Source organism: Teleopsis dalmanni, chromosome X (assembly GCF_002237135.1).
Source record: "Teleopsis dalmanni isolate 2A chromosome X, ASM223713v2, whole genome shotgun sequence".
Lineage (NCBI taxonomy): Eukaryota > Metazoa > Arthropoda > Insecta > Diptera > Diopsidae > Teleopsis > Teleopsis dalmanni.
Window position 1 is genome coordinate 22,386,003 of NC_051848.1, and position 144,179 is coordinate 22,530,181.

The 144,179-nt window shown below is 30.9% G+C and overlaps 1 protein-coding gene and 1 long non-coding RNA gene across 2 annotated transcripts; one reads left to right on the top strand and one right to left on the bottom strand.

Moving 5' to 3' along the window:
• The first annotated feature begins 42,513 nt into the window (after positions 1-42,513).
• Positions 42,514-96,474, top strand: LOC119688235. The gene is made up of 2 exons (XM_038102915.1): positions 42,514-43,199; positions 94,465-96,474. Exons 1-2 carry the CDS (start codon positions 42,514-42,516, stop codon positions 96,296-96,298), a joined length of 2,520 nt encoding a protein of 839 aa, XP_037958843.1. The 3' UTR covers positions 96,299-96,474.
• A 39,282-nt stretch (positions 96,475-135,756) lies between these two features.
• On the bottom strand, positions 135,757-141,371 carry LOC119662536. Its single transcript, XR_005250802.1, has 7 exons — positions 141,274-141,371; positions 138,766-138,883; positions 137,832-138,008; positions 137,515-137,726; positions 137,162-137,357; positions 136,094-136,227; positions 135,757-136,023 (listed from the first exon to the last, which is right to left on the bottom strand). It is a non-coding gene; the product is annotated as an uncharacterized LOC119662536 (long non-coding RNA).
• Between the last annotated feature and the right edge of the window lie 2,808 nt (positions 141,372-144,179).

Here is a 144,179-nt window from a genome sequence, read left to right on the forward strand (position 1 = left end):
TTAACTTCGTGTCTTATTTAAGTTTTCTACATTTTTGCAAAAGTTTCTAAAATAGGTCATCTTCGATGTACGAATTAGTTTTATATATTCCTTTAGTTTGATGTCCAGGTTGTTCCAGTCAGCTCTTAAATCAGACTTTACTGAGCTGTTGGGCAGCCAATTGAGGAGTGTTGTAAGTTTTTATAGTTTTAGTCCCAACTAGGTTAATATCGCTTCTTGCTTTAAATATCTATATCTTGTCCACTTATATACAGTGATATTTTGTTATAAATTCAATTTTTTTTGTTGTACATTAAGGTGTCTAATTTATCTATTGACTTGTACACTTATCATACTAATAGTGTTTAAATACTATAAAATTAACTAGATTTATATACCGAAAATGTTGAGGTTGTTTGAGAAAATATGAAAAAACTTTTGTGAATGGTTTCTAAGATAAGTGTATAGGCATTAGATAATTATCTAAAGTTTCTGTAATCATAATATATAGAATATATATTTTACAGAAGTATTTATAAGAAAAGTACCTATTTTATTCTGTAGCATTTATCATTAGTATTAAAACATGAAAAGCTATATTTGCCTGCAATTAAAACTAAATCGGCTAAGAAGCAATCAATTACTTAAGTATCTTAGAAAAGTAGCAGTGTAGGATTTGATTAAGTTGAAGTTGAAGTATTGCGTTTTATAGTGTAGCTAGATTCTGTAACTAATTTCATTATATAATAACACAAAGACAACACAAAAAGTGTTACCCACCACGGTACGGATTTGCATATGCGAACGAGTGTCTTTAGTGGTCTGAGAGCCAATTTGCCTAATTGTGCACAATTCAGCTGACAAAACTGCAGCACGTGCTAAATTACAAATATTGCGATACTCAAATTACGTTTTCAATATATTTTATTTTATTTTTTATCAACTTTGACATTAACTGCGATTTAGTCAGGCTAACAAATATGAGTGGAACTGGAGTTGAGCCCGTAAAGCAACTGCTTCGCTCTGTCACAGCCTTAATTAATTCCAAGATTTAACTGCATTTCCATGATTTTTTATTTGCGGTTTTATTTGTGAACTCAAAAAGCGTGAAACCGCAGTAGATAAAATGAAGCGATTAATTTTGGTGCTTAGAAAATAAATTTAAAATATCTGCTCCGAGTGTTGATATGGTAAACTCACTTTGTTCCTATAATTCACATTTATTTTATGTACTTTTTTATACAAACAAAAGCATTTAAACATATAATGTTTATGTTCGCAACTTCACGAAACTTCAAGAAACTTCAATTCTTTAGCAACAGCGCTCACAATAGCAGTTTAGACCGCGATTTTACCTGTTTTCAACCATAAATTTCAGTGCTTAAGTGCTTCCATGTACCACTCCTACTCTTTAAATAAATTATCATATCGGCACATAAGCATACATAAATTTATGTAATTATAACAAAAAAACAGTGCATTACTAAATCGCAATTACGTACCAATTGTGGGCTTATGGAATCTGTAAACAGCCAAAGCTTCCGATTTTCAACAGCCATTAGAGCTAATGCAGATTGTACCCTTTCCTCGATTAATTGGAGCAAATAGGTGAAGCTTAAATATGCAATTTATTTCTTCTGACTACTTATAATATATGATTGCCATTGTCTTTGTCTTTAACAATGATTTTAATAGGTTAAGAATACACACTGATATTATAAAGAGCTAATGCATATACTTCCTCTCTTAAATAACGCCATCTTTTTCTTAGATCCATAAATTTTATAAATTATTTTAGTATGCACAAGTATACAAAATAAATTTTTTGGTGAAATTCTTAGGTGATATAACCAACCATGTGTTTGATTGCAGTTAATCAATAAATATCATTTCTCTCTACATAATTAGCGATTATTATTAGTCTCAGCAGTCTTAGTATCACATTCTTGATAGAATCCTTTATAGGTATACTTAATCTATTCCATTGAGTTTCTGTAATATAACAACGCTTCCCTATTAAACTTTGTTTTCTATTAGATAAAGCTGTGCAATCGTAGATGTAACTAACCCTTCTACATTTCAACTTGTCACAACTTCTACAATAAATGAATAACGGAATAGCAGTTGCTCTGTATGGGTTCCTATAAACTAGTGATAGCGTTGTACTAACTCTAACAGTGCAGATTATTCAATCCTTGGTAATAAGTTTCCAACGAATTGATTATTTTCAGGTACTTAAACCTAATCTTATTGCTTTAAGTTCAAATAGAAAAATAAAAGCTAACTTGAATCTGTTATAACATACGAACATACAAGACAAATATGGTCAATTGGCTAATGAACGCCGACTCTGAGTTTCAAATTTGGCAGGGTACGAGTACTTGCGGTCTCAAAAAAAATTCTTTACGAATAATTAAATATAAGATATAATTCCATGACCACTGATGATTGGTATTTGGTATAGTAATCCAATTAGTAATAATAAAAAAAATAATTAATTACTAAAAAATAATTACTGTTGCAATTTCACTACTATTCGATAAAACCTCTCTATTAAAAACAATGGTTGGTTGGTTGGTTGTAGTGGTAGGATATTAGATAACTTTCATGTACCTCAATTAACGATTTTTTACCGTTTTGCTATCACATTCGTTGCCAGAACTCTACTATGGAAGAGTAGAGACAAAACCCATTCTTCCGAATTTATCCTACCGTCTTTCGTCTTCACCGATGAACAGTCTAATAAACTATCATAGAAGTACCTTCCTAAGAACCTATATCTTCCGAACGCTAAAGCTGGACATTCACAGAGAAAATGTGTTATGGTTTCTTTCTCCTGTGGGTTTACACAACTTCTGCAGTGAGGAGTATAGGGAATGCATAGTTTCTCTGCATGGGTTTCTTTACACCAATGGCCAGAAAGTACTGCAGTAAGCCTTGCAGTGTACACGCGGTCTCTTTGGATGAATTCCGAGGGTCTGTTTTTATTATAGGTGGGCCATGTTAATCTGGAAGTTGTACATGACTTAAAATAATAGTTTATATTAATAATTTAGTTTTAGACGTTAAAAGTCAATGTAATATTTATAATTTCATTACTAAAAAATACCTCTGAGGCATGAAGCATCTGAATTTTCAGAGTCCATATGATATTATCTTTATTTTTAACTTAAGTACTTCAACTGTTTGGTAATACTTACGATAAAACTTTTCATTTGACACTAATTCCCATAATTTCTGGCGACTGCCATGCTAATCTTCGCATATCAATTTAGTAAATTAAAAGTTTAAGACGAAATACCTTAAAATGAACGTGGGAATTAAAAAAAAAATGAAGCTGATGAAATTGAAAGCAGTCGGCAATTGACAATATTCGAAGAAAAACTTACGAAAATATATATAAAAAATCTTAAACTGAATTTGAGTTGCTTACGAAAAGATAAATAATATTAATAAATTTCTGTATATATTTGAATGTGAGTATGTAAGCGAGTGCCCATATATCTTATTCAGTTGTTGCCGATGCGCAGATATGGCATTAAAAAGCAATTATAACGACAAAACTGTAAACATACGGAAATATTATTGTGGGCTTAACGCAACATTAAAACGGTAATAAAAATTATAAGCGCACACATTAACTGCGTCGATATCTGCCGAACTTAACTGAAGACATAAAACTGTCAAATGTTAAATCGACAACAACAACAACAACACCGACAACAACAGTATGATCAGCATGAGCAGCATCAGTACCAGCAGCAGCACCAACAACAGTGCGATGTCTCCAACATATGCGGGAGTACTCGTACCTATGAAAATATAAATAATACGGTCTTATCTACCTTCCTCGCACATCTTAGGCCATTTGCAATTTTGTCTGTGTGTAAAAATGCTCCGTACGTCTTTAAAATTTCAACACTGATTTTGGGTCCCTTTGCGTCCGCGACAAAGCTCATATTGAAACCCAGACAACAAACCATGGAACAAAAAGTGTCTTGGTAAAAATTGTGTTAATTCGGTAATAAATTAATTGACATGGATAATAAATTTTGAAATGAAAGAAATTGGTTTATAGCGAGATCAGTGAACACTACTAACGCATACTCACTGTTTTAAAATGTTGCTGCTGCCGCTGCCGCTGCTGCTGCTGCTGCTGCTGCCGCTGCTGCTGCCGCTGCTGCTGCCGCGACACAAGAATTTCCCCAAATCATTGTACGCTGCAGAACGCATTAGTAGAAAATATGTGGATTGTTTTCCTTATGTCAACTGGTTGGTTGGGAGATGAGTGTTACTGATGGAGATACTGTTTCCAATTACTTTAGTAACACTTAGTTTTGAGTGATATCGCGACTAATTACAGTATTTAGGTTCCACTTAGTTATGAGGAGTGCATGGGTTAAGATAATTACAATTAATGACATAGTTCGGGTTTGTATTACCGGACGCTGTAAATTCATAATATCATATCTAACATACAGTTCTCCATCATAGATGCATTCTTTTCAAAATAACTTAACTGTATAAAAATGAAAAAAACAAAAGAAATTATTTCATTGCATAAAAATGCATATAAAATTACAAGAACCTAAATGACCTATGACCAATGACCTAAAAACTTGTCATCAAAATTTTCTAATTGTAACTATTTCAATCCAAAACTGAAGCAAACTAAAATACTTTTAGGGATTTACAACCAAAAACGCTTGAAGGATTGCATAGAACAAACAAAGAATAACTTAAGAACTATTAGGGGATTACTAACTGGTCACTGTAGATTAAATAATCACCTTACCAAATTAGAAATCCAATCAAACTCATACTGCATTTACTGTAGAGAAGAGAGTGAAACCGCCTCTAGAAATGTGTGATTCATATAGATTCAGAGTAAAACTATATTAAATTCAAAAAGATGAATATTATTCGGCGTTTCACTACCACTTTTTTCTGGCAGATCGAGTTCAGTATATCACAATCCTCCTGCACAATAAGAAAAAATGAGGCATCCTGAACTTTTTCCTGAAGTTCAGACGCTGAGTACAAAATATTATCTGCGAGTTTTATAATGATTTTAGGACAAAGTTTCAACAATCGAAATGCTGCGATCGGATTATCGGGAGCCTGATAGTTAGTATCTTTGTTCGATAATGTAGAATTACACAAAGCAGCACGTGATGCGGCTTCAATGCTTGTGCCCACACAGAGTGTTTAGTGCGTTTTCGAGATGTTTATATAATATATATCAGCGTTGTCATTTAATCACACTTTCGACATATTTTTATTTGCATATAGAAAAGGAAACATTTTGAATATGAAAAAAATAAACTTTTATTGGACTGTATGGACCACAGGTTTGACAGCGTAAACAAATTTTATAAGTGAAGTGAGTCCGTGCTTATGGATGAAGCGAAATTTTTGAATATTTTAAATTGTTTTCAATACATATATTAAAGTATTTCTATTTTTTTTAAGAAATATTTAATGGTTTTCATCTTCTAATAACAAAATCGTTAACAGTTAATTTAGCATATAAATTTTTTTGTCCAACCCAAAACTTCATAATTAATGACAATTTGAGTGAGTCATGTATTTTACTAAAGTAAGAAGTCATCTATGACGACAGTCTAATCTATTTCGAGTATTTGAAAGGTTACATGTCCCGTTTTAATAAATCAATTCTTTTTTATTTGCACTGTAGTTTTGGAATGTTGCCTTATTATCGATTCGACTTACTTTTAGGGCTCATCACGAGCGCACTGTGAATGAGCCAAATTAAAGACAATTGCCAAAAAATATTATCAAATTGTCAGTGAAGTTTTGAGGCCGACCACTCGTTAATCGCAAATAACCGTATCTAATGAATAAATATGATCACAATGGCAAAGCTAAAGGATTGAGTGGGGAAAATAGTATTCAATTACAACAACAAATATTTTCATTATTAACTGGAGACAACAACAATAACAATAACAACAAAAACAATAACATTGTCCAATTGAAATCATAAGTTGGAAAATTGGTAATTTAAGATTACAGCAGCAGCGGCAACTCTCGTGATGGCCGATTTTATTGATGGATCGAGGGCGATTACGCGATCGTTGTCAAAGTATCTGGTAACTGAAAATAAAACAAACCTTAAATCACAATCATCTACTGTACCCCCACTAACTGCCCAAACGTTTAAACAAATTCAAAAAAAAGTTTTTGCACAATCTAAGAGCAGAATTGAACTGTTAGCTAGATCGCGCGGGGACGAGGACGAGGCTGGGACAGATTTTGTCGTCATTTCATGGCGATTTTTTTATTAGTTTTCCTATGTTTTATGGCATAAATTGCGCAACTGCTAATCATAGTCTCAGGTTTACTTATACTGAAAAACTAGAATTTATTTTGATTTTTGTATTTGCATTAGCTGCATACTGGATGCTGCTGCTTAAACCTGGCTCGCTGCCAATTGAAACCACCAATTCATATTTGGCCCAACAACAACAAATTGAGCTGTCATGTCAGTTGGCAGTTAATCAATGCAAAATCAAATTGAGTTGGCGTTTGGGACACGATGTGGGCCATTGTTGGAGGTTTGAGGGCTACAAGTGATTTTTATATTGTATACTGTACCGGCGTGTATCTTATATCTTTGTTTCCACATTTTTTTATTTTCGGTTATAGTTCCTTTGGGTCTGTTATTTTGTTAACAGTTTTGCTCTAAGTTATAAACTTTTTATTCTACATAGTTTGATGTTGTATTATTATTTTTGCTGCTGATGTTGTTGTTGTTGTAGCTGCTGCTGCGGCTGCTGTTGCTGCTGCTGTTATTGTTTTAAAATGCGGGTTAGAAGGTTTTATTAACAAAACCGAAAATCATTGCCTTGTATTTTGATTGAACAAGTTGCTGCAGGAATTATGAAATAATGCAATAATTTGTTCAATTGCCAAACGGAAGATGCACCTTGTTCACAGCACATTATTTGTTGCTTATGAAGTTAAAGAAAAAAAAATATGATCAAAAAAAAATAATTGTGGGAAATTTACAAATTTAAAAACTTGTAATTGTAAAAATGTTATGCAAAATGTTCTCGAGCATTTCAGATACGACTTACTTAAGACTTACAGGAAAAATAGTATAACTTAAACATCCCTAACTAAATTAGGCAATAGGCGTCTGATTGCTTGACAATATAAACGTATATAAATCAATAATTATATATATTTGTTTGTTTATACTCAGTCCGTCGTAGACTCGATGGGACAAGTCTAGACCATCATATACAAAAGAAATATTACATAATACTGATAAACCTATCGTTTATCACTCTTACCCGGGAAGTTAGCTTCAAAGATATATCGCAAAAAAAATAAAATTTGCCAACCAGGAACGATACAGGCAAGTTGTGGACCTGATATCCGAACATAATCAGTCAAAGACCGAAGAAGTGCATATAATAGTTGTGAGTTATGGATATGGGCATAAAGGCCAATAAAATAAATTTATTGCTGATTAAAATGTAGTCTTAGCAGTTTGAAACAAATCTTTGGAATCTTTTCTTCTATTCCATTCACAAAAAACTATATTTATGCATATCGGCGTATGCTCCAGTGGGAGATACAAGAACTGACGAAATGATATTTATACATACATAGTGTTCTATATACGTAGTAACGAAACACTTTGCTTTTATCATCAAATACACTTCACTGAAGTGATAGAAGTTGAAAGGTGGGAAGTTAGGTAAACAATAAGAGCAATACGTTATAGGTAATTATTAATAGATGGCAACACTACAAATACCTATTTTTAGAAAGTAGCTTTTTTTAGAAGCTTTTTGTGTATTGACTATTATAAAGTTACAAAATGCCTAAGTGTTCGTTAAGAATATGATAATTTGTTGTTTTTGCTATGCTTAATATCATATCATCAATTCCATCATTTTTAATACTCAAATATCACCCTGCTACAGGAAAATTTCCTTAATCAATTAAAAGATATCGATATATAACTACGAATTAATCTGAAACTAAAAACTTTTCTTTTTAAATAGATGAAACGTATCAATAGGATTCCAATTCAGACAGTGGATGAACTTTTTAATTTCTTCACATTTCTTCACAATTTTTCTCTGTTCGTATTTTGGAATAGAGAGATTTCCCCAACTGACCCGGAGGAAGTCAGAGGAAAGGGCACTAGTGGTTGAAACGTCTGCGTGGGTTATGCAGCCATGTGTATAAACTTGAGGCAACTCTCTTGTAAGGGATGGGTTTGAAGAAGTGTTTGCTGTAAGCCTTGCGCTTGTGGTTGATACAACCACGGAGGACTTTATGCTCTAAAAGACGAATTTTTTCCATTTGAATTATCAGTTCTCAGCAAAGTTCTTCTTTTGTACTAACATCGCAAGTTAGTTCACTTCAGAACAATATCTCGATTATTTGTTTAAATATCAAGAAATTTTGACAGTTTCTCTGTGAGGAAACTACCTCATTGACGCATTTAATTGCCACCAATTTTCCAGATGTCATTATTTACCTTATATATACAGTTAGGTATATATAGAATTTATATAGAATGAAACGCTAAGTATGAGCATGTTTCATGTTTAGTATTTTTGTAAAAGATGCATATAAAATATATGATTTAAATAATGTTATAATTAATTTAGTTATCAGATTACGCAATATGATCAATCAATTCAGCACAATGGCCCTTCACACCTCGATATACAACGAATATGTCATTTTTGTGTGTTCACGGTAGCCAAATTTGAAAATTAAATTCAATTGAAATTTTCTTTGATAAGAACAAAAACAAATTTTTATGGCATTCGACTGCACTGAGGCAGAAGCCACTAAGTGTGCAGTACGACGATCTAAATCCAATGCATTTAATGCGATTTACAAAATTCATACGCGACACTAATGAGCTCAAGTGCAAGCGACAACCAAAGAGACTTCGATTGCCCGAAAGGTAGATACATTGCCATTTGGAGCACTTCCATTGGATATCCATTGGATACATAGCTAATACCTGTTGCTACATTGAGCCACCGCAACTTGCACAAGGAACAGAACGAACACATATCGGTCGAAATGAAAGCACAATTGCCGCACACCAACGTCAATCGGAGTGCGACAAATCCAAGCGGAGTGCCGGTGCCAGAGCAAATGATAAAACCTGTTTCGGGCGATTCGTGTGCGTTTTTAGCGCGTGTTTGCGGAATTTCTGCTATGGAATTTGTAGAACCCTTCGAAATACTCTAGAAGCTATACACAGACAGACGCAGCCCAATGCTGTCAGCTAAGTTTCTCGTAAACAACTTGCCCGGTGGTGTCCTGTTGATAATGCGATGCAGCAGTGCGAATTAATCACACCGATTGCCTGATATGTCCCAGATTTTTACACTTTGCCGGTATGGCGCGGTTTGTGGTGCTTTGTTTTAGGCGCGATAAGTTTTACGCTTTTTTAGTTTTAATGCATATGTATAGAATATTATATTTGCATTGGGTAGAATTATTCCGATAGTGTGGTAGGATTTAGTCCAAACAATTAATCAAATTCAGTTGCACCGTAATTAGTTGAGGTCTGCTTAAGTGTTGAGCCTGAAATTATGCAGAAGAGGATTAAGCGTAAGTGCTATTGATAAGGCGGCACGATAAAATGTCGCTTGTTCGCTATACATATGTGCCATATTTGCGGCACAGTTGATTGTCTGTGAATCCAGCTTGGGCACAGTGCCTCCCTTTGTGCTACGGTGGCTTAATGAATAAATCGAAAAATTAAATATTGCACTATGTACGTGGGTCTTTAACGCTTTAATGTCTTTCAGTGCGCATTAACTGCTTCTGCCTTTCTGTTAGCTTTTATTTTCTATTGATTAATTTTAAAATCAATTAAATAAATAGACGAAGTCTTGCAATTATATGAACTAATTCGAATAATAATTTGATTGTTACATTATCTTTAATTCAGATTCAGATTTAGACTGTTAAGAGATTTTTTTATAGAACATTATAAAGTTTATGAGCAAAAAATGTTTAATAGGAGTATCTCATTAATTTTTTATAAGGAAGAGAATGGAATATTTGCTGAGAGTTTTTCCGACATCGATTTATAAGTGAGAGAAGTACTTATATCTGATGAAAAGATAAGATTTGTTAATATAGATTATAATCGTATACTACAAATTATCGAGAAATTTGAACTGAAATACTAAAGTTTCTAAAGTGTCTAAACGACATACTCAATCTGTGTGTTAAGAACATTGCTTGCTTCGTCAAAACGACTCAATGATTTCGCGATCCCAATTTGAGATATTTTAAATATCTTTGTCTTTCTTGCGACAGTCTTATTCTACATAGTATATATACAAACTGTTTATTATTATTTATTATTTTAAAAAATAATTTTAAATTTGATTTGGATTTTAATATTCGAAATAATTAATCATAGATCAAATCACAATGGATCTATAAATTAAATTGAATTATTTATTTGGGCCGAGTAACCCCAATGAGTTATTTACTAATTTCTTCACCACTTTCGGTTTCGGTGCTCTTCTCATCCACTATGTAAACCTACTTTACTTCTGTAGTCTGAAGTTGTAATTACAATGTTGTTGTATGTCGGTGGAGGATATACATTGTTGTTGCTGTCGTTGTTCTCTGTGCGGAGTGATATTGCATCTTGTAACTGCAAGCAGCTGTCCAATAATTTCCTTTGAAAGCAATGACCGGTGCGTCCGTTATTTTCGTTTGTTTGTTTTCATTAAGAATTCTACTGCGTCAACATGATCGTCAACGTCATCTTGAAATCAATACCAGCCTGCGGTGCATCAGTTTTGCCTGCACGTCAGTGAAATGCGGAGCGTCCCGATCCGGTGCATGTTTACAACTGTGCATATGCATCATGCGTGAAGTATCCACGTATGCCGCTACGTTTTTTGTTTTTTTTTTGATTTTTTGTTTTTTTTGTAAGTTTATTTATAAATTTCTCAATTTGGCAATTTGATACTTTAAAATGTGTTAAGGTGTGTTTTGTTGTCAAAGAAAGGATGCTGCAGTTTTGTTACTCGGAATCCTTTTATGCGTATTCAGTTTCAGTAACGTGTGCTGGTGGCACAAGACCGGCACCGGGTCAGTGTCACGGTGAATATTGTGTTCATTGGGATTTAATTACACATACTTTCACCTGTTCAGTTTTACACTGGTTTCTGCAGATTGTTCAGTTGACATTTACAAAACTGATATTTATTTAGTAGGAATCCTCTGAAAGGATGAAAGAAATTGCATGTAAGCAGATATTTATATTGAATTGATTTATTGAACACTGTGTTCCTTTTGCATTTACATTTAAATTTCAGAATATAAAGAAACAATGTTAGTAATGTGAATAATATAATAAAAATAATACGATATGAATTATAAAAAAAAAAATAGAAATTAAAAATTAATAATATATTATTAATATTATTACATTTGATATGAAATTCAGTTATTAGATAGCTATTTATATTATGTAAAGAATGACTCATTAACACACATTTCAGTTTGATATATAATATAAAGAGGTTTTTCGAATAGTAGTGAACTACAACAACAAACATTTATTTTTATATTATTTTAATTAATTTAATTTTTGACTGACCATATAGATGTTTCGTGTATTGCCAAATATCCATCATCAGGGGTCTTAGAATTATAATTTTTTGAGACTTCAAATACAAAAGGTTGAACTCGTGTCCAGCCAAATTTGAAGCTCAGAGTCAGCGCCGTACTTGACTTTTATGCTCGCATATTTTTCTAAAGGTTTGTTACTTTCACTGTGAAAGTTTTATTAGTTTATATATAATATAAACTAATCTAGCCATATGAAATTTACATATTGGGGAACGCATGTATCAAGAACTTAAAAAATAATTAGCTGGTTTAGGTTTTCATCTCTAATCAGGGATATCTATTGATATATATATATAAAAATTATAGCACATTATGCAACTTGAAATTAACAATGGTTAACAAGATAACAGGAGATAATAGGAGGAGCTTCGAAACTACAATTTATACAAATCAATGTAGCCCAATAACATAAATAACGTAAAATATCTTCGTTTCCTGGTACTTGCAGTCTCAAAAAATTATTTAGGAACAATATAATATATGAATTATTTCTAAGACGACTGATAATGGGTATTTGGCAATACGCGAAACAGTTGTATGTTCAGCCAAAAATTCAATTAATTAAAATAATATAAAAACGAATTTTTCTTGTTGTAGTTCAATTTTTTTGCGAAAACCTCTTTGTAAAATATTTTAAAAATTATTGTAAAGTTTATAGTATAGTCCTAAAACATGTAAGACAAAAGGGATATTGAACTATATCTAGAACCTTAAATAAATATTTGCGCTGATAAGCAAGAAGTCATTATTTGCTAATTGGCTATTGAAAGGACAAGATACCCTAGGACAGTAGGGTATTAGAATATCCTACTTTTATAGCTACAACCAGTCAAAAGAAGAGGAAATAATTCTTTATTTTTATTGTATATGATTTTCTTTGAAAGTAGAGCACATCATATCAAATAAATCGTTTTTCAATTATTTCGACGAGTTCGTGAAAATAAACACTAACAAAAAATAGAAGCTTGTAAACTAGAACTAACCAAACTGTCATCAGACCAAATAGTTTGATGAAGTTTATATTGATAAATTAGCTAAGGTTAATGTACTTGGTTGATTTTATTACCATACATTTGGATATAAAATTAAGTTTGAATATATCAAAACTAACTAATACTAATAATAGTATTAATAATAATAATAATACGCCTTGCTCGACGTCTATGATTTCGAGCAGCCTCTTATACTGGGCATAGGCTGTCTATAAGCCGCTTCCAAATAAGAGTATTAATAAAGGTAATTATATTTTGAAGATGCATATTTAGGACGTCCCTTAGCTTCGTTAGTTCGTTATGTGCCATAGTTTAATGTCTTAATCGAACTCTACCCTTACATTTGTAGAGATATAGTCTTCTTACTGCTTCCAGTTAAAGTATATTACATTTTTGAGCTTTCAAAGCTGTCACAAGTATTCGATAGATATTAGTTTGACAATACTGATTCAAATTTTCATAGTTGTCTTCAATTTAATGGTAGCATTTACTATATATATGCTTTATATTATAAGTCAGAAATGAAATTACAGTATAAAATATATTAGAATTATAAAAATTTAGTATTGTTAGTAAAGTCTCACATATATCTATATTTTTATACCCATAAACTCTTTCTAAAATTCTAAGGAAAGGCCAGGTTATTCAGAATCCATTTGTCATTGACGAACAAAATTCGCTCACTACTTATATCGTAGTTCTACCATTCATAACGGAAGCGAACCAAGTACGCTGGTTACTACTTACGCCGGAGTAACAGAAACAACAATTTCTCAACTAAGATATACTTGGTAAGTCATATTATAATTCAGCATATACATATGAATCCATACATATGCTCATGCTGATTTGCAATCGCTTCAAACCTTGTGATAAAAATTAAAAGACTGCATGACATAATCGAAGGTTTCAGTGTTATGAAAATCAGTTATCACTATTAAGTAGGAGTAGGCTTATTCCGAAGGTGCAAGACAAATTAAAAAGCTCGTACGAGTCTACAACAAAATTGTTAGCAGTTTTTTCATTTTAAAAAAATCTAAACTCTGATTGAATAGTAGATTCTAACTGAACATACTCCAGTTGTATGTCACCTTTAAAAGATAAATTTAAATAACAACGAGATCTCATGATTTTGTATAATACGAGATGAAACATACGTCCATCTTATCTGCTCGTGCCAGTAAATGGATTGACTGATTTTTTTTTTGCTCACATTAAACTGAATAAGTCAACGCATTTTGACTCAAGAGATATTATTAAGTTTATTAATAGCTTTGGTTTTTCCGGGTTAGGTCAAAAAATTCTTTTTAGGAATAACTTACAAAATATTATAGATTACAGTTTTTCTTTCAATAAAATAATAAAGGGGTTAAGAAATTCTCTTTATGAATAGCTTATAAGACATCATAGACCACAGCATCCTTTTCTATTATATAATAAATACTATTACTTAGATGTGTATACGCGATCTAGAAATTTTCAAAACGCTTTTATGGAATAAGGCTTAGATATAGCATTTAACATAACTTTGATGTACTTACCACTTACGGTTTTATAGTATATGCAGCGGCTTATACAGGGAGGGAAGGGGAGTAGGGTGGGTTGAGTGAGGAATTGAATCCTTCCATTTACAATATATTAAAATCTATAGATAATATATTGCGGAAGCAGACCGTAAAAAAAAGAATTTTGTAGTAAATCTCCCGTCTCATTTGGCACAATTGTGTATCAGCCTTTTAGTATGTATACAGACATTAAATACTATATATGCATCTATAAATAAATTTTATAATGAATATTAAAAGCAGTATTAGGTGTGTTTAATGCTATAATATATTTATTTATGGAAATAAAAAAAAGGGCGGGAAATTTCATTTACTCGGTTTTCGTTACGTTATTAAAAAGTCAAGTTCATAATATTATAAATTTTTTTTTATTGCAAAACTGGATTATTAATCAATTGAAAGACAATCACTTGTTAATTTAAACATTTTGAAATTTAACTACCAATTTTGCATAATTCTTTTTTAATAAAGTGAAAAGTTATCTTTAATGATTTTATTAGGTTTGTTGCCTTGTGCCTTTTAATACTTTCGAAATTTTTCGCATACCAATAGGTCAATAAAAATCAACTGCAGCCAAAGTCACAGCAAGCAATATTAACAGCAACAATCACAGTAATAATCTCGACAACAGAAACAACAACAACAGCATACACCAACGCAATGAAACGAATTGCATTGGAATATGGCGTGCCAAATCTCATAATCAGTCAATAACTTTTTCAGCACGTGCGACAACGACGTTACCGGAGCCAACATCTTTAGGCGAGTCAGCGCTTGAGACTGGAATTGGGCTTGCATTTGGTTTTGTCTTTGACTAAACCTACCAAAGGCAATGCCCGTTGCTTGTCTCGGTCTCGGTTGTCTTGATTTTGGGTAACTTTTGCTGTCTTTTAAAATCGAAGTGAAATCAATAAAGTTTATTTTAATTTCATTTTCTTGGATTTTTATTAATTTTGTTCCTTTCCTGTGCTGTGCCTCTTTATCCTTTAGTTTAGATGCGTTGATACACCGTTGTTGCATATTGTACCATTAACACGAAACGTAGCGCAAATCAATAAAAATCATAAGAAATATTTGAATGCAAATGTATCTGGTGAAGATTGCACAAATATTCATGTTTAGATACTCCTAACATTTCATTCACGACTGAGAGAGTATGGTGCAGTTTGCGCGTGAACGGACGGACTGCAAGTACAAACAAAACGACATCAGGACACGGCATCATCATCATCATCGTCATCGTCATCGTCATCATCATCTTCATTGGGTTTTTATACAAATTTTATTATTGAACAGATTTCAGCATGACAGTTATTAATTGCAAATATCGCTTAATTCATCGCTTATAAATGACAACACTTTTGCGTTGGAGACGCGCTGTGGTCCTCATCAACGACCGCAACTGCCTCAATTGCCTCAACTGCCTGAACAGTCTGAACAGCCTGAATAGCTTGAACAGCCTCAACTGTTCCAACAACATCGCACTGCTTTTCATGATAAGTTATTTGCGGATTCTTCATGGAAAGTAACGCAGGTACTCGTACTATACTTTTGCGCTTGAAGCTCGCAAACAACCTGTAATCACGTCAGAACACATGTAAAACATTTTTGTTTTCCTTTGCTTTTCGAGTCTTTTTGGAGTCTTTTTGGAGTGTTTTTGAAGTCTTTTTGCTTTCGGTTGGATCGCTGAACTTCACTTCATAATCTTCAGTGCCTGCCATGACATCTGCAGTAGGTTAATTTATGCCGATCTTAATATTTTTGTATGCGTGATGTTTGTGTATTTTACTCAACTGATTACTTTTTTTAATTTGTTTCGTTATTTTTAATTATTATCCACATTATGCTATACACTTATTTTCCTTATATCCTCTCAATTTTTTATTTACTTATTTATTTTTTTTTAATTTACACGGTTACATTCCATAGACACTGATCATCAGTTAAATTGCTTTTTGAGTTACACACAGGCGACGTTGAAAGTGAATGTCGTTGGCGTTCCATCTGTAGGACATTTGTTATCGGCTCCTTGACTTGGCATCGACAAAAATTTATATTATATGGTTTGCTTCGCATGCAATGAGCCAAAAAATGCACAAACTATTTAAATCAGAAGTGTTGAGATTAATTTTTTTTCTCATATTTTTATTGATAAATTCAAAAAAAATAACAAAAATATGAAATGCATATTGTACAAAAAGTATCCGGAATTCTTATATACAATACAAAATAGTTATCTAATTCAAAATTTCTTTTGTTGTCATTAGCGTAGGCTCGAATAATATTAATTATGCTTGACTAAATCCCCCACAAATTCTTTGTAGGAGTATTATATGTATTACTTGTTTTGTAATATTTGGTTGTAGATTCTTACTTGGTTTTATTATTGTTATTACTCATTGAGTGACCCATCCATTTGAACGCCATACTAATAGAATATCAACTAATGTAACGAGAATGGTAGAGGTTGCGAAAAGTAGTAAATGAGAAGATTGAATATACAGGGTTGCTGACGAAAATTGCAAGAAAGTTCGCTCCGATCTAGCCATCAAACTAATAATGACTGGGACTTGCTTGACGCCCAGGAAGTGGATGAAAAAACAGTAACAACACCAGAATTGACTCGTAAAGTGAAGAAGCGAATTTAGCGAAATCTACGCCATAGCTGCAATCGATTGCCAAAGATGCAACACAATGAGCTCGGACTAAAGTCATTGAAGTTGAATAAAGCGCATGATCTCATCGATAAACAAAAAAAATTAGAGCCGAATGAATCAAAGTATTGTTACGTTAGGCCGAAAATGGTGAGTTGTTTGCTCTATTTGGTTTTTTCTGATGAGCAAAACGATCGAGTTACTTGTCAGAGAGGTGATGGTGATGGTACGGGTCTGTTTATTGACCGTTGGATAACCTAAAGCGCCCAAATCGATCGAGAAATTATTTTAGAAGGAGCACTAAAACCCTGTGTAGGTGAGCATTTCAGTCGCAGGCGTTTGACATTCCAATAGGACTCAGTACAATCGCCGAAGTAGGCGCTAACCAAAAATGATTAAAAAATAACGATGTTCTATCAACGCAGTGGCATCCATGTTTTTCTGATATAAACTCTTTAGATTTCTTGGTCTGGGGTATTTTAAAATGAAAGGTTGGCACTAAAAAAACACCAAAATATCGATCGTCTAAGGCAAACGACAAGCCGGTCTAGTTGGCCTAATTAACTTTCCAGTGGAACTCTTTCCAGCTATCTAGTCAAACCTAACCCAACCTACTTGAATAGTAAATTTGATTTATGTTTTATTTTATTTTCGTTTCATTAAAATATGTATGTGCGAGCAAATGTACAATTTGACAAGGATAAACTGTCTAGCTAGTCCATTCGCAATTTTGTTTTTTTTTTTTGTATTTTCTGAAACTTATCAAGTTTCAAAGTGGATCTTCAATCGGATCGAATACGAAGGTTTTTTTGATATTTTGGTATTTTTTAGCCTTAATTGTGTACTCATTGACCTGAGTTAGGTACTACACTAACTTGACTTTGTAGTAATATTCAAACAACTTAATTATGTTAAATTTCGAGAAGTTTATGGCGTTTTCGACTGGTAAATCCCGATTCAATCTGGATTTTCTTGATCTGTTAAATTTTGTAGCTCAATGGAACGTTTTTAGAGTAATCATAAATTACGTATTTATGTCAAATCTAATTACACTTAATTTGTCAAGACATAGAAAACAATTGTTAGTTTAAGCGTAATCTTGCTACTCTGGCAAAATATCTAGATTTACCAATTAAAAATGAAAATTGCTTGAAAAGTGAATCTCGATTGAAAAAGCTACCTCTGATTAACCAAACGAAAACGGCATTAATTTTTGTATATAACATAAGTTTGTAGAGTATCCGACATTCTTGTTTCAAGAGGGCAAGCATGTAGGTATATATATCGAAGATAGTATAGAATATAGAGTCACAAGTATACATGTAAGTTTTATTTCGCTTTCTTTTTAAAATAATTTAAATTTGTAATCATAGCCTATGGGTATTTCCATAAAACACACAAGAATTTAAATAAAGTGCAATTCTTCATAAAATAACTCCATTAAATCAGAGCACTTCGAGGTCTTAAAACAAACATAAAAACATCAAAGATGCTAAAACCTCAATTTGGATTTTAATGTACTAATTGAATTGATTCAGTGCTTGCAGTATCTGAAACAATAAAATACTTAACATAAGTGTTAAGTGCCAAAGGTTTGTTCACTACAAACTGAGTCGAACATATAGAGGCGAACACTATTGAGAACATGTGGAACGACATGTACACAGCACTTCACACTTGCAATATCTGCACTGGAACCCTTTGAATTGTGTGCGATATACGCAATGGCTTTAGGCACTTACTCGTCGTATCCATGGCCAGTGCCAGCCAGCATATGGCGCATACGCATATTTCTGTACATATAAATTATGTAATTATAGAAGTGTGCTAACATGTGCGCTACTCGCCGGAGTTTTGGAGAACATATCAGGAATGAAGATATGAAAATATGTCGGTGAAAGGGTGCCGATACGCATGGTACGGAGAAAAACAAACAAAATCGCGTGGAAGTGTTAAGTACACTAAAGCGCTAATGAGCGCCTTAATTAATAGGACAGCAAAGGGTTGATGCCTAATACTAACCGAATATAGCTAAAATAGTACAGAATAATAATAAAAATGGGAAAAACTTAAGCCTTAAATAACATAAACTTAACAAAAAACAAAAATTGAAATTAATTAAGGCTTAGTGATTGCATGAAGAATCCACCCCTCTTCTCTGCCATTACTAAACAAAACAGTTTAATTGGCATTAATAAAAAGAGTTAACTGGAGTCGGACAAAATTTTGTTAAATTGTTTCTGAAAATGTAATTGATTTGTCATTTGCAGCACGTGACAGGAAAAGGATAAGGTCAGAAGAAAATGCGGGTCATATATACCACGGCGTATACTCGTATAATACATGAGAAATAGGCAAGATTTTTAAATTTCACGCAAACAAAATTTCGTTGCAATAAACCTAAATAAGTTTTAATTTTAATCAAGATTTTCTCATAGTATGTATAATTTCCTTAGCGGGTTGTCGTTAAGTTTTATATTTGGCTTCGTATTTCATAAATTTCATAAATTTAATAAATTTTCTCATTTCTCACGGTACCGTGATAAATAATTTCAGCTGTAATTCATTTCTGTTGCGCCTCATTGAGAAAAAATAAACAAATGCACCCGTGTGCAGCCACCTTAAAAGGATGCCGCCCCACTTACGCGTTAGTCTTGCGCATAGATTCTTCTCACCGCTACAGCGCAGTCAATGGACTGAGGTGGCTGGCACTAAAGAGTGAAGCCTACGACAGATGTCACATGTGGCGTATGTAACCAGCTATTGTCACTAAATCATCTCCGGCAAATGCTTATGATTAGGCACTTTAGCTGCCGATAGTCTTGTAATACTACTAAAAAGTGAAGTACGAGGAAATTATGAAAATATATGATACGCCCTCCTTCGCCCTTTACGGGCACAAATTTCTTGCCCCACAAAAAACTCAAAACTATTTTTAGAGTTTTTATGCGTTAACTTTGTGTTCGGATTTAAGGTATTACTTATCTGTTGCATGATATATCATCTGATTTTTATTAATTTAAGTTAATTAAGATTTGGATTGGAGTGACTGGCACATGAATTTGTGCTTACGTCAAATATGGTGAAGATTGGACTGGTGTTGGTACTGAAGTACATAATTTCGTTTTTTTCAATCAAGACAAATTTAAATTGTTTCCCATGATAATAATTTTTTATCCTAAATACTACAGAATTTAAGGTCTGAATATTATAGTTTTTGTAGTAATGTTTTTAAGGAGTAGTATTGTCCGTGGTATGGACATAACATATTAATATTCACATTACAGTGCTTGACATCCTATCATGTGTATTTCACCATTATATATAATAATTGAAATCCAACATTGGATTTAATAAATACTGAAGAACTTATCAACTGGATAGTACGTGCATCGGTAAAATAGATCTTTCATTGATGAAATATCGAAACTTACTAATTCAAATAGAATCTAAATTGCAACACTCAGAAAAATAATTTGTTTGATTTAAACAGATTTTAACTAAATCTCAGATTAAAATATTCTTACAAAATGATTAGGTCAATTTAACTAGTATGTGGCAAGAGCATATTTTTCTGAGTGAACGTTTAAAGTGACAAAAGGAAGGTATAGACAAGAAAAATTTTTTTGACAGTGTGTTTTCTGTAAATTATATTGTCAGCGCATAGATCTACCTTCCCTAAAAGATTCCTTTTACCCCGGCTATACTTTACTGTACAGTATTATTGTGTTACTAGTACAATATTTATTATCGCCCAGAGAATATATATAAGCTGAAGTTTTAACATTAGTGAAACTTTTACCCAAATTTTTTAATAAAAGAAGTAAGTTCATAATGATGAACTTGCTGAATATCAGCAAGAAGGACAGTATTCAGAAGCAGCATCGGTATTTAGTTGAATGATCAGAAACCTGTGAAAGCCCTATTAAAGCTTACAGAGACACAACTATTACAGACAGTAGTACGAAAATAATTGCTAGTAAGGAGCTCCACTTCTAGAGCTTCAGTTTGTTGAATTCAATTAATGACAGGGGGTCTGGACAAAAAATAATGTCTTGGTATGCGCAAGATATAAGAATACATTACTTATCAAAGTGAAAAAAAAAACATTTATTCTTAATACTATATAAGATCATTCGTATATGGGAAGAATGTGCTAACAATTAAATGGGAAAAATGATAAGGAAGAAGTTTTTACAACATTAAGATAATGAACTTTGTTCTAATTCGATGATAATAGTAGATTTGTGAATGCTACATGAAAAACACATGTCCCAATCAAAACAGTAGTGCATACATATACTTAACTTAGTGTTACATAGAATTGCATATAAATCAAAAGATTACGTATTAGTATTAAGGTATGAAGTTGAAATTAGCTTTTGAGAAGTGTCCCTAAACATATACGTGTATTCCTAAAACGAACTCTAATGCCTATTAATACTATCTGGCCTAAATTTAATAGATATATTTAATTTAAAGGAATAGCACCTAATACATGTAATATCATCCGATATTCGTAGTACTACAAATAGCACCCATGTACATTTTTGCTCCGACTTGCAAAACTGTATATATAAGGTAACATTTTATGCGGGTTGCCTATTGTTGTATCGAATTACGTACTATTATCTTATCAAATCTTATCAAAGTACCTAAAATATGTAATATCATCCTATATTTGTAGTATTACTGATAACATTCATGTACTTTTTTGCGACGACTTCCAGAACTTTGTGTATAAGGTCACAATTTATGCGGGTTGCCTATTGTTGTATCAAATTACGCACTATTATTTTATCAAATACAAGTTTTTCCATACAATCCAAATATAATGGTTAAGATAAGAGTATGTTTTATAATACTACATACTAAAGTCTGCTTATAGCATTTATAACACTTCACTCAATTATACAACATATATAAAATATATCAACTGATATCTTCAACATTAATGATCACCCCTAACGGTCGTCATAAAAACATAAATTTATTAACTCTATGAGAGTTAACTGTGAGATGCTAAAGAGGAGAAAATCCATATAAACCGAATAGCCTCACTCACTTGGTTAGTTCATCATTGAAAATTAACCCATCATAGTCATTAAAAATAGTGGGTGCTATTCATTTGTTTGACCTCTGACACCCAATAAGACTGAAAGGAAATCTATAAAGAAAAATCAGCGCAGCCAAATGACGCTCAATAAAAGTATTGCCCCAACAAGAGCCAAGTTTCTGACCAAATAATAATAAAGTTGAAACGAAACCGAATAAAAAATATTGCTAATAATAATAAATGAGATTTGCTAACGAGATACCAACAACTGCGACTACACAAACTAAAGCAAAAAGTCGTTTGGACGTCGAGGAAAAAAGCCAAAATTACAACATCAAAAATGGTTACAAGGCGGCGGGCGCATCTCACCGTTTGCTATGCACCGCAGATAAAGTCCATCGCCAGGTTTCATTAAAGAAATTCACTTTTGCACAAAGCCATGAAAAGCCAAGCGGAAAACCTTCAAATTTTTATTTAAAAAAGTAACTGAAATGTTATTAATAAAATTGAAGTAATAAAAATAAAAAGCGAAATTCTGCTATTTAAAAAAAAAATTCTCAATATAAACCGGAAAAACACGTGCTCTGCTTAAATTGTGCAAAAGTCTTTAGGAAATCACAAAAGAATTAAATAAAAATTAAAATCAAATAAATAATGTTTTTACAAAAAACCAAAACAAAAAAAAAACAAAACAAATAAATGAATAAAATAAGATACTATAATACTATTTGATGATTCAGATTCGAGTTTTGATATTATTATTATTATTATTATTTTTTATTTTCATGATTATTGACGCCGTATGAATTCGTTTCTTGGCGCTTATTTACGTGCGGTGGCTTTTGAGTTTTCCCAATAACGCCTCTTATGCTCCCCCACCTGCTATGAGGAATGGTCGGTTCATTGTGGTTTGTATCTCGCAAATTGCTTGGAAAATCGCAAGTACTAATTTATGATTATCGATATTGTTTTATTTTATGCAAATATTAAAATTAAGCAGTTTGCGCTACTACTATTCTGACCGGCAGTACTCTTATAAAAGAGTAACCCAAATCGGTTTAAAAAAGGTTTCAATGGTTCATTTGACTCAATATGTGGATATGGATTTTACGCAGGACTGGTGTTCATTGAAAAGGAAAGTCGACTTAGTGATGATTGTGAAGTTTATCATAATGGCATACTATTTCATAAATATACTTAGCTTCTTACTTTCGTTGACCACATCTACAACAACAGGCGTAGAAAGCGTATTGTCAGCCCTGCCTTTTCTGCTATTGAAAAATGGATGAGCAATGGTAGAAATTGTGTATCTTGACACAACTATAACTAACAACAACGATATCTGCCTAGAAACACTACTAAGAATTATCATCGCAAATAGGTGCTACTATAGATGCTACTACTCTTTTAACTGACACAATTTATGCTCTAAAGTTTAAAAATAGAGTTGCTCTTGTCTTTACTTCCATTTTCTGTAGAAACATGAGAGTTATCACAGACCAATAAAGCATTTCCATAACCATTCAGTGTTTAATAGAAATGTTAATTATTAATTAAAATTAAAATTAGTACGATCTCTGTTCCTCTACGAGTTGCCGACAATTACCGTATTTGAATATTTAATTAAATCTATCTCAACTTAAAATTTGGAGAATATACACATATAATGAAAGGAATATTCTCTGACGATTGAATAGGTATCCAGTAATTCGAATTCTGGTATAGCTTACAAGTCTCTTATGTTGTGGCTATTCAGGTTTATTGAGTTTTTATTAGGACTAGCTAAAACTAATCTTATAGCTGATATTTTTGAGTGGAACTATAGTAATATTATATGTATTATGTGTCTACTACAATACCACGTCTAATATGAAGTCTTTTATAATTTTACCTTATTGAAAAAGTGTTTAGCTGATAACTATGTAGAAGATGTCTATAATTTGGTTTACTACAGCAAAATGAGTATGTTTTTTATATCATCTTATGCTACTCTTTACTTAAAGAACTTAAAAAATGGTGTTGTATGAAACGTCGTAGGCCCTATAAAATATATATAGGTATATATGCTTGTTTGTATTTTATTTCATATAATTTTATTTTGTTATATTTTGTTTAATTTCATTATTTTTATTCTATTCTATGCTATTTCTAGCATAGAATATATTATGGTTAGTTTTCTCTTCGTTGGCTGAACGCATAAGCCTGACTCTTAGTATAGCTCATAAGAACTTAAATTGTTGACTCTATTTAATTCTGGATACCAATTGTTTTATTGTTGTTAGCATAATTTTATTAAGTTTTTCTTATATTAATAACTGTTTACCAATTACCAAATAAAAATAAGTGTAACCGTATGTTCATGGCAAATCAACCCACAAACCATTCAGCGAATGCTTCGTACCTCAATGCGAAACGGAACCCTTAGGATATTTTGCATTTGTTGCAGTTTAAATATTTTGCTGTGATTGTTCATGGTTTTGATTATTTTAAATACATAAATAGTAATATTTATATATATAAATATATATATATATTTATAGCAATACGACTGTAATGCATTATATGTACTTGAATGAGCTTCATTTTATTTGGCATTGTATGATTTTTTGGCATTTTGACGGTTGCTATTTTTTTCTCCGATAATAACAATAATTTGGCTCTTGGCTTTTGTCTACTTTGCAGTTTGTTAGTGCGGCAACGATTTAAATTTATTATTTAATTTTAATGCAGTTTCATATAATTATGCCCATGGTTAGGCTACTCATAAATTAAAATGCTGCTGTATTTGATTTAAAAATTATTGTTTTGCGCTTTATTAAATATTCTTTTCATAATTTTTCATTGTTCTCGTTGTGATTTCTGGGTTAAATTAGAAATTAATTGTTTTATCTAAGAAAATTCTAATAAAACCAAGCTGTACGTATGTTTATAGCTTAACATAATACATGCTTCAACATATATATAAATTTATATATTGTTAAATATACTGTTAAAAGCTTAAAACATTATAATATCAATATTTCCATTCGATATAGTGACATGATTAGATATAGTAACATGTCTCGCAACCTAAATCGTTTGGTAACTACGACAAGCAGAGCGGGACTCAAAATCAATGTTATCAAAACAAAAGTTATACGCATTAGTGCTAAACACCCAAGATCCTTTTATTATAAACAACTACTGTCTTGAGGATGTAGGGTCTTACTGTTATCTTGGAAGCATCATATCAACAAATGGTGAATCCAGTGGTGAATCAGTCATTACACAAAATTGTTAAAGTATTCTAGCCAAATATCATTTCAAATGAACGTCTATGGTCTTTAACGCAACAAACACCAATAAAAACAGAAATCAAGAGACGTAGATCTATATCCAAACGTGCCATATTTGCCTTTACAAAAGCAATAAAGAATATTTTCTTGACTCAATAACATAGTAAGAGAGTAAGAGAGAATCTAAAAAATCCAATAAAAGGCTACAGATACTCTAAAAAACTCTGTCGTATATTTTTAATTTTTGAATTCCCGCGCTTATCCAATCGGTAAATTATTTATTTTCACGCTGGCAACACTATTATACACATTCTGTCAAAGTTTAACGCATATTGTACGATTTGTTTTTGTTTAGCGTCTATATAAAGAAGTCGAAAAATTTTCATGTGGCGATTTTTATGATGGATCAAAAATTAGAACAACGTGCATGCATCAAATTTTGTGTTGCCTTCTTATATACCCTATAAGGTTTATCAAGAGATTGAAAAAAACGTCATTTTTTTATGTGATGAGGAAGTTCCCTCTTCGGAGAGACTTATTCATTCCTCTAAATCACTTTCGCATAATTTCGGGAATAGTCTCTTATATATTGACGTTGCAAGACATGCTCTTTCGATTTTAATTTGCGTTCAGACCTTCAACGCATTTTTTTGGTGTTTAGCCTATGTATTAGTCTAGTTTCTATTTCATATATGACTCTATCATTCGTTAGTTCTCTAGGACCGATCTCATCTTTTCCACTATGTTCTCGAGACTAGCTAGTTCAATCTGGATTATTTTCTCTTCTCTGAAAACAAAACGTCATAGACTTAATAAATCTATGATTCGACCAAGCTACAACTAATATCGTTAAGTTATTTCTTGTAAGTTTGTAGTACTGTACTGTTGGTAGTTACCAAATGTTGTTACATTAAATGGAGTTTTAGATCTTAACCCATGAAAAATATGTTCAGTCTTGTGCCAAATACTAGCATGGTTATAACGCTTTTAATTAAGCGTATTTTTATTGATTTAATTTTTTTTTGTTTTTTATAATAATTTCGGATTATTTTTACACAATATGTTCACTAAATTTTTTATTCCAAAATACATTTAAGAATTTAGTAATATTTGGTAATCAAATGTGTTGGGAGTGTAATAGACAATAATTATTTTTACATAAGTACTTGATCTAGGAAATTAATCATATAAGAAGGAGGGATCATGTTTATACCTATGTTATATTAGTAAGTTAAATTTATGTAGCATTGTTACGTTCTGTTTGGGGAATAGTATCTGTCTTTTTTATTAATATATAAGATATAAAATTTTGAAATATAAAATAATAATAAAATCACTAATAACATATTTTGCATCTAATCTTATGCCACCTTTTCCATGTTTTGATTTTATTAAATTAAATTTCTTTTTAATCTTATTTGAATTGCTTCGAAAGCTCATGAAAAATCAAGCGTTAATGTTAATGTTTTCCCAAAATCGTCATTATATGTAAAATATTTAAAGAGATTGGAACGTTACGGAAAGCCAGAGTCGTAAAATTTTTATTACTTTGCACACAAGTCCAATAAAAAAGGGGTCAAACCCCAGAAACACATTCGAATTTTGTTTCCAGCAAACATCACTGTAAAAATTAACATTGACAATCCATCAACATGTGGTGTAAAACCTAAAAAAAACTTCAAAAAAATTGTCCATTTGGATTTCTTGTAGCCAGTGGAGTCTGCGGATGAAGTACAAGGCAATAAAAGGTGACATAATGCATTCAAAATAATCCCGAACGGCGACAAATTAATTGCATCAAAATGAATTTCAGCTGAGCAATTAAAAATCTCGCCTGATAATGCAATAATCAACATTGACATGATGCTGAGCCGAACATAGCTATGACGAAGACTGACGTATATGTGAAGCTTAGAACAGAACAGCAACTGCTGATGCATACTACCAATATCGCATCAAGTGTGATTATTTAGTAAGAAGTAGTAGTACAAACAATTTTAATTTTGGTGCGGTGCTTTCTAGAGTAAATTGGAGTCCCAAAAATCCCATCACACCAGTTGGAGTTTTAGTGATAAATGCATATAAATAAAGGAGTGTAAGTGACTTTTTGAAGTATCTTGGAAGACCAACTAATAGTTAATTGTGCATTGTATCTACTTTCTAGGGAATGTGTTTGATGTGCCTTTTGTGGTTGCATCTATGTTTCTTATATGATTCTACTACCAATCGTTGTATACACACCATCAGCGCTCCACAAATTGCACGGTTCAGACTCGCTATGTGTTTGAAAGAAGTCCCCCACCTTGCAGGCATCATTTTAACAAATCTACGCAATGTGATCAACGTAAGTATGGAGTTCGTATGGAGTAAGTGTGTTTATGCGAGATGCAGCTCGTGTTCACTGCATCCATATGACACCCCTTTATGGTTATAACAAATACTTAATGTTCCGTTGCTGCAATGACAGTGAATGCAACACACAGCTACATTCACATGCGTTTTAATTAGTTGCTGCCACTGCTGCTACTGCAAGTATTACTGCAGCTACTATTACTGCCACCCAATCACTGCGTCCGTATCGTACGGAACACGGCAAAGAGTATTATTATTTTTTTTTCCAATGCTCTGAACCTTATTCCAGAGTATTTATGAGCCGAAGGTGTCATTTGTTGCTCACTTCGCACATAAAACTTCAGATTTATAAAGTTTTTCTTTAGTTTTTTTGTCAGTTTAGTTTATTTGAATGCGTTTTGTATTTCATGTAGTAACACTTTAGCTGCATGTTTCATGCATGCAGTATCACTGCATCTTGCTGCATTGCTACTGTTATTGTTGTTGTTGCTGCCGTTAAAGTATCTCTTGCAGCTGTGTGATATAAAATTTGAAATTAGTCGTGTAAAGTGCATTTTAGACGATTAACTTCTTACATTAGCGTTGATTAATATGAATTAAACACATATAAAAAAACTTAATATCGCATGAAGTAATACAGCCCGAGCAGCAGCGGCAAATGCTGCAAATGCATTTTAATCTATTGAGTTATTAATTCCCATTAGTGTGTATTACATGCTAACCCGAGGCTATGTTAGTAATTTTAAATACAGCATTTAAAGTAAATATTTTCACTGCATTTCAATCGTTTTTGAAAGTGTGTAGGTTTAATATTTAACCATCGGAAAAATAGTTTAATTGCACTCTTAAGATAATGTCTAATAATTCTATTTGATTATGAATTAAAAGCTCCACCACATCACATTTTATCACCCAATTAAATAAATAAAATAACATAATGTAATTTATTTAATTTCATACCAAATCTTAATTATTTCTGGCTTTTATAATAAAATGTGATACATGCAGACATATATGAATATGAATATAAATGATATATATTATATATGTAATATATATATTATATGATATATATTACGTATGATATATATATGATATATATTATATGTATATAAATAGTATACAATGAAGTTATTTACTTTCTGGCTACATAACGCTTTCTAGAGAAAGTTAAAATACAGTTTTTAGCACAGCGAGCTCATTTAGCCAGGAACCTATATGAAAGATGGCTGAACATTTTTCTACCTTTTGAGTTTATATGAAAATAAAGGCTACAAGCCAAAGCTAATTGCTGCCTGTTCCATAACAGTTTGTTTATTTATACACCATATGGACAAATTTATTCCAATTTAATTTAGTAGCATACTTATACATTATTGTAGCACTATTTTGAAATTAGTTGTAAAATATTTTCAGAACTTAACCTCAATTTTACCACATGTTTTATTATCTTTAGACACTATATATTGTTTACATAAAAGCCTCATTTTTAAATTATAGATCTATTATATTTCCGTATGTTGTGGTAAAGTAATGCGAGCAAAAAATATTAAGCGTTTTTTTGTTTACTGGACTTTGAAATGAAATAATTTTGAAACAATTATTTCCAGTTGAATATTGGTGAATATTGCATTGAGGGCCATTGGTTGGTAACACTTACAAAAACTACACACACCATCTAGCGTTAACTTAGTGGTGAGATGGTTTGCGCAATAATTTCCGGTCATGAAGCCCTACAGCATATATTGTATGTGGCATAGCGAAAACAGTAACTCAAAATAGGTTTCCTTACTAAAATCTGTTGTCACATGGCTATGCTCGGCAATCGTGTGAGTTAAGCCATTATTAGTCATTATTGTGCTTTCTGGGGCGGTTCTCATACAAACTATTTAGATATTTTTGTTTTTCTTAATCATAATATTAGACACTTCCATAAAAAGTACTCAACGCCTAAAATTATACTTAAATATCCTTATTGCTCTCATTCCAATTTAGCTACACACATCTAACATTTCTATATTCACGTGCAGATCATTATATGTCATTATATGTGTGGGTACTTGAAAAATTATTAATATAATATTTGCGAAAAATCTCATAATATTTAAAAGCTAATCATTAAACCTAAACCTCGAACACACTCAATTTTCCGTGTTTTTCAAATTTTTCATTTCCTACATAATAATTATTGGCCTGTAATATCTTTAATACAATTATTTAGTCATTGAGCTTATTAGCCATTAAATAAAACAGATCACTATTAAATTAGTAATTTATAGTAATTTATTGATAATAACTGATATAGGGAATCACGTTTCTAGCTTAAAATGTTCAATCAGAAAAATATATATGACTGAAGAATTTACAATAAAAACTTACCTGATTCAACTGAATCATAAATTCGACGTGATATTCTATAACAGTTGAGAGTAATTGAAGATCTTACTAATAACTTACTGTATGATAAGATAGACTAAAGACCGCCAAAGTGAGGTCATAAAGACATCAGTTTTTTGATATCAATTGAGAATCCAACCAATATCCGAACATATCAGAAAATAATTCTAATATATTTACATCATATATATTATATTAAATTATAAATAATATATATATTATTTATTATATTATATTATACTATATATTTATATAAACATTATATTTAAAATTGCATATTAAAGAATATATTGCTTACATTACATATAAAAAACTAAAGTCGGTTACCGAGATGTCATGTGTTCTACATATGAAATATATTTATTTTTCTTAAAAGTACAGAAGAGCTCTTATAAAACACATTGCTATGGAATAAACAGTCTTGCAACTAGAAACAACACGTTGCTCAGCGCTACATACAAAACCTGATTTAATAGCCTTTTCCACACACATTGGTGTAAAAAGTGTCACACCGAAACCTAGTAATGTCAACATTTTATTTTTATTACACCATTTCGCGAATTGTGATAATAATTCAGTAAGTCCAGTGTGTTTTCCTTTATACACAACAATATAATCCAAGCTAGCTAATTCACTATCTAAGACTCTGACATAGTTGTCGCTCATAAGTGTTATATATTCGAATTTTCCGATTACTGGTAGATATCTGACTATGCCTACGCATTGCAAATTAAATCCCAATAAAGAGTTCTTCCATCCATCGCCTATTGAAGGCGTACGACGGAAAATCCCATTTCTTAAAAGCACCGTTTCTACCCCCCAAACGCCATTACAAAGTATATTGTAAAAGTTGTCCATGCTTATGTCCCAGTATGCAGCTGCTACTGCCATGTTATTGTCATCCACCATTTTGTTGTAAATTTCACTATTCGTTTGAAAAATTTCAAAAATATGAATTGGTTGCTGCTTCTTTTCCCGACGTCGTTCTAAAACTCCTTGAAGCTCTTCTATACGCACCTCACGAATATTTGCTTTGTTATTAACAATCAAGAAATAATACAGAAAATTTATTACTTCATGGTTTAAGAGGTCACTCTTATTCTTCTTGATGTTCAACCATATCTCATTTAACGGTGGTATCTTGCCCAGCATATTTTGCAATCCCTTTTTGGTGTACATTCTATTATGTACAAGCTCATTTATAACACTTTCGTTGAAGTGCATCTTGTGGGCATAGGTAATGAATATCGAAACTTTGAGATCCTGTCCTAATATATTATTCTCCAACACATTTGCTAGTTCACGACATTTTTCCATATGACTCATGTCACTTAATTCCGCAGGTGGAGAATTAGACGCTTCGAGGTCAACATTTTCTTCATTTTGCAACATATTCAAGTAACTATCGTTTAATTATAAAATAAAATATATTAACCGTACATATAGTATACGTGTTTAGATATATATTTTAGAAATATATTGTCGGAGATTTTTTTTGGTAGTTATATTTTAAACTTCTATAAAAACAAAAAATATATATTAAATGACTAATTTTAAGTATAAGTTTTGAATATAACATCTTTAGAAAGCAACGCCAACTCAGTACAACTCAATTTATATAGTTTATATAATTAATTTATATAAAATAAATATGTATAATTATTTTATTGTTTTTATGTTTACAGTTAAGTTATTTTTATTATAGGTTTATTATATTTATGTATATGCTGTAGGATATTTAGTAGGATTGTTATAAATATTTTGTTGATTATGTTATGTTGAGCCTAGTTGAGTCAGTGCACTTGAGCACTTATACTCTCTATTAACTGCGAGGTTTCTTCATAACTCCTCTCTACACACTGACTGGATTATTGTTTTGTTTCAATATTTGGGTTAAAAGAAGCTGATAAAAATATTAAGAGTCATATTTAAACATAAATTAGTTTAATTTATTAAATTATCATATGATACCAACTTTACTATAATGAGTTAGAATCTTAGCATATGAAGTTCTACTAAAATCTTTTTTGTGAAGTTAATAAAGGCGCCTGGATACTTAAAACTATTGGACTATAGAAGCTAATTATTCCATTTTTTTTATTGGTCCAATAAAATCTTATTCTTAGTGTCCTGAAAGTTTCGTGGTTTCATGAAGTATGGGTACAAATTTTTTCACTGCAATAGCAATCCGTTGTATTTATGGTACCCATTTCTTACTGCTTGTGTGTAAGGTATAAAAAGTATATATATCGTCCATATTATGTTACATAAAATTATTCATAATGATTCTTTTTCTGTCTTGCTACCAAAATCCATAAAATTCATTCACTTATGTATTCTTAGCTAAGTAATCTTTGCTTTATTGAAGCATGACTGAAATTTATTTGATAATATGAAACTCCTAATTATTTAAGAATAATTTCCTGGCAATGATACGTTTAGTACCATTATCGTATGTGTTTTTTAAATAGAAATTTAATTATTTTCTTCTTCTTTCAATTTTAACTTTTTGACGTATGCAGCTAAATCAAATTAGATGCATGCTAAACTCGCTGGCCAGTGGAACGTAGTGCATTTCTACTAAAAATATAAATTGGAAAATAATAACAAGAAAGACAAACTAAAAACTTGACCAAATCGTAACTAAGCACCAAACTCATTTCAACCACCCTCGGGTGATAAAGACAATTAAATATTCGTGATTTAACGATCATTTTGCAATGGTTGAAACCTAAATGACTACAAAGCCTTAACAAATCTGAAAAGGAAAGAAAACAAAAACAAACAAAAAAAAAAACAAAAAAAAAGTATCTTTTAAATAAAACAAAGGTAAAAATGCCCAACGATAAAGATCGCAACGACGCATAAATAAGAAAGGAAGAACCTTAAAACTAAAAAGTTTATTTCACTGACAACGTTCAAATCCAGGCTAACTCATCACGAGTACTTTTTTCTGCAATGGAACACAAAACTCAAATAATGAGAAGAAAACAGTGCAAAAAGCAAAGAAAAGTAGTGATGAGGAGGATAAGAACGAAATCGCTAACCCGCAAATGCAAAAATATGTTTCCGAACGTAACGAACTTAACTGTTTTGTTGTTAAGTAGAACCTGGAAACAGGTTACGTCCAATTTGCAAATTTGCCTATCAACAACGATCGATTAAGTACGCCTAGGAATATATTTTAGTTGCATGAGAAGCTATAAATGTTGGCTAGTGGGGATGATGTGCATGATGATGACGTTCAAATTGTTGGTGGTAGTTGCCAGTTACTCGCTGCCTGCTGCCTGCTGCCTATTGCTTATTGTCCATTGCCCATTGCACATTGTCCATTGCCCATTGTCGATTGACGGTTGGAGGTTGTCAGTTGCATCGTATTACCATTGTCTGCTCCACTACAGTGGCTGGTGTGTAGCATTGAGTATATATTTTTCCTAAAATTGTGGTCACAATGTCAAAATGTTAATATAATGCAACTAACCGAGTTGTGAGTGTACCATCAAATCGAGTAGTTGCTTAGTTGCTCGCTCGCTACTCCTAACCCACCCACAATTTTACGAGAATTTCGCTGAGACTTGGTAACCCAGAACGAATGCAACGTTCAAATGGTCAAGTTCATGAAATTAAATATATTTTATGCAAAACCGTTAAAAGGCAAGAAATGCGAGTATCTGCTTTTATGCGCTTACTTATGCACTCAATTTACTCTTCAATTTGATTTTCATAAGCACAGCACAGCACAGCGAACCACGAGCGAAGTGCAACAAGAGGCCAGATTCAAATCAGGTGTAATAATTCTTATTTGGGAACCCCCAAAAAAAAATGACTTATGACTTTGTTATGAAATGGCGGCAGCGAAGTCCAACAGCAAAAAGTTGAAAATTGCGGGCCATGCTATTCGCTCGCTGTGCCACGTTGACGCCACGCCGTCCATTGAGGCACTGCCGCATGTACACGCACGCACAAACATACATTTTCACCTAAGAGTTCACACAAGCTGCGGATGGACCATAAGCTACGCCAGCGAACAATTTCGCTACGTAACTCTTCAAATCTCATTTTGCTCCGACTTGCAAAATAGCTGCGGTCTGTCCGTGTGTCCGTGTGCTTGGTGACTAGTTCAGCGGATTTCGTTCGTCCAGGTTGAATACTGTTCACGATTTTTGATTGATCGTGCATACTAAACTATAAATCCATCGTGATACATTCGGGCGATCAGGCTGGATGGAAAAAGCAAATCAAACAAAAAAACAACTTAAAATTAAAGCGACTGCAGAAATAACAACAAAAAAATGTAAATATAACAAAAGCTCTAAAAAAGATACTTGACAAACTCGCAGTAAACACAGCTGAGGTTGCAAGTTTTAACGACTAAAGTGAAACAAGAATTAAACAATTAAAGGGGAATTAGAACTTGAAATATCCTAAAAGAGATAAATTCTAGCTACAGAGTTTTGCACGTCACTGCCCACACGGAACCAATCAAAGCAAGACATTATGAAGGAATTAAAAGTCAAAGCTTTGAAGTGATTTAAGTTGATGTGAATACTTAATAATATTATCCATATTCACATAAGCATTACATTTTCGAAATAAAAAAGGAAAAGTATTTTGTTGACACTTTTTATCACATCTAATTTTAGTATTTAATATTATATCTCTTAACATTAATTGTATCTACTGCTGTTTTCGATTGGTAAATCTGGAGTAATTTTTTCAATCGAGATTCATTTTTAGAGCAAATTTTTATTTTCAGTTAGCAAGTCTGGAGCAAAATGTACAACACTCGGGATTGATTTATAAGAAATTAACAACTGTTTTATGTGACTTCACAAATAAAGTGTAATTTGATTCTACATATATCTTTATGATAAATATAAATCCTCTCCTGACACATCTACCAAAGTGATAGGTAACTCTAAAAACAGATCGTGAGTAAATCTAGATTAAATCCAAATTTATCAATCCGAAACATCATAACATATCAAAAGTGCTTGCGTCGACTTAATATACTATATGAATAAATATAATTCTCTATAAAAAACTCCTTTAAGAGTTGTTTTTTATTCTTAACTATTTACACTGTAATCGAAATTCATTTATAAAAGCTCCTAAATCAACCGAAAAAAATTCTTAATTGCCTTGAAGTAACATAAACCGTTCTACATTACAGAATAGTCGCCTTAGTAATAATTTGATTAAGCAATGTTAATTTTTCTAAGATTTTACTTTAGAACTCACACGAAATAACAATACTGATAAACACTAATACTATATCTGATTTTTTATGTTATCAATCGATAGAAATATTCGATATTATGTTATAAAAATTTTTGAACAGTAAATGAAGACCATCAAAAGACATGGAGGACCTACAGGCATGACTCTACCTCCAAGGTTGTGGTATCCATTGTAGAATAGAAACGGGATGGAATCAGCAACAAAGTAGAGAATATATGGATATTAATCGATGTAAGAAATTGTTTTTCGATCTACCGAATATTGGAAAGTTAATCCGATACTTATAGTCAGACGATTAAAAAAGTTACAGATAATAATTTTGAAGTATTCATTTTAAAGCACTTTTTCATAAAATAAAAAAAATACTCGTATATTCAACATGATGCATCTGCAACGTGTTCGCTAAACTTTTCACACACCCTTGGTAAAATGAAATATGTTAATAAAGTGCGCTTTTATAATTAAATAAATACACTAAGCAAAAGTTTTTAGAAAAAGCTCAATGTGTATGGTCCACTAAAAATCGTACCTATTTTTATTTTTTTGGTGGCAAATATTTAAAAAAAAAATATTTAAAAAAATCATCTTAAGATACAAATGACTCTAGTCATCTGCATGTACAATTCTTAGAGTTATATCTGTTCACGAAGTCGAAAGGTTCTCAAATTCTCAGTTTTAAAATCTGAAAAAGTCTGTAGTGGAACTTGGTAAGAGGTTTCATCATTTTACTTTTCTTATCTTACTCATTTAACCTTATACAGCATACCTAACTCATCTGACCTTATTCATCGGGACTTATATCATAACTTTGAAGAAAGTGTCGATTGTGTCCAAAAAAAAAAATCTGAAGTTAGATTTGAGGAGCATCCCTTACTTCGAAGAAAATGCCGATTGTGCGCATATAAAAAATCTGCAGGTGGATTTGAAGAGCATCTCTCAATGAATTCACGGAAAATATTTCACCAATTGGGTGAAGCGCTGGTATAGTATGCATTTCATTTGATAGGAACTGCGTTAAAGGTGACAATATAAATTTTAATTGATTGAATTTTTATTCATGATTTAATTAATAATTAAATAACCTATTCCCGGTCAAATACTGAATCAAATTATTATGTTCAGTAATTACGGAATACTTTGGTAAGTGACTTTCATGTCAACGTGGATCTTAGAGAATTCTAGTATTGGTAGATTGTTTTGGTTTACATTATTAGCGAACACACATAAAATCAAGATCATTTCTTTATATCAATAGTCATTGTGTAGACTGCTTACTCTTGTCTTAAGCAAAGCAATTTCATCCAATTGCTTTGGTTTCCATTTGAAGTGAATGTCACATATAATTATACAATACCTCTTATCTTGAGCAAAATACTCTAACGCTCGTAGAATTAGACTATCACTGACGATAAAAATTAAAGACGTATTTGTGCCATGACTCAGGTTTTAAATTTATTTAATCGATTTTTATTTAAACTTTGTCCAAAAAAAAAAAGAAATCGTATACACACCATATTGTTGCCTATAAAATATGTCCCTAAGCACCCAAAAATTTATCTTTGCGAATAATAGCTTCTAACCAAATATTTTTAAAGAAATCAAAATTTTATGATGAAGAGTTGCCGTTGATTTTAATAAATATTTCCATTTACTTGACTTGAACTGCAAGGATTCATGATATTGTTTAATTGAATTTTCGTATTTCATTTGATGTGCATCTCACTTCTGGCTATTATCTATTAAAGATTTGCATGATGCGTTTTTTATTTGTTACTTTCTTGAATATTGGAATGGATATCAAACCACACAAAACCCTTTCATTGCTTATAAATTGAATGAAATATCCGAAACTTACTGCACACCGAAACAAATTGAAATGAACTGGGAAAAGCGGAAAAAAATTTTTGACCCGCCTGACCCCGTCAATGTGAAGCTGTTGTGAGTTAACAATAACAAAAATAACGAGTCAATTGAAAATTATTGGTTTACAACTGACGAGGCCTTTGGCAAACAGGCGCAAATACTCAACCCAAAAAAAAAGAAATATATGTATGTATGTATGCATGTAACTCACATAAAAAGTGAAGCCTACAAAATACATAGAGGTGTATGGACAACTGGCCAATAACAAGAGAATACACTGTTTCGTGATTTAGTGTCCCAGTGCATCAGTCAATTTCGTGTAATTTAGTTTAAGTGCACATCCATTGCAGAGTTCTGTTTGGCTTTGTCCGTGTAAATGGCCAAACAAATTAAGCGATTTGCTATTGACATTTCCTCACAGTTGCACGGCGTGAATAATGAAGTGTCAAGATCAGTTACTCTCTTAAGCTGAAGTGCATCCTTATTGTGTTGCATATTTGTGCATTTTTCTTTGCACTGTTCCATAGTTCCATAATTTCTCTGGCACAATTACTGTGTACCGCACTCTACACACCAGACACCACACACCACACACCTCATATCGCTCTTCTAGTCGTACAGTTCGTATTGTTATGCTGACCCTATCAGTTGCAAGAGTTCAAGTCCATTGCAAAAAAGTGCAATTTGCAATTTATTGCATGCGACCATGAGGAGGCATAAGTATAAATATAAGCACGCGCAACTTTATAACAACATCAACAACATCACAAGCAATTGCTGCCAACAACCAACAACCAACAACCAATGAATATCAACAACAAACAGCAAAACACAAACGACAACAACATGATCGGCAGGTAAATTAAATTTTATAACTTGTTGCATGTTTGGCGATTTTTTCTTATTTGCTTGTAATTTACTGACACTTGTCTCTATTAAAATGCACTCCAGCTGTCCGTCTGTCCGCAGTGCATATTTCGAGTGCAAGTCCGTTTGTCTTTTTATCGATGTGGCGACTTTTGGCTCATCACGTACAGTTCATTCAAGTATGCAAACATTCTAATTATGTTCAATTGTGCAAAAATATGTTGGTAAGTGTCGATCACTATGCCTTTGCCATGATTTATAGTTGCGATTTCCCGATCTTCGATGGATTGATAGTTTGACAGAATTTCAGTGCCTTATGTTAATTTTTGAGCTTTTTCTCTATTTCTTCTCAAGTCTTTTAGCTCTGGTCTATTTTAAATTGAATGCTAATTATGAATTTCTGTTCACTGACATTTGTGGAAAGTTCCATTAAATTAATGATCCTGCAAAGAATTACTTTAAACACTTTTTTGGTAAAACAAAAACAAAGGTTGCATTTTATTATTACCATCATCGGCGTAAGCTATTTATTTTTAAACTTGGTTTCCTTAAAAATAGTTTTCCGTCTTCTTCCATCTCCGGTCTACGACAGATAGTTCATGGGAAATTTGTTCAATCCATTTATTGTTAAGTCTTCGATAAACAGTACAAATAAAAGTGTCTTGAGAAGAATGAACCTTAACAACATTGGTCTTTTAATCAAAATAATTAAAATCCCATAAAGTTAATGCAAACGGAACGAAACAATGGGTTGGGATGGCTATCAACTATTAGTATGCCGTTAGAAAAGGTATGAAGCAAGGTTATAATACACTTTAATTTGTATTGTATTTCGAGAGCATAAATTTTATACCAGCAGATGGTATAGAAATAGGAATCGAATTAAAAAAAGTTCAAATGTGCGCTGATGAACTGACCTTGCTTGCAAAGTCTCCAAAAACACTTTAGAAGATACTAATCTTTAATCTTTAGAAGATATTAATATAAGGTACGTTAGCTAGAGGCCAGCGTACGAGTAACGCAGAAAGCGCAATTCCCACATTTAATGAAAATTAACCAGCTTGACAATTCTATAAATTTAGTTAAGTTCCTAATTTTGCAGGATGACAGCTCGGTTAGGTGTGTAAAAAAATGAAGCCCCAAAGATTTTAGATCTTTTCCTAGTCAAAGTTGGAGACTAACACATAAGGTGAAGCACAGTTTAATTCTTATTAGCTGAGCCACAATCTCGACAAAAGTCATAAGAGGGTAGAACAAGTTTCATAGCATGTCTTCCTACCATGTAATGACCCGTCAGCACAGATCCCATAGTGTTGAGTAGGTTACGCCTTAGTTGAAACAGCTGATTGGTGCGTTTTTGTTCTGATTAGACTAAGATCTAGAAATCTAGAAATCCGACAGCAGAATTCGTCTGCCCATTTTTGCGTGACAATGCTCAGATATTTTTGATTGATTCCCAGTTTAACTGTTGCAAGTGGGATGCCAATGTCTGAGATATGAAAGTCAGGGAGTAGTGTGCCTGTCTTGGCAAGCTCGTTCGTCTTACAGTCGTTCGAGATATGTAAAGGATTTTTATATAAAATCCTTAAAAGTTTTCCTGTCTATACTTCTTTTTATGTAATTATTATCTGACAATCACTGTTAATTTATATAGTTTCAATCGGTCTTAATAATGTTTCAGTTAACTACTTTTATTTTAATTGACAAAATGCAATTATAATTCGAAAATTTGGAGTAGTGTTAAATAACGAAATCAATTTCTTTCTAAATTTTAATTTCAATTTATGAAAATATAAAGCAGATGATACTTCTCCACAACTAAGAATAATTTTAACACTGCTGCGCAGTTAATTAGCTCTATTTAAATTTTAACTTGTACCATTATTGTAACCATTGTGACAGTATTTCGCCCTGCACTATAGTTAGAGTACTTCTACCGCAACCCTTACGAATTGCACCCACTACCACGCGGTCATCCAAAACGATTTAATTTCCGATAACGTACGCTTACGCGTGGCGTGAAATAACAACAAGTCAAACCGGAAAATGCGCTAACAGACACCAACTCAAGCAAGGCAAACTCATGTGGAGGACCTGCACATTAAGCAGCGATCATATGAAGGATATGGGCAACGACTAGTGCCACTACAGCCTGCAGTGCTAGCGCTGGTGCTGGTGCCGGTGCCGGTGCTGGTGCTGGTACTGGTGCAGCATTTGGACACGCAACTTCTGTTATCAGAAGTGAGTGAATGAGTGAAGATGTCAGGGATGACACACTACTCATGCACATGCATTAGGCATACGCCGTGTATAGAAATGCTGGAAGTGCTACTGTACTTGCAACCATGCCAAGTATGGCTTAGCTGGTTGTGGCGAGAGAGTGCCGTGCAAAGTGTGGGTCACGTGTCACATATTATAGTTCAGCATTGCTTAAAACGTATGTCAAATGTCCTTAACTGCGTCAACCGCGTTGACAAAGACCAAGCTTACACTGAGGGTGTGCAGGGAAGCAGAACGATTCATTGAATATATTGGACTTGGTGTGTGTAAATGACATGTTTGTAAAACATTGTACCGAACTGCAAATAAATGGGGGAGAATGCGGTGACAAGCCTGCGACTTTTGACTATGGTCGCAGCAATTACTTCATGAGAATGTCAAGTTAATGCATTGTAATATCTTCAAAATAATTGCATGAATGGCAAAATTGTTCATCATAAAAACAAGAGGAACGTGAAGCAATTGAACTTTTCGGGAGAACAACTTGTTAGTTCAACCCTATGGCAGTGCTGTACATATGCCTCGACGCAGTTCCAGCATCAATAGCAGCAGCTACGCATTTAATTTACTACAATTTAATAAATTTCTCATTTCAGTTCAAAATTTTGCTGGTAGCGAAAATCTCAGTTACACGTTCCCGGCTTCGGATTCGCGACGTGGGTAGCATCTGCATACGTTCGCCGTACTTCTGAGTCTGCGATGGCAGCGTAAAGTGAAGTGAACACGCGATGGCAAATGATTTTCAAATGATTTGATGATTTGCCTTTTGTGCTGTGACAATTGTGGGAAACACTTTATGTGACAATATTGAAAACGTCACAGAATAGAAGTATTAGAAAAAAAATTGCCAGCGTGAACGCTATTCGTAGGGTGGGGTCTCTTTACCCGCTGCTCATTGTCACCGTGCGTGATGATGCGTTACAGTTTTTTCAGTGTCACACTCGCTTCTCGTCGGAACTTGCCAAACTTTCATGGGAAAGCAATTATGCTCATAAGTGAATCAAGTTAAGTGAAAATTGTGCCCAGTTTTCTATTTCCTATACACTTTTCACACGCAGTAGCTAGAGTTTTCCTATTTGCGTTGTTTGTTTGACTTTTGAAAAATTTAATTGACGCCGCCCATCATGAAAATCGAATAATTGCTCATAACGATTAGTCATTGAGATTTCATCACATTTTTACGCACATTTCCTCATTAAAATTCATCGTAATCCAACACTGTCTATCGGTGGTAAATGTTTTATTTCGCGCCTGAATGGACGCTTTGTATTGAAAGTGCTAGAGCACTGATGGATGGGCCTACAAGCGAACACTTAAAATTAGTGAATTATTAAATTACAAAATTATTATCAAAAAATATCAATATTTATATAAATTAATGTATTTGAAATCCTTGAGAAAAAATTATTATTATATCAAATATTATTATGTTTGAGAGTTTGTGATCAATAAGTCAACCAGAACACCGAAACGATTGCATTATGAGAAATAATCAGAAGCGTACAAGGGGAAATATACTTTTATGGACAACAGTTAATGTAATAAGATTGAAGCAGTTTGAGGTGCAGTCATAAATAATATAAAATTTAAGTAATTTCAACCACTTTCTTGAAAGTGACTACTATTAAATCTAACTCATGATATGAGTTGATTTGAGCATTCAACAAGACTCACAAAAATTCATTTTAATTTTATTTTTATTTTCCAATCTATTATTATAACTAATGAACTTTTTTAACTCCACAGGACAATATCTTTAACTTCAGTTAAATTGTGCGTCTGGAATATTTCAGAATATTGTATATCTCTTAGTGCATATATATACAATATATGTAGTTAAGTGAGTAATCAAACTAGTTATTCCCGGTCTCTTATTCAATCCATTGCTACAATTCTAAGTCCCCAAGTAGTTTAAATTGTTTTGCAAGACATTATCTTTAAAATGGCAAGCTATGCAGACCTTGTTCACATCTTAAACAATAAAAAAAATAAAAGAAATATATTTGATTACATATATATGTAAGTATATAATATAAATATATTTATATATAATTGAAATAATTAAAATAATTTGAAATTTTTATTCCATAATAATTATTTTAATTTTAAATGTACTTAGTAGGCGTTATATTTTAAAGTTTTGTATTATAAACTCAATTTTAAAATTTGTCATTGTTAATAACTTTTTATTGGAATAAAGTTTAAAATATAACCAAACACAAAAAAAAAAAACTCCAACATATTTTTAAAATATTTATCTAAATACGTATACTATATGTACGCGTTATATATTTTATTTTATAATTAGACGATAATTACATGAATATGTTGCAAAATGAAGAAAATGTTAACCTCGAAGTGTCTAACTCTCCACCTGCGGAATTAAGTCATATGAGTCATATTGAGAAATGTCGTGAACTGGCAGATGTGTTGAATGAGAATCTATTAGGACAGGATCTCAAAGTTTCAATATTCATAACCTACGCACGTAAGCTGAACTTCGACGAAAATCTAATAAATGAGCTTGTACATTATAAAATATACACCAAAAAGGGACTGAAGGATATGCTGGGCAAGATACCACCGTTAAGTGAGATATGGTTGAACATCAAGAAGAATAAGAGTGACCTCTTAAACCATGAAGTAATAAATTTTCTATATTATTTCTTGATTGTTAATAACAAAGCAACTATTCGTGAGGTGCGTATAGAAGCGCTTCAAGAAGTTTCGGAGCGACGACGAAAAAAGAAGCATAAACCCACTCATATTTTTGAAATACTTCAGAAAAATAGTGAAATATATGACAAAATGGTTAAAGACTATAATATCGCACCAGCAGCTGCATACTGGGACGTAAGCATGGACTACTTTTTCAAAATACTTTATAATGATGTATGGGGACTAGAAACTTTGCTTTTAAGAAATGAAGTCTTCCGATTTATACCTTCAATAGGCGATGGGTGGAAGAACTCTTTATTGGGATCTAGTCTTCAATGTGTGGGAATAGTTCGGTATATTCCAGTGAATGGAAAATTTATATATATCGATATTTTTAATGATCATTACGTAAGAATCTTAGACACTGAGTTAGCTAACTTGGATTATATCGTTGTGTACAAAGGAAAACGCACTGAATTCATTGAAATTATATCAAAATTAACGAAATGGTGTTATAAAAACAAAATGTTCTCGTTACTAGGTCTCATCATGACATTTTTAATACCAATGTGTGTGGAAAAGGTTATCAAATCAGGATTCCTAAATGAGCCTGAGCAACGTATTATTTCTAGTTGCAAGACTGTTTACTCCATAGCAAAGTGTTGTGTAAGAGCTTTGCAATATATTTAAGCGAAATAAATGTATAATATGTTTTCTAATTTATGATATTTGATAAAATAATTGCTATATTAGACTTATTCACGAATGTGATCGGATGTTAGTTAGACTTTGCATTCATGAACTCTATCATGACCATATCTTTAGTCTATATAATTTGAGACACATTCCTTTCTAAAGTCTCCAATTATCTCAAAATATATAATTTCAAGTTAGATACGATTAGAGATTTTTTTATTGTAAATTCGTTTTTAAAATTTTTCTTTACCTTTTTGTTTATTAATTAGGAAAAAATTATTAAAAATATTTCATTCATGAATCAATCTTTCTGACTTCAATATTTTCTTTGAGACTAATCTATGACTTTGTATACTTCTATATAGTTAAAAAGGTCTATACCATTTTCATCCATTTTCCTAGAAAAAAGGCCTGAAAAGAATTACTTCTAATGCAATACACTACACAAATTTTGAATAATCTGTTTGTGCCAATTTCGCACGTGGGTGTAAGTGGGTGTAGGGTATTGAAATTATAAATAAATAAATTAATGGTTTTCACAACAGTGCAGTTTAGTACTATTCTTATCAATTTGTTAATATCGCTTAACTTACGGGCTTACGTGTTTTCACGAATTATTTTTGTATCACTGAAATCGCACATGAGAGCAGAGTTATGCGTCTGTGTTATTGCTTTATTTCAACCGATATTTCGATACTACGTGATATAGCAAAATTAGTCTCATAAATAATATTAAATCTTGTTTTTTTATTTATTTTATTAAATCACTCTATGTAAATAAAAATAAGCAATTTAAACTTTAATCAAGAAATGCAGTGAAGGCATTAACCGAATTGGTTCAATGATTTCGGCTGCAATAATCCGTTTAAAAAAAAAATAAAATAATTAGAAAAAAAAACAGTTTTAATAAAACAAGATATTAAATTCGATGTAAATAGTATATAACTCAAATCACTTGAAATTAATATTTGTAATGATTTAAATGGTTCAAATGAATTAATGATGTTGGCTGATATATTCGCAAGCATGTCTCTATAAATGTCACACATCATGGGAGTTGTAGTTGGAGCGGTGTTTTGTCATATATATATTGCACCGATGACAAGCGCTATGGCTGGAATTCATGCAAGTCAAGTGATTGACCATCCTCCTTATTAAAAAAAATGTGCCACCAGTCCTTTATTTATTGGGCGCAAAACTTTCTGGCCACCTTCGCATACTCAAAAATAAACTATTACTGGAAGAATGGAATGAAAAGAACATACTTGTATAAATAAAATTCAAAAAATAAAGAAATTAATTTAGGACGTTACTGGTGACATTAGTGAGTAATGTGGGGATTGTAATCTTAAGACTAGAGTAAAGAGTTGATAACCATTATATTGAATTTACTCAACTGCATGAGTTGTGTACCAGAATTGGTACACAAAACGGATATATAAAACAAGTATGGGTTGTAAACCTCCTGGAGAAATCCGACACGAGAAATAAGGGAAGTGGAAGAAAGACGGGGTTTTTTAAGGTACGTCCTACAAGTAATCAAGGAAGAACGTGCCTGATAAAAATATTTGTTTACAAAAAACTCAATATGGATTTATCCACTATTCAATTATCTTTCAATCTTATATCTAATATGTTTTCTTGTTTTATTGGAAGATTCATATCATATAATAAGATTTGAAGAGGAAGAAGAAAAGGATAAACTATTGCACGAAATTTTCATTTAATACATTTTGCATTTTGTTCTCTTCCTTAAATGATATTATATATTAATATTATTATTTGGTATATGTCGCACATATTCTACGCCACTGTACCTTAATCCACTCTTAAATTATAGCGGGTGAATTGCTGCATTTAAAGCTATTAAAATTGTGCTAACATTTGCGGCGTTTGTTGGCTTTGCTGCTGTAGACACGTCACAGACTCATGCATTATGAATGCCAAGTTTTCTGACGTAGTCAATTTTATTTATTTTACTTGGTATTAATGTATCTTGCAGTATATTTGACCACTCATATACAGCAACTGTTATTTTCTTCATTTTTATTTATTTTTAAATTTATTTTATTTTTTTCATACATTTTTTCCTCATATTTTAACGCCGTTGTCCGAAAATAAATAAATTTACGAGTTCAAAACTGTTGGCTTGGCGTAGTAAAATTCAAGCGCCGTCTCAAATTGACAGGTTGGTACTGGTAAGTGTGCTACGACTACAGTACCAAGAAATCAAATCAAAGTAAAAAGGAAGCAGACAAAATTTAAAGTCATGTCTTAGATGGCTGAATGAAACCTTACACTCAAATCATTGACTTATTGCCTTTAGGAAATGTTACTATACATCCGTATTTACACAAAAGTTGCAAGGAAATCTGTTTTTATCATTGATTATATATTATAATTGAATATATACTCACTTAAAAGAATATAGCTTTACATCTTCAAAGGATGGAACAGTTAATTCTTACAGCATAAATTTTATCATATCTTATTTCAAGCCCTGCTCTCGGAAAAATTCACAGAAAGTTGATATAATACTGAAGACCAATGTCAGTAAAATAGTTCCTCATCCCAACAAAGGAAGTATCAGCTGTTTTCGCAAATTGGAATAGACTAAAGTGTTTTAATTTGTTACTTTACAATGATCTTTTTCGATTATATAATTAGTACATACTATACCATATATTAAACACATGACAAATATAATTCTAAAAGAAGACATATAAGTGTTAGAAATTTGTTGTAATGATTGTGTTGGAGCTCAGGAATAATACATTGTGAAGTAACCTTATACCCTGTTAATAATAATGTGCTAGTACATGACTGACCGGAATTTTCACTTTACACTTTCTATTTATATCAATTAATTAATATATACACTGAGCCTAATTTGTCGATGTAACTAAACTTATAGTTTAAGAGATGATTAAGAATTATTTCCCGGGCGAATATCATACTTCAGACCCGTATGTACTCCGTCAATTAACTGGAAACTTTTCATTACAGTAGAGCATGTTAGCTTAGAGGAAGTGGAGAGAGAAACAAAACCTCAAAAAATGAAAAAATATTCTTTAAGTATGGGAAATGTCAAAAATAGATCCCCCATTTTATATGATTTATTGCATTTATTGAATTAAATTATTATTTTTGGAATTTATGCAGAATTTCTATAGTTACTGTCAATAGTTTTCATTAGAAATATTGGTGACATTATATATGTACTATAAGTATTACTGTAATATGGCGAGATACGTATTTCATTTCTAAAAAATGTAGTAGTCCATTCTCAGGAAAATAATAGCAGTAACCAGTTAATGATTTCTTCAAGAATTATAAACGAAACTTAAATCCAATACTTGATATGCTTGAACAATTTGTTGAGTAAGAATGGGTTTTATTACCAGATCCATAGTGCGAAAATAGTGCGATTTTCTAATAGACATAATTTTAATCATTATAAATTCTTTAGCATAATAATGAACTTAATCTTTGAGATGTGTTAATGCTTTACTTAGTAGAGTTGAAACTCCATCATTATACAAGTGTTCTAGGATTCTGCTAATAAAATATAGACCTGTTTTTAAATATTTGGGTAAAGTATATTGGCTTTACTTGCATTATCATTACTTATAAGGAATATTCTCGATCATTTAATATGCCCACATAGAGAATGGATATAGAGTGTTTTAAAACTGTTTATAAATATTTGAAAACATACATATAAGTACGAAGTAAACGTATTGTACCTATTTTGGGTGTTTTCACACTGAATCACTGTGCAATGTGTCTGCGCCGTGGTTGGTGTCCATATTTTATCGCATTTGTAGCCTCGCAGTTAACAGTTAAAAGCGGAGTTGGAATAAGCGCTTGGACTCCGCGTCATTCTTTTCAAACGCTACGTACGAACAAATGTGGCGTTGTATACGCTGCTACTTAAAAGTGTGGCACATGTGCCAAGCCCTCCCCACACAACTCTTCACACCAGTTTTCAGATTTCAGCACAGATTTTGAGATTTAGTGGCTTTACCTAATTTTTCCTTTCCGAATTTTATTTGACTTGATTTGTTTATTTGCTGCGAGCGGTGTTAATATTACTTTGTGGAATTATTTCGTTGTGCTTATTAAAATTTTCACAGTTTATTTCTGAATACAGTATCTCTTAAGGATAATAATCCATATATTCGCAAATTGGACACTTGTGCATTTCCAATATACACTTTCATAGCAATTGTTAATTAATAATTAATTAAGTTATTAGAATATACAAATGTTAATGGTGCTGAAATGTTTAATCAAAATTACAATATTTCGTTTAGATGTAGAAATTAAAGAACATTGACGAAAGTATTATAGATTGATCAATTTATTCCAACGTGTAATAAAATTAATTATCTTTTAAATAAAAACCCTATCAGTATGGCATCAACAAAGAAATCAATCTAATTGGAGAATTCTATAAAGAATGGTTGAATTCGAAGAACTGTAGGGAATTGTGACATCGAAAAATGAATTGCAAGCTAAAGAATAGGTCAATGATTGATTCCAATACGCCTAGGTATTAAATTTTAAAAAATTCATTTTTATTATATTAATATCACATATTAGTTGCGTAAAGGGCTTTGTGATATATCACAGTAGTTCTGAAATAATTTTATATTATATGATGTTGAATAAGATAATATAAATGTGCTTAACGTTTTGTTGCAAGCACCAGATCATCCATTTAATTACGTGGACTAGAGCCTTATTGTGATAATTAATCCACGAATAAGTCTCTATAAAAAAATTGGACCATAACTAAAATTAGTCTTTACTAGAGCGCATTTTGAAAAAATAGTTGTTTAGTGTCAACAATAAAGGAAAACCATTTCTACACAGAAGAAAAAAAGCTAAGGCTATTAGCAGATTATACTGTAGAGATCACAACGCAGACAGTCATCTCGACAATATGTTTCTGATTATAAGATGATAAAGTATTGGCAGACAAATATTTAAATGTTTGGAGGCACACTTCGCCACTTCTTCAAGAGGAGATGGGTACGTAAGGCTAGCATCACAAGTGAGTCTGTCTAATGGACTACTAGGGTTTTCATATGCGACCTTAAGTATATTGTATATAGGTATGCTTTAAGACGGCATATTAGTATTGCAATAACTCTATTTTGAAATGTTATTATGTACATATTTTACAAGCTTTAGATTTTTAGAATATTTTTATATATATTTACTTGAATTAAGACTTTAATTTTAAAAAGTATTTATAACTTTTTACGACCCTTACAATGCTACTATTTTAAAATTGTTTTATGTTCTAAGTTCCTGTCATAGCGAAATAGTTACTATTTTTGAACTGAAAGATACAGTACAGAAATTTATAGTATATAAGTTCCTCCATGAAATAAATTCTAATTCTCTTATATTTTCTTTTATTCCCCTTATAGGAATGAAAAATATTTTAGGATAAAATAGTTTTTAATCAATTTTCAAACTGTTAAACCCAGTTCAATGTATTAAAAATGTACTTCAAAAACTTGAAGACTATTTGATGGCTTTTCTTCGTCGCCTCATGCGGTCACTAATTTGTGGCTTATTACTTCCTTACCAAAACCTATCACTGTTTATATTTGATTTGGTACATAGTATATTATTTTTCACTATTGTGAAGACCATTTACTCTATTTGGATTCAGGTGGTTATCTTTAACTTGACCCTTTCCGTTTTCATGATTGCTATTCAATCCAATAGCGATGTTAATGCAATTGACCTCTGGAGTAATAAAATAATTAACAATTTGTCTATACAGAAAAAGATTTGTCGTGCGATTTTCTATTAGCCAAGTTATGTTTAATTTGTTGAAATTTATGACTCGAACTATTGTTGTACATGTGTAAACTGGAACTAGAAAAAGTAGTAAAGGAACTATCAGAATCCAAAAACCAAAAAAGTGAACTTAAGTAATAAGCGAACGTGCACTGTCCAGCACATTTCCAAGCGAGACGAGATCACAAAAGCAACAAATGCACTCCTAGGAAATACGAGGTAAAAACATTTTTCCGTACTCGCAGTCTACAAAATAAATGTGCAGACATTAGCTACGGCACAGCGTTGAGCTGCATTTTGGTAAACATTTCGACTTTTGGCCAGGTGCGGGTGTCCATTTGAGCCTCTCTTTTTTCCTTTGGTCCGAAAACATTAAAAAGTTGAAATGCGACTGTTGCAATTGTTGTTGATATTGATGTTGCTATTACTGTTGCAATTGCTTTGCTGTTGCTGTTGCTGTTGTTACTATTGCTGCAGCTACGATGCGGGTGTGTACCACGCAGCTATGGAAGTTGTAGTGCCAGCATATGGCGCATAGGCGTTTATGGATACTTTTAAAACTTGATTAACCGTTTTGGTCTGAAGTAGCTTAAGTTTAAGTTTACGAGTAAATTTAGTTAAAATGTTGTTAAAACAGAATTTAATTTTATGATTATTTTTCGTTTTTATTATGGGCGATAGCAGTTTAATGTGTAGTTGGTTAATGTGCGAGGGATCCAATAATCATTCCATGGACTTGTTATTTCCAAAGTGCAATATATTTTCATAGAGTCACAAATGAGTATCTATTTGTAGTATTTGTAGAGCATTCACATACAGGATGACAGCACTACGATAACAGCCATGACAAAATTTGGAATTAATTGATTAGACTTTAATTTTTGTTTAGGCAATGAAAAAAAATAAATTAAAAATTTTAATAAATGTATTAAATTAATGATATAAATTACTTACTTCCCTATTTATTTATTGTTTTTTATTCGATACTAGTTTTTGTGATGACATAATTGGTAATTTTGCTAATATTTTATTTTAAATATTTAAAGTAATTTAATTGAAATCCTTAAGAGACTACAAAGCTAACTACAATTAATAGCCGATTTACACTATCTCATTTAGGCGGTTTTGTGCATTATATTCACTAATGTAAATGATTTACAATACAAAAATCTTTCATATAAATAAGCTCATTATCAATAAATCAGCTCATTTAAAGTAAAAAATATCGATTGTGACCTATACAAAAATTAAATTTTTTACAAGAGAAAAGTTCTATCAGCTACATAAATGAAGTCATTATAAAGTGAACGTTCATTTATTAATATAAATAAACAAGTGTCTAAATGAGACAGTGTGAATGTGCTATTATAGTTAACTTCATTACGGGTTCCTCGAAAATTGCCATTTCGTCATGATGATTTCGTCAGCTTAGTATGTATAGAGAACTTGATGTTGGATGAGATTGAAGAACTAGCCAGAATTTTAAGAAATTTTGTTTATTTGTGAATTTCTTGTTCCTTATTGTAAAAAATTTGACACAATTTTATTACTTCTACCTAATCTGCTTAATATTTATTTAAAAATTCTTTTACTAGTATTGATATATAAAAAAATTGTATTTTAAACATTGAAAGTTAAAAAAGAAACTAAAAAAGTAAGCAAAAAATTTGAACACAATTTTAGAATTAAAAATATATATATATATATATATATATTCATATATTTAATATATTTAGTCGGTGCTGAAAGCGATAAACAAGTATATTTTTTATTTTAGAGTAAGTTGTAAGTTGACTTCATTAATTATTTTTAAGTGTTAAATAAAATGGCTGATGTGAATAAAAAATTAAGGTTCATAGATTAATTTTTTATTTTTTTTTTAAAATAGTAGTCCATATAGATATTGCCGACGGTTTGAAATAAGTGTGACTTCTTCCTCATGACGGATTATTATTACAGTTGTTTTTGATAACACATAAGGTGGTTATTTATACAATTATTTTAAACTTAATTTATAAGCAGATTCCTATAAAATTAGCCGCCTTATATGATTTCAAGAGCAGTTGTAATAATACTACGCCCTAAGAAAGAAGTCAAACAAAATTCAAACAAATTATATTGCCTATATGGAATACTATATAATAATAAAAACCAAAAAAAAAACTTACAAAACAAAAAAAACTAACTACATAGTAATAAAAACAAAAACAAAAACTAGTCTAAACGCTTTTATATTTTTTCCTTGAGTGTAAGACCGAACAAGACCAAAGCCCAATCTCTTCACTATTGTACCCGAAATCAAAATTAAATTAAGTACCTTAACTAAATTAGTTCAATTAAATTCAAATTTCTTAGTTGCCTAATGAATCTGAGAAGATAGGGGAGAGAGAGAAAGAAAGAGAAAGAGCATGAACTCTCAAGACATCATAACCCAAAAATCTCACACTCGTTCATATAAATGCTAAGTGCTGACTAAATGCATTGTGTAACTCCATATCCTTTATTATGTTGAAGCTATTTGAGCCAATGCACTTCAGCACTTTTACTATTTCTTAGCTCGAGGTATTTTCAAAACCCCTCTTTACGCCTTGATTGGATTATTGTTTATCACTTTATCAGACTCAGCAATAATTGACCTCAGATCTGCATACCTCCCAGAAGAGCTTGTAACCATTTTAAGATTCGATAACGTGGTGTTGGTAAGTCTTTCAGTTTTCGTTAATAATTTCAGGGCTCTATCCTTTATGTATTTTTTGATATTATCAATCTTGAGGTCCCTGAGGATGTCATTCGGATTTGAGATTATTCCAATAATGGCTATCTAGAGCTCATGTATGTTGTGCAATGTGATGACACCGATTAGTACTCTGAGATCCACTGTTAGATTTTTTTCACAAAACATTTTTTTACCATCTGGCCATAATAGATAATTAGAAACATTTTTTTTAAAATGATTAAGCAGAAACGTTTCAAATTACTTTCAGAACAAATTTTCAGTTAAAAGAAAATTTCTTTGCCTTTGCTTTTAAGGATACCATACAATTCGTTATACTTAGAATGTATTAAATAATAGATTTCTTTCTTGCTTGGTATTATTATTAAAGAGAAAGAATTTCTCAATTACTTTTCTAATTCTACACGTAATACCTTTGACCTTTCAACCTTCTTATGTATTTCACCAATATATAACATACCATTACTGCCATTTTACAAGCACCACCTAAACTTCGCAACTATCTTTTTGGGAAAAACTGAGCTGAGAGTACAGTAATTCCAATAAGGAAAATTCAAAATATTTCGAAAATAATTTCTCACTAAAACACAATAAATCAACACAAATGAAAACACAATGCAAAGTTCCTTAACAAAGGAAAAAGCAGTGAAAAAGTATTTTCCCAGGCTTTCGGTAATGTAACTCCCTTCGGAAAAAACAAACTACCATATAATGCGCTGCGCAGCTGCAGGATAACAGCGTCAATATGTTTTAAAGGATAAACACCGCATTAAGGATATAAACTATTCAAACAGCTCAAATCAAAGCATTCAGCACTGAGCATTGAGCATTGAGCATTGAGTATTGAGCAGCAGGACTTAAAGCCAACTGCCAAACGGCGGTGCTGTAACGTAATTTCTCTGCCCGATTGTCACACATACAATAGTTGCTTTTCTGCCTGCTCTGAGCGAGAATGCCTGATGTCTGATGTACTGTACAATGTAAGCACATAAGTGCATTCCCAACTGTGGGTAGGGTAGAAAGTTAAGTGTAATGAAGCGGCCGGTGTGCTGCTATCTTTGCGCCACTGGTGCGCTGTTGATGCGCAACATATTGCGAGAGCAGGAAAAAAGCAGGAAAAAAGCAGGAAAAAAGGAAGCAGCAAACAAAAGCACAAAAACAATGAATTCAATAAAATGTTTATTGGGACTGCGATCGGTGGCAGGATCAGAATCACTTACTTGTTTTATTTACGCAATTTCAATGCCAACAAGGGGTGTTGCGGAAGGACAACAGGCAAGGTTGAACATGTGAAGTTTTTTCTATTTTTACGAGTTTCTGGTTTTATTTGTTTTTTCTTTTTCTTTTTGTGAAGCTGCTGAGGATATATTAAGGGTGCGTTTGCTATTAAATCCATTGAAACTACAATAAATTCAAGTACACGAAAGTTTCTCACAGTTTTTTCCTGTTTTATTTTTTTTAATGTTTTTGGTAACCGGTGCGCTTGTTTGACGCTTTTAGTTTCGCTTAGGTTCTGGAAATGCTGGGCTTTGTTTCGTTGTTGTTGCGGCTGGTGTGCAGGTATTCGCAAATATACCAGCCGGCGTGCACAACCCGAAATTTTTTAGGAAAAGAGCAGTAGCGGTCGCAATCGGGCTTAGGGTGGTTTGGGTTGTTTTGCAGCTTTTATGGAACTATGTTTTTTGAACTGATAACAAAGGATAAATACGCAACAGCTTGATTTAAGCAAGGTGTTCACTTCTGATGTCACTGTTTATTTTTCTTTGAAATTCTAATCCTTTTGATCAATCTTTTCTTTATAATTTAATAGCTTAGGTATTCTTCTGGATATTGGCTGGTATTTAACATATTAAACTAAAGAACATAGCACTATATATATCTTGTTTAAGTATTACAAAATAATTTAAAGCTTTTATATTTAATTTAGAGATTTCATAAATTAAAAGTAAATACAATAATTTCTAATAAGTAAAAAAATCACTACCGTCTTAACTGAGGTTAAAATACAGTTTTATATTTAATATACATATCCTCCTGTATGATTTGATATTACACGGAAAACTATGTATATTATTTAAAAAATTAATATGAAAGTGATTAAAATTCGTGAAGAATTGAAACTATACATCAGGTTAGGTTAGGTAATACCAATGATCCCAGGTGGATCCACTTACGCCTATAGGCCCATTGTGTCACCGTATTATTGAAAACCCAAGGCTTAAAACCATCTAGAACTTTTATCAAAGCTTATGATGCTATATAGAGGGAGGTCTCGAAATTTCTCAAATTTAAGGCGACGTCGTGCATGTGCCGGACGCAAACAAAGCACGTGGGAGGCACTTTTGTCATCCTCACTACAACTGCGGCAAAAATGGTTGAAAGGGAGATTCAGTTTCCAAGCATGATAACCTAGAATACAATGACCTGTTAATAAACCTACTACAAGACTGATATCTCTACGAGGCAACTCTAAGAGAGATTTCGATTTTCTATTGTTGGTTTATGATCACATTGCATATCGCAAAATTTTCCCATTAACTATACTTTAAGAAACAAGTATTAACTAGAGCACATTGAGAAAGATGATAAATAATATTGAACACTTAACAATAAAGTTTCATGTAATCAACTAAATTTCTTTTTAAGTTCTCATGAATTTTTGTACTTTCTGATCTAAGACTGATCTTTGCTGTTCTATGATCATATTAATGATGGTCAGTTGGATTACTGAACTCGCCTGACTTGATTTTAATTGATGATATTAGTCAAATAGATCAAACTGATCTCATCTAACTGGATTTTTTAATGTTCTATATCTACCTTACTTTGTTTATGTAGAATTACAACAAAACGTATATAGCTCTTCACCATATATGGACAGTATGGGCTGCGTACTATCTACGCAAATTCCGTAACATAAATGTTATATTATATCTGCCTCTAGGCTCAATTTTAATGTAGAAATAAGAACTTTCTAATCGGTTATGGATCACACACTTATTTATTAAGTCTGTAACTTTGAACTTTGAAAAAATCTTCTCAGAGCCTGGCTTTGTGCAATTTCTAGTTGATGAATAGTAGTGTTTGAAGCTTTGCTAAACACTACACAACCATATAGTTATTTTATCCATAAAGCTAATATATTTCAAATCAATAAATAAGCAAAAAAAATTATAAATTAACTTTTATTTTTGTTATTACAAAAGACAATCGATTACTCCACATTAATGTAAATAAGCCATTTACTTAGAGTACACGTACGAGCATTAAAAAATTTTAACTTTTTACCTATCCATTTAATCTTTATTTGTATCTATTTTACATATAACCTATATGAGTACATTGAGCACTAAAAATAACCAAAAATTACTTCAAATTATTTCTGTTGTTATCAGGCCTTAATAGCCTGTTCCAAATAATTTATCACAAATAAAATTTTATATGAAAATGACAAGCGCACAAGTAGGAGAAAAAGTATCTCGAACTGAGTAACGAAACAGCGTGTACAGCGGCCAGCATTTTTAATAAAATTTAACGATAACTCCTAACAAAATGGGTAAGGAAACCTGACATATGACCAGGTTAAATTAAGGCTAAATAATGTAGCTGCAGACATGATAAAGGAATTAAGAGTCAATGCATTGTCAGCGTGCATTTGCGTCGTTGTCAGCGAAATTGCAATGACTTCGCTGAAAGTAATTCGAACTGAATTAGGAGCAAAGACGACTACACAAAGGCTTTATCTGCAGTACTGAAGTCGTGTAAAAATTAATTGTGTAACCATTACTCGTTCTTTCAGGAACTAAAGCAACAACATTTGCAATGGAAACCATTTTTACTTAATTGGTTTTGAATATTAATTTAATTATAGTATATTTTAATCTCATACTATACTTATCTATGTACGTATTAGGTCGATTAGAGATCCCTAAGACCTTTTTATATTAAAGAAATTTTTTTTTTTTATTTTTGTTATTAGTAGAAGAAAACTTTAAATTATTTTTGAAAAGCCCTATAATATGGCTTCTATTTAACATATATTCAATGGATAATTTATCTAAATTTTTATATGTGCGCCAATAATAAAATTCAATCGTACTCCTGTTACCTGTAATGAAAATGGTTAACTATTAAATTTTGTTTTTAACATTATCTATAGATTTTCTTTTTATTTATTCATTATTTTTATTTTATTCATTAAGGGAGTTTTTACTTTGAGTTTAAGTTTTTCTTTAAAGATTATTTTATTTTTGTTTTAATAGAAATATATATATTAAATTGATTTCTAACGTCCATTTTGAAGAAAGAAACTAAATTTTTAATATAACCTATTACTTTCAATAGAGAGACAATCCTCGAAACAGTTCTTGCTCAGTCAAAAATTATATTAATTAATAAAAATAATAAATAAAAATATATAAAAATGCAAACATTTTATATTTTTTATGTTTTTAATATAAAATATTTGGTAGAAACATTAAATAGTACATTGTGACCGAAAGGTTTTCGGAGGTTCTCATTTAAAATTCGCGCGCTGTATATTTTTCGATATTTTAAGTTTATGTAGTTTGCCAGCACTGTCCTTAATTACATGCCAAAATGAGCGCGATCTGTCGGACAGTTCGTTTACGGCAGCTGTTGAAACCAGTTCACCTCAGTAGTGCGTTGCGAAAAAAACAATGGAAAAAAATATTGAACAAAGAGTTTGCATCAAATTTTGTTTTTCGAACGAAATTTCGTGTGCAGAATCGTTGCGAATGCTACAAAAGGCTTATGGGGAATCAGTTTTATCGAAAACTCAAGTTTATGAGTGGTACAAAGCCTTTCAGGACTGTCGTACGACCGTCGAAGACATGCCGCGTTCTGGACGACCTTCGACCTCTACCACCGACGAAAACATTGAAAAGGCAAAGGAAATCGTGTTCAAAAATCCTCATGTGAGTGTTAGAGAGATAGCACGAGAGCTAGGCATCGGTCGTGAGATGGCTCGTTTGATTTTGGTGGACAATTTGTGTATGCGACGTGTCAACGCCCGGCTTGTTCCGATTCACCTCAATTTGTTCAACATTATCAACGATTTTAAGGCCAAACATTCAATAAATACCATCGAACAGCCACCGTATTCACCTGATCTTGCACCGTGTGACTTTTTCCTGTTTCCCAACCTCAAATTACCACTCAGAGGAACGCGTTTTGAATCCATAGAAGACGTAAAACAGAATTCGCAGAGGGAACTCAAAGCCATACCGGAAAGCGCCTATAAAAAAAATGTTTGATGATTGAAGAACGGCATTGTGTATCGGCCTCAATGGAGCATTATGAAGGAGATAAAATAAATATTGATGAAGATTAAGAATTTTGCGTTTTATTTATTTATGACCGGAAACTTTTCGGTCACAATGTATATTTAATATACTCTTAAATAGTATGTAGTATAGTATAGTGGTTTATATAGTATATATACTAGGTAGAATATAGTAGAATTTGTAGTGTAAAATTTCCAAAAGCCAAAAGCAATGGGCCAGAAGGCAAGCAGTAGTCATGTAGTTTAACTCGTAGTACCTTTCCAGCAGTTTACAGTATTGTTGTAGCAGAATGGTATTTAGCTTATAAATCAGGCCAGAATGCCTGACACCATCAGAAGTCTTTGAGATAAAAAATACAAGTGATAATGATTATTTTTATAACTGGAAAATTGACTTAAAAAGTGATAGTGGTGACATGTTTGTAGCAAGGATATAGTCTTAAAATGCTGTACTCTGTCAAAAATATTTCACGAAATTTGGGTTATATAAACCAAAATCTTAAGATATCAACATTTAAATATCTGCAAACAAATAATAATATTAAAATGATAATAAATTAAATTGGGTTGTCATTTCACTCGAGCTCTGATAAATCGTATTAACCATGGAAGTTAATGATTATTTTGATTATGGGTTTTTATTGGCGAAGTCTTAAAAAAGTTACCAAATGGCAGAAAATTGTTTTTCTTTCTGTTAAACTGTTTCCAATTGACCATTTGACCAGGTTTAAGTTTTGTTTGCTGTATATTTGCTGTAATTCATGTAAATTTGGTATTGTTGTTGTTAGTCCTGTAGTTGATTGTAACATTTTTTTTTTAGTTATTTGTTTATTTATTTTTTTTTTCATTGTTTCTTGTTTACTATTTTAGCACATGTGCGCACCATAAATAATGTTGCATTAGTCATTGATTTTATATCGATTTGGGGGCAAATACGAGAATTGGTGGCACCAGCACCAGCACCAGCACTGGCACCGACACTCGCACTTGCCAACTTGAGTCCAAAAACAAACCAAAAGTCGTATAGAGGCAATCCAAACAAGCCAAACCAAATCGCTCGAAATCGCTTTATGCTCGTATCTGCGATAAATGCCGCATGCAACAAGCAACAAAACAAAACTTTGCAACTTACTTAAGATTACAATTTTACAATTTTACAATATCACAATTACATTTATGATTGCGACGCTTGAAAGAGACCAATTCATTGAATGCAACTTTGAGTGCAACTTGTGACGGGACGTGCACACATAACTATAACGACAACAACAAAAAAAGGCCATATATATATATATAACTATTTGTATATGTGTGTACTTGCAGATATATGATCTATGCGATCGCATATGCATTCAACTGTTGCGATCATAAAAACTTTCGAACATGTTTCCGGCAAATTTGCAGCGAAAACTATTAAATTTTGACAAATATGAGGTCATTTATTGTTTTGCCATTCGCAATTGGCTGCGGTTTGTTCGAGTTTCAGCTACAAATTCAGCTTCAACTTCAGCTTCAGCATTAGCACCACCACCACCACCAGCAGCAGCTCCACCATTACTATAAGTCTTCAGCCTTAGTAGGAGCTTAATGGAACTGATTCCACTAGTACAAGCGTTTAATTTAAATATGGATTTTAGCTAGAGTCAACAACGATTCTCTCTGCTTCTCTCGGTCATGTCCTCACTTCACTTCTCCGTTGTTTATGAATATCATTTGAAGGCATCTTTCGATTTCGTATCTTTATCTTAACGTGCGTATTTTTTATTTACTATTTTTCTTTTGTTTGGATTTGTTTTTGGTTTCTCCTTTTTTTTGCGTTCAGAGTATCTATGTATCTTGCAATGCAAATTAAGATATAAACGCGTATCGCCGTTGGTCTTCTATTTGTAACATCTGTAAATTTACGAATAAGTTTTGCCAATTTAAACAATTTTCACAATAGCTTCTGCAACTAAAAAATACATAACAGCAACAGCAGCATCAACAACATCAGTAAATGGCAAAACAATACCAACAACACCAACTAATAGATAACAACATCAGCAGTTGTACTAACAATGTGTTGATTTTAGTTATTATTGCAAACCCATGGACAGAGGCATAGTCGGCAATTGCTTGTCAGGGTATTTATGGATTATTAAGCAAAACACATAATAGGTACATTAGTAAAAAGGTGTTATTAAAAAAATAGTAAGGAAAAATAATTAAAAGAGAAGAATATAGTACAGTTGTCTTTATAGTAGATTCTGGAAAATCTAAAGACCGATACGTAACAACAACTAGAGCTGTAGTGAAAGAATATTTAAGTAATTTAAAAATAAAGTACAATTTAATAAGGTTTCAAATATGACGGTCATAGCCTTGATTGCTGGCAACCAAATTCCAATATGTTGGTGATCTAGATCGCTTCCTTTGACTATTATAACTTAACTTTCTTCTTTTTCTAGGTGCCTTATCCGCTTCGAACGTTGGCTAACATGATTGGTATTTTGATTTTATCTACAGCTTCTCGAAAAAGTGATCTTGTGCTTTTATTAAACTATTGACGTAGATTCTTCAGCCATGATATCTTTCGTCTCCCAGGGTCACGTTTACCTTCAATTCTGTATAGCCTAACTAGCATTTAAAATATAAATGTAGGTAATAAATCAAAATCCTCCATTATATAGTTATTTACTCTAAACATAGAATTATAAGCATAGAAAAATTGAAGCTCTTCATAAATACACATATGTTAAAGAGAGATGCACAATATCTTGCTAATTTTAGCACAATATATCAACCATGATCATAACACTCCGCAGCCGACAGACATCCCGTTAAATTTTTATCTAATATTTGTCTATTTTTATAGTATTTATAGTATATTGAATGTTATGTTATAGTTCTCCAAGGTTCACGACACTTGAGCGGTTTAAACATATTCAAGTCCAAAACATTTGAATCGAACTCTACATGAGTATCGTTTAGTGACAAAGCAGATCTTTCTCTGACTTTTGTAGTTATGAATGTAATTGGAAATTGGAACTTTGATGCCTTCGAGATAACTTCCTAGTAAAGATCAGTCTTGTTGATCCACCAAGTATATGGGACATCAAAAAGTCATTCTGACCAATTAATTTCTTTATTGTTGTTGGAGAGATATGTTCTTTGTGCAGTTTGATAAGTGGGCTATTCCACGGAGGAATGATTTTGTCTGAAATCCTATTTTTCATTTCTTTTTTTGAGCCTTTTATCATAGAAGTTTATCTCCAACTATTGAATTAGGAGCATCATGACCTCCTATTGGAATTATTTCTTTTAACACTTCCCAAAATCATTTTATTAAAAGCTGCTATTCTAATAGCTTCAGGAGTTACCGTTACAAATTGCAAATGAGATTTAAAGACATTTGGGTATTTGGAATAATTTAAATCCCCCATTAAATACTGCTATTCTATTAGGTTCAGCAGTTACAGTTACAGATTGCAAATGAGATTTAAAGACATTTGGGTACTTGGAATAGTTCAAATCTCATTTGCAATCGTATTGTTCTTGACACAGTATTTTATTGCAGGGAGTTGATCAGTCTAATAGAGGTGATGTAACACAGTAGTCTCTCTATCCTTCTCTCTTTCTCTCTATCCCTCTCTTTCTCTCTCTCTCTCTCTATTCCTCCCTTTCTCTCTCTCTCTCCTTATCCGTTTCTCTCTCTCGCTCTCTCTGAACTAGATATGGAGTATATTTACTATAATTTACTTGGAAATAGAAATTGTATATTTTTTGATCATATTTTTCTGGGGGCTTAGAGTATAGACCATCTATTTCGCACCTTTTTTTTTTGGATTTCTTTTATATTAAATTAGTTTTGAGTGTGTGTGACACAGTTCACCTAGATCGCCAGTGGGTTGGTTTTTTTGCCCAAGTCCCCTTGTTAAATATTTATCACTTTCTAGTGACTTTCATTTAACTCATTCAAATATATATACGTATCTTTGTAATGACTAAGGCTTTTCATATACTAAACTATTTATGCAGCGCACCACTGTCTTTGCACGCTACAACGTACGCCTTCCAACAGTTATGAATAATGTTTCGGTTTAATAAAAATTGCTAACTGTTGGCAAAATTAGCTGCTGTCGGCTCGCAGCGCTGTGACCAAGCACTTGCTCACTGCTGTGGTCACTGCTATTCCATCTGCAATGACAGCAACACCGGCATAGCCCACCTCGACTGCATCCAATCAGTAAAATATTGCAACGCAACATCCTTCAAGTATGGATCGCTGCCGCTGTTACTTTTGTGATTTTAGCTGAAAGCTTCAAATTTTCCGAATTTTTTTTCCGCCGCTCTTTTTGTCGTTCGCTGGGTTTCTGGCCTTAACACCGAAAGGCGTCGCATATGTTTATGTCATTGAAGCTGTCCGCTGTGGGCCAACTTTATTTGCTCCACATTTCATGTGCAGTGAAAATTTTTAATGCATATTTATTGTGTGCTATGCTCTTGTTTAAACATTTACACATTTTAATTTACGTTTTTGTTGCTCTCCGAGTTGAGGTAGTTTTTTGCTTGGGAACTTAACTAAAACAAATATTTTACCCTTTGGCTGTTACTTCGACTTTTGCAGACGTTAAGACACTTTGTCTGTTGTCATCGTAATTGTACAAATTTGTCAAATTCTTACTATTTTCACCGGAGTTTTTACTGGGGAACTCGGTGAGCGCAGGTTTTTTCCTTGTATGCTTTGCAGGTGTGTATCTTAAACTGTGATTTGAATGGAAAAGTTTTAGATAATGAAGTGAAATGATGTCTTAATGCAAAATTTGTTTTGCAAATAAAAAGCAACGCCTTTATAATTTATAATAAAAGTTTTGAGTTAATTAACTTCTCTTGAATTGGAAAGTAGCCTTTTACAGACATTTTCTTTTCAATAATGGTAATCTATTGATTAAAACGTTTATTTCGATCATTAGTAAATATTTAAGGCTAACAACAATGAATTGTGATCAACAAGCACTATTCACAAGGGCGATCAAATCGGTGCTATGTATTTTTCAAACACGGTAACGGTCATTTCATATTCAGATCTCTAACAAAATTAATATTTGTTTTCTGTATGGTTTGCGAAAACCATACAGAAGAAGATCCGGAGTTAAACATTGTAAAACAATTGATAAAATCCACTCACTGAGCGCACTTTTCGCAATATAATTTAAAAATATTCTGAATAAATAATATTTTTTATTATCATAAGAATCCAAATCCTCAGAAAGAAAAACATGCCGAAATAAGGTGTGGATGCGAATCGAGATCATACAATTAAACATCGAACTTAACAACTTGGAATACTCTTCATAAGAATTGTTTTTAAAGTCAGGTCAGGGGTGTATTTGGACTGTATTCGTCTTTTAATGAGTGTGGAATTGCACTTTCAAAAAACTTCACGAATTTCTAATTTTTGATTTTATTTGGTAAAAGTCAAATAATGGTAGTCGACTGGGGTACCTCGTAAAAGTATCAATTAATAGAAAGTAAAATGCTTAGCCTTTACTTGATTACTCTATATTTAAATGCTATCAATAACACATCATATGACCAGCTATTGCACCTATATTTAGGATGTTTCTTTCTTGTGAATCTATACATACTTCTTGAATGGAAACAAAAATGGAAATCAATGTTCCACAAAATCGTCAGAAGTAAACATAACATACTGTGAATAATTACTAAATAAAGCACACTTTATAAACCAAATATTAATAAAATACTATAAGTCTTATAGGTCAATAAAATTTGATTGATTCTTTCATCGATCCGAGACAGTTTTAAAGAGAATACTGGCAGGTACTGAAATATGAAATACCTAACAGAGTCTAACAACTGTAGATTTTGTGAAAATGATATTGAAATCTTTGAACATGATCTGTGAATGCCCAAGACTGACTAACCATAGATTCAAATAACATAAAGATTGGAATTCGTGTTCATTTTGAGATAAGCACAGGTTATATGATTTAAGATAAAATTAATAGTTATAATAACTACTATAATTTGAAAAAGCACTGTTGTCTTTTTTTAACTTTTGACTGAAAAGGGTACCAAAAAAGACCACCTTATATGTAAGAAAATATCTCGTTAGACGACAAATATTCACGCTGCAAACAATTCAGATTTCCTTATTATATTTAAGCATTATACTAAGTTTATAAGACCTTACACTAATTCTTATACAAATAAAATAAATTAACAGCTCTTACTTATACATTATACTCAAGTTTTTTGAATTCAGTTGTGTAATCCAATAGCTAAGTTTTTTGATCAGTTTTGAAACCTGTCTTTATGACTCGTGCTCCTTTATAGTTCAGTTCATAGTTCATATATATGTTATGGTTTATATAAATAACAATCTTATAATGCATACCATTTCAGCAAATTAACCCATAAGAAACTAGAGAACCAGTCACACAGTAACCAAAATATTAGGCAAATACTGCAAGGTAACAATGTGAGTACAATAATATCAATTTAGACAGATGTTTGATACACCTATTTTTGTCACATTCGATAAAGATAAAGATAAATAAAGATACATTACCTAATTTATGCACTAGATCTATCATTAAATTAAACCTGGAAATTCCTAAACCCATGTGAACTTTCAAAACTCCACTGCAAGTATGGAAAAGTTACTGGAATAATGAAATATTTGTGCTATAACAGTCTATAGTTTTATAACTTATAAAGAGATAGATCATGACTTTTTAATATGACGTTTATTAATACTATGAATATTAGTTTAAAGAACAAATACAATAACAAAGACGTTTATATATTGTATTACGATTCAATCTCGGAACTTAAGAAATTTCTGCATTCCATATTGTATTTAGATTTTTGTTTGTATCATATCGTTGTCATATCGATGTCATATCGTAGTCATAATAATAACCTCAGTGTAAAATATATGCAATTATAGTGACAGTTATATATTGCGTTACTCTCTAAGTTTCCAATCTAAACTTAAGAATCTTCTACATTTTGCATTGTTATTAGCCATCGTAGGAGCATTCATTATTAACAAATAGATTTCTTTGCTAATGTTATCAGAATGGTTCTATTAGTTTATTCAGCTTATAATTGCTAAAAGCCTGTTCTTTAAAATGATATGAAGCCTAGAACTGATATTTGTAAAAGTATCATTGAATATTATATGGACTCTACTGCACAACAAAAAATCACCGAACTCAATTCTTTAATTCCAGGAATTAACCTGCTTTTAGCTTCACCCTTATATATCTAAAAGTTTCATCATGTATATATAATTTCAAATATAAATGCAATATTGTACTCGTCATAAATTAATAAAAAGTCGTATATATAGCTTTTACTGACTAGTCTTCGTGACGTTAGCAAAAGTATTAGTGTCTCAATAATTGGAGTTTCCACGGAGTGGCTTAATTACGTATTTAATGTTATGAAACTAAAGTAGAGGTGATTTCTTAGAAAACTGGGCAAATAAAACTAAAACTACAAAAAGTCAGCAACATGCATACGTACATTATAATGAACTGTTAGTTAAGCTTGTTCAAACAGAGATTATTTCATATCGCCGAAATCAAGACCCTTACCCTAAAAGAGTGCACTCGTCAAAAATATATGTACTGCCACATACAGCACGGCATACGGACAGGCAGGCAGATGTTTTGAGTGTAAACAAATTCAATGTTATGATTATAAATATGAAATTCAATTAAATAAAAATAGTATTAATCATAAAACACTAATCAGTTAAACGTCATTTTATTACAACTTCAATTTGAATCATCCTTAACCACCAGCTAGAAACATAGCTCAAGACATGAACGCTAGTAAATCAAGTGTTCCATAGCATTATTTGCATAAAAAAAAAATTGAAAAAAGTTTAAGTGCGTCACTTAAATACGTTCTCAATTGTCTGACGTACATTCTTCCTAAGCATACTATTCGTATATATACCTTTTATAAATGTACAAACTATTATTTATATATACAATATATATATCTATATAGAAATTTATATATACTTAATGTACTTATGAAACCAAGTGTATTAATATTATTTTCTACTAATCATTTTTAGGGGAAGTTTTCTTTTCTCATTGACATATCTATTCAAATACTTTATGTTATTGTATACATTACTTCCTCTTGCGTTCCGTGCTTCCCTAGTTCTATTGTATGCGACCATGTTAAGTTTACACCTTAAGTTGCTGTACAACAAATTTAACCTATTTCTTACCGTGCACACAGCGAGTACTGAGCAGTGTCGAAGAAAAAGTCCAGGTGTTCCAAAACTTCCCCCGTGCCATACTGGTTGCAATATAAATGCGCCCAATACATCAGGCTCAAGGTGTTGTCTTCCACTCATACGCATTGGCTAGGTAATGATTTCTTACGTCTTTCTCCGCTTCACCTTAATTTTGACTTGTAAATTCTTTTGTTAGGCTTAATTTTTGATAATTTTTTTCTTCTTTCCTCTGACTGACTACTTTATGTGTTCGTAACGCTTTGGAAACAATGTTTCATAAATTTGTGAAATCATCAAGACGATGATAAACGCTCTGCTCAGTCATTAGATTTCTTCAAATTCGGTTTCTGTTCAAGATTTTGCACAGCTGCTTGACAATTTTTTCAATATCTTTGAAAAAAATATTCGTATCTGTTTGTTTATCTTCGTGTCTCCCCTTCATGACATGTGCTTAAATGTCAGTTTGTTAAATAAAAATATTGCGCAATTTCAAACTTAAACTTATGAAGTGCGAGAACGCACTTTTATCAAGAAATGATTAATTAACTGAAAACTTAGTATGCGTCGATGACAGCTACAACTTGGTTTTTGGTTTTTGGTTTTTGGAACAGATTTCATTAAAATACTTTCATAAGCATTTTTAATAGGTAAGGAACTCACTCACTTCAATGAATACTAATTAATATCCATAGTCCTATTCTCAGAGGATAACTATACAACGGAAGATTTTTATAAAAACTATGCAAATTTTTTAAACTTTTAACACCAGGTGGGATTCCATAACTGGGCACGTACCTCCTGTTGGGTGCAAGTCACTTATAAACAGAACAAAATCTTCTGCAATTACAATGCATTTTCTCCGTTGCAAGCCTCGATTAATCGCGTTTTCTATTCTGCTGCCATATTGATGACATCAGAACTACATACTTTAAAAGCACTTCTATGATTGCAATGCTCTTTTCCGAAGCAAGCCTAGATTACTAGTGTTTTCTAGTCTTTTCTAGCAATTTATGATATTAGATCTATTTATTTTAAAAGATATATGATGAACACTAGACGACTAATGTTTTCTATTCTATTCTAACAATTGATGACATTAAACCTATATATTTTAAAAAATCTTTTATGATTGCAATACTCTTCTTCATCAGTACATCATCCTCATCTCATACTCTTCTCATATGACTTTGAAATACAAATAATGAACTCCTATTGACATTTTTGAAAACTGATTTGATAGATAAATATATAAAAAAATCTGAACAAATCAACCGAATTTATAAGGACTTAATGCCATCACTAGGAAAGGAATATATAGCTGACATAACACAGTAAAAATATAACCTGGGTACTCAAAGCAAGAAATATCATGATACAGCTATACAGGAACAGGTTTGATGCAGATAAATCTACGCTCTGTAGATCTATCTGCACGTATGTAGATCGGTGGAAGAGCTACACTGTCAGTACAGAACAAGAAATTATAAAGCTTAATAAAGTTTTTAAAGTTAACTTAAAAAATCACTGATGTAATCGACGAATAGTGCTAGGAGTACTTATGTCGACGTTTCGAAGTCACTCTTAATCAACAATTTTCAACACATCTCTTAGTTTCACCGTTCAAAAATCGACTATGGGCTCTTTTATTTGAGATTTTGGGATTAAAACCTAAACTACTTTATAATAAAATACTTTCTTATTTTACTTTATAATATTTTTTCGATTAATTATAAGTTAACCTTTTCTAATTTTCTCATTTTTTGAAGAGGAGTTTGTGAATAAAATAATAATTAATTCACAAGCTTTTATATTATTCATACAAGCTGTCTCAAAAAGATATAAAATTGTTTATTCAAATATAAATATTTATTAATAAGAATTTAATTTTTCTTATTAACATTTTTGAAATACTTTAAGCAAATTTATAGATATTCCAAACTATAATTGAATTCCCACGATATTTACATTGGCGTGGTCTCACTAAATCAAGCTCTTTTTTTAAGTAACTAAAATTTACATAAAAATTTCCTTTTCTATCCTGTCAATGTAAATAGTTTAGGTCAATAAAAATCTAATTGAGATATTACCAGGCATTAAAAAATATTATTGCTTCAGGTGTGCAGAATAGCGTCCTCTGCGCTTTATTTGTTCTGAAGCAACCCTTGTGCAAACATAAGTCCATCGGAGAATCGGCAAATTGTCAGCTAAAGACAATCAAGGAATTATACACTGCGTTAATGAATATGCAAATTTCCGGAATATTGTTTTAATGAAAATCCTTTTAAATACCGGAAAAATAAATTAAACTAAAAATATTTGAACTCAACTGCACTCTCGAATATTTCGTGGGAACTGAAATCTTAAACGGTTCCAGCAAATTTGGTGACTTGGGGTTTAAGGCTCAAGGCTTTAATGATGTGAACGTGTGAGATTTAGTGTCAGTGTCATTGTCACTCAAAGAAATTTGCATAATTTACAGTGTAACACTCGCACTCATAGAGAAGTTCACTGCAAGATTACAATTGGGGCACACTACACGAATATTTTAAAAGATATACAAAAGTAAATAATTAAAATTAAAATAAAATCACATCCGGTGAAAATTACAGATTAATGCGGAAATACGAAAAATGAAACAAAAAAAAAATGACAAAAGCAGAAGCAGAAAAATTAGAATAGTAACGTACGTGCCGGCATGTTTCTAATCCCAGGAAAGAACAAGTTGTACCTCCTATCAAACAGACAAGACACAAATGATTCACACAAAAAGACCCAAGACACAAGACACTTTTGTTGACATTAAAAATGTTGAATATTTAAAATGTTTAATATTGTGCGCCGCTGCAGCGCTGGTGCTGTATTGTCACATGCCCGAGAAAGCAGTCCAAACAAGTTCAAAGCCCACTTCCTTTGCTCGTTGTGTGAACACATCACCTATCGCGGTGTCAAAGAATACGAGTGAGTCGGGTGCTCTTGTTCCTGCCTTTAATTACACATACGGATATGTGCTATTGTACAATATCTTTTAAGAAAATCTATTACACATTCTTGTGTAATAATTTTTCCATTCCGATTCTACATAGAAATCGTAGAGCTACGCAGCCAAGCAACGTGTCGGTACGGAAACCGAAGGTTAATGTATGTAAATGGCAAGGTGTGGTTTGCGCGGATAAGCTCAGGTAGGCAACTGCAAAAAACAATAAAAATCCAAAACGAAACGGAAAAAACCTTAAAAGTCGTTTGTATGCTCAGATACAAGAAGGGGTTCTGCACATTAACCCTTTCCCATGCATTCCTCTTTTATTTTTGTTTTTATTTTTATTTTCATTTTCATTTTATTTATTCAATTTACAATTTATAATTTATTTATTTTTTAACGTTTTTTTCACTCATAATGACTCAAGTGCCTCGAATCTTTTCTCTGATGTCTGGAACACAATTGAACCGAATTCATTCTCGCCGAATGTCATTCAATTAGCGTTTGGCATGTGTGTATGTGCGATACTTTTAGTTATTTTTTACGGACTTTTCAGTGTATTGTCCCTCTTTGCGATCCTCCATAATTCATGAATTTAGATACTTTTTTTGCAAATTGTTTTCAAAGTGACACATTCGCGCATGTGCAATGTAAACACTTTGCGGAAGTTTGTTCACAAAACCAAGCCGTAAAAATCCAAGTGATAAGTTTTTTAAACTGAAAAGGTGCATAATTTAAAATTAGAAGTAATATCGTATATACATAGTATATATTTGTATATATAGTTATATATGTATTTCTATGAACTAGTGTATCTTCTTCAATATATACAATAATCAATAACAAAACATTGCAATCAAACGATTAATCAATATAAATAATTTACTCATGTGTGCAATAAAATATATCAGTTAAGGTACTAATATTGCTAATGATTGACACCTAATGTGAACATTAAGGGGTTGAACAAAATTTTATATACTCTATTTCAATAAATTTTAAAATTTATTGTAACAAAATATAATTGCGTTCACACTATCGCAATTAATTTGACAAAAGTTTAGACTAATAAACTTAACTCATCAAATAAGCAGCAATATATGCCATTTGATATAAAAGTATACTAAAAAGGTTTGACAGCTAATATTAATGGTTAACGGCATAAACAGACTTTTAAATATTCGTATAACTCAATTTTAATTGACTTGAAATTTAATTGGACAGACAATAATTGCGTTTACACCATCGCAATTAAGTTATTAAAGTTTAGCAATAATTGTGATTTTTTGTGTATAATTCATATAAAACTATATTTATGAGATTTGGTACTTGTTAAAGCAAACATGTTGTATTATAGAAGAGAATATTTCGTATCAGCAACTCTTTATTGATTCGAACTAGCACTAATATATTCGTCTTACTTCTTCTATACCATTCAGTACTATTTCATATCTTAAAGAACCAAATATACAATAAGATAACTTTAAATGTAGATATTAAATTAAATTTTTTTTATTTCAACTTAAGATGTGTTGAACATCGTCCATTTTTGATGACTACAAAGAAGAGTAAATGATACGGAAAATAGAGAAAGGAAGAGAAAGAATTGGATAGAGATTAAATATATTGAGAAATAGATGAATGGAGCTTGTACAGAAAAGAGAGATATAACAAAGATTAAGAATGGAATAAACGAAATAAAAGAAATGAATTTGGAAGGGGGCAGTGGTAGGTAGATAGTCAGCTAAACTGCCAATAGCTCGAAACCTCGCCTCTTAGCTAGAAATCAGTCAATAAAAATGGTTTGACTCTATTTTCATCGTAGTCTTATTTTACGACTAACCTGACATAGTGAATGCTAGTAATTCTTTGATTTTTATATCTGAGGTGTAAAAGTGTCTATCACATTTATCTATCACGCTATCTTCGGAAAGACTTCTTTAGTCTAACCGCAAAAATTTAAGGCTATTTGAAAACAAAGTATAAACCGTACTCTTTTTTAAAAGGGAAAAACGACAAAATACTCACTGAAATGTCTCAGTTGAATCTATATCTCTATAATCTAATACCATTTATTCTCTTTTTGATGTTATAAAATTGGTGAATAATGTATGTTTACGCTCTTCTATTAACTTTTTTTTTAAATTACCGTTTTCAGAGAAATCGCACATACGTAGGAAAGGCAAAACTAAAAAAATAAATGGATGAAAAAATGTTCAATAATATTATGAACCTTAATGTCATTGAAATAGAAAGTAATTATTAGAAGGTACCAAAAACTCGGACTTTATTTTAACCAATGAGAAGTCATGAAGATTATTATTATTATAAAATAATAGACTATGAATGCATACCGACATAAAAGATCTGTTGTGCGCCTAAAGGCTCAACTAAAAAATTGTAATCTATTCATAAATCTTGTAATTGCTGTGGGCTTAATTTTACCTATTTGATTAAGGACTAAGATCCCACTTCCAAGGCAGTCGAGTCTACGTTTCTCCGCCGCTGGGCAGTTGCATAGAAAATATTCTGATGTTTCCTTCTCCTCATGACATAGCCGATATACATGAAGATACTGAACGTTTTTGCTGAATATATAATATAGGTGGTTATTTTGTACTGTGTAGAAGAAATTGACGAAAATTTTCAGATATATAAAAGTCATTTAATATGAGATATTGAAAACTGCATCTTAAACTGGATTATCTTACATTTTTAATCCAGTGAACTTGTCTTAATAAAATCTCCAAAGTCCAAGTTTTTTTTTTTTATTAATCCCAGTACTAATATCTAAAATTGAAACAACTTCTCACAAAACTTTGAGTTTGATAGACTTTATTAGTACTAGGCTTTAAAATAAATTTTTACAATATTTTCTTTCGATGTGCAATCCATATTTGCATATATATTTTCCTGTTCCCAAGCGCTCTTTTTTTTTAACTTTTTGAAATTTTTTTTGTTGCTGCATTATTAATATGGATGCAAAATGCATTTTATACGGATTGAATTATACTTGCAGTAAACGGAGAAATCATAAAATTTAAAAATTCATTTTAATTGCCATCAAATGGAGATTTCTGATGTCTGTTTCACGCGCGTTCCAAATACGAAAAATGATGACATTAATTATATTCTGAAAACAATTAAATTTGTATAATTATGAATCCCAAAGGATTGAACTTCTGTTTATTCTGGCTTTATTAAACCTGCTCAAGCCCCTTTATTACATACCGAACACAAAAAGCTGTCAACTTTATTAATGTACTCTTCATGTGTCTCAATTCGCAGTACCGATATGTGCGTCGACTCGAGTTACCCAACGCCGCAGAAGTCAAGCTGAAGTTGAAGGTAAACAGGACTAAAACAAAACAAATTTCGACATAACCATAACAAAACATATTAAAATATAACATAATGATGTTGGAATTGCACACCACCACCATCGTCGCGGCAGGAAGCAGAAGATATGATGACGACCATTAAGCTTCGATGCCACGAAAAATCACTTGCACTAAACTCGTTCTCGACGCATCAATAACAGCACCCTCCAGCGATGGACGATGCTGAAAAAACGATAAAACAGTGAAAGTCGAAATATTTCAGAAGTGCATAAATTGAGTCCCGTGGGATGATTTTTGAGCTGAACTAAAAAGGTACACAATTGAGAGATTGAAAAAAAGTTTACAAATCCCTGAAGTTGCATAGAGAAAACAAGCTAAGTAACTTGTCATGTGATTGTGAAAACAAATAATGCAACCAAAACATCCCTTAAGGACAGTGTGAGGAAGCAGCAGCAACAGTGCGACTATCGTCGACCTCATCTTGGTGCTGTGTGCTGGCGATGCTTGCACATGTGCCTAATGCAAATTCCCGCGAAATCTGAAATCTAATAATAGGAAGACAAAGCTAGGAAAGTGAAAACCGGAAACTGTTCCCGCATGTGCGGCGACTGTGCGTCAATTAAACTCGAAATCAGAAACGACAGAGCGTGGGTAAATTATTTATTGGCCCTGCGTAATTTTATACAAAATATTTCATAAGTTGGAACAAATACGACCTGTCAGTTACTAATAATGCCAGTGTATTTGTACAAGTTCTTTGTTGGCAATTTAAGAGTGGAAGAGTATTGGTTGGATTAATTGATGACGGGATGACCAATTCTCACGCAGTAATGATGCTTATTTCGATACGTTCTGGTGGTGTTCTTGAATGTTGCAAGTGTAACAAATCAGGGTACAATACTGACTGAAAATAGATGAGAATTTAAAAGAATCCATAGTTCACATTAAAATATTTTTCATACTTTTTCATTTACTCACAATTCATTATACTCGTGTGACTGATTTTCCTCAATATGGACAAACTTTGTATTCATCAATTTATGCCACATAAATTTGTAGTTTATTCAGTCTAATTAAAGGCTATTTACGATTTTGTTCATATAAAATAGACAGGATCAAGTGCTCTTATCATACGACTACACATTGTCAAAATATTATACCGAAGAAAAACGAACGAAGTAGCAGTAATAAATGGCATATATTAGTAAATAATAGTAAATATTGATTAAAGCACTTATTATAAATTAATATGTTAATATATCTGTTAAAAATTACATATAAAAATTATTAATTTAGTAGTATATGGATCATGTTCTCACTATTTTCAATTTACCAAATTAAACTACTGTATAAGTACAGAAGTCACATAAATCGTCTGATCACTGAAAATTCCATCAAATCAACTAAAAATTATTTATTTAAATCTATGGATCCAGACAATATGATCATTGTCAATTCAGTATGATTCGAACTAAAATTTTTATTGAATTTCTTCTCTTTGAGCCTTAACATGATATTTTTATATTAGTCCAATCAACTTTATCTGAAATCGTTTTGTTACTATCTGATCGAACATCCAATTCCTATTACCCCTCAATCTAAAACTAATGATGAAGGGAAATCGTTTTCATACCAACTGAAAGGTTGAAGTCTATTAGGTTTTAACCTATTTACTGAAAACAATTCCAAGCAAGGAGTATAAAAAATGTTTTGAAGAATTCTTTAAATGTTTCTAGCACTGTGTTGACTTCAAAAAAGTCTATTTCAAATAAATAGGAATAAACAGTAAGAGTGATGTACGCATTAAACTCTTTTTTAGTTGAGAGTTGAATCTCGTCAGAACTAGGACAGATTGTATAATTTCTGACCGCAGCTAATGTCGAAATGTACCTATATTATAAAGCTATATTATATATTACAGATATACTATTTTAAAATATAACTTACTATTAAACTACTGCATTTTCTTAGACGGATTAAGATACAGAAAACTGAAACAGCACCCTATAAAATTATAGTTGGCTTCTACTGGTAAAGTCAACATTGACGAAGATATTAATGTATGTAGTACTTAGCAGAGTTGAAAAGGTTCTGATCATGATGAATTCAATATTTTTAATCGGCTCGATATGTCATCTATATTTATTCGTGTGCAAAAAGTATTCAATTTATTTAATCAAATATAATTTAATACACAGATCATTGTTTTCTGTTTTATTTGTTTATACAAGGTCTTTCATGTCAATGTGCTTTTACGTCTGGAAATAATATTTTCACCCATATGAAATTTTTTTGTTTCTGGAGTCATGAGATCATATCCTGTACTTTAAGCATGTCAATATGAAACATCCTACATGTATATTCTTAATCTCTGTACGTCACTTCATTTTTGCCAAAACCATACTTTCAAATAACCCATAGATCTGAATATTGTTGTTAAATTGAAAAGTTGATGAAAATGATTTGACTGACTGATGTAAAAAACGAAAAATCGATAACTATACGATAGGTGTTAAAGTAATATATTTGAGACATAGAAGTGTGTTACCAAAAACAAATTGAAAAACCTTAATAATACATAAGTTACTTTTATTATGTTTAGTTTTATTATTATTATACTAATTTAACCAATAGTGCCATCTTAATTCTACACATGTATATCGTATATCTCTAGAAAAAATATATAATATATAAATATATAAAAGTGAAACGGTATAAAAACACAACTTTAGTTTATTCTGTTAGTTTAAATGATCTAAAAAAAACAGATTCAAGCCGTTAATACAAACCTACAATAATAATACAGTAATCATTTTATTTGATAACGAAGGGATTTGAAGTTGCACCTTTTCCTATCACTCCACCTGCAAGTGAAAGCGTCAATAAATAAAATATTAACAACTTTGGGGAAGAGTTTACGTTATTACGTTTACATTGACCTATTATATTCTTATTATAAATGGATGTACTATAACCAACATGCCCCAAATGTGGATATATTCTAACCATGAGCCATTTTATAAAGAGCTACAATAATTCAACCAACGATATCAGCCTTTTTAACGCAATCAAGAATAGCGCGACTATAATATAATAAATCTGCCTCTACCCAAAGACATATTAAATAAAATTTCGATATAATTCTAAACATGAATATAAGCACAGGACGAAGTACCTAGTAGTAGAGATCCTTATTCCTTGTTAACATTAAAATTAATTTTAATGTTTCTAGGACATTTAGTACACTGGTCATTTTTAACTTAATCCATCAGAGGCCTTCTCTGATGCGAAAGCGGTAATATCTATAATGCATGCAATTTGTTTTCTCATATATCCATATTATTTTTACTACTTTAAATAATCTTTTAATAATCTTTGAATAATCTTTTTGAAACATAAATTTTTAATAATTGAACAGTTATTGAGTATATTTTAATACACTTTAAACAATTCTTTTTGATGAGCACCCTCAGAATATTTAAACTATATTTGTAAAGTAAATTTACGATACTCTAACTGTTAATCTTTCTGAATTATTTAAGTAGAAATTTTACTTAATGTGTATGCTCAAATGAGCTCCATTAAATTGGTGTAGTTTCGTAGTCTCCATAAAGTTCCGGCCATTAAGCATTGTCAACGGGTACCAACCAAGCAAAGTGCTGGTTATAAATTTTGCATACAATTCTTAATATTGTATGAATATATGTACATACTTCAGGCATTACCAGAACCTCGCCTTGTACTTCTGAATAATCTGATTTTCTTATTCCTATTCAACGGCAAAAATGTTAATTGCAAACGCATTGGACCGTGGCAGAAAACTAATATCTTAAAGAGCAGAAATCATGAAAGATTTTCATAAAGTGAAATAACCAGAAAAAATGATACATTTTAATGATAATAGAATTCAAACAAGAATCTCAATACGTTTTCCTTTATTTAAATATCTTTTTGTGTGGAATTTGTATGAAAACTACATTGATCATATGTGTGTCATAGGAGTACGTATGCACACCCATTGACTTGACTTCATCAAAAATTCAACATTCCTTTCCATTTGTTATTAGCTATTTATGTATCTATATATATATTTATGTATAAATAGATGTATATGTATATATAAATATATGTGTGTGTATGTGTATTTGTAAATATAAAATGTATGTAAAGATACTACATTTTTATTATTAATTTTTGTACACTTAACGCGCTTGATTGCACTCTTATCGTCAGCGCACCCAGTGCTGTGGCGTATTGAACTGCATGCATAGACTTCCTCCACTGCACTTTGTTGGTGCAGTTGAAGAAGCTTAAATGGTCTGACGAAATTTCATATTTCTGCTCTTTCCTTAAGCACCAGCACCCATGCAACGAAAACATTTTTCCTCAAAACGTTTAAGCAGCGTTTCGATACAAATTCGAATAGCCATAAAATAATATTCGAGCAGGTGATCGATTTATATAGATCGCTTGTTTTTAGCTTCCATCAATAACGTGTTGGGGGAAAATCGGGCACACTTTATGTGTCACAAAAATCTAAGAAGATAAACAAAACGATATATTAAAAGTTAGACATGGCCCAGGAAATTAAGCGTTTCGAAGGCAATCAAATTTTTTCAATCAATTTGAATATTTTTCGTTCATTTCTCATATCAATGGCAGGGGTTCGCAAATGACGAGTGAATTGAAATACAGTGCACGCTCGAAAATGTTAACTTGTTAATTTCAAAAAAATTTGTTCACATTTAAAAACTTTATTCACTTTTTTAGAGTAGTAACAGAAACAAAAAAGTGTTTACAAAACCCCTGTGTTCGGAGTTTTGAGCGAACACTGTATTCAAAATTGCGAAATATCTTTTATTAATAACTATCTAACGAAAACATATTAAGTTGAGAAGCGGAAGGAATATAAAAAATATCGATACTCTATGATATCGGTATCAGCTAAGGTTATTGTAAAACTTAAGGTCCACTGACAGCTTCATTCTTAATTACTATAGTTCTTATGGTGCATCCATAGTCTACTAAAGCCTCTAACTCAAAAATTCATGCTTATTGCAATGCACGCTAAAATTAATAGAAACTGATAATAATAATTGAAAATAAAAAGATTGATTGTCCTACAGAATGTAGAAGAATTATAGAAAGCAATATATATCAGGGTTAAAAAACTTTTTCAATAAAAAAATGACAAATATATAACTAAGAGCGGTTTTATCACTATTCATTCAATTTTTAGATAATACAAGTTACCTTAATTTATAATTTGAATAATCCATCCAATCTGAGAATCCTTTAGGGTAGAGCTTATATCTCTAGTCAATATGTATTTCTGTCAAAACTAGCATACTCATTTAAACCAGTCCAGTCCAAAAATGCAGACAAGAAAACGAAAAAAAATTATTGAATACTTACGTTAAAAGTGACTAGTCGTAACCAGTTGAAGGCATTCTATATAGTCTACAAACTAACAAGCCTTACGAACATTAGAAATATGAATCTTAAGACAATAAACTCCTCCACCAATTTCGTAAACTGCTTTTCCAATTTATCCTTATATCATATATCCAGTTAAGTGTGAACAAAACGGCGCTAACGAAAACTCTGTCTAAATCAGGCAAATAAGGAATGAATCCAAAAAATCTCTTATGCATGACAAATATTTAGAAGTTATGTATAGTTATATATATTCAATTTCGAATACTTTTCTTATTTTAAAAAAGGATTTTTACTACAATTAAGGAATAGTTACCAATCCCACATTAAAGCCTAGAAGAAGGAAGGCAGTGTTAAATTTACGATCTATTCTATTAAAAAATCGAATAATAATAAAAAATATCGGGTTTCGACACACACTCTACTACGTTACGAAGGCGTTTCATTTTGAAGTGCTTCGGAAAAGGTGATTATTTGGATCCAATGTATGGTGAAAGTTGTATGAGATGAGATCGGAGTCAATTGTCAATATTAACAGAGATAAAAAGATACTGCATAAGAAGTAACTTCACTGAAAATACATTCAAGACCCTAAAACCGATTCATTAAAATTTTATATCATAAATTTATTGCAATTGTATAAATATTTTAAAATTGTAGTGAAACCAGTACTAGGATTTGTTATTCGATTAAAGTTTGTGTAACGCTGTTATCAAGTTTAATCGTTTTGGTATCAGAAAACCATTTACTTGATTTATGCGAAATGGATTGCAGCACAAGACCCCCCAAAATAAAATACGAACAAAATAAATTGCACCGAAAATCACCCTATTAACTATTTACTACACCCAAAAGAGAATTCTTCTGGGAGAAGAAGAAGCTAGAGCTAATAAACAAAAAAAACAGACGAAGTAAATTTTGGATAAAAATGCCAGGGAAAACTAAATTTAAGCACTTCGACGTGTTGATCTTGTGCTGTGTTCTGAAGTTTTGTCACGTTCAATGGCAAATGTTTTGATGATCACGGCCGTACACGATTCAGACGAATGTCATGTTCCGATAGTGAGAAGATCATACTGTGCGCCGCGGAGCAAAAAGGAAGAAAACGGATCTTGTTGTGTTTGTTTGTTTTGAGTTTTCCAAATTATTTGAAAATTCTTTTTTCGCTCGCCTTTGTTTTTGTACGGCGTTGTGCAGTTTGTTTGTTTCGATTTCGGTGGGTGTAATCGCTTAGTTTTGTGTCGTTTAGAGTGTTAAGAGTGTATAATTGTTCCCGAAAATAGAACAGACAATGTAGCACCGGTGGGACTGTGCATGTCACACAATTGTCAATGAAGATGCTAAGGTAGCAGGTTCCTGCGCTGTTAAGCTGTCAGCTAGTAAGACTGGAAAAGTTTTGGTACGCTACACATAACTTTTGAGTGATTTAAGTTTACTTAAAGAGGATCAGCGAAACAGATATATACATATGATTATTTACTCAAAATATTATTTAGAAGAATAATAACAAAATGAACTTAATTAGTTTAATTGAACAAAACAAAAATTATTATATTTACAAATCAAATCATGTGATAATCGCAGAAAATTCCGATCTTACTTATTTAAGAGATTCAAAGCTACTGCTTAGCAGTTGTAGTGTATATAAATTTTAAATAAAAAAAAAAAAAATATATCACATATATTCAAAACAAATCTCTGTGGATCTAAGATGAAAACTGTGCATCTTTGATTGTGCTAGTTATATCGCAGTTTACTCTAGATTCAATTGTAGTAGACAATTCAAGTATATGGACTATACTTTTGAGGACACGCAATTATATTTCTCTGTTTATTCTTAGATCAGCTATGTATATCAGACAAATGATTTACTATTATTATAGCCTATATATTACTATAAACTTTATCCAGAAAAGTCTCAATATTTTCCAAATCGAACTTTGATTACTCTGTATCTTGAATCAATTCGTTGCAGAAAATTTCGTTTCTATATAGTATAAAATCTGAAGATTCTGAATAATTATACAATGATGCTTCTGTGTCTTCCAAACATTGTCTATATTGGTTGGTTTCTGATAGTCTTAATCACACTGTAGGTATATTTAAAACGCAGTGACAAGTTATTACTCTTAACATTGTCTTTGATTCGAAGATCTAGTGGTCTTCGATTTGTATTTCTACTGAAAATATTTCATAAAGAAAAACTTGGAGCAGAGATAGCAGAATAGAATAATTTTACTGATAAGAAAAGCAATAAAAAATTAACACTGGTTTCAACTTATATGATTGCCTTAAAGCAGTTCTCTAAGCCTATTCGTATTCCAATTCATTGCTATAAATACCATTGTGTGCGGAAAGACAGATTAAAATTACTTGAATCGTCACAGAAAGGTTTTAGGAGACTCTGATTGCCTCTCAGAGCAATAGTGAAATGGACAAAGTCGAACCTTAAGATTTAATTAGTGCCTGACTCTATGATTTAAGGATTAACCTTTTCTGTTATAAACTATCAGACTGTAGGCATCTACCGTCGCAGATAGACATATACTTCAGTTTTAAGTTAAGAAAGCTTTGATCTTAAACTGACGGACATTCGGTTAGTAGGTTGTAGCTATCTGCTCACAGAGTAATACTTAATTAGTCAAGTAGTATATAAAGCTATTTATTATTTATTATTTACTATTTACCCACAAAGATTTCGTTATGTACTTAACGTTAACAAAAGCTAATAAACATGATATTTACTTTGTCGAAGACCAGTTTTGGCAGTACGTATAGAGCTGAAATTTCCTAATTGTTAAACCAATGTTACTTAGTATTGTAGTATAATTAATTTTCTGTACTTTTTAAATGCTTCCATATACAAGCTGATGTTGGTTGGTATATACCGGACCATCTTACAATTCATCTTATTTGTGACACGCCTAATTCATACTTTAAGAAGTGGGTTAATTGTGATTCTACAAATAAATTTTGTAGACCACAAACTTTTTATTAAAGGTTCTCAATTTTCTGGATCAGTGAACTAGTTTACCACTTTAAAAAAGTATAAAGTATATTTAATTCCTACATTAACATTATCAAGTGGAAATGCTCAAATGGAAAGAAGTCTTTGTCAAAAGTTCTGACTTCTCTGTATCAGATCATTAGGGAATGTTTCTGTAATGCCTACGTTGAGAGTGTTAAGGAGAGACGTTAAAAATGAATATAAGTAAATGTACCGCACAATTAAGTCCGTTGTATTTCTCCAAAATTTACTTTATAAATGGTTTTCAATCTGTTTAGTCAGAGTTGTACTTTTCTGTTTTTGTTTTTGTTCTTTTCGTGTATTTATTTTATTGTGGCAACATTTTTAACGCTTCTGTGTTCAAAATTTGATTTGAAGGGGGGTCATTTGATGCGCATATCCATCGCAATAGTGTTGCCATATACCACCTAAACTAAATAAGGTGACTACAACGAAAGATTAATTGAATTCCTGCAACTTGGCTATTAATCTTGCTTAGTGTTTGTTGTTGCAGGAACGCGTAGCTTCTTGCGGTACGTGCTGCATACAAAGCGGCGATAATGGTGTAATGCAACTCGATGCGGTGTAACAACTTCAAGGCTCCGGTGATGCATTCAATGTCGCATCTTTGTTTTTAAAAATTTTGTATAATTTTTTAGCTTCTCAAGTGATATTCGCTTGCGTGGATCTGTGAGTGTCAACTAATAGCTCCCCTTACTTAGACTTAATTACGCTTTTTAATGCCATTATAAGAGACTTTTTGCTGTTCTTCCGAGACTTCTTTACAATTTTTTAAAAGCCTGCACTGCTTCCATTCCTTCTATGAGCCCGTGAGCCCCTGAGCATTTTCTTTAATTTGTTTATAAGTCGAAAAGTGCAATTTTTTATTTCATTTACAAATGAATCTTTGGTCTCTGGCTTATTCGCTGTACGCAGCGGTATCATAAAAAACATTAGGATTTTCTAGCATTTATCTAAATAAATATGTATTTATGTGATTAGGTGTGCTGAGTTTTTTTCTCTTTAGGTTTCTTCAGTGCAATATTTTGTCACATTCAAACTTACAATAGATTTTTTCAATAATTTTCAGATTTTCTTAGATAAATTGTTTTTTTTTTTGTTTTTTTTTGTTTTTTGGTCCAGAAGTCAATTTATTTCCCGATCATGGATTTCTGCGTCCATAATTTTTCTTTTTTTATTGTGGCGCTGAGTATTTTAATTACGTTCATATTTTAGTTTTATTGTTCCTCAGCGGTAAGCCAATAAGGCAATTATTTTTTGGTCTCAGCAATTATGTTTTGAACTTTGAGTATAAAAATATTCGATTTGTATTTAAACAAATTATAATCACATAAACAGAAAATAAAATTAAAATAAAAAATAACAGAGTTCAAAGGAACACATGAGCACGCACCAAAAAAAATCTAAAAAAATATCGGGGTCTTGATATCGATACAAAGAAACGTTCCTATGCATATAACGAAGTTTATTACTAATTTAATAATTTATTTGCAAATAATTTAGTGTTGTATTAATTAACACAAACATTTAGAAACTAAATATATATAATTATAATTAATAAATTGATTAATTACTAAGAAGAAGATGAAGAGTAACTCTTAGTTTCTAAAATCTAAAAGATTCTATTTCTAATTGTCATGATTATGTCACACAAAAATCCTCGGTTTTAAAATCCCCAGATTTTGTGCTATCTGTAATTGCTTAAGGAGATTAAGGAGAGCACTCTAAAAAGTTTGCAAATAATTTGTTTATATCTTCTTATCGGAAAGATATATAATCGATATCTTCTAAACGTTGCCGACCCTCTGCTAAGTATGCACAGCTCAATGTTATTTACTGTAAGCGTGCTCGTCACAAATGTCTTTATTTTATTCATGCATACAGATGATATATAAATCGCGGCTAACCAGTTCTCTGCGAATTTTTATATCTCGATTCTATATATCAGTTCTATGGTATATAAAATTTTTTTTTCATTTAGCATATTCCATATACATGTACTGTCTTATTTTCCTGAAAGCACTACATTCTGATTTTTTTGGGATTGTATTTTGAACTTAAATCTGCTTTTAGCTTGAAGTTCAATGTAGTTGGGAAGGCACCTGCATTAGCTATAAAATTAGACTGTAAAACTTAATAGTAGATTCTGAGAATATAATTCCCCGATTGATTTTTTTAAACTGAAGAAGAAAAAGTGAAGTATAAGAAATGCACTTTATTGATTTTGGCAGTGTATAACTCCACACTTAACTCTCTTATCTGAGCAAATATTATATATAATAAATTGAAATTTATATCATATTTGTTAAAAGTGCAATTTTTATGTGTGAAGAACGATAAAAAGAGGGAACCCTTGAGCTTTGTGTGTATCGAAATATATCGGAACCTTACCTTGAACTTGTTGCAGAAATGAAATATATTTGGATATGAAAAAAATAAAAAAAAAATAAATAAGTTGACATTAATAAGTTGACAGTTGCAAAATTTTAGAGAAAAAAAGAAAAAATTAAGTAAAATATTTCAAAAATAACTTTTTCTGAAAAAAAGACAACGTTACACATTTGCTGTAGAAATACAAAAATGATTCACTTGAGCATAAATATTTGCCAAATTTGCAAATTATTAAAAATTATTAATTCGAGTTTGAAAATAAAATATTTCATAAATTGATTTTGTGACTGTCGTAGTTCTGTGGCTTTTGAATGCGAAACGGTTGCCTTTGAATAAATACAACATTTTTATCAATAATTGTTAATCTTTTCTTCTCATGAAAACCAGACTCAATAAACAATTTATTATCGTGATTCATTTTCACATTCAACGCAACAGAAAAAAAAAAATCAAAAAATAAAATCAAAACTAAATTATTAATCTAACTAAAAAATTTGTATCTACAAATGCGTGCTGTATGGCAGAACGCTTGCCCGTTTCTATGTATCTATCCGCTAGGAAATAATTTATTTTTGTTAGTAAAAGTTTGATTTTATTTTATTTATCATAATTTTTCCCAGCGCTACTTGCTTCTAATGTGGTCAGCTCGAGCGATTTCGGCGGGCGTTTTGGCGCTGTATGTGGTCCATTACCGCTCGCTCGTACAACATATATCACATTGAATATTCCCACCAGATTAATATCTCAACCGAAAAATATGAATAAACAAAAACAAGAAATACACAGATAAAAAACCATAAACTGAAGACTAAATCGCATTTTAATTAGTGATCGATTCTCAAGCTACTCGAACGGCGACTAATTTAATTTATTGTCACTGCTACTAATGAAACGCCTTTTACGCCATATTATGACCAATTATTGGATTCATCGTAACTCTGTGCTCTGCGCTCTGCGCTTCTCATACTTAGAACTGAAGTATGAGTATTGCAACGAGCTTAGACGCATTATTTAGTATCTCTATAATCTCAGTTCGGAGCTGTCGATAAAACAAATTAATTTGAATTATGAAAAGCCACACGGACGGCACTACCGTTTCATTTATCGATTCATCGTTAGATTTTATTTTCTTGAACTTCAAGATGAACTTTAATTTATACAAATTTGTTACTTTTTTCTACGCCTCAACAGAGAAGATTTACGTGATATATGTCCCGGGCGTGGCAAATAGATATGTTACTATCAGACTTTATACCACTTACTCTCGATTAAGTACTAAGTTTATGCTAATTTGAGCTACTTGACTTGTCGTAGCTTCTTTAATTTTGCATTTTAAAAGCTTTATTCTTTTAAAATAAAAGATTATACATGAACTTTAAACTAATGAAATAGTCGTATAGGTATTGGAATATATTTATGGAAAAAAAACAATCTTAAGTGTTTATATGTTCAAACAAATTAATCATTTTAGAGCAATTTATCTTACTCTTAAAACTTCTGTAAGTGCTAATATATAGCAAATTGAATCAAAGGGATGGTTCAAGAAAAGTAAAAAGTAATAACGTGACACATAACAAGAAAGTGACTTCGGAGAGAACTTTCGGATAATTTCATTGAAATATAAAAATATAATTCTTATTAAACAGTCATGATATATTAATAGTGAGCACGTATAATGAACATATATAAATATATATAAATTAGTACTAATATATATAAATGCAGTCTTTTGGAAAACTTCATCTTTTTAAGCCATCCCCATGCTTTTCATATTGCCTATATGCTCAGAAAAGATAAAAACAGATATTAATAGTCATGATGCTATAATAATGAATATATACGATTAATACATATAAATGCAGTCTTTCGATTTACTTCAAAAGCTTCAGCTTTTCAAGCCATCCACTACTCTTCTCCACATACAGGCACATTGCCTACATAACTGTAATGGTTGGAAATATTATAGCTGATTAGCATACCCAACTAAACACGGCACTATCACTAACCAACTAAAATTAAATCGAAATACCAAAGAAACATGAACGGTCTGTTCACGGTTTTAGGAGAATCTAAAAAGAAAAGGAAATGACAGATTAGTAGGGATAAACGTTATCTTTATTTTTATTACCAAGAAAGTAATCGAATCTGCAAATATAAATTTGTTTACCTTCGTAAAGGATCTTGCAATTACAGGCTCAAAATCAGTCTGCACAGTCGCAACTTTAGTCTCAACACTGAGACTGACTTCATGACATAAATCATTGTTAGATATTCAATTTAACGTATTAATTCAAACCCTCACACCTTTAATTTAAGTTACTACTGTGGAATCTGTCCTTAATTACGCCAACAAAAATGGGTTTGACCGCAAAAAATAAGTGCAAGATATACACCACACCTGAAACAAGGAATACTTTATGATATATACATACACATATATTTATAGCGATAATAAGGACACTATTGAGATGCTCTAATATGATCTAGGTTCACAACTTTAAGAATTTAGTCAAAAAAGGATTTAGCCATTACAGCCATTACAAATTCAAAAATGGAAAGAAAATTTTTAGTAAATCATTACAGAACTCTATTAACATCGAACCAACTCGCCTAGGCAAGTCATAAGCAGCTCTTAACGATAAGGAGAAATTAGCAGTTGTAGTCTTAAAATTCAAAAAATGGAGAAAAATTTTTACTTGTCATTACGGAACTCTATTAACATCGAACCAACTCGCCTAGGCAAGTCATAAGCAGCTCTTAACAATAAGGAGAAATTAGCAGTTGTAATTTTATAATTCAAAAAATGCAGAAAAATTTTTACTTGTCATTACGGAACTCTATTAACATCGAACCAACTCGCCTAGGCAAGTCATAAGCAGCTCTTAACGATAAGGAGAAATTAGCAGTTGTAATTTTATAATTCAAAAAATGGAGAAAAATTTTTACTTGTCATTACGGAACTCCATTAACAATGAACCAACTCGCCTACAAAAGTCACAGGCAGCTCTCAACGTGCTTAGTATAGTACTAAGCATATATCTAGCTGTTGTCGTTGTCATAGACATGGAGGTCTATGCGTTACATGGATTTTATACTAATCAATTCCAACTACTAATATTACTCCAACACTACTTACTCAAGACTTACTCAAGTTTAAATGTGTTCATAGATACGTTATAGTACATTATAGGTAGCACAGTGAAGACGACGTTAAAAGTTCTGGTCCTTCAAATGAAATGCGATTGCACCCACTAATTTTGTAGTGATTAATTTTTTATGGTAGTGCATGCACACTCAAATAGTAAACAGTCGTAAATACTCGAACAGATAATTTTACACCTTTCCGATATTTAAATGACACTTAATTTATCGTTTGCATATTAAATTAGCTTGCGTGATCTGAAAAGTGTTCAAAGTATCTCGCAGTTTTTCATGATAAAGTATCTATGAGTATTCAATTTAATAATTCAATTAAAATCTGCTTAGTACGAATCTCAATATAAATAATGTTTTCTGCAAGCGATTACAAATTTAGTTACAAACGAGCGACAAACCCAAATAGGGAAATCTCTTAAGTGTGTCCATTTCCAGCGGCAACAAAGGCAAGACTCTTACCACGAGTGGCCAGGTATCTGGGAGAGTGTGTGTGTTCCTGTTCGTTACGTTTAATTTATTTATAATAACCGTTATACTTGTGATAAGAATATCAAATTTCCATACCTACGAATAACTGCTCGTGTAACTATAAACGGATAAGCGCATGATGATCATAAGGACGGACATGCATGGAACCGTATTCATGTGCATGTGGAACGGATGAGTGAAGACACAGAACGCATGCATCGGCAGCTACTATGGCAGCAAAGCGCAGCAAAGAAACATAGACGATGGCTATTGCTGTGGCGGCGGTGGTGGTGGTGGCATCAATTGGCGGCATTTGTGTTCACTGACCTGGGCATGCGCCCAGTGGCAGGCAGCTGCTCAACTGCATCTTCTTCTCTTTCATTTCGGATTCTATTTCTGCCGTTTGCTGCTAAATTCACTTTGATTTTAACTTATTTATACGTGTTTATCTTTTTGTTGGCGATTCTTTTCATTATTGCCCATGGAATTGTGTATCGGGCGCCAATCATTCTAAGATCTCGTCTTGGTTTGTGTAACAAAAATATTTGTTTTCCTTTGGCTGCCTTTGTCGTGTGTTGTTTCTTTAAAGAATTTACGGCTCGTGACAATCTTGTTGGCAACAGCTGTGATGAGATTGCATTCAAAATATGTCTACATATCGGTACATTGAATGAGATTTGTAAAAGTGTTTTTCAATTGCATTCGATATGAGGTATTCAATATGCTCATATGTTTACATATTACTTCAATCAGTGTGCAGATAAAATTCAAAAAGAATTAAAAGAAATGCAAATCAGAACAAAATATGTTTTAATTTTAATCTTCAAATATACATACTAGATATAGATATATATATATAGAGTCAACACTGAACTAGTTATCCTAAGGAAATGACTTATTGCTATAATAAAATATCCTACGGTATTGCTGACCTCATATAGAATTATTAACAGTTTTTCTACAATAGTCATTCATATTAAAAACGTTAATTCATATCAATTTCTATTAAAATCTTGACCATTCCATAGGTCTACATAGTTTGCTTGATAAATTTGATGAAATTTTAGTTAGCATATAAAACCAACAAATCCATTTTATATAATAATATGCTATAAGAAAAATAAAAAAACTTTTTGTTGTTGTAATTTACTACTATTCGATATAAACCTCTCTTTTGAAAACAACAATTTATATTAAGAATTCAGTTTCTTTCATCAAAACGGACGTTAAAAATCAATTTAACAATACCATATATTGTGTAATTTTAAATAATTAAGTTCAAAATTTGGTGAGATCTTACTAATTGTTACTATTATTAGAAAAAGAAAATATACATATGTATGTATGTAAGACCTACAGAACCCATTTCGTTAACATATAGTAATTCTCTCAATACCGTTTGCTCAATAATTAATAGTCTTGACTTTAAATTATAGTGTTTTGAGTCAGTCTCAATACTGACTTAAGTCATGCTAAAGTCATCAACTTTGTTTATGACTTAAGACAGTTTTGAGACTTAGGACAGTTTTGGGCAATACTATCGTATGCTATGATACTATGTGTCATATCATAAACACATTATTCAACTACTGATGAGTAACAACTTAAAGGTACTTCAATAGCAAAAGAAAGCTGTTTTAATAATTTAGTTATAAAGTATTATTAAATGCGGTTTGACCGTTTCATTATAAAAAAACACTTAAAAAATAATATTAATATACAATACATAAAAAAAAGAAAAGCCAAGACAATATTTAAGCATTTACTAAGTCCCTTTTCAATTTAGCAGTTACAAAATTATTTGTGCCCATTAACACAAAAGGACATTCATTATAGAAAGTGAGACACTCATAGGCACCGAAAGGAAAGAAATCCTGAAAGCCAAAAAATTAAATTGTTTACAATTTATGAATCAAGTACACCGGTTAGTTTCTTATAAAATGAGCGAACTACTTTTGGCGCCAAAATATTTCACCACCTCACCGTACTTAGTATTAGGAAGTATGATAATCGCTTGGTACGTGCGATGAAATGCATAACAGATGCAAAGCAATCCAAGAAGAAAATTCCATAGAATAAAATCTTTAAGGAACAACCTCAAACTCCATATGTGGTGGCACATACCATAAGCTAGCAAATCACTGAAGCAATACAAGGGTTGCTAAAAACAAAGCTAGCAAAGAGCACCAATACCTATGGGATGGCTTCACACATGTACTTTCAAGCAAAACAAAAAAAAAAAAAAAACAAAACAGAAAACCTAATATAGATGATCGAAATTAGAAGGGGACGATTTGGATAAAAATGTTTGATGAGGTGAACACTGGTGTTTGAAATATTTATATGGTTTTGCCAGGTAGTTTTGCAAATACCTTTGGCACAGGACATACCAGGTACTTGTGTAGGGTAATTGAAATAAATTCCCTCGACTATGCATACGCACACTATTATATCATCATCATTCGCATAAGATTCCAAGCGGATGAAGATGATGCTGTCGATCATGAAATTAAGCGGCGCATGCGCATTTTAGGGTGGTTGCAGCGGCAGCAGCAGCAGCTGAAGGCTGAATGCTGAATGCACATCTGAAGCGCTCGATCGCTCGCAACTGTAAGGTAAAACGTATTCAACGTATTTAGGGGTATGCGCAAATATTGCTGTGCATTATTGTCAGCATGTGCCAGCCAAATGCACCTAGATTTAAAGGGGCATTTCAGTGGATAAACACAAATTAGTTATGTTTGTTGGAGGTTGTTGTTGTCGTGGTTGTGCTCGCTGGCACTGCTTCTTCGCTGCTTTTTGTAGTGTTCATATTATTCTATTGTGTCGGTCTATGGTCTCGATCCGATCGGATAGTCCGATTATTATTATAGTCCGAGTGTGAATTGATATTTTTTCTTTACTATAAAACTTTTTGTACAAATGCTGATAGCATAAAAGTTTGATTTTGCCCCGTGCTAAAAAACTGCAGCTGCACCTTTACAGTCAGCGGCAGTGGTATTATTTTTCAATTACGGCGAGATTGTGATCTGTCCTTTTGTTGCAACCTAGACATGCAGATTTTTTTTGCAAAGTGAATCATTGTTTACACATAATTTGATATATTTCAATTTGATCAAATACTTGTTCACAATTTTTTATTTAAAATACATTTACTAACATTATTTATACATAGTTGAGAAGTACTGCGTCAAAGTGATGAAATATAGATAATGGATTACCTCCATAACTTTGAAGTAAATATTAAATACGATTTGCTTTGATTGATATTAATTTTAAATGCATATTACTTATTATTTAAAGTATTTTGGAAGTTTGTAGGATTTGTTTTTAAAATAATATTAGACCTCTAACAAAAACTAGGAATTACTTTTAAATATTATCCTTCCAATATTATTTCACACTGCAACTAAAACTGGGTATGTTTATTTATATTATATTTATATTGACATTTTTCGCCTTAAATCAGTTGTTTTATTTTTAATGAGCTCATTTATAAGAAAACTCTTTATATATTATATATAATCATATTACATTTATATTTTATTATTTTTAAATTATATAATATTATATTTTGTATGGTTAATTATTTTCAAAAGCTGCCTTAAGAAAACATGATATAAGTTAACTGTATTCTCACTCAACGTTTTTAAAGCATTTGACCTGCTATTTTAAATATAATAGTTTTAAAATATAATTTTTAGTTTTCTCAATTATATTTCACTGGACCTTAAAACCCCTACCACGTACTGATAACTTATATCTTAATTAAAACCAATAGTTATATGGGTTTATAAGTTAGAAAAACAAAAAAAGTTTGGTAGAAGGTGCGATATGTGTGACAAAGCTTTTATTCCAGAGAATGAAGAGCATCAAAAACCATTTTTAACTTTTACGTACTAAAACCTCCTGTTGGGAATAAACAATAATGATTTCTTACTCCATAGGATTATGATTAGACAATATTATTTCATATCTTATCTTTAGCTCATAAAACTAAGATAATCGTATCCGAATAAGTTGAAATTAATAGTTAAATAAAAATGGATCTAAGAAAAACCATTGAACAAGCTCAGCAACAACAAAAAAAACAAAAAGGGAATGAGAAAAACCAATAGGGATTTGAACAGTGTTATAAGACAGTATTATTATGAGAACACTGGACCAGCAAAGACTTTCAACTAGATTCTCAATAATGTGTGACGATGTTTTATCTTTATTTAAGCGAAAAAATAGTGACTTTAAATATATTATATATAATATATGATATGTTGTATATTAAGTATACCCTGTATTATATACAGTAACATCACCAGTTGTGATATCAGATCAAAAGATACGTAAAGGATAGAGCCTTGAAACTATTTACGAAAACGGACAGGCTTACGAACATCGCGTTACCAAATCTTAAAATGGTTACAGGCTTCTCAGGGAGATATGTATGTAAATCTGAGATCAGTTATTGCTTAGTCAGATGAAATGATAAACAATATACAGTCACAATCGCAATTAGTAGAGAGTAAAAGAGCTCAAGTGTACTGACTCAACTGGCCTCAACATGCAATAGAGTTTTATAAATGCTTTATGATGATTAACATTTATAATAAAACATTTTTATAAATATTATTTTAAGCTTCTATAACTCTTTATGAATTAGACTGTTAAAATGTCTATTATATTATTATTATTATTATGACATGTTCCCAGTGTACATACAATTAGAAATTGAATGCATTTCTAAGAACTTAGTCGATAAACAAAAAATTTCCAGTTAACTCTATTCCGTGGAATGTACCTAAACTCTTTAAACGATTTGGATGTTGCGGTGAATACTGTTCCCCGATTGTACTGTTGTCTTTGGACATCCTCTTCTTTTTGAATGAAGAAATATATATTATTATATATTAAATTAAATAAAGATATCAGCATTTCTATAATTAATTTTTATAAAAAAATATTATTTTTCTAAGCTAATTTAACACTATTTTTTATGATCGTTGGATCGTTTAGTGTTTAAGAGTGAGCTTCTCTTTCTCACAGTTCTCATATCTTACGCTTATGTATTTATTTTCTGCAGTATAAATAAACACATTTCGGCAAAGTAAAGCTTATATACTTAAAATTACTGGAATATATTCTCTTAGTTAACTGTATATTTCCATCAAAGTTTAAAGAGAAAAGCGGAACTTTATGAAACTTGAACAAAGAGCAGTTATTCAATTTATATTAAAAACCGAAATCCCCATGCAAATTATACTTGGCGCATAATTGAGAAAGTCCCAATCGCGCACTTTGCCACTCTTAACTGCAGCGAAGAGAACGTCAGCTGTCGGAATTCACCAGTTCGCTCACCTGCTTACCCCACTAGTAAGAGCACGAGACAAATTTTATCGGTTCAGTCGCATATACAACAAAGAGCGACAACTCGCAGCTCCTCCCCAAAATAAACAAACAAAAAGAAATCAAATATAAACAAGATCTATTTTTATTACAAACACTACTTAATTGCTATAATGAATACTCGTATACCCTAAATGAACTTTATATATTAGCTACAGCTGCTCATTAGTTTTGACGGCTGAGGTGTACGACGTACAAGAAAAGAAATCTGTACCACAGCCGACACGAATGAAATGTACTGTAGTTCACTGTAGTCTGCTGTAGTAGTACACGAAGAAACAAGCAGTAAAACAACAATAACAAGTACAAGTTGAAATCACAGCAAATGAATAATAGAAAGGAGGCACAGAAAGAAACACCAACAAAGATGAACATAACGTAGCCGACTGACTGATCGACAATGCCATCGTTATTTTCGGAGTATTTCTATCGTATGAGTTTTGTTTGGTATGAGTTTTGTATGTATATGTGTAGCATGTGTGGAACTGTGGAACTGTTTGCTCAGCACACACCACACACCACCTTAGTAAAGTTGGACGATATGAGCATGTGTGTGCGATCAATCTGGCACGTGCTGCAAACGCACATCTGTTCCTTGACTGAGGATCACTGGTGGTGGTTTTGGTTGTTTTTTTCGCATGTAATTCTTTTTTTTGTTTTTTTTTCTTACTTTTCTTTTCTACTATTAAAGCACTGAATTGATTCTAACTGACGCTTAAGATCGGAAGTAAATGCGCGTGTACTTTGGGTCCAGAGGGGGTTGATCGGTATAATGCGTGTATAAAATTATTGTGATCGCTCTTAGTTGCATCATTTGTGTCCGGAACTGCAAACGAGAAACTACAAATTGCAAATGTGAAATAATTGAAGCGATTTTAATTTTAAAACTTAGTGATTTTTGTGATTTAATTGAATAAATAAGTTAATGCATCTGCCAGTGTGTGTGTGTACAGCAGATTTAGAATAAACGAGTGCTAAGAGAGTTCAATTAAGCTGAAATTAAGTGCTTATTGAGATCTAGTCAATGTGTGATAAACTCACTCAGTTGGATAATAGTGATTTTATGAAACAAACTCAAGATATAGCTAAGCTAATATGGATAAATCTAACTACAGTAAATGCCCGCTAAAAAAACGGCCCATCATGTTAGATGTTAAGAGAGAGGAAGTAGCATTTCAGATAGACCAAGGTAAGTGATTACTTAAAATTAAAACAAAAAAAAAAAATAGAATCAGATCGCGTAAATAATAAAATAAAAAATTTATATTTTTTATTTGTATCCCGAGGAAAAGATCAGAGTAGTCTAAAAAAATTATTAACTACAAAATCAGCTAGAATTGTTTTAACTGAATTCCAATGAAAAATGAAAGAATATAGAAAATTGATTAAATTTAGATTTTTTTGATTAATTATTCAGAAGAACTCAGTCACGTTCTTAGAAACCTATAATAACAAAGAATTATAAAATTAGGTGGTTATAATAGGTACCACACTTTAGGTGACAATACTCATATGGCAGATCATATATTTCATAAAAAATCATACATATGATTTTTTCTTATTTACTATTATACATACATACATATAATATAACATATTATAAATGTTATACGTTCATTCACATTTCATTATAAGAAATTTAGGAACTAGATATTGATTATAATTATATATATATATATATATATGTATATATATATATGTATATATATATATATGTATATATATGTAAATTATTAATATATATATCTATATATATAATATATATACTTTTGATAAAAATTTTCTGTTGCTCTAAAATAATTATGTACTTCTAAAAGCCCAAGTAAGTACTGATAAATGCCATCAAATATTTTGTGTGGATACATAAGACGTATTACATACACAAATCGGCTTATAAGCAAAATTTATTGGAAATATTTTATTATAGAAATATCATAAAAATTAATTTCAACCAAAAACCTATAAAAGAATAAACCATTAAATGCATAAGTAAATAGAAACTATACGTTTTAAAAATCTAATCCAATATAGAAAATTTTTTCATTAAGTGATTGGGACTTTTGTATTTTACATAATGCCAAAAATCGTTCACTTTAAAAACTAAATTTAACATCTTTTTGAATTCATTATCTAACATTCTCTTAAAAGTGAAAATTTCTTAACAAACATAATAATATGAGTTAGTTTAATAAGAGAAATATGATCGTCTAATCATCAAAATCATGTTTCGATGGTTAATCGACATTTTCTCTTCACAGCCGTCTTCCGTACGATGCTCCAGCATCGTTGTTCCATTGATCCATCATTGTCATCAAAATCGCTCCACTTTAGCTTTAGTCCACTGCTCGTCCGTTATGAACAATATATTTCTGATATATTGCTATTACTTGTTCTAATTATATGTCCAGGGAATCCTAGTTTTTCGATTTACTTTATAGTTATATCTTTTTTTTATTCAAGGTTTCAACTTTCAAATTTCAAATTTCGATTTTTTTAAGTATTTATAACAATTTAGAATTTATACATTATTTCGAACGTGAAAAGATTTAATAACTTCTTTCTTATATCATAGAACTAAAATTAGAAAATTTCGTTTTTACAAAAAATACAAATTTATATTCATTTATATCAATTGCAGATGAGGGTCCAGTAGATCTGAGTTTAGCTGCATCAGCAACTACAACTAGAGAAAATCCAATATCTGAAAATGGTTTCAGAACAATAGACGAATATCGTGATAATATCAGTTTTGCCGTAGCACATAAAGCCGATTTGGCGCGCCGCATTTGGGAAGAAACGCGTGAAATAGCACGCGCATTTCCAGACGTCTTTACCCGTGAAGAAATAGCTCGCAGTTTAGCTAGATTAGGTTATGGTGATTTCGAGCTACCAAACGAAGATGAAGTAATGGAGTGTAATGTAATAGCACCCGACACTTATCAAAATTCAATTGATCAACGTGTATACACAAATATAACACCCACACCAAGCCCTGCTACTACAGCATCTGCGGACAGTTTCTACGATACCGATAGATCTATAAAAGTTAAACCACAAAATTTTGCATATCGCAACTTCAATAATAATCTAATGAAGAGCATAGCTGATTTTGAGGATTGCCTTAAAACACCACAACAATTTGTCCAACAGCCGTCACCAATGCCAATAATTGAGAATGGGCCGACAAGTATGGATACTTTGTACCCAACCGAAATTGTAAGCGAACCCGAAGATCTGAGCATACGTGTCGACCCAAGTGGAGCAACGACAAGCAGTCGCCGCATCTTAGGTGAAAATATTAATTTGCATAATGTTGCACGCGCATTGCTGAGTATGCAGAGCATAAGCAACACAAACGTCGTCAACAGCAATGTCACCAACAATAGCAACAATGAAGAGAGCAGTTTTGGCGATAAGAGCAACATTAGTCTTAAACTGAAGACAAGTAGCGATTTGTACTATCAATGTCAACAATGCAATAAATGCTATTCAACCTATGCGGGTCTTGTGAAACATCAACAAACGCATGCTTTCGAGAGTACTGAGTATAAAATAATACGGAGCAATCCAAACGGTACGGGCAGCATTGTTGACTCTACAGAATTCTGCACCAATAAGGCAACTCAATTGATACAGGCTTCATCGGCAGCCTCCACGCAATCGATGCAAAAGCCAGTAGGAGTGCCGCGATATCATTGCAAGGATTGTGGAAAATCTTACTCTACTTATTCGGGACTAAACAAACATCAACAATTTCATTGTCCCGCCGCTGAAGGTAATCAAGTGAAGAAAGTCTTCAATTGCAAGAATTGCGATAAGACATACGTTTCGCTGGGTGCATTAAAGATGCATATACGCACGCATACTTTGCCTTGCAAGTGTCCCATCTGCAGTAAGGCATTCTCCCGACCCTGGTTGTTGCAAGGACATATACGTACACATACAGGCGAAAAGCCCTTCAGCTGTCAACATTGTAATCGCGCTTTTGCGGACCGTTCCAATCTGCGCGCACACATGCAAACGCACTCAGATGTGAAAAAATATTCCTGCCCCAGTTGTACAAAATCGTTTTCGCGTATGTCATTGTTAGGTAAACATTTACAAGGTGGCTGCCAACAATCACCAAACTCCTCCACATCATCCGTAGAAAACTTAAACGGTTTCAATCAACAACAACTGCAACAGCACATGCAAGGGTTGCAGACCAGTGCCTTCAATGGTTATGATGAAAATATGCCACTACATCCGGCCCAGCATTTGCAGCAACAACAGCAGCAACAACAGCAGCAGCAACAGACACAGCAACAACAACAGCAGCAGCAGCAGATGTATTATTCATGCAGTAGCATTGGCAGCAGCGGTCCTGAAGATGAAGACGAGTATGCGCAAGCACAACAGCCACATCCGCTGATAGCGCAAATGAGTGACTATTAATCGAAAGTTCAGTAATGTATCTGTAATGCAAATTCGAGGTAATTCTGACCGAAAATTAGGGACAATTAGGGATAATTAAAATAATAAAAGAATATCAAATGACATGCCAAATATACAATTTACTTTGCCAAGGAATCTCATAGGATAAGGGATGGGTTAGCCAAAACTTCTTAAATGACCAAAAAATTTTAAAAATATTTTAAATAAGAAAACTATAGAACGAATTAATATCTTATAATTTTACGTACAATATAAAAGTAATAAAATAATTTAATTAAAAATAATTAAAATAAAAAATAAAAATATAATTAATTATAAAAATTAATAAAATAATTAATAAAACAAAAAAATATAAAATAATTAAAATTAAAAAAAAAATCAAATTTAACTTACATAAAACCTATATATAAGTAAACAAAAACAAAATAAATCGAACATATATATAGCTAGACCCAAAGCCAGAAACTTACTTTAAGGGGAATTTTAGATAATTTTAGTGATTTGATTTTTATATTATAAATAATAAATATATATATTAATTCCTAGGAGGAGCATAGGGCCGCAAAAGATAATATAATATTGGTATAATATTGGCAGACTAGGCTTTTCAAGCTCTTCTCCTCTTGACTTCTAGCCTGTATATAATACAAACGTTTTAGATTTACATACATTTACTTAGATATAAATCAATTTTCTCTATGGAAAAATAAATTCCAATTAATGTGGACGGTTTCACATTCTTACCATATATCCTTAAAGCTACTCCTCAAGTACAAAAAAAGGATAATTACCAAATCTTCTTAAGTAAATTCCTTATATATATTTGAATCTCAGTCTCAAAAAAAAAATGTTTTTATTTTTATATATTTTTTATATATTTAATAAAAAACTGAAAAGAATTACTATTGATATTACACTTCTTACAAAATAGTTGAAATTAGTATAATTAATTTATTTTATATATTTATATAGAAACTCCCTACCAAATATTATTCTTATTAAGCTCATATTATATTTTAGATATATTATATATAATATATGTATAATATATTATACATATATTAATTAGATTATTGAATTTAAAATTTGTTGATGTCAATGTTAGAATATATAACATATAATATATAGCGGTAAATATTAAATTTAATTATAAAAAATTTATATATATTTATTTTAATTTAACATATTAAATTTAAGGCAACTAACGTAACTCGTATCGAATTGTCGGTTGTCTAGTCATTATAATTTTATATATAAGAATTTTTCGGACTGAATGTTATATCTATGTATATCCATATATATATATCCGAAATATATATATCATATTTGTTAAGATTTTGTTATTGAATATTTGTTGAGTTTTTATAATTTAATTGTTAGTTTTGTATATAAAATTATGTATTATAAATTACATGTAATTTATTTATAAGTTATTTAAAGTCGCTAAACCATTGAGCTGTATATTTATCTGCCTTAAATTAATTAAATGCAACTGATTGTAAAAAATATTTAAAAGAACTAATTTATACTGATTTAGAAACATTTTAAAAAATAATTTATTCAACAAAAATAAAAATATATGAAATAAAAATGAGAAGTTTTCTTTTTTTTAAATTTTTCATCGTTTACTGACAGCAAATTCTCGACATGTCGTTACTGGTAGGAATAGAAAAGCTACCCGGGTAAAAGTATTTTCAGTAATATATTAACGATAGCCACCTATGACAACGATAATGTTTTTTCTGCGAAAAAGATCAGTACTATTAAAAATTATATACGCCTCAGAAGCTTGAACACTTTATTAGTAAAGTGGTAGGGCGAGGTGCTTCGATTGTCACTTTTTCGAGAAATCGGCTGTTCCTGGTTCCTGTACAATAATAGTCAGCAATTTCACGATATCGTTGAAAGTCAATCACACATCATATATTTACTGCTTAAAATTTTCTCTCCATCTGAACACTGTCCAATATCATGTTTCCACTGCATCTTAACTATTTATGTTAACGATTTATGCATGCGAAATATCTTATTGTTTTACATTTTATATATAAAACATGTAATAAATATTTAAAATTTTCTCCTTCTGGGTAATTTCTCTTTGTGGGAAATTTATTTTTATGTGTTGCATTTGACATTTTTTTGCAATTTCCTTTGATCTAATATTATTAAGTTAAAAGGCACGAAAGCTTTTTGTATGGTTAATAAAATTCACATAGCATTCTAAAATAAGTTAACCCGTCTAACGAAGGCAATGGAAGCATACTATTAAATCAGTTTATTTATTTATAATGAGCTCATTTACACGAAAGCTCTTTGTATGGTAAATTATCCTCATTTACGGGGTTAAAGAGCAAAATTGCCTAATAGTACGTTCACGCTGCCTGGGAAATTTATTTTTAAGGGTTGATTTAAGCTGATTTATTGATAATGAGCTCATTTATATGGAAGATTTTTGTATGCTATGTCATCCTTATTAGTCGTTATAATGAATAAAATCGCCTAAATGAGACAGTGTGATTGTGTTATAAATGAGAATAGTAGAAACATGGTATAATCTACAATTCAGCCAAAAAACGTTTTTTTTTTTTTAGTTTATTTTTACAAACACTTGAAGTCGTTCAATGATATATGTTTTTAAAAATAATTTAACATTTTTAAACATTTTTAATAGATATGAAAAGTGTTTTCACTTGAGAGAAGCTCATATGGAGTGGCAATATTTTTCAAACACATTGGAAGTAACATACAAGTGATAACCAAGTAATATACCAAGTATATATATAATCGTATAGTTATTTAACAAACAATAATTGTTTAATATATAGTAAAGAGAAATCATATTAACTAGAAATTTATTAAGGACCACTGTTTAGTTTTAAAGAAGTAAAAGAGCAATTTATTGCACCTTTTCCGCATAGATCGGTATTCATTATGATTTCCTGCAATTTTGTTCCATTACCTTTTTAATTGCCCCGCTTTAGTCTGTAAGCTGCAACAAACGTTTCTGGTTAAAAACAATTGAATAATACTTTGAAGAAATACACAAAATTGAAAACAAAAGTCAGTTTAAATCAAAATTAATTGCCAGAATAATAATTGTTTAAATGGCTTAAAAATCAAGTTAACAAGCTTGGCTCTTAAAGAAAAGCCAATACTGCACACTGCAACAATAATTACAAGGCAAAAAATTCAAATGGAAATAAAAATACAAAACCCACTGCAAAGCCTTTGCGCAGCTGTTGAGCCAGCCAGACTCACTCGGTGTCTAGAGCATTTGTGGCATGTGGCAAGTTCCACTGATGAATCATCGGTGCAAAGACTTTACGACAAAAAAAAACAAATGTTAAATGTACAAAAAAAACGCAATAAAAATGAAAACAGCTTTACTACTTTGTAGTAAACTACTACGTTTACTACTATTAACAAAAATGAATGCATAAAGTGCACTGCTCTGCAACACTCAAAGAAAAATGTCAGAAATATGTGAAAATCAATGACTTCGTCTTTTCAATGCTGCTAAGAACATATCTACAAGGATAAGAATGACTACAAACAAGGATAATTGAAGAGTTAATATAGCATATATCTTATCTGGCAATGGATATATTCCGAAGTATCTATATAGGATGAAAAAACACAGCATTGGTGATCAGGAAGCTGAGCATATGTTTTTCAAGTGCAAAAGCTGGGAAGAAAACAAACTTTCATTAGGACATATTACTGTGTCCTAGAATTATTGCAAAGATGAAGGTATAAGCAAAAAACTGGAACTTATCCGCACAACTCGTCGAAAAGGTACTCCAGAAAAAAGCAGGGCCTAAACGTTATTTGAAATAAAGTGAAAATTCTAAAGATTTTATTTCAAATTAATGTTTCGGCACGGCTGTGGAGTAAATATTTTTCAGTTCTTGCAAATTGGAAATACCACTCCTGTGAAGTCAATGTTCCGAATCGTTAGGCATTTTTCAATCTTCCCCACAAAAAAATTTTTTTAGAACTAATAAAATAATTATAATTTGTGTTGTTACTTCTGTTATTTTTATTATTATTTTTGTATTACTATTATTTTTGTTGTCTTCTTATTACAATCTTTTATTATTGTTTCTATTATCATTTTTTTTATTATTACTATTATTTTTATTATTAATATTATTTTTAATGTTATTCTTATTATATATTTATTATTTGTAAATACTATTATTATTATCTTCTTATTTTTTTTACTTTTATTACATCTATTATTATCATTATTTTTTTTATTATTATTTTTATAATCATTATTATTTTTGTTATTTTTTTTTATTATTACAAATTTTTATTTTATTTTATTGAAATTTAACAATTAAAAATAAAAATATAATTAATTAATTAATTCAATTATTCTACAGCTGGTTTATGATTTCGTTCTAATATAAACACAGCCAGTAAAATAGTAAATAACAAACTTTCATAGTAAAAGTAACAAAACTCCAGAAAAATATGTGAACAAAAAAGTCAAGTCCGGCTTTGAATCAGTTGGTTAAGGTGCGTTGATTCTGAGCTTCACATTTGGCAGCACCCGAGTTCGATTCCTGGTACTTGAAGTTCCAAGACCACTGATGATGGGTATTTGGCAATACTTGAAACAGCTCTATGATCAACCAAACATGCAATTAATTAAAATAATATAAAAAATAAATTTTTGTTGTTGTAATTCACTACTTTTCTTCTTGTTACTTTTATTATTAATATTAAAATAATCATTTTAATTGCCTGTATTTTTGTTGTGAATTGTAATTTCTATAATTTTTTACACAAATTAATTATAATTTTCTATGACAATAATTTTTTTATGAATTTCTTTAATATATTCAAGTCATTCTTCAATTATTAGTTGAAAAATTAGCATATAACTTAAGTAATTCAAATGAACAATTTCCGAGATATAAAGAGGTGTTTGACTGTTTGCTTAATTCAGATGTTCAACTCCTTGAGAGTCTGTAGTTGATTAACATTGAAAATAAATTCACAATTTTTTCCTAAACCAAAAAATTCGTTTGTTAGAAAGTACCCTATATAGAGACTTTTATTAGAACAATGTCAACCTGGAGATTGTATGAAGAATCATCATTGCCAATAAGTACTGCTATGAGCACAGTAGGTAATTGGGATGTAAAGGACTCTTGAGAGACAAAACTTACACTCTGTAGTTCGTCATTCCATCTCTGCTTTTGTATGGTGCAGTAGCATGCACGGTATCACTAAATATTGAAGCAGTATGAAAGTTTTCCGAAGGAGAATTCACTTGGTGACGATTACCGCATCCGAATGTACCACAAGCTATACGAGCTTTATTACGACATTGATAAAATTATCACTAATCAACATCTAACAGTTGTAGAAATGGATCAGATGGTCCAGTAAAAATGAAACTAACAGCCATAGTTGGAGAAAGAAGGTGTAGAAGTAGATTGTGTCTCCGGGGGAGTGATCAAGTGGGGGGAGCACTAACCACACTTGATGTACAAAACTGACGAAGACGCGCATATAGCGAAGATGCCTTGAGAGACATGCTGCGTCAGATCAAAACCCGGTAATGGTCTCATGCGTGTATGTACGTATGTATCTCATAAATATATATATTTGTATGTATGTATGAATGAATGAATGTGTGTATTTATGTACATTTGCATGTAATAATTAAAAACAAAGCATGCACATATGTATGTATGTATGTATGTACATATGTATGTACGTAAATTTGAAGTTCTAAATTTCGCTTTCTAACTTTCTTATTAAATCAAAAAAAAAAAAAAAATAAATAAATAAATAAAAACCAGATTTGTTTATTAAAAATTTTTTTGGCAGGTTTTTTTTTCGTTGGTTTAAATTAAAAATTTTTAAATTGTCACTGTGCACAGAAAGTCAAGTAATAAAAAATAATATTAAATAACTAAACGAAAAAGTAACAACGACAAACAGTAATGGTAACAGTAACAAACAGCTCAACAACAACAACAACAGAAACTGCTATAATAATAACAACAACAACAACAACGAAACAAATTCAAATAAATCAAGTCAAGCTTAATTTTTCATTGATTTCTGTGGTGATTTTAGTTTTCCTCACTAAACGTCAGCAGAGCCAAAGTAAATGTTTTGGTTATGCAGCACTAAAACTGGTGCTAATGCCGCACCTAACTGAATACTATTTTTGTTTTTGTTGTTCTTGTTGTTGTTGTTGTTGGTGTTATGGTTATTGCAATTGTTATTGTAGTTACTGTTACCGGTGCAGCCGATACTGATGCTGTTATTGTTTTACTTCTTGTTATTGCTGTTGTTGTTGTTGTTGTTGTTGCTGTTGTTGTTGCTGTTGCTGTTAAACGTTATTTTTCACTGGTTCATTAAAGGCAACGAAAATAACAACAAAAACAATAATAATAAATATAATAAAAACCGTCCACGCAGCTTTTTCATCTTATTTAATTCTTTGTTTATTTATATACATACATATACATATCCATATGTATGTGGTTGTGTATATATTGCCATATATGAATATGTTTTTGTTTCTCTGTTTTTAATAAAAAAAAAAATTTTTTCTTATTTGACTTAATTTATTTACTCTAGCTTTTTTATTATATATTATGCACAGTGCAGCAGAGCAATAAAAATTGTTTAAAATGTTAAAAAAAAATTATATGGTAGCTGCCGTTTATGCCAAAAAGTCATTGGTGTGGTGGCTTTTTCTGTAATATTTTTCTTTAACTTTTTGCATTTATATATTTATTTTTTGTTTTTTTTAGTTTCTGTTTTTAATATTTTGTTTTTTAATTTTTTGTTTTTTAATTTTTTAATTTTAATATTTAATATTTTTTACTTCTTTTTACTATTTTAGATTTCCACAGAATAATATTGAACACATTTAATTGTTGGTTCGCGTTGCCAACGACATCTTATTAAAAAGCAAATAGCATCAGATTTTGTCAGCGTAGGGGCAAACTACTTCACGCAGGCCTCATGCCTGGCAGTGCTTCCAGCTTTGTTTTGGTTTTGTTTTTCTTAAATTGTACTTTAATGCAACAACAACAAGTTCCAACGGTATGATTTGTTTTTATTCATTGTTTTTGTGTTTTTAGTTTTTTGTTCATTGTTTTTTTTGTTTCTCGTTTTGTTTTGTGCAATTGTTGTGCATGTAATTAGCACGCACATTGGCTGCCGGAGTTCATTTTCATGATTAATGAAGAAAATAATCAAACTTATCGCTTAGTTGGCAACTTAATTAATTTTGATAGTAAAATTAATAAACTATTATTTAATTAACATTTTAAGACATTTTTAATAATAACTAAATTTTTATTTATAATTATATATAATCAATTAAGTAATTTTGAATACATACTCCGATAATTCATAGATTATCGAACAAATTTAAGTGTCATGGCAGCTGCCGCCCGAACTTTTTCGGAACTTATTTGAAATTTATCCAGATTTTATCCGAAATTTATTTGAAATTTATCCAGATTTTATCCGAAATTTATTCAAAAATTATCCGGATTTTATATGGAACTTACTCAGAATCAATCCGAAATCCGAAGAATCAATCAAATTTAATTTGAAACTAAACATAATAAAACAGCATTCTGGAAAGGAGTTTGTCTCTAATGTTCTTAAGAAAATGGCTCAGGCATACAAGCCAGTAGATGTCTCCTCTTTTTTTGTTCTGTCTTCTCTCCGTTAGGTGTAGAATTCTGTTTCTGATTTTTAACTCTAGTCTTATGCCTCTTATGAGACATGCAATACTGTAGATGTTTTTTCTATTAACTCTAATATCTCTTCTATTTCTAATCTTGTCTTCTCTCAGTGAGGCACGGGATCTTGTTTCTGATTTTTTACTCTAATGAGAGAACAGTTTTTCTCTCAGTGGAACATAAGGATTTGTGTCTGATTTTTTTTTGCTTTAAAGTTATAGGCATATAATTCGGTTTTTCTCTATTGATAAAAGATGCCTAATATGACAAAGTATAAAAAAAAATAATTAAAAATTCAAATGTTTTAAATTTATTAATAATGACAAACTCTTGACTCGAAGTAGTAACCCAAACATTTTCACCTCACATTTCTTGGGGTGTAAATACTATTTGATCTGACTTCCAACAACAGAAGTGAATGGCATTCGCATGAACTCATACGTTTTCGCATATATAATGATAATCTTTTAATCTCTTATTTAAATCATCGCCTAGCACGTTCATAACTAAAATTAAAAATTTGATCTTGAACACTTGAAATTGCTGGTATTAACTCGGCTCGAATGCCTTAATGGTGTTTTGACTGCCAATTTTAGTGTTTTTCAGCGAGCGATTGGCTGGCAATATTTGCTCAAAATTAGACACCAACAATTGTTATTAATATTTCGGAAAATTACTTTTATTGATCAGATTAAATTCAAATTATTAATATTCCGTTTGGCTCTAACTGCGAAGCTATTAGAGCTGCACGCATGCGCACCACAAATACTTGCACCGCAGCCATCAACGTCGGTAGCTGCGCACAATTGTTGTTGTCGTTGTTGTTGTTATTATTGCGGGTTACGGGTTGCCAATGTTAACGAAACATTTAATTTTTAAAAGCGGACAAAATTGATATTTAATTATAGAGCAACGTGTGTTGAAAATGCAATTTAACGTTGATTTAATCTGCGCTTTATTCGCTTTATTTTTGTGTAATTAAAAAAGTAAACAAAACAGAATTAGAAAGGAATTAGCTAAAAGAATTAATTCGATATAATACCCAAAAAAAAATAACCATTAAAAATAGACCAAAAAAATCAAAAAATGTGGAATTAAATAAAAGTCGATTTATTAATATTAAAAGAATATATATAAAAAAACTATCTATTTGTACTACAAAACACATCTATTTCTCTTTTAAAGATAAGTTATAGAATACAATACTGTCATTCTCAACTCGCAAAGTTCTAATAATCTCTTCAAGTGATGATTAATTGATCATCATCAATGGATAAAAAGAAATCCATTATTTTCCTCATAGATGGCTTTAGTTATATGTAACCCGCGTTGTATAAGACCGATCGGGTTACGCTAGATGGCATTAGAAAGATGAGATTTCTCACTAAAAAAAGTTTCATAGTTTGGTAATTGCTTGTGTCAGTTTACTTTGAGCGCTTACCAAAGATGGACACTAGCAAAGAAAAAATACGTCCTATTATACGAAGATTCTTTGATTCTTTGACAAATTTTATTAGTATCCAACATAATATTAATCAAATTGGGTATAGGTGACCTATTATGATTTTAGTCATTATGTTTGTAAGCATATGTACTAATATCTAAATATTCTGAAAAAAATAAGCCTTGAACAAGGTAGAGATTCTCCAGCAACAAGTAAAATTAAGAAACTCATATTTTTATGTAAATAACTAAAATTTTAATGTTATATTTATAAACTGTTAATGTTATTCAAATAATAAATTAATGCAGCAGTTATATCGTCCTCAATAATCCATATTTCACCAAAGTAATGTGAACCTCTACTTTTGAATATTTTTCAGAAAGCTACCACCGCTTTATATATATTACTTCCATAAATTGTTGACTATACGCATATAATGGCAGATTCTTCCAGATTCGTTTCTAATGCAATAATGTGTATCATATGGAATATCAAACACAAAAAATTCTTGAAATGTTTAAACATATATATAGCTAATAATTTTATATATGAAAATTAACGACAGATTTTGAGATCGCATATGTTATACCTATAACATATAATATATGTCCTCGTATTGTAATAGTAATTTAATCGTTGCTGCAAAAAAAAATTCAAAGAATTTTTATATAACTGGAACAGCTCCTATAAAGTCCATTACTATGGAATAAATTGTGTTGTACCCGGATATAATACATTTTTCAGCTTTACTTATGAAGCCTGATTTAAAAAGGTTAGGGGCACATAAAGGTACCAAAACCATTACACCGACACCTAGCAATGTTAACATTTTATTTTTAATACACCAGCTTGCGAGTTTTGAACATGCTTCTATAAATCCAGTGCGTTTATCCTTATACACAACGATATAATCCAAGTTGGCTAATTCAGTATCTAATAGCCTGATATAGTGACAATTTTTAATTTCTATATGTACGAATTTTCCGACAACGGGAGCATAGCCAACTACCCCAACAATCTTAATACTAGATCCTAATAAAGACTTTTCCCACCCATCTCCACTTGAACGAACACGAGTAAAGACTTCATTTCTTAAAAGTAAAGATTCTTGATCCCAAGCACCAATACATAGTATTTTGAAAAAATTGTACAGGGGTACATCGTAATACGCTGCTCCTGGTTCTAAATTATAATCTCTAATCATATTTTCGTACACGATACTACTTGTCTGAAAAATTTGGAAAATATGAATCGATTGTCGTGATCGTTCCAATATTCTTTCAGGATCTTCTATATGTACTTCACGAATATTTGCACTATTGTTAACAATCAAGAAGCAATAAAGCAGATTTATGACTTCATAATCTAAGAGATCACTCTTATTCTTCTTGATGTTCAGCCATATTGTATTTAGCGGTGGTATCTTACCTAGAATATCTTTTAGTCCCTTTCGGCTGTATACTCTATTAGGTACAAGCTCATTTATAAGACTTTCGTCATATTCAACCTTCCGTGCGTATGCTATGAGCATAGAAACTTTGAGATCCAGGCCAAGAAGGTTTTTCTCTAGCTCTTCTGCCAGTTCACGACATTTATCAATGTGACTCATGTCATTCAATTCTGCAAATAGATGGTTAGGCTCTCCGATTTCAACGTTTTCTTCATATTGCGACATATTCAATTGATTATTAATGGGATGCTTAATAAAATAGAGAAAGTGTACGTATAAATTCAAATATTGAAATATATTTACTAAATATTAGAGACTTTTTTGGCAGATTATGTTTGAAACTTTCATAAACCAAAAAAATTTTAAATGACAATTTCCAAGTTTGTTTAAAATGAAGAAATTTAAAAATGCAATGCCAACTCAGTGCATATAAAACAAAAATATTTTTATAAAAATAATTAAATGCATTTTATTTTAATTGTAATCAACACATCTGAAGTAACGAACACTTCCATTTCACTACTTATGTCAGGCAGATATCCATTTTATAGTCCTACATTTTTTGTGATATCTTCCAATTCTGTGGCTAACTTTTGAGGGAAACAATGCTAAAGCGAATAAATGCATTTAAAGGGTTTGGAATTTCATTCAATATTTTAAGTAATATATTTGATTATTCTATAAAAATGTCTGACTGTGTCTCATATCGTCGTCATCTATATCAGGACAAGTTGCAATGCATCACTGATATTGTACGAAACTCCATCTTCCATATCATTTAAGTAGATAGACCTTGCTAACAAAGGAACTTTGAAGTTTAGATATATTTTTAGGCATATTTCAGTAAATTTTTATTGTGTGCATAATATGGTAGGACTCAAAATGTAACGAGTAAGCATTAAGTTCACGGGGTATAATATATAGAATTGAATTGTAATTTTAAACGGTACAAATTTATAACAATTGCTTAAAGGATTATTGAACCAAAACAGTTAATTTTATGTATATACTACACTAATTGCTACATATGAAAGCATTAGTATGCAAATTAATGTATATAAATAACGGAATAACTAAGATTACTTGCTTTCTGGAAAATGTATAAATACGATGGCATATATATTCTTACGCCTATTAGACTCACTTAAAAGTAAAAGCATTATCCTATATATATTCACAATATATATTTGTCTAATCAGCAGTTACAGCTTGCGTTACTTACCAGATCCATTCTCGTTGTCCAATTTACTCATGCTTAATAAATTCCAAACATTTAATGCATAGCCAGAATAAATGTATCAATATAAAATGTATAAAAAAATTACGAGACAGCACTTTATTTTATAAAGGTTTTGTAATCTTTCTTCAGGTCTTTCTTTAACACAACCACTACTATTACACAAAGCAACATGTAATATCCTTACATCTGTCTGATTGTCCATGTGGACGGTACGTATCCGATCAATATATCCAAGTTCAAATCTCCTTTTCAGACAATTAACCAAAAAAATCCTTATTATTTTTAGGCAATTAAAAAGAGCCGTATGGAATATAGCTCTTCCTTCGACAAAGATATCGTTACAAGTCCATATAATTTCTAAATTTAGTAAAATGTTTTTGTTGGGCTCATCGAAACAGGATTGTCAAATTAAAATAATTGATACCTTTTTGAAGCTCGCATATGGGTGCTATGATCCACATGCACGGAACGCTCCCTGATCTGACATCGATATTGTTAATATCATCTTCACCCTATGGTGAGGAGATGGAACTAATAATGTGAAATGTTTTGTAGTTCTGCACCCAAGTATAAGGTACTTCGAAATATTATTCTGAGTATCTTACTAGAACTAGAATGTTGATTAAGTTACTAATAAAAATTTTGAGATAAGATTTGTGGCACCAAAGCTCGATTTTCAAGATTTGTAAAAGATATGTTTACAGATCACCAATGTGGTTCGATGCGCAATTTTCAAGTTGTAATAGATGTGTTTACAGGTCTCTATTATAGAGATATGTTCAATATGTACACTGCTACCAACTTATAAATAGGAAACAGTAACATTTTTCAACTTATAGTTTCGAATGCATTTTGTACAGAATATATATATTCAGAAAAAAAATATAATTAGAATTTGATCAGTTAAATCTGATGATGAAATTACAATGATTTGTTGTGTAAATCGATGGTTTTGCTACCTAAAATTACAAATAAAATTTTCACGAGAATTCAATACTATTTGCTAACTTCTAGCTTACTGTTGACGTTTTTCAATCGAATATATATTTGTGATATATAGCATTAAGATCTATAAAACCCTTCAAAATAAGTATTTAAGGATTTTATTATACTTTATTGAGGTGAGAAAGCTATGCAAGAACTTATTTTTTAACTTAGTTTCTTTAGTATTTATGTAGTATTTAGAGTTGTTAGTAAAAGACTACTCATTATTTAATTTTTTAATTATAATATACATATTCAATAAATATATATATAATACGTTTATATATGTGATATATACGTACAAAATATATTACCTAATATTGACTCTGTTTCTATAATGTTTATATATTTTATATATTATACATTGTATGTTAATAAGCGATAAAATAAAAATATTTAATATATAATATATAATGAATTGTTTGTGTATTTATTTTGTACTTTAATTGTGCTTATCTTTAATTTTATTTATTTTATTTAATTTTTTCATTGTTAATCCTGCGCAGCACAAAAGCAGCCTTTAAGTAGGCTACGTTTTTGTACGTTTTACTGTAAAGGACAAGAATGATTTATATAAGTGAACGGTATAAATGAAGGATGGGGATGTCAAAAAAAAAAACCACAGAAAAGACCTAAATAAATCGCAATGATGAGGGCTAGAAAAGCCGGTTTAAGTACTACAGAGGCAAGAATTTAGTTTACTCAGATATAAGATTTTATAGTTTTAAGCAAAGTTGAAGATTTTGGAGAATTAATAGCTGCTTAACTATTATTAAATATTCTCACATTTGTCATATGTGATAAATTTAATAATAAATAAAAGTTATTAAAAGTTATTAAAAGTTTATAACTTAAAACCATTGAGATTTTGATAGCTAAACAATAGTTTTAATAGGATTGTGTCTTAAATTACACAACTAACGACAAACGTCAAATTTAATCAGATGTATGATTTTATCGTATTTTAGTGGTGGCTACCAAGATCATATGATTTATCGCTACAGAAATTTTTTATAGAAGTACGCCAAGGATTTTGTTTATGCGGACAATCTTCAAACTTTTGATCCTTTGATAAGAAATATCTGTAAAGGTTTAGTCGAACTATTGCCAATTTTGTGTAGATAAGCGAAAATCAATTGAAAAGAATTCAGAACTTTAAAATGTTTCTTAAGAGGTTTTAAATAATGTTCTATTTCATTATTTTCAATATAATGGTGAATATGTCCAGGTGATATATTAAAAAAAAAACTCCAATTTCAATCATAAGTGTGTATTATGTGTAAAAAATATGTAATAAATAATACAGATATTCCAAATTGAAAAATCTGATTTTTAATTTGTTACTCATCTGGTATCGATTCAATCCTACTTAATCGATCATCCAAAGTCCCTCTTTAAAAGTTATACGAAATGTTTTAAAATTTAATTCTTACTTTTATATAATTATTTTAAAATTTATTGAATAAATTTTATTACAGTTTCATTTTATAAAATCAATATTTTTTTATATTAAATTTAAGAATTTAATTTAATTAATTGCATTTTACAATGAAATCAAATTTCCATCAAATCACTGTAATTATATTATGTACCATTTGTTTTGCAGAACTTTTTCTTTTCAGTAATTCTTTTATATATTAAAGCTTATCATTTAATCTTGAACTTCATCACCTATTTTGCATACTACTTCCAGTATGAGTTGACCTACTTTTTGGTACGATGTACGATCCGAAGTTTAACAAATTTAATAAAAATCCGGCAAAAACAGTTCAGCAATTTATGGTTTTTCTGGTACGTTGCGGCTTCCTCCTTGGCAAATCACAAAATTTATATGTTTTCTTATTTAAAATATTTATGACCAACTTCTCCTTTTGTATTGTGATGCATGTTAGCCACAGATCAGTGAGAAAAGGGCTCGGATTCGGGGAAGAAGCAGAGTACTTATACAGAAGACAGATTTAAAAATTCATTCCAAAACCTGCGCAAGTTTCCTTTAAGAAAAGGTGCCCGCACTGCCTGAAATATGGGAGGAGGACATTAAAATTCGTAAAATGTATTTATTACGGAACGAAGTTATGCCTCGCCAAATTGTGAATAGCAGTGTGAGCTCCGACTGGCAATATATTGCATGTGTAGGAATCTTTTCGAGAATCATCTACAACCTACGGACTCATTGACTGGATTAACGATTGTTTACATGTGCGATATCAGTGCAAAAAAAAAGAATTCTCTGGTGTAAAAAGTGTGTTTGATGATATTAGCAGATTGATTTGCAGCAGAAAACTAAATATATATATAGAAAAATATGCATATATATTTATATATTTAATATGGAAATAAGAAAACTAAGTTGTACAAAACCAACACCAACTCAACTGAGTACATACAATGTCGGTAAATGATTTCAGTTACAAATTAGTTAACCCAATTTGAAAAAAGTCAGATCGCGGAGCTATAGGCAGTAATTTAGAAAAATTTTTAACATTTTTGAATAATATATATTTTTAATGGTGAAATTTTTTCTGATCTAGATTCAATATTGTGTCAATTATAATTAACGATGGATGACATATATAGGAGCAAATAGAACTGAACAAATATAATTAATCCTTAGTTGATATTTCAACCTTATATATTAGAAATGACTGAGATATATAATATTAAAACAAATCAGTATTATCCTATAGTCATGAAATTATATAAATAATAATTTGTTATTATGGTAGGTCCTTGATTATCACTTAAATGAAATATATCTACACTTTACACAAATTAAGCAAATGTTTAAATATCAAGATCTTGCAATCAAAAATATACTCATATTGTAAAAGTATTCAATTTATTTTAAACTACAATTTTCAGCACAACTACAGTCACTGTAGTAGCTTAAGGTATCATTTTATGAAGTAAAACTGTACTATTTTTACCATAACTTATATTACAAGTGCAGTGTGATATTCCAGATATGGACATTGTGATACTCCAAACAACTCTTAAAACTTAATTTTTCGGATTACACAGAGCAATTATTTAATAATAACTGATTTTGATACGCTCAGAAATCTGTTCTTTGTTTATGGATGAGTAATATATGTCTAGTATGCACCTCGCTTGTAGACTAATAAAATGCGTTTGATCTATGCTGGTAGATTAAAGGAATATGATGGATGGGGAAAATATATTAATTGTAATCGGTTTTAGACAAGATGCAAGTCATTGTTAGGGCAAAGTATTGTTTTTTCCTTTTCTTTCGAGAACTTTTTTTCACAATTTCTTTCTTCAAAAGTACCAATAACGTCATATAACATAATACTTGATATTAATTAATTTTTCTTTCTCAATGTAGTCGAAAGTAGTATATTGTACGTCACCAAAAATATCTTACCAACTGAAATTTGTGTATCAGGGACTATAAACATTGGCCTGTGTTGAATACGGTATGTGTCTTCGAGTTCGTATTATTTTTGAATTTTGTCTTCAAACGTAAATATATATTGATTGGTAGAAAGTAAAAAATATCAGCAAAATTTCGGAAAACGTCATTCTAGATGTCATAATAAAATCTTAATCTTTACAAAAAAAGTAGCTCACCACAAGAAGAACTATCTAAATTGTAAATTATTATATCTGAAATATCTTTTATATATCAAAAACTTGTAAAATATCACATTATTTGACAGAATACATATTAAAACTTGAAATCAAAAAAAAAAAATTGTCAAAGACTAGCCAGTGCAAATGCAATGTAAACATATTACTATTTTTGCTACACTGTCGAATTCCGATAATTATAATACGTCTTTCGTCTTTACTAATGTACAGTTTGATAAGCTGTCAAAAAAGTACTTTCTTAAAAGCCTATTTCTTCTGGACAAAAAATCCGGACATTCATAGAGAAAATGTTTAATAATTTGGGTTCCTATGCATCTATGACTAGAGAGAACTGCGGTAAATCTTGCAGTGTTCACATGATCCCTCTTCATAAGTTCTCAAGATTTAGTCTTATTGTAGACGGGCGATTTTAGGAGTTAGGAGTTTGTAAATGACTTAAGCGAAAGTAGAAAGTAGCGGTAACTGCTTCTCTTAACGAGCTAAGCCCTCTGCTCTTGTACTCCATTCAACGTTTCTTTGTCCAAGAACTTAGATAAGCCGATCATTCTTACTTTTAAAACCAGTCTGCGTGGATGATATGAGAAATTATTTTAAAGTATTTGTACTTGAGATAGCTTCCTTAGTAAAATACCTCAATCTTGTCTAAGTTGGGAATTTACAATGGAAGTATGGGTTTGTTACAAAAAAAAAAATTTTTGAAATAACTTATTTAAAAGAAAATTCTTGGTGCGTTAAACATTGAATGAAATTTATTTATACCCCATGTACTTGAAGGTTGTCAGTCAAATTTCTTCTAAGGGCATTCAAATTTCTTCTTGAAATCAAAATTTAATTTGTGATCAAATAATACCTACATTAGAAACCCATATCTCTATATAATGCTTTATACATATTTTTATAGTTAATTAATTTGCAGGAAACAGTTGACAAAAGTTTGCATTGTATATGTAGTAAACCGGATATATTTTCTTAAAGTGTAGCGCTCGAAAAATTTAAGCGCAACCTATATTAGTAGGGGGTGCCTATGCGTGCAGAATAAAATAAAATGAATGAGCCGTGCGGAGGATGTGGATGCATTCAAGCTCAAGCATTTAGCTTAACTTTTAAGTCCAAATTTATTTTGATGCCCTTAAGCTGAATTATTTAAGCCGACGAATTCAATTAGAGACAGTGACTCGGTTTTTGCGCGTCGCCGTCGTCAGCGGTATATGGGTATGCGCCTTTGGCAGGCACAAGCACAGGCACAGGCGCAGGCACAGGCGCAGGCACACTGATGCAGATATCTAGACGCTGTCATATACACAAAGACAGCACTTTGTTTTCCTGCTCAATTCTCAGCTCATTTGTGCTGCTGTTGCATTTTGGATACGAGATGCGAGATGCGAGTTGCGAGATGCGTTTTAATATCATTTTTATAGCTTCTTTTTTCTTCTCGGTTATGATGTAGGAAACTTAATGCGCGAAAGCCTATGGTAGAGGAGTAAAAGGCACACGTTTCTGCGATGAATTTGCGTTGGCGCACTTCTCGATGCATTGGCGTATTAGTGCATTTGTGCATTTGTGTATTTGTGGTTTGGATGCAGACGATTCCAGGCAGATGAGACAAGTGAACTCTTTTGCTTTTGATTTCCACTTGATGTCGCTGCAAATGCTACATTTGGCAGTTGATGGCAATTTAGGTTTGGTGCAATGAAAAATCATTTGGGGTTAGTCTGTGCGATTTCATTTCATTTCCTTTTATTGTCAGCATTTTTTAAGGCGCGGCTTGTTAAAACTCATTTTTTTCATTGACTTACATACTTTTTTCCTTTTTTTCTTTGAGTTGGGGTCTTGTGTTATTTTAGCTGGCAATTTGCTCCTTTTGTTGCACTGAAATTACGTGTGTGTGCCTGCGTTTAATGTTGCAAATTTCGTGTCATTTTGGTGTGGCGTCGATACACTTGCACCTCTTTTCTGAGCTCTCTTCTGCGCCTTTCTGATATTTCGTTCAGCAATTTATCGACCTAGTTTGTCATTATGATCAATTTCCTTTTGAACGTGACACAGACACTTAAATGATTTTTATTAAATTTGCGTGTCATTCGGGTTAATGTTTGAATGTTTTGCAACATAATTTACAGAGGATCAAAAGATACATTCATGTACGCACTCGTTTCTTGAAAACCCACGCAGTGAAGTTCAAAAGTCAATTCTTTTTTAACGGAAAAAGAAAGTCTATTATTGAGACATCCTAAATTATTGATTTTTGTTCGCAACATTAATAATACAATAATTTAGTCCAAAATACATCGTATATTGACAAAGTATTGTTAATATTTTTGATAAATATTTACTTTCAAAGAGCCATAAATATTCAATAGAATATGTTATTCATTGATGGCATTAAAAAATGGAATTTTCCGTTCCGATGCCAAGTTCATCGCCTGAGAAAAAGGATTTTATTTTGTACGTAAACATATAGACCTCTTCAAATTATATCTAAGTATCTATATGTATACAAAAAAAATTTTAAAGAATATAGTTCAGAAAGTTCAAAAAGATTTTCAAAGGGTTGGGAACTATGGTCAATTGGTCACGACTGCCGAAGCTGCGGACACTGATTCCTGTGGTATCAGATATATACCTTCGGTTGGGTGACACAAGTGAAAACTCATTAACTACCATTTACACTCCAAACAGTGCCGGATAGTGCCGGGATTTTAGTCACCTTCTACGACAGGCATGTCTTACCTCGGAAATATTCCAACCCCTTACCTGCGGTGCTGGTTGGAATTTAGAGGGAGTTTTAAAACAGATCTTTTTAGACGCCAAACTGTAAATGGGAAAAAATATACTATTGAGAATTTTCAAATAATTTGGCACCTTGTATTACATTCGTTATATTGAAATGGATTTTTTTATGTTTTATTTAATTCTGATTTTATTCAATTACTAATCTTTAAATTAGTAGACAAACACCTAAGTAAATCAAAAGAAACAAAAAAACAAGATATATATATGTTTATTTAAATTAGTAAGAAAAAATAAAATGAAATAGAAATATGTAGTGCCACTAATGAGCTGAACATTTAGCTTCGAAACTCATGTGCGTGGTTGCGGTAACGGATTTAGATGGTATGATCAGGTTAATAAAAAAGGTCTAATCTGGCCGCTACTGTACAGGAGCTACTTAAGCAAAAACAAATTAAAACAAGAATCACGGCAGGTTATCATGTGAACTCAATGCTACTGCGTTGGAACTGGTCAACCGGGCGAAGATGGAATTCTACTACTAAGGAAAGAAGAAGATCGATACTACAATAGAATACGAACTAATTTTATTGTTTTTTTTGCATTATTTCGTTGACAAATTTAAATTGGTTAAGTGTCCAAAAAAAAGTAAAAAAAGTAATAGAAAAAAACAATTAAAAAGTCTTTGGTACCGTCGTACAAAATAACTAACCGCAAATTTACAAGTTATCAGAAATGCGTGCGAATGTGCCCCGCTTTGCCGCACTCGGAAACGTGTTAATGGCATTTGGTTTTAACCAAATAAAGACAATCGGAATTCTTCTGCTCTTCAAGGGTTCTCTCACTTTTTTCTTCACTTCAACTTAAGCAAAAACACAGCTCTTTATTTTCGTAAGTAATTTAGAAGGTAAAATTTGTTTTCTTATTGGCAATTGGTTTGACATTGCATGTTGAGTAAATTAAGCTGAGCATATTACCAGATTAATGGACAAGTTAGTGACTTCTGGAATGGCTTCTACAGCAAAACTAATGCGACATTGTGTGCACATATGTTAACAAAGGCGAAGGTAGATAGTCAAGCAGACAGGCTACAAATCGTGCCGATTCATTTAAATCAAATGCCTCAAAAGTAAAGCTCAAAGGTACCGTAAGTTAAAGAATAAAATCAAAATGGGCACACCATATGCGAATTAAATGGGTCATACCCACATTTACATAGCACTCTAACCAGTAGCGGACTTCACATATTATTATTATGTGACTGTTGTAAGAAAAAATTAGAAAGAGAGCAAGTATGAGACCAAGTAAATTAGAATGAAATAAAACATATTCAAATTCAGAAATGAAAATCTTAATGCTAAGAACATGAAGCTGATATATAACCAAATAATTCGTCCGTCACTTCTATATGGACGTGTAGCGTTTAGCAAAGCTTCAAACACTACTATTCGCCAGCTAGAAATTGCACAAAGCCAGGGCTTGAGAAGACTTCTCAAGGCACCATGGTACATTAGGATGAATGACATCCTCAGGGACCACAAGATGGATCCGATCAAAAAATACATAAAGAAAAGAGCCCTGAAATTACTTGCGGAAACTGACAGACTTTCCAATACCGCGTTATCGAATCTCAGAATCTCAGAATGGTTACAGGCTCCTCGGGGAGGTATGCAGATTTGAGGTCAATTATTGCTTAGTCTGATGAAGTGATAAACAATAATTCAATCAAGGCGTGAAGAGGGGTTTTGAAGGTACTTTGAGTTAATAGAGAGTACAAGTGCTCAAGTGTGCTGGCTGAAATAGCTTCAACATAAAAAAAAAAAATAAAGCGTATAAAGAAGAAAGAATAACCAGTTTTAAACAAAAAACTTTTAAAAAAAATTTTATAACTAACTTTTTCGCAGATTTGCATATATATCGGGTGTTTTTTAGCTTTAGGAGAACTTAAAATAATAAGTTCTAATAAGTTCTAAGTAATAAAATTTTATTATAATCTGGTAGATAATTACACGGCATTTATTTCTTGAGTATGATTTCCGAAATAGCCGCGCCTACGAGTTATATGGTGAGTTCGATCATTACATTTTTTGACTATTTTTTTTGCAATAAATGTGGACGTATGGTGTCAATAGCGGCATGAATATTGGCTTCCAATGTTTAAAGACTTTCTGGTTATTGCTGGTCGACATAAACCAATGACTTGAAAGTCCTTTAAAAAGTAATCCATAGGCGTTTAATAGTACGAACGCGAATACCAGTTAACATAACCACTTCCGGAAATAATTTTGTTACCCAATTGCTTTCGCAATAAATCGAACTGATTTATTGAAAAAACACCGGTTACATATATCCAGCGATGTTGAACTCATTAACACTAAATTTTTTAAAATATATCAACCTTTTTACTATTTATACAAATATGATCATAAAAATTAATCATTTCGAAGAAGAGGTAAACCTAAGCAAGGCCTGAATGCAGACTAACAAAGAAAATTATGAATAAATAACCTGTATAAGTATACCAGATAGAGTTCCGAGGTATACGAGAAGGATTGTGTTTAGTCCGTGTAAATCAAGCATATGACTATTATGACGGTATAGTGACGATGTGTTCGGTATTTTTAAACCGAAAATCGAAAAAAAAAATAGTTATAAATATTGGATACAATTGGACCTTTTACCTCTAAGGAGTTTTTCGAGATTTTAACGAATTTATAGAACTATGTGCGAATGATTGAATTGAGCTTATGAGATATGCCATTAGTACTAGATTGGTGATTAAATCTGGATACAATTGTTTCTATAAACTTGCCACCTAATAATATTGCTAAATGCCTGAAATATGTGAGATTTAATCTTTTATTTTCTTTTATAATAATGTGAGTAATAATGACAAAGTTTAGTCTTCTTCGTTGGGTGACATTTACAATGAACAAAGGAAGAGCAAATATATTATATAAATTAGAATTGGAATTAAACAAGCTGTATTTTAGTTCTGAAACTATGTTATCGGAAATAATCCATTAATATGTTGACCCAGCACATGAACATATATCATAAAAGTAACTGATCAAATATAAATCCTTTATTTTGGAAATAACACTTATCAGTAGAGTTTAATAAATTATATAAAAATATAAAATAATTATAGCATTAATAATAAAAAAAATTATTGTTCTTTTTTTCTGAAAAAACTCAACAAAAAACTAAAACTTGTCTTTAAGCTGAAATTCCAATAAGTGATCCCACTGATCGACGGTGATGACGACGACAGGTGATTAATTGTCCCAGCATCGTTATTTAACGCTTTCAGTGAATTCATCAAGAGTTCATTGTATTCAGGCATTAAACATGCACAAATCCAAAAATCATGTCAACACACACGTACATACACGTAAACTAACATATATACATATACACATTCGTACATATAAGTCTGTACATTGAAATGTCTATACCAAAATCAGTGTGAGTTTATGTCAAAATTTTGGGTTCATATAAGGCAACAACGGCACATAATACAACACCTGAAATCAAAATAAATATTGTTCGGAATGACAGCTGAAATGTCAGTTGGTCTGTCCATTTCTTCACATTCACACTCTTCACAGATACAGATACTCGCGTATCGCGCCTTCACCGGTTGATACATATTTACATGGCTTACTTACCAAGTCGTACTTGGTGCCGGAGCAACTTGTTGGTGCGTGCGTGGATCAGGTTGATCAGACTCGTTGTCGTACAATTTTACAATTTTTTCTAGATCGAATGATCAAATCAAATAATCGTTCACTCACTCATACGATGCTTCATTTATTGTTTTGATTAATTAGCCGAGATTTGGGTTGTGCGGTGTGTACACCTACGCCTGGAGTTCAATTTAACTTCATGATTGATTGAAATTTCGTTGATAGCATTTTCAATTGAGAAATTATTTACATGATCTATAATTAAAAAGTTTATTGTTGATATATTTTTGTATCTATGATTGCCTTTTGCTGCTTTTATTGTTGCACATACAGTTTATCGCACCCATAAATGGTAATATTTAACAGTTGGAGATCAGTGCTTAGAGTAATATTTAATTTTTTAATTTCATCTTTAATCATAAACGAATAAAATGGAAAAAATATTAAAAGAAATTACTTTTAAGATGAAGAAATTCGCTTTAAAATGTTTATCTATGGTTTTTGCAATAAACCTTAAATAACAATTTTTGATCATTGAAGAATATTGCAAAGCGACGCGTTGTAATTATTTTTGAATTTCTTTCCTTCATCAATTAAAAAAAATTAATATTAAATAATATTAATATTAAAATTAATCGGCAGAGATGCGAAGGAGACTTATAACATATTTCCGCGTTATTTTTTAATCTACTTACTTAGTTGATCATTATCAGTGGCTTGCTGTCGCCAATTGGTAGTAACGACGTGGACATGTTCTCCTGCGTTTTCTACCTGTGGGTACTAAGTCAAATATCTTTCTAGCTGGAGCACTTACTGCCATTCGCACGACATGATGAAGCCCGGGAAGCCGCGGTATTTTTATATACTTTACTATGTCAATGACACGGTATAGGTCGTACAGCTCATAGTTCCATTTGATTTGATAGAAATTTCTTCTCGAATGCTCCTAGCTCCTATAGACTTCTCATCATTGTTGGTAATTGTTCAAGCTTCTGCACCATACAGCAGAACAGGCATGATAAGAGATTTGTAGAGCGTGATTTAGGTTTCTCGCGAGAGGGCTTTATTTCTCAATTGCATATTTAGCATAAAATGACATCTGTTGGAAAGAGTGATTCTTCGTCGAATCTCTAGGTTGATATAATTTTAGGTATTTATGCTGGTTCCCAAATAAATAAGATCTTTCACATCTTCGAACTTATAATTGTCTACAGTGACGCGGGTTCCAAGACGCTCAGGAGATTTGTTTATTGATAGAGAGTACTTTGTTTTGTCCTTATTTGCCATAAGATCAATTTGCTTCGATAGTTTTTTAAAGTTGGAATCAACTATTATTCAAAACTATTATTCCGAACTTTTTTTTAATTTTTTTAAATTCGAAATACAATTATGGCAAAATTGATGTAATTGCGATATAATTAATTAATATAATTGATATAATTAAAAAAAGTTATTAGTATATTATGTAAATTGTATTCGTTATATATATTAATTACATAAATTATGTAATTATAGGCATACATGTGGACATGTGCATTATTTATCTAAAACCCTTTAAATTTCTTTTTAAGAGATTTTCGAAAAGTGATGAACTAAAATAATAAAAATTATTTTTATATTATTTAAATTAATTGAATTTTTAGCTGTTTCAGATATTGTCAAATATCCATCATCAGTGGTTTCAGGTTTAATTGATCTTTCGAATTTCTACTTCAGTCGTACGCCTCAATGTCCTAGCTGGCAATTTGGGACGTTTAGATCTTTCTGTATTTTAGCGGAGAGCTCGTCGGACGATGTTATTATTTGGTCGTCTTATTGTGTGTCCGATCCAGTTTCATTTGCGATGTTTTATTGCATACGATACGTGTGGTTACTCGATACGTTCTCATAAATCATTGTTCGACATTTGTTTGGGTCACCAAATTCTTAGAATTCTTCTTAGACATCAGTTTACAAACAAATTTTCTGCTGTACGTTTTTTTTTTCAGAATCTTATTAAACATAGCATATATATTTGTTTTAGCATAGTTAGTTGTGGGACGAGTCCTCCTCAATTAGCTAAAAAGCCGTTTTGAAAAGCCTCGCAATAGTGGATAGTAGAGAGAAGGTCAAACTAAAACCAGCCAGAGGCATGGAGACTGGAGATTATTTTAGCATACTGATTGAAAATTACAGCAATAATAATAATATATAAAGTAAATAAAAAAAGAACATATTATGCTATTGTAGGTACTGCTGTAGTATTGCCAAATATTGATGAGATGAGTAAATTAAGATGTGGTACGGATCAAATGTGAAGAGTTTCTCTTCAAGTACTTAGTGATATATTTATTTATGGCACTTTTTAATGAAAATAAATTTTAATAAAACAAATAGTGTACATTTGAAAAATAAGAATGTTACAGAAATCTTTGAAATCGCTTATCCAATTTAATAATATTGCTCTTTCAGACTCAAAGCCTTGCCCGTGACTGAGTACTGAAGTAAAATTGTCGCGCCCAGTACAAGTAAAAATTAATGTTTACACTTAAAAAAAAAAAATAATGCATAATTGATTTCATACAAAGCATTTTGTATTACAAAAAGCATATAAAAATTTAATTTATTTTTAATTTGCAATTCCAATTAAATTATAATAAAATTTGTATTAATCTGAACAGAAATTGTTGCATACGGAAACATGGTTTAATTTATTAAGGAAAAATCTAAATTTATTGCAAAATAGCAAAAAACTGCAATAAATTAAATTAACTGCTCGGCATAAAATGCTAATGCTAATAAACTCGAGAATATCGAATCAGAACAAATGGAAAAAATTCTTTATGCCGAGAACAAATATGAATAAAGCGAACCCTCCAGCAATTAAAAGAAATCCACCTACATCGATGCTAACAGCTGGAAAGATACAAAACATATTATATATGTGTGTGTATGTATGTAAGTTGTTAAGTGTAGATCCATTTGAATGGCAATGATTTGTGGTTAAATAGCAATAAACCCAATAACAATAAAAAGAAACTGAAAAAAAAAAATTTTAATTGAAAAAGTTCAAGTGCACCAATTGTTCAAAAAAAAAAAATAAAATAAAAAAAAAACAGAATTAAAAATCAAAAACTTAATAAATTGAAATTATTATTAAAAAAAGTATTTAATAAAATTAAAATACTGAAGCCCTACATTACGACTTTAGATCTCTTTAAAATGTCAATAGGTTATTCATTAAAAACAAACACACAGTCATATTTTTTTTTGCAACTTGTTGTACTGATTATGATAATTCCGCTCCTGATACATAAACTTACATAAACTAAGCGGCAATCAAGGCACTCAACTTGCATCAGAATTCCTTAATACCGCCTTGATAAATCTGCTTGGTGAATCAAATCAGGTGTCGTTTCTCTGAGAACCTGGATATACTGGCGTACGCGGAAACGAATACGCAGATAAACTAGACAGGAATGTGGACTAGGACATAGTACACTCCTTTCTCTCATAAATATAAAGGAGAATCAGAACAAAAATGATTAATGGGTGATATAGCAGGATTAACACAATCCAAATCACTTATTGATACCTATAACAGTAAGAAATATCATGATTGTATGAACCTATCAAAAGAAAAATATAAAATCATTACAGGAATCCTAATAGCGCACTCTAAACTAAAATACCATCTTACGAGACTTGGTATACATATGGATACAAACTGTGGATTCTGCGAAAGGAATAAGGTGTCAGTGCTGTTAGAATACCCTGCGCTAATGGACAAGCGAAATAGACTCCTGGGAATGTGTATTCTTACGGAAGAGGCAACAGGGCTTAAAGAACTACTCTAAACCCAGAAGGCCACAATAATAATCTATAAACTGTGCAACCTAACTTACAGTTACAATTGCGGATGGTAAAGAATAGCGATAATAGCACTGCTTAAACCAAATATAGCAATATCATGACAAAATGAGAGGTCAATCATATTTAAGAGTTTAAATTTAAACTTACATTTGTTAAGTCAATGCTCTGCATTCACGGAGTTGTTGTTCATAAACCTTAGTCTTAGTTGTTCAAAAATTGAACCTCTAGTTTGCATTGCATTCAGTAACAAGTCATATATCATATTTTGCTTAGGTTTCTGGCGCGATGAGTTTGCCGAACATTTATTTGTACGTTTTGCCTGTCTGAATTTATCGTCAAACTAGAATTCTAGACAAAATAAGAATCTTATTTGTGAGATTACTAAAAGATACGTGTATATACGGAAAGTTCTTTAACTCTCGTTGATTTGGAAACCGACATATATTAAATAATAGCCAGCTAAGTAAACTAAAAAGAAGGTACTAAGCCTCTTCCTCATATTGCTCTCTCCTAATTGCCGAAATGAAGTTTCCAGTTTCCATACTGCTGTGGAAATCTTCTCCATTCATTGCTAAGAGGTGATTTCAGTTAGTTCAAGACTCAAGTCTCAAGTTAAAGAACATTACTACTGTAAAATATCCCATTGAAAACTTCTAAATAATGTTTTATTTGGTATTTAAGGGTAAGGTCCAAGCAATTTATCAGAATTGAAGTTTTATCGAATTCTAAAGTCTTAGTATATTTTTTTTATATTTACTTTTGAAACCACTAAAGCGATAATTCTATACTTCTAATCAAGAACTTATTTATATTCTATAGTAATTGTATGTTATATATTGTATTATATCAAATAAATTGTATACCAAATACTAAAAATTGAATATTAAAATAACAATAATTATATATGTAATATAAGCTTAACTGTTTAAGTATTCGTGCTTAACATGCCGACTATAGCGGTAAACAATTGCCAAGTCACTTGACAATTAAAACGCGTTAAAACTTCAACTTGTCATGAAGTGGACAAAAAAAGCTGGGCTTCGAATCTTGTCATATCTGTTTTTGATGGCTTTGTTTTGTAATTTTTTTATTGCTATAATATATCTTTTTTTCTTTTTTTATTCTTCGTTCAATTGTAATTACTCACGTTCAACCTGTTCTCGCAGCGAATTTTGTCTAAGACGGATTTATTTGAAAGTTAACCATTGTTACTCATATGCGATATGCGATATACGAATTAATCTTATGAAACAGCGCCGATCGCAAGAGGGCGTTCTAGGCGTCAGTGTGCTTCTAATGCCTTTCTGAGCCAATATTAAAAATAGACCATTTTGATTAAATTTACTCTAAGATGTAAGGTTGTAATTACAAAAGAGGTAATTGTTGCAAACACAAAAAAAAAATTAAAATATATACATGTATAAATATATATAATATATAAACCTCTAAGAAACCTTAAGTGACTCTACTGAAACCTGATGGTAAGTAAGTCATATGTGTATATACTTCCTACATATTTAAAACTGTTATCATGTTGAAGTTATTTTTAATTTTTTTTTAATACTCTTTTATTTAGTTTCTATATTATATTGAATTTTTATAAGTTCACAGCACGTTTTTGCTGTCAATTGAGGAAAAACATGCCCACAGCTTTAGAAGGGCTTGTTGTTTTACTCTAGAGGCTTAATTAATGATCCTAAATATCAACTCCATAAGCACTTCTGTGAACAGACACACTCACACTCACACCAAAATTAAAATCTTGTCTAAACATTATTTTTATAATTAAAATTAAAATAAAAATAAAAATAAAAATAAAAATAAAATAATATTTAGATAAGATATAAAATATATGTACATATAATACAAAACAACAAAAATAATGACAACGAAATATAAGAACAAGCGTCAGTTACTTAAAAATTTGCATAAAATTTACTTGATTTCTCCTACAGCAAAATTATTAATTAAATCTTACTAAATGTTTAATTTACTAAAAATAAAAACAAATATTAAATTAAATAAAAACAACATTCAATTAAGATACAATTAAGACAATATATAAATTATCTTGTTTCTAACAAAATACTCGACAGTGACGAGTTTCTCTATGAGAATATTAGTATCTGGCTTCTGACATTATTTGATTGAAATGATTTAATTTGTACTCGTCGGCATCGGCGCCGGCGTCGGCGTCGGCATCAGCTTCAATGCCTGCGTCACCTTCACCAGAGACGCAACATTAGCTCAACCATTGCAGTTTTTGCCCAATCGTATAAAGTTCTTGTTGGCTGCTGTTGGCTTTCTTCATAATACGTCATATCCGTCATTGCCGCCGCCATCATCATCCACATCATCCACATAATTATTGCATACTAGCGGATTCTACTGGGCATTCGGCGAATAAAAAACTTCATCAGTTTGTGTAGGTTTTGATTGTAGATTATGAGGTTGTTGTTGTTGTTTTTATTATTGTTGTTATTGTTGTTGTTGTACCAATTCATGGCAACATTAATTCAATTAACACTTGTCAGCAATACAAGCGTGGTTTAGCTGCCCCGACTGTTCGATCATGTTTGATTTTACCGACTATGGCTTACTGACAACATTGAACATTTTCAAAGTATTCAAAATTGTATTACACCCGCCACACTATTCCCTCTTTCTTTAAAGAGTAGGTTAAGTGTCTTCGTATTTTTAAAACACAGTAAAGGAAACATCGTAGAGTATACAGACTTTATGTATCCTAGTATATCTTCCTCGGGGTTATATACATATATTGGTTATTATTATTCAACTTCTTTGATAACTTATAGCATATTCACACTGTCTCATTTAAGCGGTTTTCCTCATTGTAACCACTAATGAGGTTGATAGAATAGAATAGAGTAGAAATATACGGGGTACTAGCTCCCAACGGAGCAGAGCACTGCTCACAGATTGATATTTTGTGCTGCAACTGACCCTAACCGAACAGAAGTCGTTCCGCCTTTCGAATTAAATCCAGAATGTCGTCCGTTGAGGACCTTCTAATATCAGAAGGAGAGAGCAGCTCTCCTCCCAGTGACCTCCTCCTTGCCCAGATCAAGGCTGGACAGTCACAGAGAATGTGACTGCTAGTCTCTTCTGCTTCTGAGGATGATTTACCATACAAAAATCTTTCATATAAATGAGCTCATCATCAATAAAACAGGTCATTTAAGGCGAAAAATGTCAAAAGCAGCTATTAAAACTAAATTTCCCATAAGGAAATTACCAAAATTTTAAATATGTGTCATACAATATAATATGTAATATGTTTGTTTATATATATAATATAAACAAACAACAGCTGAGCTGTTAAGAAAGGCACTGAGGAAGTAACTGATTAAATATATCAATTATATATTTAGCATTTATATATATAATATATTATTAAGTGACGTGTATAAACCTTGTTATAAAATTTCTATTAATTGCATAAATGAGGTCATTAAAATGTGAACGTCTCCTCATTAATACAAGTGAACAAATACCTAAAAGAGACACTGTGAATGTATTATTAGACTATCTAATAGTTAGACTTTTAACATATTTGAATTTGAATTCGTAACTGAAACACTGATGTTTTCTTTTTTTTACAAAATATGCTACCTTATTCTTACATTTACACATTTTATAAATATTAAGCACAACAACATAATATTAATCAAATTGGATATAAATGACCCATTATGATTTTAGTCATTATGTTTGTAGGCATATGTGCTCATATCTAAATATACTTAAAAAAATAAGCCTTGAACAAGGTAGAGATTCTCCAGCAACAAGTAAAATTAAGAAACTCATATTTTTATGTAAATAACTAAAATTTTAATGTTATATTTATAAACTGTTAATGTTATTCAAATAATAAATTAATGCAGCAGTTATATCGTCCTCAATAATCCATACTTCACCAAACTAATGTGAACTTCTACTTTTGAATATTTTTCAGAAAGCCACCACCGCTTTATATATATTACTTCCATAAATTGTTGACTATACGCATATAATGGCAGATTCTTCCAGATTCGTTTCTAATGCAATAATGTGTATCATATGGAATATCAAACACAAAAAATTCTTGAAATGTTTAAACATATATATAGCTAATAATTTTATATATGAAAATTAACGACAGATTTTGAGATCGCATATGTTATACCTATAACATATAATATATGTCCTCGTATTGTAATAGTAATTTAATCGTTGCTGCAAAAAAAAATTCAAAGAATTTTTATATAACTGGAACAGCTCCTATAAAGTCCATTACTATGGAATAAATTGTGTTGTACCCGGATATAATACATTTTTCAGCTTTACTTATGAAGCCTGATTTAAAAAGGTTAGGGGCACATAAAGGTACCAAAACCATTACACCGACACCTAGCAATGTTAACATTTTATTTTTAATACACCAGCTTGCGAGTTTTGAACATGCTTCTATAAATCCAGTGCGTTTATCCTTATACACAACGATATAATCCAAGTTGGCTAATTCAGTATCTAATAGCCTGATATAGTGACAATTTTTAATTTCTATATGTACGAATTTTCCGACAACTGGAGCATAGCCAACTACCCCAACAATCTTAATACTAGATCCTAATAAAGACTTTTTCCACCCATCTCCACTTGAACGGACACGAGTAAAAACTTCATTTCTTAAAAGTAGAGATTCTTGATCCCAAGCACCAATACATAGTATTTTGAAAAAATTGTACAGGGGTACATCGTAATACGCTGCTCCTGGTTCTAAATTATAATCTCTAATCATATTTTCGTACACGATACTACTTGTCTGAAAAATTTGGAAAACATGAATCGATTGTTGTGATCGTTCCAAAATTCTTTCAGGATCTTCTATATGTACTTCACGAATATTTGCACTATTGCTAACAATCAAGAAGCAATAAAGCAGATTTATGACTTCATAATCTAAGAGATCAATCTTATTCTTCTTGATGTTCAGCCATATTGTATTTAGCGGTGGTATCTTACCTAGAATATCTTTTAGTCCCTTTCGGCTGTATACTCTATTAGGTACAAGCTCATTTATAAGACTTTCGTCATATTCAACCTTCCGTGCATATGCTATGAGCATAGAAACTTTGAGATCCAGGCCAAGAAGGTTTTTCTCTAGCTCTTCTGCCAGTTCACGACATTTTTCAATGTGACTCATGTCATTCAATTCTGCAAATAGATGGTTAGGCTCTCCGATTTCAACGTTTTCTTCATATTGCGACATATTCAATTGATAATCAATGGGATGCTTAATAAAATAGAGAAAGCGTACGTATAAATTCAAATATTGAAATATATTTACTAAATATTAGAGACTTTTTTGGCAGATTATGTTTGAAACTTTCATAAACCAAAAAAATTTTAAATGACAATTTCCAAGTTTGTTTAAAATGAAGAAATTTAAAAATGCAATGCCAACTCAGTGCATATAATCTTGAACTTGAAAAAGTAATACACCACCACAGTGGAGAGCTACAACACCATATGGGCTTGAAGAGTAATTTATAGGGAATCAACTTATTCTGCAGGAAATATGGATAATGGCCCAAAAATTAATATGTATATTGACGACAGAATGAATCCGTCTAGTTAATAACGATTTTTTTGTTCACGTTGTCCAATTGATCATTTGTCTGTTTATTTAAATAGTGACTTGTTAATATGTAAACATGTTTATAGAGCTGTAACTAGAAGACCACATGAGCGGGAAAAAATTGGGAATTGGATGTACTAATATATGCTAACACGGTAATAGTTTTAATGGTATGAAGTAGAAGGACTTCCACACTTTACATATATTTTTCTGCAATATATAAATATTAATATTAAATTTAAAAAATTTAAAACCATAGTTTTTATTTAGAAAAAAATACTGAAATAATTATTTTTTACATTATTCACTGATTATTCATACTGAATAATCAATAGTGATTTAATATTACTGATAAGAGCTAATACGATTACCAGCTTCTTATAGTTGCGCTTTTATTTGAGCGACTCTCAGAAAAAGTAATCTATATCACTCTTATTTAGCCAAAAAATTAGACAAAAAAGGAGAAACAGAAAGTGTGCTAGTAAATAATGCAGACCGTATACTACATCTTAAAATGTTAAGGAGTCGGGCACACCTTTTCGACGATAGTCTGTTTGACGGTGCTTGAAGCAATTCAACCCCCCACCATAAAAAATCTCCTTTTATAGTAAAATCCAGTGAGAATATCAACATATTTTCTTTCTGTCTTCTATCTCCAATCTTCTTTATTCTTTCGTTTATCTTCTATCTTCCATTTTCTATGTTTTATCTTTTGTCTTGTATCTTCTATAATCTGTCTTTCCTCTTTTATCTTTCATCTTCTATCTATTATCTTCTGTCTTCCATCTTCTATATTTTATCTTTTATCTTTTGTCTTTTATCTTTCATTTTCTATATTTTATCTTTTGTCTTGTATCTTCTTTAATCTGTCTTTCATCTTTTATCTTCCATCTTCTATCTTCTGTCATCTACCTTCTATCTTCTATCTTTTATCTTTCATCTTCTATCTTTTATGTTCTGTCTTCCATCTTCTAAATTTTATCTTCTATCTTTTATCTTCTATACTCTGTCCTTTATCTTTTACCTTCCATCTTCTATCTTCTATCTTCTATCTTCTATCTTCTAACTTCTATCTTCTATCTTCTATCTTCTATCTTCTATCTTCTATCTTCTATCTTCTATATTCTATCTTCTATCTTCTATCTTCTATCTTCTATCTTCTATCTTCTATCTTCTATCTTCTATCTTCTATCTTCTATCTTCTATCTTCTAACTTCTATCTTCTATCTTCTATCTTCTATCTTCTATCTTCTATCTTCTATCTTCTATCTTCTATCTTCTATCTTCTATCTTCTATCTTCTAATCTTCTATCTCTATCTTCTATCTTCTATCTTCTATCTTCTATCTTCTATCTTCTATCTTCTATCTTCTATTTATATTTATATTAATTTAATTATATTTAATTTAATTTATATTATATATGTATATTCATTATTTATATATTTATATTTATTTATTCATATATATTTATATATATTTATTTATATATATTTACATTTATTTATTTATTATATATTTATATTAATTTATTTATTATATATTTATATTTATTTATTTATTTATATCTATATATTTGTATTTATATTCATTATATATTTATATTTATTTATTGAATATAATTTATATTTATTTATTTATTAATATTTATTTATTTATATTTATATATTTATATTTACTTATTTATTATATATCTATATATATATTTATTTATTAAAAATTTATATTTATATTAATATTTTATTTATATATTTATTATACATTTATTTATTTATTTATATTTATTTATTTATTATATATATTTATATATATTTATATTTAATTTATATTATATTTATATTAATATTTTATTTATATTTAATATTTAATATTTATATTTATAATTAATTTATATTAATATATATTTTATATTATATTTAATTTATATTTATGATTATATATTATATTTATATTTTATATTATATTATAATTTAATATATTTAGATTTAATATTATATTTATATTTATATTTATATTTTAATATTTATATTTATATTTATATTATATTTATATTCATATTTATAATGTATCTATATTTATATTCATATTCATATTCATATTTATATATATATTTATATTTATACTTATATTTATATTTATATTCATATATTCATATATTCATATATTCATATCTATATTTATATTTATATTTGTATTTATATTAATATTTATATTTATATTTATATTTATATTTATATTTATATTTATATTTATATTTATATTATACTGATATTTATATTGAAATTATATATATATAATTTATATTTGCATTAAATTTTTAATGTATTAATATTAATTTTATATTAATAATATATTTATAATATATATTATTATGCTTACATTAAATTTTTATTCTATTTATATTATATTAACATTATATTTATGTTATACTTATATTAAATTTATATTGGTGATGTTATATTTATATTAAATAGAAATTATGTTTAAGTTATATATATATTATATTCGCATTATATTTAAATTATATTTATATTATTTTTTCGTTCTATTTATATTATATTTATATTGTACTTTCCTAATGTCCATTTTGTGTTTATATTATATATATATGTTATATTTATATTATATTGATGTTATATTTCAAGTAATGTGTATATTGTACTTACATTATATTTTTAATATATTTGTATTATTATATTTCAAGTTATATATTTATATTTTATATTTATATTACATTTTTAATATATTTATATTATTTTTATATTATTTTTATATTGTATTTATATTATATTTATATTATTTTTGTGTTATACATATATTGAATTTATTTTATATTTATGTTGCATTTACATATCAAGTAATTTATATTTTATATATACATTGTATTATTAATATATTTATATTATATTTAGTTATACTTACTTTTATTTATATTTATTTACATTAACATTTGTATTTACTCACATATATTTTTATTATTTATATATATTATATTTATGTTATATTAATATTGAATCTTATTTTTCTTACATTTTATTTTTATTCTCGTATATATATTATATACATACATGCATATTATATTTATATTATATTTTACTGTACTTACATCTTATTTTCATTATGTTTATATATTTTATTTATATTATATTTATATTAATATTTATTATATTTTATTATATTTTATATATACGTTTTATATATTTTAATGTATTTTTATTTATTTATATTTATTTTATTATATTTTATATTTTATTTATATTTATTTATTTTATATTATATTTATATTTATATTTATATTTATATTTATATTTATATTTATATTTATATTTATATTTATATTTATATTTATATTTATATTTATATTTATATTTATATATTTAGATGTCTGGGTATTATTACCTTATTCGTTATCTTCATTTAGTGATAATTTCAACAGAATGTTGATTTGGTGAAGTAATCCATTCAAATTGATCTCATATGATTCCATTTAATTAGAAGACTACATCAATAAAAGGTGTTTAGTTTTAAATATGGTACCGAAGGTGCAGGATGGTATGATATGCACAGCTTATATGTTAAAAATTTCCTATTAGTTTAGTTATTTTTATTAGTTTTTTCATGAAATTCATGAACCGTGCATATTCTATTCCATAAAAACAAATGGATATTTTATAAGTGCCAATGTGCATACAACGTCTTGAACATGCACTGAAAGAATTATGATGAGAACTTTTGCCATTTTTAGGCACCTTCTGCAGGCTTTGCACTAAGCAACGATCATCGGAGCGCATAAGTAGTATTTCATAGTATTGTTGGCATATATATTAGTGCAGTTGAAGTAGCGCATATAATATTTCATAATAATATTTATGACCACCATTATTCGTATTAACATTTGAGAATCTTTTGTATAGTTCAGTATTAACTACCGTTTGAACCAACAACAAACAAACAGCGGCAAATAGTGGCCAACCGTCGACCAGCTAAATAGCCACAAATAACAAGCGATGGGCAATAAGCAACTACAATTGTTGCACTTAGACGACCCAATGCCCTGCTTGCCACCTAACAGCATTTGACTAGATATTAGTATATTGCAAGGCATGATTATGAGTTGGCGGGCAGAGAAGTGAAAAGCGCAACTCTAGGAAACGCTGCTCATTTGATAGTACATCATCCATACTTGCTTACGTGCGATGGACTATCGCTCCGCTTCGGGCTGTGTATGTGGCAGGCCACTAAAGGGAATTCACATACATAAAATTCATTTAATTCAATAACACCAATTCAAGTGAACGCCATGAAACAATAAATAATGTTATTAATAAATAATAAAGGCAATAAAATGTGCAGTGCTACCTGTTTTAGATGGCAATGCTACCAATTCTACTTATAGTATTCATTGCACAGTCGATAGTTACTACGAATCCGCACATATCGATTATTATTTGTTTGTATGCATGGTAGCGGTTGACTTAAGTTTAACTCCCAAGAGCCACAATCGTTAAAGATGCCAAGGTGCCGGATTTGTGACTTTCAGGATCAACTGCAGTTTTAGGCGCAAAACACTCCGTTTACTTTCCTACTGAACTATTTATGACCGCTGCACTAGCACGGAAATATTTTCCAATTTTTCAGTGGCAACTAAATGCTGCAGTTGCAGGTAACTATTAATATTAGTATGAAGTGGAATATTGTTACCTGAAACGATTTCAATATAAAGACACGCGATTATGGCAACAATACTTCGTTTGCCGGTTGTCATGTTGGTAGATTCTTTGCGGAAGTGTAAGCAAGATTCTGGCCTGGAAGTCAGTCGTTCCCATGTAATGCACCGAAATGCGAAGCCTGCAATGTATACGTGAATGGATATATATTGGTGTACGTCTTTGGATAACTTCACGTTTCGGTTAGTTAATCATAGTAAGTGTTGCAGGTCGTTTAAGTGCGCTATGTATGATTTATAAATAATTTGTATTGGTTTTCGTGAAGAGCGCAATTTCTTACTTCGTCATTCATAAAATTTGTTGAGTTCGTGCTAATAATTTCTTAGTAGATTTTCACAATTTCTGTTGTTAATAATTTTTTAATAACAACCAAGCACGTTTCACAATAAATTAAGACATTTGCAACTGTTCGGAAATCAATTAAGCCAATTAAAGTGCCAAGCACCAATGACACTTGCTGTTGAGCTAATTTAAGCAAATTGCGAGCGTAATTAGTTGCTTTGTCATCGCTTCAGAGTTTGGTGCAATTTCGTTAACATTTTTGCATTCAAATGACACCTCTGCACCAATCACGTTCCATTCGTATTCAATGTCGTGATGAGGAACTCTATATATTTTGTTTTGATTTTTTTGGATCTTTTTGATTTCGTTTGATTTTTATTATAACGCGCACAGATTATAATTTTCTCAATCAAAAATTCATTTATTCCACCCACTCATCTGCACCAGCATCGATAATCTACAAGATTTTCCATACCTCGCAGCGGCAAATTTATGCAGTTCACGTATTGCACCGCTAGTGACACTTCAACGTCAATGATATTTCGTCGGTCTCGTCGGCCTCGTCGATTTTCAGTGTGTCGACTCGAAGACTTGAAGAAGTTCAAGTAACAAATTCTAACGTACATTGCATAAAAAAATGTATTATGCAAAAATATAAGAAAAATAATTATAGTGTGCGGATTGTGGACGTTGAGGAAAAGGTGTAGGCTTTAATGCTCTCAATGATTTGTGGCCCAAGTGTCATTGATTGGTCAGTAACAAAATAAACCGAATGAGAAAATCAAAATCAATTCGGAGCATACAAATTTTAACTAAATAGAAGCAAACTGAAGTTGAGGATCTTAGGAGATAATACATATAATAAAATTCGTTTTATAAACAATATAGCGTATGAGCAAATAATAAAAATTATTATAAACAACTTACAAACTTTGATCATAATTTTCTTAAACAAATGGTTAACCATTATTAATTTAAAAACTGAATTAACCATAATCTTAACTGAAAGAATGATTGGAAACTTTTATTGATTAGTGAGAATTCGGTTATACCAACTACCATATATACTCGTACTCGTATAAGAAATCATAAGAAGTAAAAAAATTCAGTTGGTAGTAGAGATTTTTAGTAGAGTCACTGCATCCTTTGAGGATGATTGTGACATACCTACTTTAGTTCCATAGACGAGTAGCAGTTAAGAAACCCATTATGTCCTTTGGAGAGACTTAACATATATATTAAAAAGTGATCAAGTGATTTTTTTTGATTCTTAATTCTGATATTTATGACATTTTTATAACTAAATAATTTCATATAAACCTTGGGTTATTTTACAAATCTGATTGGCAAGTAACAATTTTCCGAACTTTTCCGCACATATATGTTCGTATTTCACCAATGATATATTTAAAAGTGATTATGAGATTATTGATTGTGTTTAGTTTATAAGAGTACATGAAAGAATTGGCCAAAGAATTTGACAACTGTCACTATACTCATTTAGTACTGGCCACAAAGCCATTGACACGAGCTATAGGTTTTATGCAGTTGGTCACTGTTGACCATCTTCTCCTAAACATCCGGTGTACTCATAATATTATTAGATACTGACAGGAAGCAAGTGGTATACCCACACTTTCTTTTCCCAGAAGAATTTGTACCATGTCTTGCTAATGCATCTGCTATACAGTTGCCTTGGATGTCCCTGTGTCCAGGGACTCAAATAATCCGTATCCGAAAATATTTAGCCATCACCATGAGTGATGTAAAATAATTCAGTACCAACCTCGAGTTAATAGTCGATAAATTTAAAGATTTTATAGCTGCCTGGCTATCAGTAAATATGTTTATAAAATTACGGAGGAAACATTGTGTTTCAGTCAATCTGAAACTTCCAATATAGCAGATACTGTGATGTCTGTGATACACTGTGCGATGTCTCAAATGGAATATTTCATGTAAACAATCAAAAAAATTTGATAATAAAGTTGTGTTCTACTGTAGTCCAATAAATATTTCTATAATTAGGAAACTAAAATAAAATTAAAATTTGCAGAAAAAATTCAAAAAATTTTCAACCAAATCAAAATTTATTAAAACTAAAATTTAGAGTCCGAAAGTTACCCAAAAACGTTTGTAAAAAATAAAATCCATAACACTAAAGAATGTCTAATCCATAATCGGCGGACATGTATTCAGCTGTCATATTCCATAATACAAATAAAATCCATAATACTAAAGAATGTCTAATCCGTAATCGGCGGACATATATTCAAATGTCATATTCCATAATATTTTGCCTCACTAACTTTCTTCCTTTGCGTATTTCTTCAGTACAGAGTGTGGCTAAATTTTTAGAAAAAAGAAGAAAACTGTTAGTAAAAATAAAGTTTATTAATTCACTGTATTTACACACCATTTGAAGACATTCCTTTTTCATTATAAAATCATCAAAACAATAAAAAAATGCTCCAGCAGGTGCGCTAGGTAGGTCCATTATACACTCATATCTTGCAAACTTCAAAACAGTTTTGCAAAGCGTTTTCCGGTCTAAAAAATATTCTTTAGAGTTGATACCAAAAAAATTTTTGGAAAAGGACAATATCAAAAAACATCTAATAGAAATTATTTTATGGTTCATCGGTCTGCGAATGCTTGTGTTTCACAGAAGTTAGGATATTCTAACATGGAGAAGATTACTTTGGATGAATGAAGTTATTACTAAGAGACATAATTAGTCAATTAATTGTATTTCTGATATTAAGTCAAATTTACTTCAAAAACGGTCAATAATTGTTTGTTGAATGTAATCATTGATTAATTACAGATAGTATTAAAGTACAGATAATAAAACTTATAAATATGTATCAGAAGAAAATTTGGCGAAGTGATCAAAACTACAACTAAGTGTTCTTATAGAAAGGCCGGGTTTACGTCCCGAAGCCATTCGTCGCCAGCCGAGTACCAAGTACCGTTCGACACCTCCCAAAAGAACTTCACAAGTAGATCTCTGCGGGTTACAACAAAAACTCAGAATTTTTATTGCCAGGTGGATGTTTTAGAGTTAAAATGCAAAGTAAAATTAAATCTGAATACTTTGAAAGAAAGAATCAGAAAGATGGATATTCAGTGGTATACGAAGCAGTTATTTTATTATAATCAGATAAAAATTTGAATATAATTTGTTCACGAGTTAACCATTAAAGCATAATCTTATGCAACCAACATTCAAACAAACTTCAATAAATTTTTAATAATTTGATATCCATGAACTTATGGTTAAATTATCATATTATCATTATCATATTATCCAGATTCGTCAGTAGGTTATAATAAAACTTTTTAAAAAGTGAAGTAATATATGGCGAAGATTTCTGATATATAAAATATAATAGACTGATTGGCATACCATTATTATGGCCTTGTATTTACATACCTTACTGATAAGTACCCATGACCCATATCCATACCCAATTATACTCACTTTACGTTGGCCATATTGGGCTAAAACCATTGCAGTTTAAGTAATACATCTGTGTCGGTTCTATTTCTAGTTCATCAGAGTGTCGTCACAAAGATTGATGGATCTTTACCAATTCATATCTCATCACTTTTCACATTAAAATAGCATAGATAGTGTCCGTTAACTCCATGTAAGTTGTAATATTCTTAACAAACCACTTTAATATAAAATAACAGAAGAAAATCGTCATTGTTTTAATAAAAGAAATGAAAATAACTTAGATTAGATTTAGTTTTCAACTGAAGTTATGGAAAAAAGATAATCAAGATAAATACATTATAGATAAGTGCAATTATTGACTTTTATTCACCTACCATTTATATGGTATCTATTTTTCCATTGAAAAAAAGCGGATCTGATTTGCACTCTGAACAGATGTTTGTGTTCATAATTATTCACTTTTTACTATGCCCTATTAGTTCCGAATAAGATACGAATAGGTAGTCATCGCATGCAAGTGATCGATGTAGGGATTTCAAGTTACATCATTCCATTTTGTCACTTCTCTCTGTAGAACCTTTTCAATCTTAGTCCAGACATAAGAGTTTTATATGTCAGAATGGAGTGCGAATATAACGTATAATAAAAAAGTATTATTACATTATTCTTAAGAATACATAATTATACTCACTTTGATTTATTACATCTCATTTCTTCATATTTTTTTTGGAAATCGGACGCTTTAGTTTTTATTTCCAAAAAACAGATTTTTCAGAAATCCACAAACAGATGACTTCTTAACAGGTTCTGATGCAGAAGGTGTGGGTTCGTTGGCTGGTGCACCGCTATTGTTTTCTTGAGCTAAGGCCTAAATTGAGACAAAATAGACAAAGTTTTCATTTTAGAGATATTATATACATATATATAATAACATATGAGAATATATTAGCAAGTAAAGTTGGTTAAAATAATATTGAATAAAAGATTGTTATTGACATACTGATTTGTAAAATGTGAAGATGTCTCAAGTTCATTATTTCACATATGGAAATGACTAAAATCTGACCTTTATGAATATCGTTAAAATTTCTACTAATCAACTTATAAAAATTTTATAATCCATTAAATTAGTGATTGTTTTATAGATGTGGAACTTTGAATTGAAGTTTTCATTTATATTGCATAAGCATGAAAATCTGGTTAGATGAGGATTCGAACTGGGTTGATTTCCTTCGCTTTGTATGAGAAGTCGCGGTTCATGCATAATATCTTTAGAACTTCTACCTTTGAGGTGATTTTTTGCGTCTGTCACACTGATAATATCTCATCCGAAGCCATTATTTATGCTTAAGTCGAATTCGGTGCATAAAGCTGCCACTTAAACATAACCTTATTTTTGATTTGTCAAATATCAAATCCAGCGACCCACATATCGTTATAGTATTTTCCAAGTATAGCATGTGTAAGACACTTTCAAGATGTCAATTATGCAATTCATAGTTAATAGCTCTGGAGAAAATATAAGCACATTGCACACGATTTGAAATCGGAATATAGTGTACAGGCTCGTAATTTAAGGTATAACACATTCATTGTATTAATAATAAACTAAAGCATTTCATTACCTCTGCTCTCTCCTGCTCTTCCTGCAAACGCTCCTGTTCCCGCATTTTCATATAAATAATATGTTTTCTGACCATCGACAACCGGCGCGCCATTATGGTTTATTTTTCTTAGACAGAACTGACATTAAATTTTGAAAGAAAAGTAAATATTTAATAGCCAAAGAGAATTTGAGTTATGATGTTGAAAAAATATATATATGATTTTTACATTAAATTTCTTTTACTATTTAAACAAACTCAATTATTTGAAAATATTTAGCCTACTGATTTGTTTTTCAATTGAATACTGGAATATTTTATATATTATTTACATTAATCATCATCACTACGACTTGACATTCGTTTTCATCCCATCTCCAGAAATCTGTTCGGTTCAGTCATTGACCGATACTTTAATTATGAGTTCAAATTAAAAATATTAATTCCAGTTGAGAATTGAAGTACCTCTGAAATAATGAGATGCCATAACAGTCCATTTTAATCCAGTAGTGTTGATTCTCGGGAATAACTCAGCGTTACCTCTTTCTACTTACCCATAGCCATATCAAAATTAAGAAAAAGTTATATACTAAGAATTACTATTTTTTACTTTAAAGATCTAAAAGCTTTCGACATTTACCAAAAAAGTGAAATGAAAAGATGACAAAGATGCACCTTTACGGTGGTATTGTCAAAAGAATCAATTAGTCCGTCATAATCATAATTAAATAAATAAATGAAAACAAATAATAAAATTTGTGATCAAAATACCGTATAAAAGAATGAATGAAGTACACTTTTATGTTTAAATAAGCGATTATTTTGTTTCACACTAATATTTAAATCTGGGGTTTAAGGAAACTATGCAATTTCGGGATTATTTCCGATTTAGAGAGGCGACCGCTTACTAAGCCAAGCTTACTCTCTACCATTCGAATAATTTGCTCTCATATTGAGAAGAACTCATCTTTGAAAATCAAGATAAAAGTTTTAAAACGAAGTGTTCACTGGGTAGATTATCAGCTTCCGAAAAAATATGTAAAGACTATATTCTATAAAGACTTTCACTTTATTTAGCTTTGCCTGCATATAGAAAAAGTTCCAGTCCAATGTAGTTATGAAACCAGATGTCCATCAAAGGAACATTTTTATATTGACTTTAATTTTTATTATTAGCCGTAAATTTTGTTGTTTCTAAAAAGAACGGAACATGATCCTCCATAGATCGTACGCGAGACCAGAGGCGAGGCGTCGAATGGTTCAGAGTGTTCACTGAACACCTTAACAAAGCTTCCTTTTTAGATTTTTTTTTTATTAGGTAAATAATCTCGCTATATTGCTACTTAACATTTTTTATAATAGCTTTTCCAAACAGATTAACATAAACACAAAACGTAGAATACAAACAAAATCACACATGTGTTAGTTACACCCAACATTACTTACAATTAATAAAAGAGAAAACACATTCCTCTTAAAATATACTAAGGTTCAAAATTAAAACTGCACCGCGTTGCTTACAAAGCATGCAAATGAAATAACATTCACATTGGGACTATGTTCAATATTGAATACACAACAGAAAACATACAAACAAATATATATACGTAAAATAATCTTAACTCTTAAATTAATGCGTGCAAGCAGTTCAATAAAAAAAGTGCACTTCCAATGTTATGCAAAGTAAATACAAAAGAGAAAAGAAATAACTGAGCGAAAATCGCTTTACATTTGACGAGAGGATCATTCCACTAAACTGAACCAAAAGTTTATACAAAGCGTGCAAATACAATCAAAGTCACGGTTGCTGTTTTATATGGGGAAATGGTTCAGTATAAAAACTGAACCGGGCATTGTAAATACAAAGTAAAAGAGTAAATGAATGCATGAGAGTTTCTTACTCTTATATAGAGGTTGGAAATAAATCAATAACAAAGTCATTATTGCAATTTAATACTAGCAAATGGTAAAAGTAAAGAAAAAAATTAAAGAAATTTGAAGTGAAAAATAATATTTAGAAATGAATTAATGTGTGATTAAAGATTTGATTCAAATATCTTTTTTTTAACGATCTTCTGAAAAAAAGATTTTAATTCATAAAATGAATAAACCAACTCCAGATATGAAGAATTTGATACCTGTTGTAAAAATGTCGAAATCTATGGTAAGTCGTCGTTTTCCTACAGCTATAGCTTTATGGTAAATAAAAACCAGTGGATCACAGGCTGCTTGCAACAATAAATTGTTTTATTGGTCTTGTACGCTATTTGCTTGTGGAAAGGACAAAACTTAGAAGTAGGGGGAATACGTTATAGTTGGAATTCTGTTTTGATTAAATTGTGAACACCTTGCCAAAAAGCTGACGCCTCGCTACTGCGCGAGACGTATATTCATTGGATATAAAGCTTATTAGTAAAATAACTGAAATTCTCGTTAATTCAATCATTTAATATTATCATTTTGATCAGTTCTTATTTATTTAGAATTATCTTATTAAAGAAAGTAATGATATATCAATAACTTATTTACGTTTTAGCAGCTTCGTATCTAATTTGCTTGGAATTTGGAAGATATTTGGTTTATTACATTCTCTACATTGAATTTATTAAAGCCACTGAGGAGGAATGGAGTTTTTTTTTCTTGCAGATTCTAAACAAAAAGAGAAAGTTTAATCAATAACTTAATTATGATATGAACTCAGAAAGTGTGATGTCAATATCGATGTGAAGCCTTCCACAATCTTTCCACTGGGTTGTGAAGAAGGTGTGTTTAGATGTAACGACTGATAATATATCATTAAATATATGGCGGGCTATTATTATTATTTTTTGAAAACTAAACCTATTTAGAAGTGACTGTAATGCTATACGCACATATAGGTATATATGTACTTTTTTTTTGAATGATTATTGAAACAGGCATGACTTACAGTAAAGGCAGTCAATTCATTTCAATCTCTTTTTCTAACTATCAGATACTAATAATGACTTTAAGTATAAAATTGCAATTGTTTCAAATAAGAAATCGCACAAGAACCCATTTTCTTAATCTTGAATATTCATAAATATTATAAAATCGCGGATTACCTGGTGAGTGAGTGGTGGTTTTGTATTATAATAACGAACAACTTGAAATAATAGAATTTATTAGGAAGTAATAACTGTAATAATAAGAGTTAATAATACTCAGTATTTTATTCAATTGATGACATTATAATAAGAGCTTGTGATTTGTTTTGTTGTCATAGGTTTTACGAGCACATTACCTTTTTTTTGTCTCATTGTAATATAGACCTACAGGATCCAGCTCCTTAATGTACTTTAATTTAAAAAAATGGCATCTAATTTTTGCATTGGGTTTTTTTTAATTATAGCTGAAATCGTCCATTATGATCGCTATAGCCACTTGATAAACAATTTCTATTGATGTGAGATTGAGGATGTGAATGTAAAATATATGTGACTTTTATAAGCTATATGCCACAGACAATATAGTTCGATTTTAAATTGACAGTACTACGTAATAAATTTTTTGGATGTGTATTTGCAGGTTCTGTTGATGTGATATGACTAACAAGATCATACGACTTGTTACAACTGGACAATTGGAATATACATAAGTTTATGTATAATATTGTCTTTGTAGTTCTTATTTGTTGCCCTATCCGTGAGTTATTTTTATCACTTCCTCCGTGTCAAGTTTTTGTTTTCGTAGCAACTGGTTTTTTTCTAGAGAAGACGGTCGAGCTGTCCTTTGCAACTATTTTAGTGAAAAAAAATTGTTTGATTATATACTATTACGATCCAATAATAATGCAGCTGATCTGCAGCTTTTCGTCTATTTTGAAGAAGTAACATTCTTGAATTGAATACTATATCGACACATCTTTTGCGCTGCGTACTTCCTCCTCTAATAGATTTCTTTGGATATGGGAGCCGTGATACGTGCTGACAAACAATTTTGAGAAAGAGACTATATGAGATTTAAAATAATATACATATATTTCAGTCTTACTACTTAATTTTAAGCGCAAAAAAGATTCAAGAAAGATTTTTGAAAACATTTTATTAAATTTTTATTAATTAATTAATAATATTTATTAAATTTTTATTATAAAAAGGAGTTAAAGATTTTGATATTCAAGAAAACTTTTAGTGAATGTTTAGGATTCAAGCCCCTTCAAACTAAGTATCCTTAAAAATTAAAATTTTTTTTTTATACTAAAAAATGTAGTTCCTTTTTAATGTTTAATAAGCTTTTAACGTGTTTTCGATCTTCAAAAAGGTACTTGACATACAATCATCATAAATTAAAGCTTCAATTTATTAAATTTGTACATTTTCAAAGGAAAATATATATGTGAGGTATAGATAAGCAATAAGAAGACTTTCATGGCATATGAGTGTATGATTTTAATCAGATTTTCATTTTAGTCTAAAGCTAATGATGTTTTTTAATTAATATTTGTCATTATATCCTTCTGAAATACGTCGATGTTGAAATATTTTGATATACACTCAGTGTGTTTTATTTGGTTTTGTTTTCAGCTCATACTTGTCCAGTTCCCTTGAAAGCTTCGAGATTATTTCGTTCATGCTAATCACATTAGCGATTAATGATATTAAATATGATAGTAATCGATATACTGTCTTATTAACTGAGTCTGCACTCCTAACCACCACAACGGCAATTGTAACATATCAGCAGATTATACTAAATCGCTAATTTACATATAAAGTTCAAAATTCTTAACATTTCGAGCTATTTTATTAAGCCAAAATCCGGAGCCTTCCAAAACAAATAAGACGCGAATAAGCTACGAAAACGTGTGCTAATTTACATGATCGCATCAACAATAGACGTTCAACAAAGCTAGTCTAAGAAAAGCTAAATCAAATGTGATACACCAACATATGCTCAGAAGGAGCCAATAATGAAGAGGATATCGCAAACTTATGATCACAAAACTACGAAGAAAAAAAGAGCTGTGGTGGCTCAAAATGTAACGTTACCAACGGTGGAAGTGAGGCGAACAGTGTGCGACAAAGCATACGAAGCAATCGAAATATACGAAATATACGAAGTTTTGGTGTGCGATTTTTTCATTTGCTTATGAGTGTAACATACGATCGATCGGTCGATCGGACGATCGGACGATCGGGCAGGCGGTCTGTTAAATGGTCATTTGGGTCGCTCATAGTGCAGTGGCAAGTGACACAAGTGCAGATTAGCAATATAAGTTTGAGAAATGAACGAGCGTTTATATGTATCAACTAGCATACACACAGCCCGCACTCCAGGATACCGATCCGCCGGTGAGCCAGTGTACGCGACTGCTAAAATATATAATATCAGGTAGCGCACACAAGTGTCCAGTGACGACAAGATATGAGCTATTTCGAAGTCACGTTTTATTTAAATTATTATTATTTTTT

What these genes read in the sequence shown, in the direction of transcription:
- LOC119688235 (XM_038102915.1), top strand. Translation starts at nt 42,514, where the DNA reads ATGTTGCAAAATGAAGAAAATGTTAACCTCGAAGTGTCTAACTCTCCA. An exon ending in CAATGTGTGGGAATAGTTCG is followed by an intron (nt 43,200 to 94,464) that starts GTATATTCCAGT and finishes TTTCGTTTTTAC; the next exon opens with AAAAAATACAAATTTATATT.